Raw genomic sequence first — 122,975 nt, forward strand, 5'->3', positions numbered from 1 at the left:
ATATAATAAAAATGAACTTTAAACATAAAATAAAATAAAAATAAAGTCCAAAGGTGCTGTTGTGGTCCCTCCGCCCTACGCGTTTCGTCCGAATTTGGACTTCCTCAGGGGCAAAATAGAAGGTCTGCAAACAGAAAAGGTCTCCGTCCGTCTTTTAAATCCTGGATTCAAAAATCCCGCCATCTATACGGCCAATCCCATCGTGCCGTCATTTGCGTTCCATTCTCACCATTCAAGCCTCTCTTTCATGTCCGTATGAGATGTGTATACTTCCGGTATTGTGTGGAACGCAAATATGCGTTCCACACTCGTAAATTAAACAAATAATCCCAGAAAATAGAAAACGGGCATGAAAGGAAAGAGAAAAGTAACTATCAGATTCTTAGCCAAAAAATAAATAAATTATGACTGAAACAATTTAATATCATCAATTAAAATATGAAAATAAATATATAAAAAAATACTATAAAAAATACTTGATATCAGAGTCCACTTATAGTAATATACATAAATGATTATTATATAGCTATATAAGAATTAAAGGTGTAAATACTATGGTTTATATTTCAAAAAAGAGACGATTGGATGACATAAACATAATCACTAAAGGAATTTATATAAAAATTAATAGAAAAATGTATAAATAATATTTCAAATTTATAAAAAAGATTATAAAAAAAGATTATAAAAAACATACCATGTCAAAATCAACATTAAGTCCTGTTGGACTAAAAGTCTTCAAATTAAAAATCCAAAAACCTTCTCTTTGTCTTAATTTCCTAATTAGATCTCCTCCTCTGTCATCCAAGGTCACTTTTTCCAATCCCGTGCATAAAAAGGTTTCCAATTTAAAATCAGGACAGTTGTTACAGTGAACAGGTACCAAGTGAGTGGTTAATTTTTTCTTTATGTTATTACAGTGTTCCATAAACCTAACTTTCAAGGCCCTGCTAGTCCTCCCCACGTACTGAATGCCACATCCACAAGTTAAAAGATATACTACATTAGTGGTATTACAATCAATGTGACAATTTATCTTAAAAGTTTCTCCTGTTGACCGACTGTTAAAAAATTGTGTTTTTTTTGGTAAAAATTTGCACCCTTTACATCTCCCACATTTATAAAAACCTTTTAGTGTTGTTGATTCAATTTCTGTTTATTTCAATCTAAAGGTACTGGGAGCTAGAGTATTTTTAAGATTTTTACTTCTCTTGAAAATTATTTTTGGTGCAGATGGAATTTGTTTTTTCAAAAGGTCATCTTCCAAAAGGAGAGGCCAATGTCTTTGTAAAATCTTTTTAATTTTTAAAGCTTGGGCATTGTACTGGGTCACAAAAGACAAAGTAAAATCATTATTAGAATTACCATTTTTATTCTTAACTTTATTTATTAAAAGGTCACTTCTAGCGTTATTTTTGCACTTGTGTATTTCTTGGTCTAGGAATTTGGGACAATAGCCTTTTTCAATAAATTTATTTTTTAGAAGTTTTGATTGATCTAGGAAGCACTTTTCTTCTGTGCAGTTTCTTTTTACTCTGGTAAACTGGCTTCTTGGAACTCCTTTCAGCCAGTTGGGGTGATGTGCACTTTTAATATTTATAAAAGAATTAGAGTCCGTGGGTTTAAAAAATGTTTTTGTTTTAATGGTTACATTTTCTATGTATAGAGTAAGATCTAAAAAGTTAATAATACATGGATCTGTATGAGGAGTGAAAGTCAAAGATTGGTTATTTGTATTAATATATTTAAAAAATTCCTGAAATAAATTAAAAGAACCATCCCATATAATTAAAATATCATCAATATATCTCCACCATAGTACCAAATTCGCGCCAAAGGGATTATTATTCCAAATCTTGGAAGTTTCCCAATTGTCCATAAAGATATTAGCGTAACTTGGCGCGAATTTGGTACCCATGGCAGTGCCTTTCGTTTGTAAATAAAAATTCCCATTAAAACCAAAAAAGTTATGGGTTAAAATGAATTTAATACCATCTAAAAGGAAGCTTCTTAAAGGGGAGGATAAATCAGTGTCTGAGTCTAATACTCGTTTTACGGCCTCAAGTCCCATATTATGGTCAATAATGTTGATTTGTAGATTGTATTTTTTGCATATATATCAAGAAGAATAGAAGGTTCTTCTTACATTTCTAAATTTTGGTAATTTAATTTTATATTTTCTTACCACTGGGGAGCACGTGTGTTATATATATATATATATATATATATATATATATATATATATCCTTTTTTCTTTGTCATTATATATTGTTCCTTCATATATATAACACAGCTCCAAATATGACACAAAAAAAGAGGTATTTTATCTAACTTGCATCAAATGAGAGAAGCAAGATTTAACTCTCTATTTACCACCAATAGAGAATTAGAACCACAAGTAAATAATGATGAGATCTATTTCCAGAAATTAGAAAAACTGGCCATTAAAGAAACTAAAAAATGGTGGGAAATTTCTTTTCTTGAAACCTACATTAAAGAAAATTTAATTCCCAGAGGCTTACGCCTCAAAAAAATGCCAGCTAATGGTTTAGAACTCTCTAAATATGCTAATAAATGGTACATAGCATTAGAAAAATGTTCCACAATTCTAATGGAAATTATAATCGAATTTGAAAAAGATAATATAAAAGAATTGACCAATGAAATAGAACAATTAGACAATGATTTTTGTGTCGATAAAAATAGTGAAGAATTTAAAATTAAAGAAAATTTGGTCTTAGAGAGAGTAAACAAAATTGACGAAAGAATAGCTGGTACGAAAAATAAAAAATACCAAAGAGATAAAAAAAGATAGAGAAAATAATTTTCACTCTATCACTAAAGCTATAAATAAAACTTCATTCAGATCCATGAGAGGTTCCAATCCTGGTAACTTCAGAAGATTGTCTACTAATCTCTCACCTGTTAGAAAACCCACAAAGGGGGCTGTAACACAAAAAACTAAACAACCACCATTTAGGAATAGTAACCAAGGGAGACCTTCTAATTATTCTCAAGAGACCAGGAAAGAACCATACAGACCAAAAGACCAGGCTGTAAAATATAAGAACAATCAAAGTCAATCCCATGATTTTTTAGAACAGGGCCCAAATCACAGAAAAAAGAAAGAAATTACTCAGTTCTTCTCCCCCAAAATGCCGAAAATAGACCTCACCAATCGATTTGCCCCATTAGGGAATTGGAATATCCCGAGGAAGAGGAGGAGGCTAAGTGGAGAAGAAATAGAGGAGGATTAAAAGAATTTGCACTAAATAAGGGCATTTTTATTATAGGTGACATTAATATTAACCTTGAAGAAATTCAAATACTTGAAAAAGGACTCAAATTTGCCCCGAATATCCCAGCGAACCCTTTTAACCTCTTCATAGATGTAAATAAATTTATACGAAAACTTTCTTTAAAAAGATTCTTTGCCAAAAGAGCAAATGACAGACCACAATTAAATTCCATTTGTTCAGGATCTGAGCATGCCATTTTTAAACCTAAGTCCACTGTTTACCCTAATGACAAAGGAAGCCAAATAGAGGCCTTTTCTAAAATGGTGATAAAAGACATAGAGAGATTGAATCCAAAGATAAAGACTTTCAATTTGACCAAAAAAGAAAATGATATTTTAAAAAATCTTAAAAAAAGAGAAGACATAATAATCAAGAGTGCAGATAAAGGGGGAGGTACGGTGGTTATGTCCACCCAATATTATTTAACTGAATCTTATCGTCTACTGGGAGATAAAGAAACATATACTAAATTGAAAAACAATCCCAATAAAGACTTTAATCTAAAATTTAAAGAACTACTTTTAGATTATAAAACCCAAAATGTTATAGACGATAAATTATTCCTTTTTTTACATTTAGATTTTCCCAGAATTCCAACTTTTTATTTCCTCCCTAAAGTGCACAAGTCCACGACACATCCACCAGGCCGCCCCATTATTAGCGGCATCGATTCTCTGACATCCAGATTATCAGAGTATGTAGATTTCTCTCTCCAAAAATACGCCCAAGGTGCAAGATCATACTTGAAGGACACAAAAAACTTGATTCAGGTTTTAGAGTGTGTAGAATGGAGAGAGAACTACATGTGGGCCACTCTTGACGTCACTTCACTTTATACAATTATTGACCATAATATGGGACTTGAGGCCGTAAAACGAGTATTAGACTCAGACACTGATTTATCCTCCCCTTTAAGAAGCTTCCTTTTAGATGGTATTAAATTCATTTTAACCCATAACTTTTTTGGTTTTAATGGGAATTTTTATTTACAAACGAAAGGCACTGCCATGGGTACCAAATTCGCGCCAAGTTATGCTAATATCTTTATTGACAATTGGAAAACTTCCAAGATTTGGAATAATAATCCCTTTGGCGCGAATTTGGTACTATGGCGGAGATATATTGATGATATTTTAATTATATGGGATGGTTCTTTTAATTTATTTCAGGAATTTTTTAAATATATTAATACAAATAACCAATCTTTGACTTTCACTCCTCATACAGATCCATGTATTATTAACTTTTTAGATCTTACTCTATACATAGAAAATGTAACCATTAAAACAAAAACATTTTTTAAACCCACGGACTCTAATTCTTTTATAAATATTAAAAGTGCACATCACCCCAACTGGCTGAAAGGAGTTCCAAGAAGCCAGTTTACCAGAGTAAAAAGAAACTGCACAGAAGAAAAGTGCTTCCTAGATCAATCAAAACTTCTAAAAAATAAATTTATTGAAAAAGGCTATTGTCCCAAATTCCTAGACCAAGAAATACACAAGTGCAAAAATAACGCTAGAAGTGACCTTTTAATAAATAAAGTTAAGAATAAAAATGGTAATTCTAATAATGATTTTACTTTGTCTTTTGTCACCCAGTACAATGCCCAAGCTTTTAAAATTAAAAAGATTTTACAAAGACATTGGCCTCTCCTTTTGGAAGATGATCTTTTGAAAAAACAAATTCCATCTGCACCAAAAATAATTTTCAAGAGAAGTAAAAATCTTAAAAATACTCTAGCTCCCAGTACCTTTAGATTGAAATAAACAGAAATTGAATCAACAACACTAAAAGGTTTTTATAAATGTGGGAGATGTAAAGGGTGCAAATTTTTACCAAAAAAAACACAATTTTTTAACAGTCGGTCAACAGGAGAAACTTTTAAGATAAATTGTCACATTGATTGTAATACCACTAATGTAGTATATCTTTTAACTTGTGGATGTGGCATTCAGTACGTGGGGAGGACTAGCATGGCCTTGAAAGTTAGGTTTATGGAACACTGTAATAACATAAAGAAAAAATTAACCACTCACTCGGTACCTGTTCACTGTAACAACTGTCCTGATTTTAAATTGGAAACCTTTTTATGCACGGGATTGGAAAAAGTGACCTTGGATGACAGAGGAGGAGATCTAATTAGGAAATTAAGACAAAGAGAAGGTTTTTGGATTTTTAATTTGAAGACTTTTAGTCCAACAGGACTTAATGTTGATTTTGACATGGTATGTTTTTTATAATCTTTTTTATAAATTTTAAATATTATTTATAAATTTTTCTATTAATTTTTATATAAATTCCTTTAGTGATTATGTTTATGTCATCCAATCATCTCTTTTTTGAAATATAAACCATAGTATTTACACCTTTAATTCTTATATAGCTATATAATAATCCTTTATGTATATTACTATAAGTGGACTCTGATATCAAGTATTTTTTATATATTTATTTTCATATTTTAATTGATGATATTAAATTGTTTCAGTCATAATTTATTTATTTTTTGGCTAAGAATCTGATAGTTACTTTTCTCTTTCCTTTCATGCCCGTTTTCTATTTTCTGGGATTATTTGTTTAATTTACGAGTGTGGAACGCATATTTGCGTTCCACACAATACCGGAAGTATACACATCTCATACGGACATGAAAGAGAGGCTTGAATGGTGAGAATGGAACGCAAATGACGGCACGATGGGATTGGCCGTATAGATGGTGGGATTTTTGAATCCAGGATTTAAAAGACGGACGGAGACCTTTTCTGTTTGCAGACCTTCTTTTTTGCCCCTGAGGAAGTCCAAATTCGGACGAAACGCGTAGGGCGGAGGGACCACAACAGCACCTTTGGACTTTATTTTTATTTTATTTTATGTTTAAAGTTCATTTTTATTATATGTGTTCTAAATTCGGCGATTTTCTATAAGCTATGGGAGGAAGGATGTCGACACCATAATCCCTTTTAGTGATTGATACGCCGCATTACACCTGAACTTCTGTAAGTGCAACTTAATAAAACCATATTGTTATATATTATATCGGTGCACTATGGTTTGTGTGTCTCTCCTTTTCCAATAAGGTCTTAAAGAAGATTACAGAGACTCCGTCAAGTCCTCAAAAGATTGTTATACGCCTACACTGCGCTTTCATTCTGTGAGTGCAATCTAACTAGCGCATTATATGGTGTTTAAACAAACTACACTATATTCTTTTATGTTTATTTGTAGATTGTATTTTTTGCATATATATCAAGAAGAATAGAAGGTTCTTCTTACATTTCTACATTTTGGTAATTTAATTTTATATTTTCTTACCACTGGGGAGCATGTGTGTTATATATATATATATATATATATATATATATCCTTTTTTCTTTGTGCATGTAACTGTCTGCCTCTAACTGTGTGTGTGTGTGTGATTGACTGTAACTGTGTGCATGTGTGTGTGTGTGTGACTGACTGTCTGTAACTGTGTGTGTGACTATCTGCTGCTGTGTGTGATTGTCTGCCTGTGACTATGTATTTAACTGTCTGAGTGTAACTGCCTGACATTGTGTGTGTGTGTGTGTGTGTGTGTGTGACTGTGTGACGTCTGCCTGTAACTGTGTGTGTGACAGTCTGACTGTAACTGTGTGTGTGTTACTGTAACTATGTGTGTTACTGTAACCATGTACATATGACTGTAACTGTGTATGACTGTCTGTAACTGTGTGTGTGTGTGTGACTTTCTGACTGTGACAGTGTGTGTGACTGTGTATGTGACTGTCTGTCTGTAACTGTGTGTGTGTGAATGACTGCCTGTAAATGTGTATGTGTAGGTGACTGTAACCATGTGAGTGTGATTACCTGTAACTGTGTACATGTTACTGTCTGTAACTGTGTACATGTTACTGTCTGTAACTGTTTGTGTGTTACTTTAACCATGTGCATATGACTGTAACTGGTGTGTGTGACTGTCTGTAACTGTGTGTGTGTGACTGTGTGACTGTCTGCCTGTAACTGTGTGTGTGACTGTCTGTCTGTGACAGTGTGTGTGCCTTGTATGGGACTGTCACTGTGTGTGTGTGTGTGTGTGTGTGTGTGTGTGTGTGTGAATGACTGCCTGTAACTGTGTATGTGAATGTGACTATAACCGTGTGCGTGTGATTCTCTGTAACTGTGTACGTGTAAACATGTCTGTAACGGACCGTTTCACACACAAGAGGATAAAACCCAGTTTAGGCGATAATCCCCTTTCCAGATGCACAGGCAGCTACTGCAAACACCATTCTCCCGACTGGAACCACACGAACACTGGAACAGCTGAACAAGAAAAGCAGACATCGGCTTACACTCTTGGCAGTCAGCATACAATCCCATTCCCCCAAAGACCGAGACGACACATCGCTTTGAGGGTTAAGCAAGAACTGAGGACTGGGACACCCAGTCTGGCTTTTATTACAACCAAGTACATACAGGACACTCCCAGGGGGAGGATGAATTTAACCAATCACATGGATGTACCTCCCACACATTTCCTCCCCTTAGATTAGCACTTAACATAATTAACAGGGACACATTTTTACCCAAGTTTTGGATGTACCCTAAATACTTGGGGTACATCCACAGATCCAATATCTCCAGATAGCCCTAGTCTGGAGGGACAACATATGTTAAAATCAGCCCATTCGGATAAACGGTTCGGGAGTTATGGGACTTTAAAGTATTGACCGACCGCATGGGTAAAGTATCCGAAAACAGTTCCATGCATTTTGGCCCTGCGGTCGGTCACAAACAAGGGAACGCAAACAGACGAATTACTTGGGTTATAGAGACTAAGGGGGATTCGCATGAATCCCTTAGTTCGTATGTTTCTTTCTACCGAACGACGGGTCATTCGGTAGTTTCTATACGAAATCCTGGAAGTCTGGAGGTCTCAGCGGTGTTTGCCTAGTCGAGTGTCCGATTTCAGTTCCAGACACTCGATGGCAAAACACCGCTGTTCGGCAGTTAAAGATGGCCGCCGCCACGTGGTTGTTTCCCGAATGGCGGTCACCCAGAGGACACATAATACATTACATGAAAGTATTAAAGGCAGGATTACTGTACTACGCTCCACAGTCTTAAAGGTACAGTAGTCCCAAAAGTTCCAATATGTCCATCGCTGCTTTTAAAGGGCCAGCAGCAGCAATACAAATTGTTACATGCCCAAATATAGTCTCTAAAGTGCAGCATGTCCAGGGGCCATAGTCAGCGGGCAGGAGGCTAGCAACCAGGCCTCTCCAGTTCACAGTGGCGAAGCTGGTTTCGCCACATTTCTCCCCTTTGTCAATTAGACTAACAGGGTATCTGACTTTCTGCCGGTCAGTGCCCTGGTTAGTCCAGCAACCCACCCACGAAACAGAAATAACAGAGCAGCCCACCCCCACTAACCGGTTACTACATCTGGGTGAGGAAGAATTTTGTCCAAGTTCTGGTGTTTCACCACTGCTGGGTGGGAGACGGGTAGGCTGCCTTGGTGGGTTGCTGAGGGGGCAGAGACCAGCGGTACTCTGTCCTGTTGCCAGCACTACCATGGGAGTAGTCTGGTGGGCGCCTGGTTGCTGGAGACTGGCTGTCTCCCCTTTAGGTGCACAGCTCGACTGCCGGAGGGGGAGACTGACTGTCTCCCCTTTGGATCCATCACACTGAGGCTGGGGAACAGGACCGACCGTCTCTATCCCTTGTGCTGTAAGTGCAGAGACTACGGTCCCATCTGCACAGTTGGGGGGCTTAACATCTCCCCTTGGTGGGTTAGGTTGCCGTGGGAGAGAGGGTGTAACAAGCTCCTCTCTCTGGATGGCAAACTGCCGCTGGGGAGGAAGGACTGCACCTTCTGCTCCCTGAAACACACACTGCCGCTGGGGAGGGAGGACACTGCTCTCCTCTCCCTTTACTTCACACTGCCTTCCTGGCATATCACTTTGCTGCTGGGGGGCAGGAACAACAACCTCTGCCCCCTGTAACTCAGCCTGCCGCTGGGGAGGAAGGACGACACCTTCATCTCCCTGGGGTACACACTGCCGCTGGGGAGGGAGGACGCTGCTCTCCTCTCCCTTCACTTCACACTGCCTTCCTGGCACATCACTTTGCTGCTGGGGGGCAGGAACAACAACCTCTGCCCCCTGTAACTCAGCCTGCCGCTGGGGAGGAAGGACGACACCTTCATCTCCCTGGGATACACACTGCCGCTGGGGAGGAAGGACGACACCTTCTTCTCCCTGGGGTACACACTGCCGCTGGGGAGGGAGGACGCTGCTCTCCTCTCCCTTCACTTCACACTGCCTTCCTGGCACATCACTTTGCTGCTGAGGGGCAGGAACAACAACCTCTGCCCCCTGTAACTCAGCCTGCCGCTGGGGAGGAAGGACGACACCTTCATCTCCCTGGGATACACACTGCCGCTGGGGAGGAAGGACGACACCTTCATCTCCCTGGGGTACACACTGCCGCTGGGGTGGAAGGACGACACCTTCATCTCCCTGGGTTACCCACTGCCGCTGGGGAGGAAGGACGACACCTTCATCTCCCTGGGGTACACACTGCCGCTGGGGAGGAAGGACGGCACCTTCATCTCCCTGGGTTACCCACTGCCGCTGGGGAGGAAGGGCAACACCTTCATCTCCCTGGGGTTGCTCACAGGACCAGTCTAGGAGCTCTGCTACCTCGGGTACTGCTGGTTGCTGTTGGGCGGGAGGACCGGTTGTCTCTTCCCAGGCCGCATTGATGAGTCGCAGGTAATCCCCCTCCAGGTTCCATTCCTGGGTAACTAAATATCGTAGGTCTGCCTCGAGGTCAATAGCGCCAAAGAGACCCAGCATGTTCTCTCGGATGCCGTACAGGTCCCAAAAACGATAGTCGGTATCTTCCCCAAAGTCCTCGTCACCACTATTATCCCAAAATAGACCGGGGCCAGTGTAATCTCCGCCTTCTGGGAACTCATACTCTGCCATCCTGGGGACACACTGAGCCGCGTACCACTGTAGCGCCTGGTATGCGTCGTCGAGCACCAGTTCTGCGTATACTAGAATCTCGAGTCTAGTCACCCACTTTTCTGTGGTCTGTTTTCTCAGGAGGGGCATCCGCTCTGCCATTCTAGCCAGAATTCGCTGCCTTCTGCTGCGGCGCTGATCCCCTCGTGAATACTGTACTTCCTCTAGGGCTTCGTCCCACAATTCGGCTCTGACAGTCTCTCTGTACATCAACATGTTCTCCTCTGAGACTGCTCCAGACTCCAGGACGTAATCGTCCAATCTAACTTGAAACTTCTCCTCCATTTTCTGAGTTCCTTTGTAGATAGGGTCGCTGTACGGATACTAGCGTTGCCCTCAATTTGTAATCCAGAAATAGTGTTGTCTGTAGCTGTCCCTCTGGTTGTAGGAACGATCCCACCGCTGCCACCAATTGTAACGGACCGTTTCACACACAAGAGGATAAAACCCAGTTTAGGCGATAATCCCCTTTCCAGATGCACAGGCAGCTACTGCAAACACCATTCTCCCGACTGGAACCACACGAACACTGGAACAGCTGAACAAGAAAAGCAGACATCGGCTTACACTCTTGGCAGTCAGCATACAATCCCATTCCCCCAAAGACCGAGACGACACATCGCTTTGAGGGTTAAGCAAGAACTGAGGACTGGGACACCCAGTCTGGCTTTTATCACAACCAAGTACATACAGGACACTCCCAGGGGGAGGATGAATTTAACCAATCACATGGATGTACCTCCCACACATTTCCTCCCCTTAGATTAGCACTTAACATAATTAACAGGGACACATTTTTACCCAAGTTTTGGATGTACCCTAAATACTTGGGGTACATCCACAGATCCAATATCTCCAGATAGCCCTAGTCTGGAGGGACAACATATGTTAAAATCAGCCCATTCGGATAAACGGTTCGGGAGTTATGGGACTTTAAAGTATTGACCGACCGCATGGGTAAAGTATCCGAAAACAGTTCCATGCATTTTGGCCCTGCGGTCGGTCACAAACAAGGGAACGCAAACAGACGAATTACTTGGGTTATAGAGACTAAGGGGAATTCGCATGAATCCCCTAGTTCGTATGTTTCTTTCTACCGAACGACGGGTCATTCGGTAGTTTCTATACGAAATCCTGGAAGTCTGGAGGTCTCAGCGGTGTTTGCCTAGTCGAGTGTCCGATTTCAGTTCCAGACACTGAAAGTATTAAAGGCAGGATTACTGTACTACGCTCCACAGTCTTAAAGGTACAGTAGTCCCAAAAGTTCCAATATGTCCATCGCTGCTTTTAAAGGGCCAGCAGCAGCAATACAAATTGTTACATGCCCAAATATAGTCTCTAAAGTGCAGCATGTCCAGGGGCCATAGTCAGCGGGCAGGAGGCTAGCAACCAGGCCTCTCCAGTTCACAGTGGCGAAGCTGGTTTCGCCACAATGTCTATGCTGGTGCTCAGTCAGCTACGTCCCTGAATAGCCTATTTTAGTTCCCTTTTGGTTTGTTTGAATCACTGTTTTTAAATTGTTTGCATATTGAAATTTGTCGGGACTAAAACGCTCTATGAAGGATTTTGGAACAATCCAAAACAATTTTTTTTTGTATTTTATTTTTATTGTTGTTTTGAGAAGTCATTACTACAAAATCAGTGTTTCCATTGTCAAGTGAGGTCACACATAATTCCTCATTTCACATATAAATGTACATACATTGTTTAAGTATTGTACAACAAAGTATACATGTGTAATTGCCATCACAATAATGCAAGATAACATAACTGGAAAAAAAGGTAATAGAGAAACTGTCTGACATATGATTAAATTCCAATATATATATATATATATATATATATATATATATAATAGTTAATACATTGTAGGCATGTGCATGGGGAAAATATTTGTTTCAGTTCAGCATTCCGAAATTCGGGATTTCAACAATTCGGCAATTCGGCACTTCGACACTTCAAAACTTCAGCAACTTCGGAACTTCGGCACTTGAACACTTCGGCACTTCGGACCTTCGGAACTTCGGCACTTCGGATCTTAGACACTTCGGAACTTCGGCAACTTCGGTACTTCGGTACTTCGGAACTTCGGCAACTTCGGCACTTCGGTACTTCGGAACTTCGGCAACTTCGGAACTCCGGCATTTCGGGACTTTTGTTGTCAGCCGCTTGGTAGATAACTCCCTAATTCCCACGGTATTAGGGAGCTATCTACCAAAAGGCTGAAAGATCTAAATTGGTCTTTCAGCCAAATTTACTAATACTAAGTAAAGATTACTTAGTATTAGTAAATTATGCCCCTACTCGCTATACTGCGAATAGGGGCATGTCTAGTAAACAGTGAGCAGCCTATGGCCTATGGCCTAACAGTGAGCAGCCTATAAGTAACAGTGAATAGTATAGAAGTGGCGCTAAAGGGTCAAATCGGTGGATGGTGCAGCCAAAACCAAGTATATCACCACTAAATATACTTAAAGAAACATGTACAACCAAAAAAGTTTGAGCGCACACACACACCAAACAGGAGTGATTACCTGGGGTATAGCAAATAGGTATCTCCTCCTTAGTACACAATGATAGGGTTTGACAAATGGAAAATCCCTATATAAAAAATATAAATACAGAGAAGGACATAGTGCAACCTGTATAGTATATACACTTAAAAGTGAAAATTTGAGATGGAATCACTCACACTCTTTTGAGCCGTTTAGAAGTAGGCTCAGGACTTATACAGCTTTCATGTCACTTAAATGGGACATGCACATTTACTGGAATCCTCAGGCCAGTTCCCCTTAGGTCCCAATGATCATCAAGTTTGGAGTCAGGAGTCAGGAGCCAGGAGCCAGGAGCCAGGAGCCAGGAGTATCAGGATAGTAATGTATTTTAACAGATAGTTAAAAGATAAGTAATCAAAAGCAATATTGCACACACAACGCGTTTCAACCAACTAGATGTGGTCTTCCTCAGGTGCTCTTCTAAGTTACAATAGATATACCACAGTTTATATAGGAGAATCATTACCTGCTTAATTAAACAAATTCACAACATTTGTGTATGTAATTACCCTTATATGGTCCGGACCGGATGTGATCTGCCACCTCCAATATGGCTGCACATCCGGTTCGGAAGGGCATATAAACAGATTCAATATACCATATACAAAAAACAATCACTAGAGACAGTCAATACATCCTATCCCCATCCCAGTCAGCTACCATGATATGATAAAATCATGTGTGACTGTGAAAATAGGTATATCTAGGGTTCTTTCGATGTTCCGTTTCGTCACTTCCGGTGACGTATCCAAAAATGGAGTCCGCCCATCGCGTCACTTCCGGTGACGCATATATTAGCCGAGCCCATCAATCTTGCTTCTGGTATCATAATGGGAAGGCGGAAACACTCTCTTCGTTCTCCTGGGAGTATAGGATTGTCCATTTTTGCTTTGAAGATAAGGTGGCCATCTTAAGAGTGGGCAAACAGTCCCCTTATGAATAATTTCGCACGCAAGGCACATATTGCGTATAAATAAAAGAAAAACACAAAATATACATGTATTAATACCAACATCCACTATACACATATAAATGCAACCCATTTTATAACTCTTTAATGCAGATAATAAATGCACTGCATTATTTAGGGGTGCATCAATGTAACAATGTTAAATAAACCATATATAAAAGTTCCTGTACTAGGAAAACTAAAATATAAAAAATAGCTGTCTATTAATAACCTGATCTCAACCGACTAGACCAGAAATGATATAGAATAAAATAATTATAAATAATTAGATAAAACATCCTAAAAAGGACCATATTAAAAATAGAAAAAATATAAATGCTATAAAAATTATTCGTAAATGAGTTCTCAGATACCATCAATTATAGCAGCTTATTGATCTCAAAATCAATGTTGAGACCTTTTGGGGCCAGAGAGCGTAATTCGAAAATCCACTTGGATTCTTTTAAACTAAGGGCTTTCGATATATCTCCACCTCTCCAGTGTCCCACTACTTTTTCAATGGCAAAAAAGCTCAGAAACTTAGGGTCCGAGCCATGATGTTGTAAAAAGTGTCTCGATACACTATGGTTCGGAAACCCTTTTTGAATATTTCTTAGATGTTCACTAAGCCTAATTTTAAGTTGGCGGGACGTTTTCCCCACGTATTGGTATCCACAACTACATTGCAAAAGATAGATGACATAAGTAGAGTGACACGTAATTAAAGTTTTAATGTGATATTCTTTTTTAGTCACTGTGGAATGGAATTTCTCTACTTTCTTGTTATTCAGTCTTAGGTTGTTGCAGCAGGCTCTGCACGCCCCACAGTAGAAAAAACCTTTTTGTTCTTGTGTCCAGTCACTTAAAAAGTTTCTTGGTACTTCAGTTTTAATAAAGCTGGAAGTTACCATTTGTTTGAGGTTTCTTGCACCCCTGAATATAAATTTGGGCTTTATGCCTACAAATTGTTTAATGTCCTCCTCATGTTGTAAAATGTGCCAGTTTTTGTTAATAATTTTCTTAATGGCACCTATATTGCTAGAAAAATTAAAAATAAAGGGGATCTGTTTTTGTTCACTTAAATCCTTTTTATTTTTATATTGTAACAGGGGAGATCTGTCCATGTCCCCGACTTGATCTATTTTTTTCTGTAAGTCGTCACTCTCATACCCTTTTTGTATTAGTTGGTTTTTAAGGGACATAGCCTGACTAGTGTAGTCCTCTTTTTTGGTACAGTTCCTTCGTATCCGAAGGAACTGTCCTTTGGGTATGTTGTCTAGCCAAGGACGATGGTGGCAGCTATCCAATTCGATAAAACTGTTAACATCTACCTTTTTGAAAAAAGTTTTAGTCATTAAAACTTGGTCCTGGATAAAAACATTCAGATCCAAAAAATCAACATTGTTATTGCTCACATTTTGTGTGAGGGAGTTCCCCACTCGTTATCGTTGAGGTAAGTAAAAAATTCTAAAAGGGTCTTCTCCGGCCCCTTCCAAATGATAAAGATATCGTCAATATATCTTTTATAGAGGACCAAGTTTGCGCCAAAGCCATGTCCCCCAAAGACGAAAGTACGTTCCCAAAAGGACATGAATACATTCGCATAACTTGGCGCAAACTTGGTCCCCATAGCTGTCCCTTTGATTTGCATAAAGAACTCCTCCTCAAACCAAAAATAGTTGTTCTGAAGGATCATGCGAATTCCCTCCAAAATAAACGATTTTTGGGGGTCTCCATATGCCTCAGTAGCCTCGAGATAAAATTCGACGGCTTTACATCCTATATCATGTTGGATGATTGTATAGAGGCTAGATACATCGCACGTTGCAAGTAGATAGTCCTCTTGCCAACTAAAATTTTTTAGAATATTCAGCAGACTCATAGAGTCTTGTAGGAATGCTGGAGTCTTTTTAACCAAAGGTTGTAGGTGGTAATCAATATATTGGGATAATGCAGATAAAACCGAGTCTATTCCAGAGACGATGGGGCGTCCTGGGGGGTTTGTTACGTCCTTGTGCATTTTGGGCAATATATATATGACAGGAATTCTCGGATGTTCAGGGAGTAGGAAGGAGAATTCTTTCTTATCTAAAATATTGTCCTCCAAACCTTTTTCCAAGAATATTTTTAGATTATTTCTAATTCCTTCTAAGGGATTATTCTTAAGTTTTACATATGTAGTCGTGTCATTTAATTGTCTGTATATTTCCCGTATGTACCAACTTTTATCAAGGACGACTATTCCTCCCCCCTTGTCTGCTGGTTTAACAACTATAGATATATCCTTTTTAATTGAATCTATAGCTTTTCTCTCTTGAAAAGAGATATTTTGTTCAAACTTAGTAAGGGGCTTTATGTTATGTATGTCGGCCAAACAAGAATTTTCGAAAACCTTAATATTATCTGTTTTGAGAAAGGTGGGAAAAAAAATCTGACTTTTTCTTTAAATCAGTGTGGATAACTCCCAAATTCCCACTCACTGGAGCTGAATTAACCAATGAATCTGGTATGGTAGGATCTTGTTTATTAAAAAATTTCTTTAAACATAACTTCCTGGTATAGCGGTTGAGATCAAGAAAAACTTCAAATTTATTGGCTGGACAGCTAGGTACAAATTTAAAACTTTTCGATAGAATCCCCTCTTCTGTTTTAGAAAGGACTCTATTAGATAAATTAAAAATTCTTATCTCACTTCCCTCTGCCTCCTTTTTCCCGGCATAATCTCTCCCTCCTCTCCCTCCTCTCCCTCCTCTCTTTCCTCTTCTGATTTTCTGGTCCTTTTCCTTGGGGTTTCTTTTATCGGGGTTTTTCTCCCCATTCTGTTCCCTAAAAAATCGGTTTGAGGCTCTTAGAACTGAAACTAGGGAGGATGTTTTTTTAGGGAACAGAATGGGGAGAAAAACCCCGATAAAAGAAACCCCAAGGAAAAGGACCAGAAAATCAGAAGAGGAAAGAGAGGAGGGAGAGGAGGGAGAGATTATGCCGGGAAAAAGGAGGCAGAGGGAAGTGAGATAAGAATTTTTAATTTATCTAATAGAGTCCTTTCTAAAACAGAAGAGGGGATTCTATCGAAAAGTTTTAAATTTGTACCTAGCTGTCCAGCCAATAAATTTGAAGTTTTTCTTGATCTCAACCGCTATACCAGGAAGTTATGTTTAAAGAAATTTTTTAATAAACAAGATCCTACCATACCAGATTCATTGGTTAATTCAGCTCCAGTGAGTGGGAATTTGGGAGTTATCCACACTGATTTAAAGAAAAAGTCAGATTTTTTTCCCACCTTTCTCAAAACAGATAATATTAAGGTTTTCGAAAATTCTTGTTTGGCCGACATACATAACATAAAGCCCCTTACTAAGTTTGAACAAAATATCTCTTTTCAAGAGAGAAAAGCTATAGATTCAATTAAAAAGGATATATCTATAGTTGTTAAACCAGCAGACAAGGGGGGAGGAATAGTCGTCCTTGATAAAAGTTGGTACATACGGGACATATACAGACAATTAAATGACACGACTACATATGTAAAACTTAAGAATAATCCCTTAGAAGGAATTAGAAATAATCTAAAAATATTCTTGGAAAAAGGTTTGGAGGACAATATTTTAGATAAGAAAGAATTCTCCTTCCTACTCCCTGAACATCCGAGAATTCCTGTCATATATATATTGCCCAAAATGCACAAGGACGTAACAAACCCCCCAGGACGCCCCATCGTCTCTGGAATAGACTCGGTTTTATCTGCATTATCCCAATATATTGATTACCACCTACAACCTTTGGTTAAAAAGACTCCAGCATTCCTACAAGACTCTATGAGTCTGCTGAATATTCTAAAAATTTTTAGTTGGCAAGAGGACTATCTACTTGCAACGTGCGATGTATCTAGCCTCTATACAATCATCCAACATGATATAGGATGTAAAGCCGTCGAATTTTATCTCGAGGCTACTGAGGCATATGGAGACCCCCAAAAATCGTTTATTTTGGAGGGAATTCGCATGATCCTTCAGAACAACTATTTTTGGTTTGAGGAGGAGTTCTTTATGCAAATCAAAGGGACAGCTATGGGGACCAAGTTTGCGCCAAGTTATGCGAATTTATTCATGTCCTTTTGGGAACGTACTTTCGTCTTTGGGGGACATGGCTTTGGCGCAAACTTGGTCCTCTATAAAAGATATATTGACGATATCTTTATCATTTGGAAGGGGCCGGAGAAGACCCTTTTAGAATTTTTTACTTACCTCAACGATAACGAGTGGGGAATCTCCCTCACACAAAATGTGAGCAATAACAATGTTGATTTTTTGGATCTGAATGTTTTTATCCAGGACCAAGTTTTAATGACTAAAACTTTTTTCAAAAAGGTAGATGTTAACAGTTTTATCGAATTGGATAGCTGCCACCATCGTCCTTGGCTAGACAACATACCCAAAGGACAGTTCCTTCGGATACGAAGGAACTGTACCAAAAAAGAGGACTACACTAGTCAGGCTATGTCCCTTAAAAACCAACTAATACAAAAAGGGTATGAGAGTGACGACTTACAGAAAAAAATAGATCAAGTCGGGGACATGGACAGATCTCCCCTGTTACAATATAAAAATAAAAAGGATTTAAGTGAACAAAAACAGATCCCCTTTATTTTTAATTTTTCTAGCAATATAGGTGCCATTAAGAAAATTATTAACAAAAACTGGCACATTTTACAACATGAGGAGGACATTAAACAATTTGTAGGCATAAAGCCCAAATTTATATTCAGGGGTGCAAGAAACCTCAAACAAATGGTAACTTCCAGCTTTATTAAAACTGAAGTACCAAGAAACTTTTTAAGTGACTGGACACAAGAACAAAAAGGTTTTTTCTACTGTGGGGCGTGCAGAGCCTGCTGCAACACCCTAAGACTGAATAACAAGAAAGTAGAGAAATTCCATTCCACAGTGACTAAAAAAGAATATCACATTAAAACTTTAATTACGTGTCACTCTACTTATGTCATCTATCTTTTGCAATGTAGTTGTGGATACCAATACGTGGGGAAAACGTCCCGCCAACTTAAAATTAGGCTTAGTGAACATCTAAGAAATATTCAAAAAGGGTTTCCGAACCATAGTGTATCGAGACACTTTTTACAACATCATGGCTCGGACCCTAAGTTTCTGAGCTTTTTTGCCATTGAAAAAGTAGTGGGACACTGGAGAGGTGGAGATATATCGAAAGCCCTTAGTTTAAAAGAATCCAAGTGGATTTTCGAATTACGCTCTCTGGCCCCAAAAGGTCTCAACATTGATTTTGAGATCAATAAGCTGCTATAATTGATGGTATCTGAGAACTCATTTACGAATAATTTTTATAGCATTTATATTTTTTCTATTTTTAATATGGTCCTTTTTAGGATGTTTTATCTAATTATTTATAATTATTTTATTCTATATCATTTCTGGTCTAGTCGGTTGAGATCAGGTTATTAATAGACAGCTATTTTTTATATTTTAGTTTTCCTAGTACAGGAACTTTTATATATGGTTTATTTAACATTGTTACATTGATGCACCCCTAAATAATGCAGTGCATTTATTATCTGCATTAAAGAGTTATAAAATGGGTTGCATTTATATGTGTATAGTGGATGTTGGTATTAATACATGTATATTTTGTGTTTTTCTTTTATTTATACGCAATATGTGCCTTGCGTGCGAAATTATTCATAAGGGGACTGTTTGCCCACTCTTAAGATGGCCACCTTATCTTCAAAGCAAAAATGGACAATCCTATACTCCCAGGAGAACGAAGAGAGTGTTTCCGCCTTCCCATTATGATACCAGAAGCAAGATTGATGGGCTCGGCTAATATATGCGTAACCGGAAGTGACGCGACGGGCGGACTCCATTTTTGGATACGTCACCGGAAGTGACGAAACGGAACATCGAAAGAACCCTAGATATACCTATTTTCACAGTCACACATGATTTTATCATATCATGGTAGCTGACTGTGATGGGGATAGGATGTATTGACTGTCTCTAGTGATTGTTTTTTGTATATGGTATATTGAATCTGTTTATATGCCCTTCCGAACCGGATGTGCAGCCATATTGGAGGTGGCAGATCACATCCGGTCCGGACCATATAAGTGTAATTACATACACAAATGTTGTGAATTTGTTTAATTAAGCAGGTAATGATTCCCCTATATAAACTGTGGTATATCTATTGTAACTTAGAAGAGCACCTGAGGAAGACCACATCTAGTTGGTTGAAACGCGTTGTGTGTGCAATATTGCTTTTGATTACTTATCTTTTAACTATCTGTTAAAATAAATTACTATCCTGATACTCCTGGCTCCTGGCTCCTGGCTCCTGACTCCTGACTCCAAACTTGATGATCATTGGGACCTAAGGGGAACTGGCCTGAGGATTCCAGTAAATGTGCATGTCCCATTTAAGTGACATGAAAGCTGTATAAGTCCTGAGCCTACTTCTAAACGGCTCAAAAAAGTGTGAGTGATTCCATCTCAAATTTTCACTTTTAAGTGTATATACTATACAGGTTGCACTATGTCCTTCTCTGTATTTATATTTTTTATATAGGGATTTTCCATTTGTCAAACCCTATCATTGTGTACTAAGGAGGAGATACCTATTTGCTATACCCCAGGTAATCACTCCTGTTTGGTGTGTGTGTGCGCTCAAACTTTTTTGGTTGTAGTGAGCAGCCTATGGCTGCTCACTGTTAAAAAAAAATGGTCCCCCCCTCCCTGAGCGGCAGTGGGGGCCTTAAATAAAAATTGGGGGGACCTAATGTCCTCCCCCTGGCCCCCAACCCTGAGCGGTGGGTGGGGGCCCTTAACAAGAATAAAGGGGGACCTAATGTCCTCCCCCTAGCCCCAACCCCTGAGCGGCGGGTGGGGGCCCTAAATACAAATTGGGGCGGGACCTAATGTCCTCCCCCCTGGCCCCCACCCCTGAGCGGTGGGTGGGGGCCCTAAACAAGAATAAGAAGGGGGACCTATTGTCCTGCCCCCTGGCACCCACCCCTGAGCGACGGGTGGGGGCCCTAAGTACAAATGGGGAGGGACCTATTGTCCTACCCCCTGGCACCCACCCCTGAGCGGTGGGTGGGGGCCCTAAGTACAAATGGGGAGGAACCTAATGTCCTCTCCCCTGGCCCCCACCCCTGAGCGGCGGGTGGGGGCCCAAAATACAAATGGGGGGACCTATTGTCCTCCCCCCTGGCCCCCACCCCTGAGCAGTGGGTGGGGGCCCTAAACAAAAATAAGGGGGGGACCTAATGTCCTCCCCTCTGGCCCCCACCCCTGAGTGGTGGGTGGTGGCCCTAAATGAAAATGTAACCCCCCTTCCCCAGGTGACTAGGGTTCCCCAAACTCCAAGTCACTCCCTCTCCAAAAAAATAAACTCCTATCTACCCCCCTCACCCTAAAAAAAATGAGGGGGGACCATTTAACTAAGTACCTGTAAAAATAAACTTACCATTCGATGTTTTATTTCTTCTAAAATCTTATTTTTTCAGCCCCAAAAAAGGCCAAATAAAAGTCCATAATAACCGACGCAATTAAAAAAAAAGAAAACGAGCGCCCCCCAAAAAATCCATCTTCACCCGGCGAGGGCTCCGCGCAGACTGAGCTCTGCTGGGCGGGTGAAGGCTTAAAAAGCCTTGCCCCGCCTTGCAATTAGGCTCAGAGCACTCTGATTGGTGGGTTAAAGTCATCCAATCAGAGTGCTCTGACAGGTAAATGAAGAGACTGACAGGTAAGTCTCTACATTTACCTGTCACAGCACTCTGATTGTCACAGCACTCAGAGTGCTCTGTGTCATTTTACACAGTGTGGGAAAGTTCTTTGGAATTTTCCCACACTGTGTAATTTGACTCATAACTCTCTGATTGGTGGATTAAGTGAAGATAGATTATTATTTTTTTGCGCTCGTTTTTTTTTTTTTAATTGCGTCGGTTATTATGGATTTTTATTTGGCCTTTTTTGGGGCTGAAAAAAGAAGATTTTAGAAGAAAGAAAACATCGAATGGTAAGTTTATTTTTATTTTTACAGCTATTTAGTTAAAGGTCCACCCTCATTATTTTCAGGGTGAGGGGGTAGGTAGGAGTTTATTTTTTGGGGGAAGGGGGTGACTAGGGGTTTGGGGACCCCTAGTCACCTGCAGGGAGGGGGGTTAAATATGTATTTAGGGCCCCCACCCGCCGCTCAGGGGTGGGGGCCAGGGGGGAGGACATTAGGTCACCCCATTTGTATATAGGGCCACCACCCACTGCTCAGGGGTGGGGGTCAGGGGGGAGGACATTAGGTCTTCCCCCTTATTCTAGTTTAGGGCCCCCACCCACCGCTCAGGGGTGGGGGTCAGGGGGAGGGCATTAGGGTCCCCCCAATTTGTGTTTAGGGCCCCCACCCACTCCCTTATTATTGTTTAGGGCCCCCACCCACCTCTCAGGGGTGGGGGCCAGGGGGGAGGACTTTAGGTCCCCCCCCAATTTGTATTTAGGCACTTCGGGACTTCCACAATTCGGCACTTCGGCACTTCGGCAATTCAACTATTCGGACATTTGGAAGCACTCGAATGTCCGAATTACGCAAAATTCGGCCAAATTTTAATTCGGACCGAAACGAATTGCACATGTCTAATACATTGTTAAACACAAAGCTGCACAGACCAGTCAAGTCGTAAGGTGTGCTTTCCCACAGAAATCTCACTTTAGCAGTGTTCTCACTACTGCAAGGGATTCTGGGTGTGCACATGTTAATTAGCTCAACAAAGAACCACATTTTAGCCTCATAATTCCACTTTATACATGGATTCCTTGGAGTATGTGTCTGCTGTAAAAAAACAGCTTTGAAACAAAACTCCGGAAGAGATACAAAGCCAGTGAACCACTTATGGACAGCTGTTTCGTTGTTAATGCAGCTCATCAGTATGAGGTTGGTTAATCGCTTGATATGGAGGCTTGGCGTTACTTGTGAAGTACATACCAAGCAGGGCCGTATTTAGCGCGGGGCAAACGGGGCAGCTGCCCCGGGCCCAGTTGCTCCTGGGGGGCCCCAGAGCAGCTGCCCCGTGGGCCCCGCGATTTGAGCAGCCCCCATGTACCCCATGTGCAGCCGCACCAGACCGCCAACTAAGGAGGCCCCCCGGGTGGCCCATGCACTAAGGGCCACCCAGTAAGCATGTGTGAGCAGGGGCCCGGTCGGGTTCTGTGATGCTTAAACAGCGCGACTGGGCCCCTTCCTGTACCAGCTGGGAGGAAGTGCTGCGCGTCACTTCCTCCCACCGGAGATAATAGCCGTGAGGGAGGAGAAAGGCAGGAGGAGGGGAGTTCCAGAGGAGAACTCCCATCTGCCTCAGCCTGCCACTGGACCCCAGGGAAACCACCCTCCATAAAAAGGTAAGAACCTGAAGGGTGGCTAAATGTGTGTGTCAGTATGTCTATGTGTGTCAGTATGTTTGTGTGTGTGTATGTCAGCATGTCTGTCTGTATGTCAGTGTGTCTGTGTGTGTGTGTGTGTGTCAGTATGTTAGTGTGTGTATGTCAGTATGTCTGTGTGTGTCAGTATGTTTTTGTGTGTGTGTATGTCAGTATGTCTGTGGGTGTATGTCAGTATGTCTGTGTGTGTATGTCAGTGTCTGTGTCTGTGTGTGTGTCAGTATGTCTGTGTGTGTGTCAGTATGTCTGTGTATGTCAGTATGTCTGTGTGTGTGTCAGTGTGTTAGTGTGTGTATGTCAGTATGTCTGTGTGTGTATGTCAGTATGTCTGTGTTTGTATGTCAGTATGTCTGTGTGTGTATGTCAGTATGTCTGTGTGTATGTCATTATGCCTGTGTGTGTGTGTCAGTATGTTTGTGTGTGTTTATGTCAGTTTGTCTGTTTGTGTGTATGTCACTATGTCTGTGTGTGTGTATGTTTGTGTGTGTTTATGTCAGTTTGTCTGTTTGTGTTATGTCACTATGTCTGTGTGTGTGTATGTCAGTATGTCTGTGTGTATGTCAGTATGTCTGAGTGTATGTCAGTATGCCTGTCTGTGCGTATGTTAGCATGCCTGTGTGTGTCAGTATGTCTGTGTGTGTCAGTATGCCTGTGTGTGTCAGTATGCCTGTGTGTGTGTCAGCATGTCTGTGTGTGTGTCAATACATCTGTCAGTGTATGTGTCTGTGTGTGTTTCAGTATTTCTGTCAGTGCATGTGTCTGTGTGTGTGTATGTATGTATGTATGTGTGTGTCAGTATGCCTAATTGTGTGTCAATATGTCTGTGTCACGTTCACATAGAGTTTGATGGAGCTCAATTGCAGATTTCTGATTAATTAGATGTGAATGTGAGGAGTTGAGGAAATAAAGAGATGACAGTTCACCAGGGAGTTAACTGATACTGTGTCTTTAATATATTTGATTGAAGAAACATAGGTACTGTATCTTTAAATGGTTCAGGATTGTTGAGTGGATTCTTAGATTAACTTATACAATTGAATTGCAGTAATAAAATGAAGGAAGCAATGCAGATTAACTTGCAGAGATTCGATATAGCTTAATTGATAGAAAACATCTCATATGAAGGTAGAAAGGTAAATGATTAGGAATTACTCCTATAACGATAGGAGGATGTGTGAGCAGGCTGAGCTTGAGAGCTCAGTAGTCAGGGAAAGTTCGTATAATACAGCGAGGTAACTTAGCTTCCAGAGGAGTTGAAGTTGGTTCCAGAGTGCCTTCCGGAGAGGTTCCGTGGAGAGAGGTCGAGAGGAGTCAAGTGCTAGCCGTGGTCGAGGAAGGTGAAGGAGGTTAGTCGATTACAAATCCGGTTCGGTACACAGGTAAGTTTGTAGAGAAGAGTTGCAGCCGGTTTAATTCCGCGGTACGCTGTTCATTAATCCAGCGTCTGTTGCCTGGCGCGGTCGCATTATGTAGCGCAATGAGACCGCGTCAGAGAGGGGGTGTGGCTACAGTCCATCAACCCGGAAGAGACAGGCAGTACAGGTAACGGCCATGACAGTATCCCCCCTGTAACGAGCACCCACCGGGTGCTATCCACGTGGTTTGGATGGATAACGTTTGTGGAATGCTGTACGCAGCCTATCAGCATGAATCACAGAGGAATCTTCCCATGAATCTTCATCAACTCCATAACCCTTCCATCTAATGAGGTACTGTAGAGAGCCACGATGGATCCTTGAATCAAGAATTTTATGGACCTCGTATTCCTCAGTACCATGTACCAAAATAGGATCAGGAGAAGTGATACCATTCCTTTGAAAAGGATCAGGATGATAGGGCTTGAGCAAGGACACACGAAAGACGGGGTGAAGCTTAAAAGTAGGTGGAAGCTTCAATTTCACAACATTAGAGTTAATGATAGACATTATTTGAAAAGGGCCAAGAAACAGGGATCTCAACTTCTTCGATGGACGGTTGGTGGAGATGTTTTTTGAGGAGAGCCAGACAAAATCGCCAACTTTGTAAGTAGGGGAAGGTTGTCTCTTAGCATCAAAAAAACTTCTTCTGGTTAGAAGATGCCACTTCAAGATTTTCATGTAATTGTCGAAATAAGGAGGACATATGAGAGATTTGATCCGAGACAGTGGGGTTAGATGAAGGAATAATTTGAGAAGGAAATGAGGAGGGATGAAATCCATAATTGGAGAAGTAGGGAGTCATTTTGCTACTTGTATGAATTGAGTTGTTATAAGCAAATTCGGCCATAGGTAACCACGTCATCCAATCATCCTGTAGGTGGGAACAATAACAACGTAAATATTGTTCAAGGCATTGATTAACTCTTTCAGTTTGCCCGTTGGTTTGAGGATGATAAGCGGAAGATAGTTTACGTTGGATACGAAGGTGTTACATCACTGTTGTCCCCTGTTATGAAAGCCCTATTTTGTCGCATACTTTTGGTACTTTGGACACTGTTCTGACTGATTTACAGTCCTCGTATGGTCCAGCACGAACCCGCTATGTAAGCCTATAGGTGGCCGCCATTTCGGGACTTTGCACGTGTTCGCGGCCATCTTACCTACAATCAGCGGTGTTTGCCCATGGCCATCTGGAACTAAAAACGGAGACACACACAGGCGAACACCGCTGAGACCTCCAAGATCACATAACTTAGTGCTGGACGTACCGAACTATTCACCGTTCCGTAAGGCACTTGCCCTGCACATGGAGAATACAGCGACCCCAGGGATGACTACGGAAGGCAAAGGGTTGTGGAGTTTTACCGTCCGAACGAAGACCGACCGCAAGGCCTAAACGTATGGAACTATTTTCGGCTGGAAAGTCCGTGCGGTCGGTCCAAACTGTAGAAGCTCCTAAATCCCGAACCGCTCATCCGAACGGGCCAGTTTTTGGATATGTTGGCCTCCCGAACAAGATCTATCTAGCGATGCAGGATGTAGGGGTGTACCCCCTGGTTTTAGGGTACATCCAGAATATGGACAAAAGTATGTGTAACATAATTGTGTTACTTGGTTATCTGAGGGGAGGGGACATGTGGGTTGAACCCAATATGTGATTGGGTATTTTATGCCTCCCCTTGGAAGTGTCCCCTTTGTGTGTACTTACAATAAAAAGCAGGCTGGGCACCCCAGTCCTCAGTTCTTATTTTTGACCCTCAATTCGCAGCCTCGACTCGTTTTGTGTGGGGAAAGGGTATCCTAGCTGCACCATAGCTAGGGGGAGATTCTACACTTACAGGTCTCTACCGAGTATCGCTCCATTCGACTCTTCAAGCCCAGGAACCAGGACATCCAAGCGATCAAACCTCCTGCTAGCCTGGAGGCAATCGTAACAGAAGGGAAGTACATAATGCATTCCAGAATTTGGAGGTAAACTGGGTTCCGCGGTCCGATATGATTTCATCTGGGAGTCCATGAAGTTTTACAATGTTATCGAGAAATGTTTTTGAAAGTTCCGATGATGAAGGTAATTTCTTCAAAGGAATGAAATGGGACATCTTTGTGAATCGGTCTACTACTACTAAAATGGTAGAATGGTGTTGAGAAGGGGGAAGTTCCACCAGGAAGTCCATAGAGATGGATTGCCAAGGTCTCTCTGGAACTGGTAGGTTCATCAACTGACCAAAGGGTTGATGATGGTCAGATGTGGATCTTTGACAGGTTGAACAGAATTTTCACGTAGTATTCGATGGTGCTGTCCTGACGCGGCCACTAATATATATGTGTGTGTATATATTGGGGCTGATGTGTACTGTAGTCATTTGCAGCCGCCCAGTGATGGGAGTGAGCGCAGGACTTATCTTTCTGGAGAAGTATGTGTAGTCTCATTCCCTGAAGAATCATTTATTGATAAATTAAATTCCCCACCCACAACCACCGCTCCTTCTTGGAAACTTTCAAACTCCATTAGAATTTTGACTAATGTATTACACTATTTATGGTTTGGCAAATAAATGTTGACTATGTTGGTAAATCCTTGACCATCAGGAATCTACCTTCCAAAGTTGTTTTCTTATCTACTAGTTGAAAGGAAACCATCTTTGAGACGAAAAACGCAGTGACCCTAGTCTTAGCATGCAGGTTATTGCTATAAGCCTCTTGAGTATCAGGCACTGGTAATGATGGGACAGATGGTCCCCTGAAGTGTGTTTCTTTTGCGTTATGGAATACTCAAAGGGCCCAGGACCTCCTCTCAGGCTGGTTAAATAACCCTGGAATTTATAGAGAAGACAACCAAATTAGTCATTGCAATCTGCATAATCTTTGGCTAGTATATTGGTATCATAGCTCATATGTGCAATCAAGTGGTCACACTTAGTAACGTAAGACAAGATTTTTGTCTAAGAAATGTGGTATTAATAGCTGTATAATAGCTGTTTTCTTGGGTGTTGTAGTCATTTTCAAAAGGGGAGAACTGGCTGACAGTGCATTCTGGCTTCAGGTATGTCCCAAAGTTTTGGTGCTTAATTAGTAATTGTAATGCGGCAAGTTTCTACTCAATTAATTATACACACAGGTATGAGGTCTCAAATCCAGAGGCAGTGCATTACTTACTGTATATAGGATGAGTAAACATGAGTAAAGTATTCCTAACCTATAACCATTGTCTTCTCAAGTTGGTTGAATTCAGTTAACGAGCAAGATGGCTGCTGCTTCCTGATACTCCCAGCATGTACTGCAGCAAGAAAAAGGGGAGGGGCATAATGCCACTCCCAACCTGGAAAAACTCTGAGGCAGACAGTGAGTCTGTCTAACCATCACAGCTGCCTACATCTGGACTGTGTCAGACAACTGGATGGACAACTTGTAATATATCTATTATTATAGGTAAACTGGTGATGTATTGTTATTTGCCAAGTACTATGTATGCAACTTATATTTTCTATGAAATTACTTGGATGTCATCAACTACTCAACTTTCAAAAAAAGAAAAACATACAAGCATGACAGGCATATGCGCTGAAAACATAACAATGATAACACAGAAAAAAGATAAATTTTTATGTTACGATGTGCAGAGAGTCACCCAGGTTGAATGGCATGCCTACACCTTGGTATACCTGGCAATCTTGTCCTGGTAGAGCTGGTATTAATGCTGGGTTAGCTAGATTTCCATGCCAATGAGGAATGCCAGTAATCTGCAGGTCAATGACCTTGTCCACTTCTGAATGTCCTCTGTTGATGAATGGAAAGTAGTTGACCTTTGTGATGGATATTGAGGCTGAGGGGGTAGCCCTATTGGTATGTCAGGCCTTTGCTGTGTAAAACATCAGTGAGTGGTTTAAGGGTCTTGTGTGCTTATAAAGTGGACCACGAGAGGTCTTGAAAGATGGAAATGGTGGCATTGCCATGTTGTGTACCTGGCTTTACAAAGCAGTTCTTGTTTAAGTAGTATAAAATACATATAATGTCTCAGGGGAGGAGGTCATGGTGAACTTAGGTCTTAGTGCCCTGATATGTGTGCCGTAGTATCTTATTAAAGATAATGGTGAAAGTAGTATCTTATTAAAGATAATGGAGAGAGTGCCTATGATGTCTTTGGGACCCTCCTTGTCAGGATCCCCTCTGATGCAGCGACTTTCAACCCTGAAGGCAGCCTGTCACTTACCTCCGCTGTTATACTCTTCAGGACTGCTTGACAGCCCAGGCAGTCCTCCCCAGTGGCAAATCAGGCCCGCACAGGCCATGTGATTGCTCTGAATGCCGTACTAGTAGTCTCTCTCCCACAGTATGAGTTAAAAGATTCCCTGCCTCACGACAGATCAGAAATTAGATGACAGCCCACCCCACCCCTCACCATCCCAACCCAAGTTCATTATTTAATTTATAGACAGAATCCTACACACATTGTTCCATTTCCTCTATCTGATCACCATCTGCTGACTTTTGACATTGGTATACCCCATATCCAAATTACACCACCCTCAGCACATCAATCTCGCAGAAACTTCTACTGTCCGACCTACAGCAATTCTCCAACTTCCAAAGTCTCCTTTCACCTACAGCAATTCTCCAACTTCCAAAGTCTCCTTTCACCTACAGAAATTCTCCAACTTCAAAAGTCGCCTCTCACTCATTTCAAGCCTCAACTGCCCTAATGCTACAACCTCCCTCTACAACTCCACACTCTCCTCTCAAATGTTGTACTCAGGAGATTTCACTGAACACAAATATTAGTGCTTCAAAATAGTAAAACATATCACAGCAATGATATCATCAGTGAAAGAGCAGTTTTTGTATTTCAACTGCAAAAACTGCAAAAACAAATATGAACGCCTATTTTGGCCAGGGTTTGGGACTAAGTGGCTACTAAAAAATTGGACATACCCCATTTTCAATACCCTGGGTTGTCTATTTTTTCAAATGGTATGCCATGATGGGGGTAATTCTTATTCATGGGCTGCCATATGGACTCAAAGGTAAAATAACCAATCTGGCAAATTTCAATGTGCAAAAACAAAAATGAGCAAGTCTTATATTTGACCCCCTAATTTTCCAAAACTCCATGAGACCTGGACATGGGAGGGTACTGTTGTACTCATGGAACATTACTGAACACAAATATGTGTGTTTTAGAAACAGTAAAACATATAATGCTGATGATATCAACCGTGAGAGTGCCATTTATTTGTCAAATTAAAAAAAAATATATATGAATGCTAACTTTGGCCAGTATTTGTGACTAAGTGGCTAGTAAAAAACTGAAAATGGGGAAACACTATATTTGACCATTTAACTTTCCAAAACTTCATAAAACATGTACAATTGGAGTACTGTTGTACTGGTGAGATATCACTTAACACAAATATGTGTGTTTTATTGCAATAAAATCTAACTTTATTATGTCATTCACAGTTAAATTGTCACGCAGAACTTAAAAATAGCAACATTTCTAAATTTCACAATTTTGTTTTAAATTTTATTCGTATCAAATTATGTTTCATATGTAAATATTTGTTGTGAAATGAAAGCCCTGTTTCTCCTGAACAAAATTAAATCTAAAAAGTGTGGGTGGAGAAGTTATAACATTGGCTTTGTCCTTAAGGGGTTAACATATCCTCTCACCTTGCCTAAATCACCCAGAACAGAGGCCTCCACTTTCCCCAGCATTTTTTTGTTGGATATAGTTGAGATCGGCTAAGTCAGCTGTTTCCTTATGCTCTGCCAAACCAGTGGAAATGGAAGCTTCCAACTCCTCTCTGTCACGCTGGGCCATCATATTGAATTGCGTGTCGTGGGTCTGGGGTTCTTGCCAAAAGCATTTCATCATGCTTGAAGATGCTGTAATTGAGCACAAAGTTGCAGACTTAGTGACCCCTTGAATCACGTTCTTATTTATCTGCCTCATACCTGTGCATATGTAGCTTAAGTGTAGGCTGCATGGATGGGAGCTACTGCACCATGTGTCCTCACATCGTGGCAGGACATGCCCATACTACATTTAGTTTTTTTGTTTAGGACTAATCCATTTGACAGAACCAATATTTCTCATGTGCACAAATCTTAAGCAGCTGCCCTTCTTGACACATGAGAGAATTTGGTTGCAGACACCATTTTAGATATATTTTTTAGTTTAGGATTTTTAAGCTGAAACATTATGGAAAGCTACTCCACTAGTGTAAATTTTACCCCATATTTTGATTCATATCCAAATGGATCTTGAATCCTGGCTGGAGTCTTAAATAAACACGTTTACTCAACATCAAAGGTCAGGAAGAACATCACAAGCAAACAGTAAAACACCATTTATTTAGAATGGAGAAATACAAGTACAGTTTCCTAACCTAAACAAACAACAAAAAATCTATTGCTTTTAATACAAATTACTGCTGTTTGGAATCCCATATCTAATTTTGTAATATTAATGAATCATTTTGAAACTGTGATATAGGTATATATTTTATATATGTTTTAATTTCCTTGGATACTGGGATATCGAAAAAAAAAAAAATCATACCAGTATCATGCATCAGAAGTATATCTAATTTTTTTGCATTACAATTGCTTTTCATTTTTAAAATAATGACTAACTTAATGATCTATGATAACAAATGTAAATAAACAGATGAAATGTCAAATGGCATGAAATCCTATATTGTGTCTGCTACATAAATTATGGTACTATGGTACAATTTATTTCAAGCGACATAAGGACTAAAAAAGTGGTAATGCCATACTTCTGTGTTTTTTATGTTTTGATGTCAGTTCATAAGCAGTATATTTAAATTTGTCTATAGCAGCTGGTGAGATAGGTATGTGGATAGAGCTCTAGTTGGAATATTTCAGATTCAAAGATTTGATCATAGCAAGATTAACTTCATCCTTCTGACATGGTTAAATACCTACCATTAAATTAGATATCACACCATAAATAGGTTATGAAGAAAAAAATATAAAATAGGTTATGAAGAAAAAAGATAGTCCAGGCACTCAAGATGTGTAACAAGGCCTTTTTATTCAACCTATTTTGAAGTCTTTATAAGAAAACTTCTAGACACCGGGATATCACAGTCCATAAAAAAGTGCCTAGCAAAGTTCCAATAGACTTGTGCACAGGGAGAAAGGTTTGGCTCATTTTCCCCAAAATAAGAACAAAATTTGGGATGCCTAAATATCATCCGTATGTCAGTTCAGCTCGGCAGAATTTTGGTAATGAAAAGTTGATTTAGAAATATATATGTTAGTCTAATAAAAAAGGTATCATTGCATACTGCAAAAAAGAGGAGAGGGGTCCCAATGGTACAGTATGTATGTATCAAAATAAACCACAGTATGAATACTACTCACATTTACTAGAGCTTTAACTTCTCACATTTACCAGAGCTTGATTCACCCTGACTGCTTGTAATAACTTTTTAATTGGACTTACATCATTTTGGAAAAACAAGCTTTAGGGAGAACCTCCATTTCTCAAGTCTATATCTAAGTAAAAACAAGAAATAGAATTCATAGTTGAGTTATGATACCGGTTTTAAAGCTACATGAGTGTAGACAAGACACAGATATGATAGAAATTAGACACCATTCTGAGGTCCTCACTGGAGTTGATAAGCAGGATGCTAGGCGGTTAAAGAGGAAATAAAATTCTTAGAGAAAAATATGGAACAGATATAGTGTACAAATAGCCAATATTCCTTTATTAACAAAAATCAGATTAAAGTATTTAATATTGGTTATTTTAATTTTATCTTTAACTGCCTGGCATCCTGCTTATCAACTCCAGTGAGGACCTCACCAAAAAATCCAGTGTGGGGATCATACCACCTGCACCCTACTCAGTGAGCATAAAGTCTGCGTAAATAAATGTGAGTAAAACACATATATTTATCAGCACTCCTGGTTTTGCATATATGGAGAGCAATATTGTTTGTTCTATTTTTGTTCTATCTGCCACGGGTCTCTTGGACGATACACCGTTGGGAGACCTGAGAACTGCATTTACTTGTATATCCTAGAAGTTGTGATAATACCACTCTACACTGTCAAAACTAGAGCTAGTCATAGCTCTGGTAAATGTGAGTAGCATTCATACTGTGGTTTACTCAGCTAAATTGATACATACATACTGTACCATTGGGACCCCTCTCCTCTATTTTGTTCCCTTGTATGTACCTGACCCAATATTCCACCATAAGAAAACTACCTCTGTCAAGACCTGGCTGTTCGCTTGCAAGTGTTATTTTATCTTATTTATTTTTTTATCAGACTCTTTCTTTCTTTTATTGGACTTTTATGGACATTTTTATTCTATTTTATATTCTTAAAGTATGTTCTATACTCAATATATTCATATAACAATATACACTATATTATTAGTGCTACCTTCCTTCTCTATCCCTTTAAAGCTTTATTGTGCTAATGCAAAATTACATCCGTGTTTACGTGTATCAATAATCAAAAAAATCGACCTTTCGACCCATTTTATATATATATATATATATATATAAAATACAGAATCCAGCGCACTCGCTTATTAACTAAACAGTGATTTCCAATCTTAGAGATTGTAATAGTTTTATTTAAAAACACCTCACCTAGGCAAAAAATGATGGGGGTTTAGTTACATTATATGATCATACATTGCATAAGCCTGCCAACTGCATCAAAGGACCCTATATTCGGCAGGTCCTATCCTAATAGCAGCCTAATGTTTGCTCTTATGAGATTAATCCACTTACTTGGGAAATACTTCCTTACTGGGACTCTCTGCAAGTCAAGGCTAAATAGGGTCCTGGAATAAGGCACCTGTGACAGGGAAAATGATTGACACTTTCCTATTATCATTATGAATTATTCAGCAAATCACATAATTAGTTTAAGAAAAATAACAAAAAAGAAATGGAGGTATGAGGATTAATTGCTGTCCACCCATTCATTCACTAGCCCTTGCACTTCTATGGTAGTAGGGATTAGATGTGGCCATATTTGTATTTAGATGAAGCTGAAGATATTAATTTGTATTACTTTATTAATCTATTGTTTAACTATTTGCTCTCTGGCTTCTATCACTGCCAGTGAGTAAATAGTGTAGATTTCTGAATACAAAAAGCATTTGAATTGATATTGGGAACGTGCCTTCTGCCAGAATGGATTGAATTGAATCACACTGGGTTTTTACTTAAGTCAGTACTGTTGAGAGTTCAAAGTGAAATTTAAATGTAACATCGAAACATCTGAACTGGAAGCATTGATGACTTGAAGAATTCTGCTATTTAGCTATATTGGACTGGAATTTGAAATTCACTTTGCATTTATTTACAAACAGTTCTGAATTTAGTCAATAACCCTGGATGGAAATGATTGTACTGAATTGACTGCTGACCAGTCCCCACCCTCCATTGCCCTCAACAAAAACACATGAGACCAGAATTATGGGTAACGGCAATGGCCATAGCTTTATTAATATTACAACTTTTTAATGGACCAGCATTCCATCCAACTGTCAGCTGTTGGGTAACTTCCCCCAAACAGACAGATCCCACTTTCTTGTCCAGACTTTGCATCAGCCTGCCTACCACCATCAGCCTTCGGCAGACTGCGAATCCCCAAGCCGACTCATCATTTCACTTCACTTTCCATTTCGCTGGCCAGGAGCACTGCCGGAGCTGTGACAACGAGAAAACAAAACCAGAACCACGAACAGACACCAGAAAAAAACAACAACTATTTATCAAGAAACACAGGGAGGGTGGGCAGAAAAGAGTCTGGGTCCTCTACACTCCTTTTGGACGACTGGTGAGTCCCCTCCCCTGTTCCTCCTTTTAATTCCCCTCCAACTTGTTACAATGTTAAGACTTTGTGCCAACCCACTTGTAATCATGTCTGCCCTTCCTTTCAGTCTAGGGCTGTACTTTATACCAGACAATTTATTGTTCCACTTGATAAGTACATTTGGTGGTAATCTCTGGGTTTACTCCTGGTTTGCCTTTAGAAACAATCTGAATTACATATCCTAGAAAAATCAAGAATAAATGATCCCCATTGCGTGTAAACTTTCAATGTGTTCATAATTTTATTTGTGGTTTTTTTTTCATATCCTTTAACATATTCAACATGTTTTTCCCAGATTTATTTTAATACTTAAGGCCCCATATTTTCCGTGATTCAGCGTTATGTATTAACCAACGGATTGAGCAATAGGTGAATGTACGTGGGTGTTTACTTAGATTACTTAACATAGAGTGCAATAACCTACAATTTATGTCCAAATAAAACATAAGGCTGTTTATGCCTTGTTTCTGAATTAGACCTTTCCTTGTTACTTCATTCTAAACTTGAACAGTGATACCGTTTATTTACTAAGCAGAGATTTGCAAAGAATTTACAAAGGGTTGGTTAATTTTGAGTAAAGTAGCTGAGCTGAGTTAAAGTTTTTTTGTGTTTTTTTTTCTTTTTCATTTCAAGTAGTTTTTTTAATCAAGAAATTATATCAAGAAACCAAGAAAAGTCAGGGACACCAGAATTCAGGATTGTCAAAAACAAGCAAAGTCAAAACCAGAACCAAACAGAACAAACATGAACGCACTGTTGGGATCATTAGCAACCCACAACAGGGTGATGTGCTCCAAGTTTAAACAGCAAAATGCATGTACCGGGTGTGCCCCCAATTCCCTTTTGTCTTTACCAGCTTTAAATGGCGACTGACACCAATAGATTACTCTGCGTCATTCCTGCTTTCCACATCATAAGTAATGTAGAGATGTATGCATATAAAGGATGCAGTATTACGGTTACGACTTTAAAAACCATGTCAGAATGACACATGCATGGAGATGTGGTGTGCGAGACCAAATGGATCCTTACACATGCTCTCATAGATTTTTGAACAATTTTCCACATACTGATCAATATTGTTCAGATAACTCATATCACGTTTTTGTTTTTGCTTTTAATTTGAATGTACAGTACGGGAAAAAAAGTATTTGATCCCCTGCTGATTTTGAACATTTGCCCTCCATGGCCTCTCTTCACCATGGTCAAGACCAAAGAGCTGTCCAAGTATGTCAGGGGCAATATTGTAGGCCTACACAAGGCTGGAATGGGCTACAAGATCAATGCCAAGCAGCTTGGTGAGAAGGTGACAACAGTTGGTGCGATTATTCGCAAATGGAAGAAATATAAAATAACTGTCTGTCTCCCTCGGTCTCGTGCTCCATGCAAGATCTCACCTCGTGAAGTTTCAATGATCATCAGAATGGTGAGGAACCAGCCCAGAACTATACGGGAGGATCTTGTTAATGATCTCAAGGCAGCTGGGACCATAGTCACCAAGAAAACAATTGGTAACACACTACGCTGTGAAGGACTGAAAGACTGCTAAGGAAAGCAAATGTACAGGCCCATCTGAAGTTTGCCAATGAACACCTGAATAATTCAGAGGATAACTGGGTGAACATATTGTGGTCAGATGAGACCAAAATCGAGCTCTTTGGCATTAACTCAACTCACCATGTTTGGAGGAGGAGGAATGTTGTCTATGACCCCAAGAACATCATCCCCACTGTCAAACATGGAGGTGGAAACAATAGCCCTTTCTGCATTTTTGGTGCTGTCACCCTCTTCGTGCCCTTATGATTCTTTGTCCATTTGGGGGTGTTTTTCTGCTAAGGGGACAGGACAACTGCACTGCATCAAAGGGACGTTGGACGGGGCCATGTACCGTCAAATCTTGGGTGAGAACTTCCTTTCCTCAGCCAGGGCATTGAAAATGGGTCTGGATGGGTATTCCAGCATAAGAATGACCCCAAACACACAGCCATGGCAACAAAGGAGTGGCTCAAGAAGAAGCACATTAAGGCCCTGGAGTGGCCCAGCCAGTCTCCAGACCTTAAATAAATTGTTAATTAACCATTTATTTGCTTACCTTGACCCAGTGCCTAGGTCCCCCGGCATTGGTGACCTCTGCTCCGTCATCAGAGTCAGCTCCCGAGTATACCCAAACAATGCGCATTCAAACCCACCCATAGGAAAGCATTACTCAATGCTTTCCTATGGGAGTAATTTTTGACGCTGGACACCGTGAGGATGTCCAGCGTCAAATAATGCAATTTTTTCATGTAAATTGCATAAGTGGCCTCTAGTGGCTGTCACGGAAACAGCCACTGGAGGCTGGATTAACCCTGTAGTGTAAACATAGCAGTTTCTCTGAAACTGCTATATTTTCAGCTGCAGGGTTAAAACTAGGGAGACCTGGCACCCAGACCACTTCATTGAGCTGAAGTAGTCTGGGTGTCTATACTGGTCCTTTAACCCCATAGAAAATATGTGGAGGGAGCTAAAGGTTTGAGTTGCCAAACGTCAGGCTCAAAACCTTAATGACTTGGAGAGGAGCTGCAAAGAGGAGTGGGACAAAATTCCTCCTGAGATGTGTGCACACCTGGTGGCCAACTACAAGAAACGTCTGACCTCTGTGATTTCCAACAAGGGTTTTGCCACCAAGTACTAAGTCGAAGGGGTCAAATACTTATTTCTCTCATTGACATGCAAATCAATTTATAACTTTTTTGATATGCATTTTTCTGGATTTTTTTTGTTTTGTTATTATGTCACTGTTAAAATACACCTACCATTAAAATTATAGACTGATCATTTATCTGTCAGTGGTTCTGAAGAAGATAGTATCCTTATCCGTTTGATGTTGCAGATTGCTGGTGCAGTGTGGTCAGCCTCATTTGTCTTGGCTCTGATGCTTCTGTTCGGGCCTGTGTGATGGCAGCTAACATTAATTAGCATGGCAAAGGGTGTGCTATGGGAGGACTCCCTGCTTTAGATGCTCTGTGATTTCTACAGAGCACATGGGGTTGGTTTGTTAGCTGAGAGATCCTAGCTAAGTGTGCCTCATTGTCAGTAGAAATCTAGTAGAGGGCTAGGGGATCCATTTTGGAACAGCCTCCTGCCAGCCAGCTTTATTATCAAAGCCTCTGCACTGCTACAGGTGCTAAAAGCAGACCCAGGTGTCATAGAGGTGGTCAGTCTTCACAGCAGGATAGCCAAGATAGTGCTGGAAGTGAGACAGAAACGTGTCTGGGGAAGGCTATCCAGAAAAAAGTCATCTGGCATCATTTATTTTCTTTTTACTTCCATTTGTTGTTTTTTTTGCATGAAAGATTCTTCTCTTTAGAGTGTCTTTTGTTTTGTACTTTTTTTGAAGCATTATTATTGGTGAGTGTGTTGCCCTTAGAGCTAGCTGGATTTCATCCCTTCAGCTTTAGGCTGTGTCCCTTGGTTCTCTTTTTGTGGACACCATAGTTCATTATTCAAAGGTGGACCAGCAGGGTAAAGGAATGGTTCTTCGGGTGTGAGCTGCCAGGAGTGAGTTTTGTCCAATTTGATTGATTAGGGCTTTTATGGAATGCAGACATTTAGTTTCCAGGAACTTTTCAGTGCATGAGAATTCTCTACCTCTAATTCTGACTCTTTAGAATTGTATTTATGTTGGTGTGTCGTCTAGGGGTTGATCCTTCCAAATATGACACTCATTCTTTTTAGATTAACGCTGTGAAGCACACTAGGCTTCCTGGAGGATATATTGCTTCCCTTGGGTCTCTGGAGCTCCTGTAGGTAATGCACTTATGCATACCTTCACTTTTTAGAATTTTTTTATTACAGGTTCAATTTTTTATTGAGTTTGGATTTTTTGGCATTCATACATCTATAAGACCGCAAGACAGGTATAGGTAATATCACATAGGTATAACCTCAGGTTTTTTCTGCAGTTGCTAGAGTACATTAGAGGGGCATCATAAGTATTACATTGGATAGGGTGAGCCTCCAATGTTTCACTCTTTGTCTTTTTGTTCCCAGTCCATTGGCTTTGTTAATTCATGCTGGGGGAATGACTTGGGGCATCACCACATGATTGATTTGATTCATGCAGTGAAACATGGTTTAGACAGATATTGTTTTCCACGTAAACTGAAAGGTGAATTTGATGCACAAAGACATGATTTATGAATCTCATTGACATATTTAATCTGGGCCTTCAGACATGCACTGATGAGTCTGTAGTTTTAAGGGAGAGCAGCCCTGGCCTAATCTAATCTGGTTGTTGGCTTGTGCCCTGTGAGTAAGATCTAGGGCAGGTTTAGGCAGCCTTTGGCACTCCAGATGTTGTGGACTACACCCCCCAAAATGCTCTTACACACATAATTCCGGCAAAACATCATGGGAGGTGTGGTCCAAAACATCTGCAGTGTCAAAGGTTGCCTATGCCTGATCTGGGGCATCCACAAAGCCATCTAAACATTAAGGTAAGAAAGCCAGGTCATGCATAATTCCAAATAGCTCTCCATTCTCCCTGTGCAGGGCACCACCAATTTGGCAAATATCCTCCACACAATCTTAGCAACACTGTATGAGGGTGCTTATGGTTGCATCCAAAGAGCAGGGTCAAGTTATCTAGCAATAATTAGTACATGCTTTGAGATTGATTTTCTAAAACTAGATATGAACAGCTGGGTTAGGTGAAGTTGTATATCTGCTGGTTGGAATCAAATGGAAATTTTGAATTGAACCAAAACATGTCCAGACAAAGTTTTCTAAAACAAAACAAAAGTTTGGAAAATCACAACTGTAAAATGTTTAAAGAATGGGAATTTTTTTGCTGTGCACAAATCTACAATATAGTCCATGTCTTTGCAACCCCTATATTGTACATTAAAGCATCTAATAGACCATCAGAAATACAATAAAGCTTGTAGTTCCTATTAGAAAAATTGAAAACATTTGACTGTATTTTTGTCATTTCACATGTTGCAGTCGGTAAATAATGCTGGTGAGTTTGTTAATAGTTTTTAGAACATGTGTCAAAGGTGAAATAATTGATAATAATATTAGGTTATTGGCATGAGGAGAAATATGCTGAAATACTACTCAGGTGCCAAATGAAACTCTACACTGTGCACGTATATGATGTCCTCAAGTGTCCTACAGTGGCAAGGTCATTATAAGGGGAGGTCCACATTTCATTTCTGTCCTGGATGTTATAAAAAGGAAGGCTATTTTGAGTTTGTGAGCACAGACAGTGTGGCTGTGTGACGCAAAATGCAGCTTCTTCTCCTGTGTGTTTCCCTGACCATCTTGTGCTCTGCAGCTGAGGAAAAATCTGAACCGTAAGCTGAGTTAAACTATGTATCTGTGTCATAATACAAAAGTATCAATCTAATGAGCATATTCACTACACAGAGATTTATATATCATTTGTAGAGAAATGGTCCAGGCACTCCGATGCTCTCAAGGCACTTTATTAGAACACTTTGATCACTTTGTTCTAATAAAGTGCCCTGAGAGCATTGGAGTGCCTAGACCATTTCTCTACAACTGGTATCTAGATGCTGGGCTGGTGCTGGGCCAGGGTCTGGTAAAGCACCAATTTAAGCTTATGTGATTTGAGTGCAGTTCCTTTTATTGTTTTTGTGTAAAGAGAGCATTATGGCAAAACGACAATTTGTGCAATGTAGTACTAATTTAAAAAACCTTCAGTTAAACTACATACGCAATGCAAATGTTGTGGTTGAATTTTTGCAAATTAGTTATAGATTTATTGCAAATCACTCTTCAGTAAGTAGACAGTTTATATAAGTTGTAGCACAGGACATACACATATCATATGACTTTAATTTTAAGATTTTTGAATATCTTTCAGCAGAACTAGTAATCATTCCATATCTGCAGATGATTCACAATTATCTTGAAGTTTAACATATATCACCATATAATTATCATACACAATTATGTAGAAATTGTGCTTTTCAGATGATAACAAAAATTTTCCATCTTTGTAACTATAAACCAAAGACACAAGCAAGCAAGATGTTTATGAACATACAGGATTATGACTACAAAGGTCGAAGATGCATATTGTCGCCCCTCCCCAACCAAAACAAAATGAATCTTCACTGGTGTGCCTCTTAACCTCCCTTCTGAATTACTTACTCCATTTTGTGTTTTTTTATGCCCTCTTTTAAATACTTTACCTTTTTGAGTGTACCCCTTTGGTGTATCGTACCCCCCTTTTTCCCTTTGTGTTTCTAACCCCCCTTTGTGTGTCTCTTTACCTATAGACCCTTTATGTGTATCTTACTTCCCTCCAGCCCCTTTGTGTGTCTCTTTCTCCTCCCAAGCCCTTTGTGTTTCTTACGTATACCCCCCATCCCATTGAAAGTAATCAAACTATTTTAGAACTGTCTGACTTCTTCCCTTACGTCCATTGCATGCCACTTAAACACCTCTACTACAGCTCCATTAAACAATAAGCTCCCGTTTTGGAGTTTCTGCAGCTGATCACTCCCAGACAATGGTCAAAGTTCTGCACAATCAAAATTGCCCTGGCTCTGCTGTAGCTGTAGTGAAGGGAAGGAGCAGGGCTTGGTGGACCCCAGGTAAAAGGTCAAACTGTTCTAAAATGTGTTAACTACTTATGTGACAGTTCACTGCAGTGGTTATAGTGCTCGGAGTGTTCATATAAATAAACGGACAGAATGACAAACAGAAAATTTTAGACAAAATAATATTAAAACTGAATAAGAAATAAATATATAAATTTAGGATGGATGGAAACGTGGGCTCAATGTTTTTAGAAGACAAGAATAAAGTCTTAAATTGAAAGAGGTCATCGGCAGAGAATTCTGAACGTAATCATTTGATAAAATAAAACAGATTATTATCAAGAAAGCATATGGAAATATTAATATTTTTTTACAGTATGAAGCTTGGCTTCTGTGTGTGTATAGAAACAATTACTGTACATGCCAACTAGCAGTGCCTTCAGATCTAGATTGACATCTCAGGTGCCCATCCTGGAGCCTAAACTTGACACAAATGAAAAATATAATTGTTGTTCCCCCTTTGTTTGCTTGCAGTTACTATGTAGTAACAGTTCCAGGCCGGCTAACATATCCTTCCGAAGATAAAGCATGTGTGGTTTTTGAACATCTGACTGGGGCAGTAAACTTCAAACTGGAATTGCATGAAGTAGATACTGACCGGGTCGAACCGCTTGTGGATGAAAAAATAGAGGGCCACGATTTTTCCCAGTGTTACACCTTCCATGTGAGTACAGTGTCCAAAGATTGTAATGTCCCAGCAAAACTTAAAAAACAAAAATGATTATAATATATTAAAATAAAGCCCTAAATTGTATCTACCAAATTATATGACATATGATTCTGCTTTTATTTCCTCAAAAGCTAAATGTGTCTCTGAATCATTCTCTAATAACAAAACTGATGTAAATAAACTGGCATATAGCATCTGAGCAATGAAAAGAATAAAAAAAAAAGTCCTACTATCACTACTTTGCATGATGTAGTCTGATCAAATGAGATCATTAGACAGGTTTCTAATTAATGAATGCACAATGTAAAGGGCCACCCATACTATTATAACCTACCAACTTCATTTACATTGTAACTTATTAAAATAATGTACACTAATAGTAATGACTTATTTTATGGTCCTGTTAAATATTTTACCCTTTAGCATTTTCAAACATTTCTTTCTGTATCTGAATCTGTATCGTTCTTTTTCTGTAACATTTTGTAATAAATGTAATTGTGTAATGTTCATTTAAATTTTGGTGAGATTATATGTAATGATCTTTAAAACCTGTTAGATTCATGTATGTTGTGACACGAAGAATTTCAAATGGTCCACCATTTACCTGAATGGAGATTCCATCACACCCGAATGGCTAAAATATGATAAAAACAAAAGATCATGCTGTAACTTCACACTTGCCCAAAAAAGGAGAAAATGGTGAATGTATTTTCTGTGCTGGGACAGTATCTGAATGAGTTTGTGTGTCTCCATAGGTTCCTTCCGTATCAAACCATTATAATTCCTGGCATTTCCACATGTATGCAGAAGGGGAGAACCTCAAAGTCAATGACACCAAGCATGTGGCAATATTTAAATTGAGTGATACGAGCTTCATTCAGACAGATAAACCTATTTACAAACCAGGACAGACAGGTACGGCTCTCTTTTTAAGGATTTATTTATTATAATCCATGTACCAAAACACTGTCAGTAATATTTGCTAAAGTGAGAATTTAAAGAGGACTTCAAATTGAAGGCCAGAATAGTCAAGGTGAAGCATAGAGATTTTTTTTTCCAGTTGACTATTTTGATCTTACATTGTAAATATCAGTTGTTATAGTAAAAATGCTGGATATTGAGCTATTACTGGCACAGTCAGCATGTAAAACATAGTGACTATGCATTATATCAATGTACATTACAATATAGAGTGAAGAATATGAAACTGATGTGCGGTGTGGGAAAAGTGGTGCTACACCTAAAGTGGTTTTCAAAGTCACACAGGGCAGTGCTTTTCACATCCTGTAACAGCATAAATAACATCCAAAAAAACAATAATAAAATCTCTTTTGCTAACTGATGTGCAGGGTGTGAAAAGTGCTGCCACACCAATAGTGAACAGTACATTTAATATCTTGCACAATAAGATAAAAACCATTTTAAAAAAATAAAAAAAATCAGCTAAACCAGTAGATCTCAAAGCAGTCCTCAAGACACCCCTACCAGTCCAGGATGTAGGAATTACTCAGTTGTGCCTAAGGTGTTTTTAGAAGAAGAAAAAAACAGGACAGGTTTGGGAACCACTGAACTAAACAATGCCGTCATTTATTATCCTTAATTAGAGAATTCCAAATATGGGTACCTACTAGCTATCTACTAAATTGCACTCTATTGTGGTATCTTTAAATTGGCAATACCCCTTAAGGGTACCAAATTATGGCGTCATCTACTAAACAGTGCTGTAATTTAGTATTCTAAATTGGGAAATGCCACATCAAGTACTAAATTAGGGGAGTAATCCACAAATCAACACCCTTATTTTGTTTCCCAAGTAGGGGAACCTCACATCAGGGTACCACATTATGGGAGTCATTTACTAAATAGAGAGAAAAAACGGGTCGCAAGAGTATTCTGAGAACGGACAGCAGCTGAAATAGCCTGCCCTTCGGTGGGTCCCCGCTCAGAACTCAAGCTGGTTTTAGCTCATCTTGTGCCATTACAGAGAGAACATATCTGAAGCATATCAGACTGGTCCCACCCATACGGGCAGTCCAGATCCGAAATGCCAGCAAGTTCTCTCTGCACGAGAGATACAGCAACCCCAGACGATCGTTTCAGCCTTGTAAGGCATCATCAGTGAGGCATAGCTGATATCTCTCTAGGCACCGTGAGCGATATTAGCCTAGAGAGATATTAGCTATGCCTCACTGATGATGCCTAACAAGGCTGAAACGATCGTCTGGGGTTGCTGTATCTCTCGTGCAGAGAGAACTTGCTGGCATTTCGGATCTGGACTGCCCGTATGGGTGGGACCAGTCTGATATGCTTCAGATATGTTCTCTCTGTAATGGCACAAGATGAGCTAAAACCAGCTTGAGTTCTGAGCGGGGACCTACCGAAGGGCAGGCTATTTCAGTTGCTGTCCGTTCTCAGAATACTCTTGCGACCCGTTTTTTCTCTCATTTACTAAATAACTCCCTAATTTGATATTCTACATCAGGGTAATACATTAAGGGAACCATCTTCTAAAGAGTGCCCTAGATTGGTTACATAAGTATGGGAACTTCACATCATGTTACCAAATTAGGGGATCCATCTACTAAGCTGTCCCTTAATTTGGTACCCTGAGTAGGGAAATCCTACATCAGGGTTCCAATTTAGGGGAACCATCTACTAAACAGCTTCAAAATAAAAAAATAAGGAAGGTCCTCTTTAGTTAACTTACTTAAATGTGCTCTTTCAGTTGCTTAGTAGATAAGTCCCTACTTTGGTATGCTTAATTATGGCAATCTAATTAGGCTAATTAGGGAGCCATCTACTTAATAGCCGAAAGATCAAAATTAAGATTAAAAAACATTATTTTTTTTCAGTTGCTTAATATATTTCATTTACTTGCTATCCCCTGAAAACTAATGGTTCCGAAACTTTCCTGCTCAATTCATACACAAAACTTTTGTGATTGGAAATTTAGGATGCTGCTGCTTACGAATTCCAAAATTGGATTAGTACAACAACAAATACACATGTCTAGTTATACACAAGAAAAAGTAAAGGCAACCTAGACAAGTAATTAGTCAAACATGACCTTCTATATGGCTTTCAAATAAGTTATTAATAATAAAAAGGTGCCAATGTAAATAATACCCTAATTCAGAGTTTCCAAATCCAGTCCAGGATTTAGGGACTACCCCATACCAGTCCAGGATTTAGGGTTTACCCCCTACCAGTCCAGAATTAAGGGATTACCCTCTACCAGTACAAGATTTAGGGACTACCCTCTATCAGTCCAGGAATTAGGGATTGCCCACTACCAGTCAAGGATTTAGGGACTACCCTCTACCAGTCCAGGATTTAGGGATTACCCTCTACCAGTCCAGGATTTAGGGATTACCCTCTACCAGTCCAGGATTTAGGGATTACCCCCTACCAGTCCAGGATTTAGGGACTACCCTCGACCAGTCCAGGATTTAGGGATTACCCTCGACCAGTCCAGGATTTAGGGATTACCCACTACCAGTCCAGGATTTAGGGATTACCCACTATCAGTCCAGGATTTAGGGATTACCCTCGACCAGTCCAGGATTTAGGGATTACACTTGACCAGTCCAGGATTTATGAATTGCCCTAATGTGTCTAAAGTTTTTTTTTTCTTTTTCTAAAAACACCTTAAACACAACGGGGTAGTTCCTAAATCCTCGACTGTTAAGGGGTACTTGAGGACTGGGTTGGGAATCACTGCCCTAATTGAATGGGGTAAACCAATCCTGTCATAAATACTTTCTACTTGTAGGTCTGGTCCTGATATAAATCGATACAAACTTTACACTGTGTGTCCTTATTTAAATACTTACTATATTTTTATTATCAATACCTGATTTTTACATCATATAAATGGTTGTTTTAATAATTAAATAAAGACAAATAATATTTCCTGTTAGAGAAATATATATGGGTGGATTGGCGCTATTAGTAATAATATAAAAGGTAAACAGCAACTACCCCCAAGTGCAAAACAAATCACCCAAAGGCACTATACAAATGCAATAAGTGATAAAAGACAAAACAGGAGGGGGGTGCTATACATATAAGACCACAGTAATATACTTATATCTGTACATAGGTAATTCTGTCAATGATCTACAGGATCAATCTAGAAAGATAAACATAATGTACATAGCATAATACTGTTTGGCAAAATAGTAAATAGATATTGTCTGGTATTGGGTCACTCACGATCTCCAAAGCCTATTATAGCAGGCTTAGACTGTAACAGCTCCTCAAAAGTCTTGCAGACTATGTTGTCCAGCGGACTCAGCTTTTAGCCGTTTTTGGATATTTTCCCCGGTCACACCACAGCTCCAATAGCCAAGTGGATAAGAATAAAGGGATTTATAAAAAAAATACACTTAACAAAGTAGTATAAAAATACAGGGCACAACGCGTTTCGACTTCCGTCTTCTTCCAAGGTGCATACAGTACGGACGATTTCAGTCTCTTTAAATAAGTCCGGTGAGGCCGGCATTCCCGGGCAAATTTAAAATGTTCTTCCGTGTTGTGACGTCACTTCCGGGTTCCGTCGACGTGACTTGCGTCAGTGACGTCATTGCGGATCAGCTCGTGTTCTGATCTTTAACCCAGATACTGCTATATTCTGACGCCATCTTTAAAAGTGGCAGCTTATTTTAAAGAGTCCACTTGTTAATAGGAAAAAATAGATCAATTTAAAATTCATCAATCCACATCTCTTATGTACAAATGGAAGCAAGTCCAATTTACAATAAAGAAATTATTTGTACATCTAATTCAAACAAATTATGTCAATACATTCCACAACATAAGTGGAGAACACATATGGGAAAAACTGACTTTTATCCAAAGAATCCTAAAAAATAAATAACAAATGTTTTCCAAAATTCCAATGGGAAAATATATTAAAATACAATATGTAATAATAAAATATAATATATTAATATAAGGGGAAAAATAAAAGTTTTAAACTTCAAAAAGTGGCTGATCTGCTAAATGAGGGCTGCCATCTCGAAGTCCACGTTGAGTCCACATGGAGTCAGTGTCTCCAAATCAAAGATCCATCTCATTTCACTGTGACTCAACGTGGACTCAATCTGGCCTCCCCTCCAATGGGGTTTAATAGTCTGAATCCCATAAAAATTAAGCCCTACAGGATTCCCGCCATGGGCATTAAAAAAATGTGAGGAAACACTGTGTTTTAAAAAACCTCTCCTTATGTTGTAGATGTGTTCACGTATCCTTGTTTTTAGATTTCTTGCTGTTTTCCCCACATATTGGAGTCCACAGGGACACGTGAGTAGATACACCACATTTTTCGTGTGACAAGTAATAAAAGAATTAATCTTAAAATTAACAGAGCCAATCCTAGATTTAATAACTTCTATTCTTTTTGGTTTCTTTTTAAAATTTCTACAGCCCATACATTCTCCACAGTAATGGAAACCTTTCTGCAGAGCTTTATTAGAGGTTAAAAAGTTCTCTTTGGGCTTTGGTAATTCTAAATAACTGGTGGTTAATTTCTGTTTTAGATTGCAAGCTCCTCTAAAAATTAGCCTGAGACTATCATTGAGGTAAGGTAGAATTTCTTCATCCTGTTGCAGGATGTGCCAGTGTTTGTTAAGAATTCTTTTTAGTTTCCCATGATCTTGATTATAATTACATATGATAGGTATTTTGTCATCTTTCTTCTCTAATGGGGTTTTGGGTTTATATTTTAAAAGGGTATCTCTTTCCATATCCCTAACTTGCTTTATCTCCTGGTCTAAAAAATTGTCACAATATCCCCTATTTATAAATAGTTTTTTCAACAGTTGAGTTTGAGAGTCGAAGTCTTCTATTCCTGTACAATTTCGTCTCATGCGTAGAAACTGGCCTTTTGGTATATTGTCTAGCCAAGGGCGAAAATGACAGCTCTCTTTGTGGATATATCCATTAACATCTACTGGTTTTAAGAATGTGCAGGTTTCTATGGTGTTATTTTTAACAAAAATTTCCAAATCCAAAAAATGAATTTTTTGTTGACTATATTCTTGGGTCAGCTTTACATTCCACTCATTAGAGTTTAGAAAATTAAAAAATTCCAAAAAGGTGGAGTGACCTCCCCTCCAAATAATAAAAATATTATCTTTGTACCGTCTATATAGGACCAGATTCGCACTCCAGTTATGCTGGGAATAAACAAAAGATTTTTCCCAATGGGCCATAAATAAATTCGCATAACTGGGTGCGAATCTGGTCCCCATAGTGGTCCCCCGGCGTTGCAAATAATAATCCCCTTCGAACCAGAAAAAAATGTTCCGAAGAATTAAGGAGATTCCCTCCATAACAAAATCTATTTGTTCCTTAGGGTACAAACCAGATATTTCTAAAAATGAGTAGTTGGCCTTGCATCCAATATCGTGGTCAATACAGGTGTATAAGCTAGTGACATCACAGGTAATGAATGCAAAGTCACTCTCCCATCTAAAATCTTTCAGTATTTGTAACAGGCTCATAGAATCCTTTAGATACAAGGGGTTTTCTTTTACTAGGGGTTGAAGAAGGGTATCTATGTATTTAGATAAATTGGAGAGAAGTGAACCCACTCCGGAGACTATAGGTCTCCCCGGGGGATTCCTAGCGTCTTTATGAAGTTTCGGTAGTACATAGACCACTGGAATTTTAGGAGACCTAATATTCAAATAGTCATACTCTTTTTTGTTAAGGATTCCCTTTAAAAGGCCTTGGTCTAAGTAATTTACAAAGATTTTTTGAATGTCTTGTTGGGGATTCTTATTTAGTTTGACATAAGTATCTTTATCGTCGAGTTGTCGATTAATTTCCGCCACATATTTATCCCTATCCATCACCACTACCCCACCCCCCTTATCCGCGGGTTTAATCACTATTTCTGGGTCTTTTCTTAAATTCTGTATTGCCAATAGTTCCAATTTGGTGAGATTGTTCTTTTTATTTGCCTTTATCTTTTTTATGTCTTTAATGCATGCTTTTTCAAAGACTTTCATCGAGTTAGATTTTAGATGGATAGGATAAAAAGTAGAAGGGGCTTTTAATTCTGTATGTACAATTTCCCTGATTTCTGTAGTACTAGGGTTTCCTATATTTGTTTTTTTGTCAAAAAATTTTTATGCACAGCTTTCTCGTGAATCGATTGATATCTGTGTATGCGTCAAATTGGTCGACATTGCAACTCGGAAAAAATTTAAAACCTTTTCCCAAAATTTTTATTTGATCATTATTTAAAACTTTTTTGGAAAGGTTAAAATTTTTTATCTCCTCATTATTTTCCCTCTTGGGTCTCTCCAATCTTTTTCCTCCCCTATTTCCCCTTCTTCTACCTCTCTGTATCTCCTTTTTGTAGGGACCGGAGTTTTCTCTAGGGATTCGTCCCAACGTTCCTCTAAAAAAGGTTCACTCCTCTTTTTTTCTATCTGGTTCAGGGGTTCAAAACGGTTGGATATAGGGATATCTCTCCTCTCTCTGATTGAGAATCTCTGATTGAAATCAGAGTTTTTATTCTTGTGGTTGTATGGGTTTCTTTTTTTATAATCATGATTTTGAGGGACTGTTTGAGTATTAAAACTCTGAGGATCACCATACCGGTAAATTCCTTCCCTTAGTTTTTGTCTTTTAACTTCTGTCCATTCTGGTGTAGGGTTATATGTCTTTGATGGTCTATTTAATATTTGATTAGGGACATCAGTATTTGTGTAGTATTTCCTTTCCTTTTGCTGATTGTTTTCTTTTAATCTAAAATTCCCTTGGTTAAAATTGTCTCTTGGTTTTTTTCTAACATTATTGGTGGCGTAATCATTAATGTCTCGTTGGTATTTTTTCTTTTTATTGATGATAATGATCGACTCCAACTTATCTAATTTCCCAATAATTGGATCGGAAATTAATTCAAAATCCCTGGTTCCAATATAGGGTTCCAATTTTACACGAATTTCTTTAATAATTTTATCCAAAACTTCTAAGTTTCTTTTCCTTTGTTCAACTATAATCTGCATCATGGTTATCGAGAAGGACTCCAAAGCCTTTTCCCATATATTCATTTTTTATCATCCCGATCGAACGTGGGATATTTGGTAAAGCGGAGACCCCTAGGGGTTATTTGGTCACTTAAGTATTTTTCCATCGTGAATACTTCCCACTTAATTTTTAATTCTTTAGTTAACAGTTTTTCCAATAATATACTAATTTCTTTCAAATTATCAGTAATTTTATATTTTTCTTGGGCTTCAACCTCTATTTCTTGGAAAATTTCATCTGTCCATCTTTGCATCTTTGCTCTTTTTTCAAAGATGTCCATAATGATCTAGCTGCCCTCACCCTGGTGATTTGAATAATAGCAAAAGACAAATAATATTTCCTGTTAGAGAAATATATATGGGTGGATTGGCGCTATTAGTAATAATATAAAAGGTAAACAGCAACTACCCCCAAGTGCCAAACAAATCACCCAAAGGCACTGTACAAATGCAATAAGTGATAAAAGACAAAACAGGGGGGGGGGTGCTATACATATAAGACCACAGTAATATACTTATATCTGTACATAGGTAATTCTGTCAATGATCTACCGGATCAATCTAGAAAGATAAACATAATGTACATAGCATAATACTGTTTGGCAAAATAGTAAATAGATATTGACTTCGACTCTCAAACTCAACTGTTGAAAAAACAATTTATAAATAGGGGATATTGTGACAATTTTTTAGACCAGGAGATAAAGCAAGTTAGGGATATGGAAAGAGATACCCTTTTAAAATATAAACCCAAAACCCCATTAGAGAAGAAAGATGACAAAATACCTATCATATGTAATTATAATCAAGATCATGGGAAACTAAAAAGAATTCTTAACAAACACTGGCACATCCTGCAACAGGATGAAGAAATTCTACCTTACCTCAATGATAGTCTCAGGCTAATTTTTAGAGGAGCTTGCAATCTAAAACAGAAATTAACCACCAGTTATTTAGAATTACCAAAGCCCGAAGAGAACTTTCTAACCTCTAATAAAGCTCTGCAGAAAGGTTTCCATTACTGTGGGGAATGTATGGGCTGTAGCAATTTTAAAAAGAAACCAAAAAGAATAGAAGTTTTTAAATCTAGGATTGGCTCTGTTAATTTTAAGATTAATTCTTTTATTACTTGTCACACGAAAAATGTGGTGTATCTACTCACGTGTCCCCGTGGACTCCAATATGTGGGGAAAACAGCAAGAAATCTAAAAACAAGGATACGTGAACACATCTACAACATAAGGAGAGGTTTTTTAAAACACAGTGTTTCCTCACATTTTTTTAATGCCCATGGCGGGAATCCTGCAGGGCTTAATTTTTATGGGATTCAGACTATTAAACCCCATTGGAGGGGAGGCCAGATTGAGTCCACGTTGAGTCGCAGTGAAATGAGATGGATCTTTGATTTGGAGACACTGACTCCATGTGGACTCAACGTGGACTTCGAGATGGCAGCCCTCATTTAGCAGATCAGCCACTTTTTGAAGTTTAAAACTTTTATTTTTCCCCTTATATTAATATATTATATTTTATTATTACATATTGTATTTTAATATATTTTCCCATTGGAATTTTGGAAAACATTTGTTATTTATTTTTTAGGATTCTTTGGATAAAAGTCAGTTTTTCCCATATGTGTTCTCCACTTATGTTGTGGAATGTATTGACATAATTTGTTTGAATTAGATGTACAAATAATTTCTTTATTGTAAATTGGACTTGCTTCCATTTGTACATAAGAGATGTGGATTGATGAATTTTAAATTGATCTATTTTTTCCTATTAACAAGTGGACTCTTTAAAATAAGCTGCCACTTTTAAAGATGGCGTCAGAATATAGCAGTATCTGGGTTAAAGATCAGAACACGAGCTGATCCGCAATGACGTCACTGACGCAAGTCACGTCGACGGAACCCGGAAGTGACGTCACAACACGGAAGAACATTTTAAATTTGCCCGGGAATGCCGGCCTCACCGGACTTATTTAAAGAGACTGAAATCGTCCGTACTGTATGCACCTTGGAAGAAGATGGAAGTCGAAACGCGTTGTGCCCTGTATTTTTATACTACTTTGTTAAGTGTATTTTTTTAATAAATCCCTTTATTCTTATCCACTTGGCTATTGGAGCTGTGGTGTGACCGGGGAAAATATCCGAAAAACGGCTAAAAGCTGAGTCCGCTGGACAACATAGTCTGCAAGACTTTTGAGGAGCTGTTACAGTCTAAGCCTGCTATAATAGGCTTTAGAGATCGTGAGTGACCCAATACCAGACAATATCTATTTACTATTTTGCCAAACAGTATTATGCTATGTACATTATGTTTATCTTTCTAGATTGATCCGGTAGATCATTGGCAGAATTACCTATGTACAGATATAAGTATATTACTGTGGTCCTATATGTATAGCACCCCCCTCCTGTTTTGTCTTTTATCACTTAATAATTAAATGTTTAGATTTTCTTTGCTTATATATTTCTATATGTCATTCCTTTCTATCAAGCTAACAGTTTATTATTTACATGTTCAGTTATATCAGTTCTAAAGCCTGCTTCTATTTTTGTGGTTTCTTTAGTGCAATTCCGTGTGGTAACTCTTAATGAGAACTTCCAAATATTGAAGGAAAAGGTAAGACTAATAGTTAGTGATAGGTCAATAGGTGAATATATGATTGACAGCTGTTCTCATTTGAATTCACTTCCAATAGCACAGATCTCTGTGCCCTGGCTGAAAGGCTATAGCAGCCACTCCATTGTTATAGCAGTCACTTAGAGCAAATGTGACCATAATAGGGCACGGATCTAAAGCATGGAATGTAGAGCTGCTACATCACTTCGCTGGCAAATGCATCACTTGTGATCCTTATTCTGACACCACTCAGTGCTAGGGTACAAAATATGACCTGCATCAGTTTATCTCAGAGATGCCGAATGTCTGTTGGATACTGTTTCCTTGTAGTATGTAAATGTGTTAACATGTTAAGATAATGAAAGATGATGCAAGAGTAATGGTTATTATCAGCTCACAACAGGTATTGCCTCTCAGGATAATTACCCAATTCTTTGTATCTTAATTATACCATAACCAATCTTGTTTATTTAAATAGCACTCTATCACTTTGAGATCTGTGACTTGTTTGCTACAAGAAACATCATTTTTGTTGCAGTTATGGTTTAATCCTAAATATTTTGTCACTATTGAGGACAAATTGTATATTTCAGTGATTTATCATTAAATACAAATACACCACATAGAATATCTATGTATGCCCTAATGTTACTTTTGCATATATTTCCTGTTAACTGGTATTATTATTGTTATTTATATAGTGCCAACAAATTTTGCAGTGCTGAACAATTGGTGGAATAACAGACATGTAGTCGAGTAGACAAGTTGGACAGACAGAGGGAGTGGGGTGTAGTGACACAGTAACAGAGGGATTGGGGGCCCTGCTCAGTGAGTTTACATGTTAGAGGGATTGAGGGCCCTGCTCAGTGAGTTTACATATTAGAGGGAGTGGGGTATAGTGACACAGTAACAGAGGGATTGAGGGCCTGCTCAGCGAGTTTACATGTTAGAGGGATTGAGGGCCCTGCTCAGTGAGTTTACATGTTAGAGGGAGTGGGGTATAGTGACACAGTAACAGAGGGATTGAGGGCCCGGCTCAGTGAGTTTACATGTTAGAGGGAGTGGGGTATAGTAACACAGTAACAGAGGGATTGAGGGCCCTGCTCAGTGAGTTTACATGTTAGAGGGAGTGGGGTATAGTGACACAGTAACAGAGGGATTGAGGGCCCTGCTCAGTGAGTTTACATGTTAGAGGGAGTGGGGCATAGTGGCACAGTAACAGAGGGATTGAGGGCCCTGCTCAGTGAGTTTATATGTTAGAGGGAGAGGGGGAAAGTGACACAGTAACAGAGGGATTGAGGCCCTGCTCAGTGAGTTTCCATGTTAGAGGGAGTGGGGTATAGTGACACAGTAACAGAGGGATTGAGGGCTCTGCTCAGTGAACTTACATGCTAGAGGGAGTGAGGTAAAGTGACACAAAAGGTAAGGGTAGGGCAGAAAAGTTGGTTGCTAGAATAAGAGCTTACTGGGGTTTTATTTTTTCACATGACAGTTGCAGGAGAGGTATCAGGGTGCAGGGACGGAAGTTGTTGACAGTTTAATTGATAAGCTTTTATGAATAAGTGAGTTTTCAATGATTTTTCTTGAGAACTGGAGACTGGCTTAAAGTCTAACAGAGATGGGAAGGGAGTTCAAAAGGAATGGTGCAGCCTGAGAGAAGTCTTGAAGGCGAGCATCAGAGTCGGGAGTATGAGCAGAGGATAAACGTAGGTCTTCGGCAGAGCGTAGGGGCCTCGACGGTACAAACTGTTAAGAAGTATAAGCTTATTATGATATTAGATACTGTCAAGGTTATAAACTATAGTAAAAAGTCAAATGAAATTCAAAAGTAATTTCAAATTCAAGACCAGAGTAGCTGAACTGAAAGCACAGCTGACTTAGGAAACGTTTTCTGTTCGTCTTTCTTGACCCTAAATGTAACATTTGCTTTGAATTCACTTTGAATTCTCACTTTTCGGAATAACCTCGTGTTTCTCGAGTTTCATTGATCTTCATCCATAACTTGTTGTTTTACTTTTCTTCTAGTTGCCGCTGGTGACAATCACGGTAAGAAGAATAAAAAGAATATATAGTAAAGTAAAATAAGAAACAATATAAAACTATAATAAAAACTCTTAATCTTCATCTATATCATATTTTTTGTACAAATTAACAAAACACCTGTCCTTCAACTATAATTCTCTATCTTTCCGACATCATTCCAACCCTTATTACTCTTATTTTTATGTTCTTTAAGATCACAACACAGTTATTGTATCTTACAATTTGCACCACACAAACAGGGTCTGATCTATATACTCAGTATTGTGAAACACAATATAAATATATACATTATAAATGATAAATTTGGTATACAATATACACATTTATTTTCCCACCCCTTTTTCCGGGTTGTGTATGTATATATATTTCTGCTGCTTTGTATTCCTCTTTTAGATATTTAGCTATTTTTTTCTGATGATTTTACCATACAAAATAAAACAAATTAGCACTATTACTAGGGAAAGGAAGATGCATGTACAATGTGCAAGATTTCTTAAGGAAAAATAAACATTTAGTTCAGAAAATCCACAACTCTGCCTATGGCGGAAAATGATGTCGGAAAAAGAGGCATACAGTTGCACTTTTATTTTATACCTAAAGTGCCATTATTTAAAATGACAAAGATGCACCTAATAAAATTGTTTGGAAGGGAGGAGCAGACAGCTAAAATGTGGTACAAACAAAATAATATATTGACATAACAGAAAACAATTGGCTGTAAAATAAAAGATTAAAAACAAGCAGGCTGTGAGGGTTGGCATTGTGAGAAAGTAGTTGGGATAAATATCAAAGCTTCTTCTAAACGATACCTAGTTTGCCAGATGGGAATTCTATAAACGGCCCAATACCAACTGCAATGACTCACATATTACTTCATGGTTTATTCACTTCACCTTGTCGTAAACATGTATCTCCCTCTACATCTACAGAATCCAAGTAAGAGCATTATTGCACAGTGGCTAGATGTCTCACCTGTTCAAGGAATTGCTGACTTCTCCTTCCATTTGGCTGATGAGCTTGCACTCGGAGAGTATAGAATTAACATACCTCGTCAGGCCCACAAAACATTTTCTGTGTCAGAATATGGTGAGTAATAAAACAGATAATCATATATTGATCACTGAGTACTGCAGTATCAGTAGTTAAGTGCAATTACTTTTTTTTTTTTTTTTTAAATCACTGATGTCTCCAAATATTTAAGAGGAAAAGACTTGTAAGATGTGTCAAGGTCTTTTTACTTTGTATAATATCCTTGCATTATCTAGCTAGCATGTAAAAAATGACACAAGGACCCAAACCACTGAGGCCTTGGAGGCAGGAGATACGTAGTGATTGACCACAGATCGTGGTGCATTTGAAAGGGAAGAAATCAGATGTCAGAAAATGTATGGCTTGTGATTGTGTGTTGGTAATTCTTACTTGTAAACCATCCTCAAAACTCATGTATTTTCAGAGTTGAAGAAGTTTGAACTTGATTTTCATATTCCCAATACTGTATCTCGAAAAGCTGATGAATTTACCTTAGATGTTTGTGGAAGGTAAGGCACAGCACAGAAAACATATTTTTATATAATTTTAAATAAATAAAAAGTCTGTTAAAATCAACTGGTGTAAGTGTACCGGTTTAGTTTCAATGTAACCAAAAAAAGCATGCTTAACCTGATGGAAAATGTCTAAAAAAGGATAAAAAACAAATATAGTGCAGACTACCTGAATTGGTGTAAAAAGCACAATAGGGGGTATAGGAGAGAACTCACATGTACCAGAGCCCTATCACTCCGTGCTCTGGGTTTGAAATGCTCCATTTGAGAGGGAAGTATCCCACACTGTAATATTCTATCTGCTTGTGTATAATTTATGTGACACTATGGTAAAGTGCAGCTAGACTGAGTGTTACCTTACCATCTCTATAGCGCTTACACACTTTTTTAGTTTCAATGTACCTTATTGTGGGATTGTTCTCTCTAAAAAAAAAACAACTTTATAAATAATTTAATTACAAAAATACAAATAAGCGAACATTGGATAGGTCACTCTTACAGGATTATTTACCAAAATGAATTCACACAGAATTTAAAATTTAAGGCCATAGTAGCCAAACTGAGAGCGTAGCTGACACAATTTTTTTTCCAGTTTAGCCATTTTCACCTAAAATGTGAAATTACTGTAACTTTGCATTATTTCATTACTAAATAACCTTGTAAACATTTGGTCATTATCACACTGTTTACCAAATGCTTGTGACACTGATACATGGTGGGAAACCTATAATGACTGGTCATTAGCAGTTTGCAATTCTTTTGACACCTAGAATATAACAGAATGCTTATGAAATCATGCCCCAAGAACCCCCCCTAGTGGCTATATGAAGCAAAACATCAATAAATAAATAAAACATTATACCTATGTCCCCTGCATTTAGTGTAAAATTGGGTTTCATAAACTAAGAAACTAAGAAAATTAGCAATGTTGTTTTCCCAGCCAAGTCAAACAATGTACAAAAATAAGCTCTGTGCTGAAACTCCCACTACTCCTGTGCAGCAGCAATGACCCTAGTACACATCAGCCTCAAATCAGCCTCAATACATACAATAACAACCAAAGAAAAAGTTACCTGCACACTATCCAAATCTCTGCACATTTAAATAACTGGGGGGGTTTAATGTCACTCCACCTGCCAGCAATGTAAATGAAAGCATGTAATATATAGCAATCATGTAATATAACCATCATGTAATATAACCATCATGTAATATAGCAATCATGTAATATAGCAATCATGTTATATAGCAATCATGTTATATAGCAATCATGTTATATAACCATCATGTAATATAGCAATCATGTTATATAGCAAACATGTAATATATCAAGCAAGTGATGTAGCCAGCATGTGATATAGCCAGCATGGAATATAGACATTATGTAATATAGCAGCATATAATATACATTCACCAATAATAGCCTTGGTGCAGTACTGACTCTGAAGATTCCTTCTTTCTGTTGTGGCACGTCTCACTATCTCAGAGTTCGAATGAAGAATGTCGCTTCCATACATCCCAAATATAGTCCTGCTAGCATCCCCTGTACAGCTCCCCAGTGCACGCTGAATTACCAGTGCATTCCTTATATATAAATTAATTTCCCCTACCATTATCCAAAATAATTTCTTCAATTTATTTTCACCAGTTTATCTCTCAACTTTCCCTTCCTAACTTCTATCCCAGCCTCAGTTGTCTCCTAATTCAATTCACTATCATTAACCCCCTTAATAAGAGCAGTACACCAGTGTTATGCAATTTGATTAATCCATTGTCCACAAATCTGTGTGTCTGCCATTTGTGGGCAATAGTGACAATGACAGTTAATATGTTCCAATTATATGTAATTTTGAGCGGCAATATATTGATGTATTTTGTTTTTATTTTTAGAGTATAGAAACAGCCCATAAAACACATTTATGGGAGTACTATTGTACCTATTTTATTGTTACCTACCTATGCCACATTATCTTTACCACTCACCCAATACACCTTTCCCCCCATATCTCTCCCCATTCCCCTCACTCTTGGGTTTCTCCCATGCCATCTATTCTTTGTGTTTCCTTCTATGTCCCAGGACACATGACATATCGTATAAAATGACTTCCTCCTTATTCTTGTACCTCTATTACTTTCTAGCTTGTTAACAGTTTTTTAAATGTCTATACTATCCTCTTCAGATACACCTTTGGGAAGCCAGTTAAGGGCTCTGTAGAAATCTATGTCTGTAAGAACTATGTCATCCCATTCGATGATGATGAAATTGATGATGAAGAACGTAATGATTGCCATCATATAAGTGATGCAAAGGTAAGAATTGTATGCAACTGTATTATTGTTTCCATTACTATTGGGGATGTACTTTGATATAGAAGTTTCAGTCAAAATAAAAAATACCTCAATGCTTGGAGTTTGACAAGGTCCAGTGCAAGTATGTACACAGTCAGAACACAGCTCTCGCTGACTTGTACAGAATGAGCAGGCATTATGTACTCACATTGTACAAGTACTCAGAAGGCTGAATGGGGAAAAATATATTTAATGTGGGAAGGAAATGGAGTCTGCCGGGTATGGGAGATTTCTTACCAAATAAGAAAAGCATTTAAACAGTTGTAGCTTCACAGCAGTATACACTCCACAATAAACTGAAGTAGGTATGGCTCCTGGAGTATTCCATTAAGTTAAGGAAATAATTCTCCAACCTTAACTCCTCTCTCTCTCTCAACCATACTTGGTCTATGCTTTTCACACCTTCAGGCCTTCTCCACTGCTACTGAGCAGGAGATGGCTGCACTTCTACTTTATTCTTGCCCCAACACTTCTCCTCTTGATCCCATTCTATCTCTCTACCCTTGTCTTGTATTATCCTTAACATATATCTTCAACTACTCTCTTTTTTCTGGTGTTATCCTTGCTACCCTTAAACATGCTACTGTCATACACATCCTAAAAAAATACATTAATCTGAGGAAGCATAGTGTCGCGGTTATATGACCCAACATACAGAATATAAATCCACCAAACTGGGACAGAGAAAGTACCTTTAACAGTCCTTAGAGTGGTCGGTCCGAAATAAAATATAAATAGGAACGTCAAAGCTAGCAAAGGTCAAGGAGAGCCAGAAATCACAATAACAAAAGCCAAAACTGGGTCAAGGAAGCAAGAAATACAGAATAGCTGGGTTAAATATAAAACAAGACAATAGACAGAAATATAAAGACACTCATGGGACCTTCATCCTTCTGAGGTCGATAAAATGAGTACCATCAATTGGGTAATAATAACATCTGTTACTATTCAGCTGTTGATTTGGTTAATACCGAGAATATGTGCTGAAAAGTGCTTTGAGTCCCACTGGGAGAAAGGTGCAATATAAATATTATTATAACAGGACTCTGTGATTTGGGCTAACTAATCTTTTATAGGTTTGGGTGTGTTACTGGAGTGAGATGGAATCTCAACATCTTTAAAATACTGCACATTTTGAAAAACAAATACAACTTTGATTATGTGTCGGACAGCTATAAAAATCCACTTCAGACTGAGGAAGAAAGTTATATGGTTTGTACTAGGTCAGGTTTAGGCAACCTTCGGCAGTCCAGATGTTGTAGACTACATCTACCATAATGTTCTTACAAACATAATGCTGGCAAAGTAACATGGAGGATGTAGTCCACAGCAACTGTAATGTCAATAATTGCCACCCTTATACTAGATTGTATGTAATGATAAAACACGTACGCTAAAGACACTCTATGAAGCTTGACGGGTTATATCCTAACTAATGTAGTGATTGGCATTTAACTGGTCCCCTTGAATATAGACAAAGGACATTAAAGTACTAATGGGATATTTTATTAGTGCAGTGGCCAACGCTTTATTAATATACTCTTATAGAACATTATGTTATTTATCAAAACATTTTCAACTTTTTTAGACTTGATGGAAAAAAAAGGTTTAATATCCATAAAATGAATTATTAGCACAACAATCTCCTTTACAAAATATATATTTTTTGCATTTGCAAATGTCATTGCTGTAGTTGTATTTGCAGAATTCAATAATCATTTCATATTACATTGTATCATGCATCATTTCATATTACATTGTATCATACATCTTGATCTGGAAAGAAATCATACAGTTGTAATCAAAAGTATTCAACTCCCATTGAAGAATCAGGTTTATTGTGAAAATGTGCAGACTTTCAGCTGTTTGCAATGAACAAATCAAACAAACACAATCGGAAAAGCACAACATAACAAATGCAAATTTCCCCAAATTCAACTGGAAATGCAACTTCAAATGACTTGCCCAGTCTCAAAATTATTCAACACTCCGAATAGAATCCCTCACAACAGCACAAATATGCAAAACAGGTGTTGTCTCAAGCACACCTGATGCAACTAATCAAGGGCTTCATTAGTTGCACCAGGTATGCTTGAGCTGGAACACTTGAAATACCTAAACTAGCTAGGGATTTGTTGAGTCTCATGTTTGACTGCATATTGGAAATATGGCTAAGTCAAAAAAATGGTCCACAAAGTTAAGAGAAGAGCTCATCACCATTTACAAACAAGGAACAGGTTACTATGAGATAGCAAAGTAACTAAATGTTCCTAGAGACACAGTTTCAAGCATAGTTTGTAAGTTCAAAGTTGAAGGAACAGTGGTACACTGCCTGGACAGGTCAGAAAAAACAAAGCTACCAATGGTTGCAACCATATTTCTGTGAAGGCAGATTGGGAGAAACCCTTGAGTGACTGCAAAAGATCTGCAGCAAGACATAATGGCAACAGGCACTGAGGTTTCAGTTAGCACCCTAAGGTGCATACTAAATGCAGAAGGTTTCTATACCAGAAGTCCTAGACATACACCACTACTGACCCAAAAGCACAAGAATAGTCGGCTCCAATATGCTCAAACTCATATAAGTAAGCTACAGATATTTGGGGATTCTGTTCGGTGGAGCAATGAAGCAAAACTGGAACGTTTTCAGCCCAATGGATCAACTTTATGTCTGGAGGAAGAAGAATGAAGCATATGCTGAAAAGTACATTCTGCCTACAGTTAAGCATAGTGGTGACTCGGTGATGCTCTGGGGCTGCATTGCATCCTATGGTACTGTAAATTTGCAGCATGTAGAAGGCAAGATAGATTCATTGAAGTATCAGGAAATTCTAGGAGAAAATGTTATGCCATCTGTGAGGAAGCTGAAGCTAGAGCGTCATTGGACCTTCCTACATAACAATGATCTTGAGCATGCCCTAAATTCCAACATGGCTTGGTTGCAGAAGAATTCCTGGAGAATTCTACATTGGTCATCACAGTCACCTGACTTGAACCACATAGAAAATCTCTGCTGGGATTTGAAGAAGGTGGTTGCAGCATGCAAGCCCAAGCATATTACTGAACTGGAGGCCATTGCTCATGAGCAACGGGCTAAGATTCTTCATTGCAAACAGCTGCAAGTCTGTAGATTTTTAAAATAAACCTGATTTGCCATGGGGAATAAATTATTTTGATTACAACTGTATATAAAGGGAATGTACACACATATTTTTCAGGTATTATAAAATGCAATCGAGCAATAAGATGCTTTGCCATTGTATAGATGCCATGAGCACATCATATCACCAGGATCGGTGCAAGGATTTTGGACTGGACAGGCAAAGATGCCTGTATAAGGTTGTGTGTCTATTAACTCCTGTTTTGCCTCATTTACCCACCCTTTTGGTAATATTTTGTTTAGTTTACTCCTTTTTATGTCTCCTTTCCCATATTTGCATATTGTAAAATATTAATTATCTTGATTCATATTCACGTTTGTGTCTCTTACCACCTCATTTAACAGTTGCTTACTCCTCCCTGTGTCTGTTACATACCCTCCTAACCCTTTTGTCTCCTAGCCCCATGAGTCTATTACACACCCTTTTCCCTAACCCCTTGAGTCATTCCCCCTTGTGCCTCTTTCCATCTTGAGTCTTTAACCCCTCTCTGTGTCTCTTACTCTTACCTTTCATTGTGTATCTCGCGCTGTCTGTCGTATGTCCTCACAGTTTACAAAACAGAATCTTCTTTATTTGCTACCTGTCCTGAAAATAAACTGCTTGATGCTCATTTCCCTGACCCCTCCAGTCACAGTGAGCAGTTCCTTGTCAGACAGGGCAGAAAATGAACGCATGTTATGAAAAGGCTGCGTCATCTGGAAATTGTGCCACACGAGCTGGGACTTGATTGAAGTGGTTACATTACTTGGAGTAACCTTTTAAATTAGTAAAGCATTGCCAATATACATTTTCATTGAAATGTCAAATTCCATTGTATAAACTACATAGAGCAAACCTGATATTCACTCATATGTGAGTGCAGGTTCTCTTTAATATTTAATTAATACTTTCTTATTCAGTTTTTTGCTTGACTCAAAGTGTCCCACATTTCTTATTTATTTACAGACTGATGAAAAAGGCTGTGTCACCAAAAAGATTAATCTTGACTCTTTCAACTTAACAGAATACACGTATGTTTCACGTTTAACCGTTTCAGCTGCATTTAAAGAACATCACACAGGTAATTATTCTGACTATTCAGGTGATTCAATAGATACTTATTTTGAAAAGTAAAAATTTGCACCATATGTGGTTTTTCAAATCTTTCAATTGTCAAACTATTTACTATTTTGAAAAAGAAACTAAAATAAACATAATAATAATAATAATAATAATAATAATAATAATAATAATAATAACACGTTTAGGTCTCTCAAAGTCAAACAGGGAGTTTGGAAGGAACTTACCTAATTTAGGAAATATTTTTCCCAGTATGATTGCAAGTCAGTTACAAACTCCTTTACAATAATCACTTCAGTAAGTGGTGATGGTGCAATGACTATATCCCTGCAGCCTTACATTTGACACATTTGTCTGGCAGAGAACAGTGTATTAAAGTGGAGCTCAGAGTTACATATTAAAGCCCTGTCATTCAATGAGCTGAGATTTACCCGTCATGTCTCAAATTATGCATAGCAGGGAATTGTACTTGTTGCTCCCAGGGAGCGAACTCTTGTAAGTATAATGCCTGTTCCTGTCAGACTGTCCTGTTTGATGAGCAGTGTTGTCCGTGCATGGTCACTCCCAGAACCAATCACCATAAAGTCAGGGGAAGTCTTTTGACTTGCATCTCAGGGTTCAGCACCAGCATGTCCCTCCATATCGGTGCTGACACCATTGGTATGATTTGGTATGTGAAATGGGAAATGTAATTCACAGGACTTGTAATCAGAGCTATGAATTGCACTTTAAAAACATATTTTTTATCACTTTTGCATATTTGTCAAATGCAAGGAAGCAGAAACTGTACTTTGGCACCATAACCCCTTTAATAAGTGGTTATATTGCATACAATGTTCATTTAAAATATTGAAATGGTGAATGTAAGCACTAAATGAATTCAGTTTCAGCTAAAATTTTGGTCATTACTAGATGGTGTTTTAGTGTGGAGTGTGTGTGTGTTGGGGATATATTTTAACGGTATTTGTTTGAATGTTAAAGTGTGTATGTACACATATATAAATATATATTGATTTTTTTTAACCACCGTATAGTGTTTTGTATCTCATTGTTAGTGAAAGGTTTGTTTAGAAACTCTAGTTTAATTAGATGAATTTTTTGGAGATTGCATTTTCTGAGATTTTTCTTTTTTAATATGTTTCTGTTTATTATTAATGATTACAAAAAAGAATAAGAGTTGAAACAGAAAAGATATATTTTGCTCTCACTTACACAAGATTACAAAAGACTAAACATAATACATACCGCCTGTGAGGTACTTTGGGGGAGAATAACCAGCCATGATATAAAATCCCTATGCAGATCTTCATCTAAGAATATATACCACAAGATCTGATTGAACAAAATTCAGTTACTTTTTCAATCCAAAGTTCACACTCCTGTTGTTTATTAGGGTCTAGTCCTTGTGACTTGAACAGTATAATTATACAGTAATGCTTCCATGTTTAGCTGGTTCAACACCTGTGACTGTGAGTTAAACTTAGCTATTGTAAAGATATTTGAAGATTTCCAATTACGGGCAATGAGGGTTTTAACTGCAATCATAAAACAAATATATATAAATACATCTTTTCTCTGTAGTTGATTAATATTCAGGTGAAGAATGGGATTCTCTGGGGCTTTAGGAATAGATTTATTTAATAAAAATTCTAGCTCCACAAAAACCTCCTTCCACTTATTTTGAATTATATCATATTCCCACCAGATATGAGTAAAATAACCAAGTTGTCTATTGCATCTCCAACATAGTGGCGAAGTAGATTTATACATCTTAGCCAGTCTGGACGGGACCAAATACCATCTGTTCAATACTGTGAATAGAATTTCCATTAGATTCAGACAGTGGAAAAAATGACAGGTTTTCAAAAGAACTGAGCACCATTCCTCTTTGTTAATTTTTATCTTTAAGTCCTTTTCCCACTTTTTACAAGCTATGGTGGTTTTGGGAGCCTCTAGTTTTAACATAGCCCTCTTAGCTTTTGAAACCGCCTGATCTACTAGTATAGCATTTAGACAAATATAGTTATATATACAGTATAGAGAGTTATCCCAGGCTTGTTACTCCCATACCATAAAAGGGCTCCCAAATCTATCATTCCGCAGGCCTCACTCTCCAAATAATGTCATCCTGTATCTTTAACAGTATCCAGTTGGGATCTATGTAGGTGGTATAATAGGTTGGCTAAGAGTGTCCTGTCACTGATAGGGAAGCTTTGTCCTCCAGCTCTAACCTTCTGCGCTAACTGTTTTTATTGATCCTTGGTCTTTTCCTTTTCCAAAGAAAATTTGTGAACGAGCTTTGGATCATATCTATTTGGATCATATCTAACCATGGTTTAGGCAGGTTTAGCGGAAGGGAAGGTGGAATGGTACATGCATTAATAAGATTCCTTCTACCCCACCAAGTAACGTCCACTTGTTTCCATTTTTTTTATATGTTCATTGTTTTAAGATAATTTAAAAAAAATATTAAACTGCATAGTATCCAATACATTTCGTGTAAGATCTATACACAAATGTGGAAGTGAATCCTTTGCCCATGCAAACTTATATTGATTTTTAATCAGATCCCTTTTTCTTTTACCTTGATTAATATTCATCAAAATTGATTTATTTATATTTATTTTATAGTTAGAAATATCGCTGTAAGGCCTGATCTCCTTCATTAAATTGTCCAGAGAGTTGACAGGGTCAGTTAGGGTCACCAGCAGGCATCGACATACAAATGTAATTTTGGATCTCTATGCTTTGTCGGAAAGCCTTTCAGAGCATCATTGTGTCTTATTTTTATGGCTAAAACTTCCATTGAGATAATATATAGAATTAGAGACAGTGGGCAACCCTGTCTGGTCCTATTATGTAGATTGAACCAATCTGAACAAATATTGGGTCCAATCGTTCTTGCAGAAGGGCAAGAATAAAGAGACATAATTGCCGATGCATCAAACCCTGAATTCTGAATTTTAGTCGAACCTTACTCAGAAACTCCCAACTGACTCTATCAAAGGCCTTCTCAGTGTCAACAGCCAACAACAATAAGGGGTTTTTCTTTCTATTCGCACAATCCAGAATGTCTAATATTTGTCTAGAATTATCTGTAGCAGTGTGACCCGGCACAAATTCGATGTGGTCTTGATTAATAATAGTATTAAGAATTTTCTTCAGCTTATTAGATAAAATAGCTTAAAATATTTTGACATTCCTATTAATTAATGATATAGGTCTGTAACTTTCTACTTTAGTCGAACCTTTCCTGGTTTCAAAATGGGCAAAACATTCGCTATAAGCAGTTATAGCCAACCTCTTATCCAGTTGGACACCAGGTACACAATTAAAATCCCATTTAAGGATCAATGTTCCCTATAATATTTGATCTATTCTATTTATTAACTTTTGGAGAAATGTAATCGGGGATTGATTAGGGCTGTAAATATTTACTAGTGTGTAGACCACATAATTTATTTTATATATCAAGATAATATATCTGCTGCTGTCGTCCACTTCCTCGAAGATTGGTTTAAGATTGGAAACTATTATTGCTCCATGTGGAAAGCAAGAAAATGTTGTTGAATTTTTAGCATAATTAATGCAATGTTTTTTTTTTGACACATAGTATGAAACTGATGTCCTCTTTTTTCAAACCCTGAGCATTTATTCAAATACATTTGAGAGTCATCTACATTCAATCCTCCTGTTCTTCTGCTTCCACCTATCACCTTCACCATCATTAAATTTAAAAAAACATACAAATAGTGTCTAAAACCATCGTTCCACATTCAAACCTCAAGGAAAAACCTTGTAAGATTAGAAATAACATTTCCAATCTGGCCGTCTTAGGTCACATTCAAGGTGTACACGATCAAATGCTGTATCGTTATATCATGAATCTAAAGCTTCACTAATATTGCTTCCATTATTAATGTTTCTCTCTTCTCTTCTTCCCTCCCAACATCTCTCCCCCTGCTGTAATTCCTATTTAACCTCTACTCTATGTTTGTTGGTTCCCTCTTTTCAATTTTGAGTATACTATGAAAAAAAGAAAAATAATGTAATAAATAAATGTTCTCTACTCTCCCTCTATCCCTTCTAATCTCCTTCTCCCTTCTCTTTCTCTTTCTCATCCACACCCATGATTCTTCTATTTTCTCAATAATAGCTAGGGTCCTACCTCTAATTCCAACTTCGATATTCAACCCATTCAATCAGAGTTTACTATCAATAGTTAGTCGTTAATTTTAATGTTGCAACTTATAGCTAACTAGTTCAGAAAAAGTGCAAAAATAACAGATTGTTTGTTAATTATGCCTTTCTCAGTGATCTACACATATTCTCATTTGTAGATAACAAAGATAAAATTTAATGAGCAATCTTTATGTTAATTTCCTCAAAGGCCTGTGGAGAATGTAAAAAAAAAAACTTAGTTCTTTCAGTTATCCTATCTAAATCTCTTTAAGTCTCAGATTGTAATTGCTATAAAATGTATCAATTCATTTTAGATTATGCATCCAAAGCTTTATAATCAAATGTGACAAATAGTCTTAATAATTGGTAAAGGGGTCTAATGTCCAAATCTTCACCTGGGATACTAAACTACCGTATAATCGATCTTTCCAACATCTTGTCTAACTTTCATACTCACATTTGGATACTTAGCCTCTTTAAGTTAAAGATAACCAGTACTTTCAATAATAGATGAATAAGTCATCATACCAGATCTGCGCTTAGGATGATATATCGATATTCAATTATCATATAGGCAGTTTTTCAAACAAACTATTTATCTTAACACTAATTATTTTAGCTAAAGAAAGTGAAAATTTTAAATAACCCAAACGCGCTTCACAATATGCCCTGTCTATTTCTTCTAGTAGTGATGCCTTTAAATATTCCTAACTAATATTTAATCCTATCAAATCTTTCAGTGTTCACAACAGTACATTAGTACTTAAACTCAGAGAGAGAGAGATTCATTTTACTTATTAGAGATCGATTTACTAATTAGTCTCATTATAAACTTAGATCTATATACAAAGTCATTGAATTATAATCCAAATTTTAATCATGTCTGGTGCTTATACAGTGTTACCTTTAATAGTTTCTTATTTAAACTTTAAATTATTTGTCTGTCCTTATTATTGTTAATATTCATACCAGCAGTGCTTAATAAATTCATACAGATTGTTTCTCCGTTTATCAAATATATCTTTCTATTTCAAAAGTGTGAACAAAATATATATCTTTCCTTTTTATCTCCTTTCCATCTCCCTTCGAACCTCTCCTCCTCTCCTCCCTCCCCTATGTATTCCTACCCTCTTTTACCTGTGTGTAATTAAGTAGTGTCATAAATTCAAATATAACTCTATTCTGTATATCTATCATATAATATGGCGTATTAACTTATTAATATAGCTTATTATCAATAATTCAATAGTCTGCCCAGAATTTTACGGATGATCCCATTGATGGGAAAGGGTAATGTAAAACCATGTATGTTTTAATCACATTGTACAAACTCAACAGAAGCAAATATGTGCATCCAAAACAGGGGTGCGCAGGATGGGTATAGTTGTTGATAGTTGTGCCACCAACTAAAACCATGATTGGTGCTCTCAGCAGGAGACAAGAGTAATGGAAATAAATTACTAAAAAATAGCTTTTAATAGTATTAAGGCAAGAAACACTAAATTGTATAGTCAAGCCAGATGGTTAGAAAATTGCAAACTTATATCTGTCATGGCAAGTTCACTTTAAAATCTGGTAAAATAACTTTATCAAAGAAACTTTATTTTTGTGATGCAGAAGCTCAGTAATACAAGCATAACCAAATGACCAACTCTAGCTTAACGACTGATTGTATGCCTGTTGTTTGCCAATAAATACAGCCAACTAAGGCATCAATCTAATATTGTTGGATAAGCTTTATAAATGATTTTGAAGACATTTTTAATATTATCTTTTCAAAATATTAAAACATAAAAAATGTGTCATACTTGTATCTGTACAGTATATACAGTAGTGTGTATATATGTACCTATATATCAATTAACAAATAATTGATTGTATGGATGTATTGGAAAATTGGAAAAAAATATGTATCAATAAATGAACAAATATCAAATATTACAATATTACAATAAACTTCAAAATGTAAAGCATTTTAAAAGGGTTTGCAAAAAAATTAAATTGAGGCCTTAATGCCAGAGATATTAAGTATGACTGAAAGTATTCCGAACTTCTAATTCAGTTTAGACATCTACTAAATATTCACTAGGTAGTCACAACCTGGACACCTAGCACTGTCCTGATCCATTGAGTGCGGAAGTACTGAAATTAAACAGAAAGAATACTGTTATTAATTAACAGTGGGTACTATAGTGGATTTATTAAATGTGTTACAAAAAAAAAATAATGTAACTGTAAATGTATTTATAGCGAGTTGGTACTAAATATACCTTAATGTGTTTTCCCCCAGGGCACGTGGAGAGAGGATTTAAGTCACTCCAAATTGGAAGCCCTGACCTCATAAAATTTACAGGCTTTGATTTTTTTTATCATAAGGGAATTCCCTACACTGGCACGGTGAGCATGGATTGAGTACAGGACATGTACAATAATAATATAACAGAGTCACAAAGATAAGGCACCAAAAGAGATACACGTGGGCAGAAAAGATAAAGGAGAAAGACAGAAGAGTTACATGTAAATGGAAGTAATGGAAAAAAAAACATAGATATTTTTATAATTTATTTATAAGCGAAAGTACAAAAGACAAATGCTTTTGACTGGGGCAACTAAGCATGGGGCCTTAGATGCGAAGAAAAGGTTTGTGGATGAATGAAGCATATAGAGGTGATGGGGTAGAGAAAATGTCTAGACTTGAGAGGGTCATATAGAAACAGTCAAGAAAGGATTCAGGAGTTATACTCTTGGGGTAATTCATAAAAGAGTAGTTGAAGCCAGCAGAGTTTTTACAACAAAGAGTGGCAGATAGATTAACAAGAGACAGATAAAGGGATGGAATAGGTCACGCATACGTTTCTGTGATATCTGACATGGGAGATGGACATTGGAGAAGAGATATTTGAGACACAGAAAAGGAATGATGATAGATAGAAAAAGATTGCTGTCACAGAGGATGGAGTGTTTGTAACCCAGAATTGATATAGGAATGACATTAGATATGGATGCAACTACATAGAAGAGGAACAGTGAGATAGTAGACATATGGTGTTAACAGAGAGCAGTAAATAACTAGATGGTCCAACACTCCATCTAATGTTCCTTTATTAATGATCAAAAACAGGTAACAATTTGGTCTCCTCCAAAGACCTTTATCAAAACTATGCATCCTATATGAAGTTTCATCAATGACAGAGGATTTGTATAGCAATGATCATGGATATATAGATGGCCTTGACAGAGAAGGAGGACAAAAGTGATGAAAAAATTCAGATGACTATGACAGAGAAGAGGAATATTTATAAAAGCAGGTGGTAGATGACTGATGCAAAGCCAAGAAGCAGAGGTCATTGTAGAGCTAGAATGGCCATTACTCAAGGAAGTTAAAGAGATGATTTAATGAGAAGGATTCCATGACTCAATAAAGGGACCACAGTGATATCTGAAAGTTGAAATTCTAGGGAGACCTTTCAAGAAAAAAGGGCGTAGGAGACATAGGAGTGTCATGGCAGACAGCATTGATTCCACATAAAGACATCACTGATACCACATAAACAGGTAGCAGGCAAATAACGTAAATATAGCTGTGGCACTACATAGAGGCAGCAATGATGTTGCACAGAGACAGAAATTATACCACCGAGAGACAGCAGTGTTACCACATACAAATTATATAAAATGAAGAAAGTGATAGCTCTAAAAAGTAACACAGATACATGCTGCTGTAATATAATAAACAACATATGTTGGGACAAGATATTGATATGGGCTTTCTTTGCAGCTGACTGTTGTGAATGTGGATAAGCAACCAAAAGCAAATGAAAATGTATTCATAATTGTGAACAACGGTGATGAGAGGACCAACATATCTCTGGTGACTGATGACAAGGGATTAGCTCATTTTTCCCTTGATACATCTGAATGGAAGGAGACTGTCATGATACATGTGAGTCACTTTTGTTTTCTAAAACTGAGGGGAATAATAGATGACCAGTAAATGCTATGAATTATCTGTACGTCAATCGGTCTAAAGGACAAAACCTAAGTTTTCATCCCTCCTCCCTGTGATATTTCCCAGTTTTTCTCACACTTAGAGGAACATGCCCCCTCACCAGATCTAACATGCCTAATGACACTTTCCACATTCCCGATAACCACCTATTCATCCTGATTTATCATAATAAAAGTTTCTTCCCAACATCCTTTAATCCTCTCTTCATGGATTGTAAAGTTACATAATTAAATACTAATCTTTGTTGTAAAATTATACAAGTTCATCAACTGTTTTTTTTCCTGATCGAAATAAGAAATAAAATTACATTTGAAGTGATTTTCTGTTGTGCTACAAAAAGTGAAAACTATTTCTCCTTTTGTAAAAAGCTTTTACTATGCTTATTATGATTCACATGCTTGATTATTATATTTTCCCAATTCAGGAAATCCAGGCAGGTGAGGGTAATCAGATAACTTCAGACAGGATCTGCCTCTGTAGTCTAGGGAGACAACAAAACAATTGAGCACAGAACCTAAGGGGTTCTGTGCCTAAATAGGGGAGAGGTAATAGGAGCCCTCCCACAAGGAGGGGTCTCAGGACCTATATAATTGGAAGGCTCCTCTGGGTAAGTAGGTGTCCACACCTCCCTATGTGGGTGGGATGCAATGTCTGTTTGTTCATTTAACTTACAAACCTCCATACTTACTAAGCTGGATACCACAGAGCTTTGTCAGCCTAAGGGTATCCTGGAGCAGCATGGGGAATACACAATACATATCACCTAACATGCCCACAGGAGGACAGGTAGGCATAATGGCAGACAGGACGTGCCTGCCTTCCACTGCATGTCGCAACCAACATGGAGTGGCTGCAAGGGCCGGCGGGCGAAGAGACTGCGGTGCGCCTTGCACTCATGGCACGTTGCTAAAATTCTGAGTGGCAGGTCTCCCACTCCCAGGGCGCTGAAATCCATGTGGCATCTGGTGAGTGAGCGTAGCACACCAGCCTCTCACGGTGTGCCATGATAGGGATTTGGATAGATTGGGGGACTGGACACTCAAATGGTAGATTAAATTTTATGTAGAAAAATGCAAAGTACTATCTTGCTCACATTGTATTTCTTAACAGAGTTTTGTGTGATCTATAAAAACTGAAACATGCCTATTTTAAGATCATCTATATATGTTAAATAGACGTGTTCCCAGAAGAGAACCCTTACCACTTACCACTTTTGTCCAGTTTAAAATATCCCATTAATGACAACTCTCTGTACTCTATCAGTTAGCTACCCAGTCATGTGTCTCATTCCACCATGTTTATGTTATGCCTATTATGTCATATTGCTTAGTGTACGGTATTGCCGCTAGTTCCTCTATTTTGTTATTTAGGTTTTTTGCATTAGAAAGCATACATTTAATATTTATTATCATGAGTCACTTGTACTTTATGTGAGTTTTTATTACTATTACTTACATCCTCTGTTCTGAGATTGCTCCTCCCCTCGTCTCCACACCCTTTTACTGAGCTAAACCCCTTTCTGTCCTATCTCCATTTTGTAGATTTCTGTGTGCCTCCCTCCCCCCACACTAGTTTAAAATCTACTCCAACCTTCTAGTCATCCTGTCCCCCAGAACAGCAGTCTTTCTTCTGTCTAGGTGCAATGCATCCAGGGCTCGACTCGGCTTTTTCCACAGCAGGAACGCTGTTCCCGTTAGTAGTTCTGCAGGACAGAGGCAGCTCTCTAATTAGGTGATTTAGGTGGCCACCTAAAGGCCTCGCGCTGATTGGGGCCTTGTGGCTGCCTAAATCGCCTTAGGGCAGTGTGACATGTCGGTTCCTCAGTCAGAGACCGAGGGCCCGACTGTCAGGGTACCTGAAGTCTCTACCTCGGAGGAGGTTAGACTTCCCAGCGGCCGTCCTCTCAGGGGGGCTGATTCACCCAATCCTCACAGCTCTCATAGCCGTTCACACGCTGGCCGCGATAGCCCCGCTTCCTTTTATGACGCGGCGCTCAGGAGCCAACGTCATGACGGCAATCACATCCCGACCTGTCAATCTAGTTCTGAACAACGAATCAGGGCTCGGCAAGGGCGGAGTCATCAATTAAAGAACCAAGGTATAAAAGAGGGATGTGTGTAATGGTTCATTGCCCTGTCGTGGTTCTAGCTTGTCTGGTCCCTCAGTGCTCTTATTACTATTGTCTATTTGGTTTTGACTCGGCTTGTACTTTCGTTCCAGTTTATCTCTCGTGTCCTTTGACCTCGGCTCGTCTCTCGCTTACCTGTTCTCTCGTTCCCTCGACCTCGGCTTGTCTCTGACCATTCTTTGCTTTCTCCTTACGTTAGTCCGGCCATTCTAAGGTCCGGTATACGTACCTATCTCCTGTTTGTATTCTGCGTGTTGGATCCCTGTCCCGATCCTGACATTACGACAGGGCCATGGATCCTGCAGGTACAAACGCTCAGATTGGTTTTCCTGACTCGAGGTTTGAAGCCATGGACCATAGAATGGACCAAATGGCTCTAGCGCTGCAAGCATTGCTATCCCATCCGAATAATCAAGCAGAGGAGATGCGTACACCACCCATCTCTCTTGCTAACACAGGCCTAGAGGTAGCCACAATGGGAGCCTCTTCCCGTATTACTTCCCCTTTACGGTATGGCGGTTCTCCGGATACCTGTCGAGGTTTCCTAAACCAGATAGGGATTCATTTTGAATTACAACCCCGCGCCTACCCTACAGACAGGGCGAAGGTTGGATTCATAATCTCGCTGCTCATTGACAAAGCTCTTAGATGGGCTAACCCTCTGTGGGAGAATGATAATCCAGTAGTCTATAATTATAATGCATTTGTTACTACTTTTAGGAGGACTTTTGATCCTCCAGGAAGAAAGGCCAGTGCAGCTAGATTACTATTACGTCTTAGACAGCATAGTCTAACCCTTGTGGATTATGCGTTAGAGTTCAGATCCTTGGCAGCAGAGGTCAAGTGGAATGAACAAGCCTATATGGACGTATTTCTGAACGGATTATCAGATGTGATCTTAGACGAGGTTGCCACAAGAGATCTTCCTGAAAATTTGGAAGAATTAATTTCATTTATCTCTCGAATAGATGAACGCATGAGACAGAGGCAGAACACTCGTGATAGAAGTTATAGACCTTCCTTAAGACTAGCTCCCGCATTTCAGAATTCTGAATCTACTACTCTAGCTCTCCCAGAACCTATGCAGATTGGTAACACTCGTCTCTCAGAAAATGAAAGACAATATAGGAGAAGGGAGGGTCTGTGTATGTATTGTGGAATAGGAGGTCACCTACGCCTAAATTGCCCTAACCGTCCGGGAAACGCTCGCACCTAAGTTCCTCAAGAGGACAGGCCTTGGGTGTTTCTATTTTGTCCTCTACATATGATTACAAGGAGCATAGGCTACTGTTACCTGTTTCTTTAACTTGGGAAAAGGGAGTACTTAATGCTATGGCATTAATAGATTCCGGAGCAGCTGAAAGCTTTATTGACCAAGCCTTTGTCAAGAACCACTCTATCCCATCTCAGCTAAGGGAGACACCCTTGGCCGTTGAGGCCATAGATGGTAGACCATTATCAGATCCTGTTATTTCTCGTGAGACTATACCAGTTAAGTTGACTATTGGTATTTTACACGAGGAGGATATTTCTCTCATGCTTATCTCATCTCCTTCAGTTCCTATAGTCTTGGGGTACCCCTGGCTTAAAAAGCATAACCCTATTATTGATTGGGAACAAGGTGAGATAGTCTCCTGGGGTCAGGGTTGCCAGAAGGGTTGTGTACAGAAAATCTCACCGGTTTGCGTAGTGGACACACCTAGTAACTCTAACCAGCCCACAGATTTACGGATACCATCTCAGTACCTGGATCTAAAGGCAGTCTTTGATAAAAGGAGGGCTGATACTTTACCCCCACACAGGTCCTTTGACTGTAAGATTAGACTCCTACCTGGTACTATGCCTCTGAGGGGTAATGTATATCCTCTATCCACTAAGGAGAACTTAGTCTTAGAGGAATACATACAGGAGAATCTAGACAAAGGATTTATTAGGAGATCCTCTTCTCCAGCCGGGCCGGTTTCTTTTTTGTAGATAAGAAAGACGGCACACTACGGCCTTGCATTGATTATCGGGGCTTGAATAAGATAACGATCAGAAATGCTTATCCTATTCCCCTGATTACTGAGCTATTTGATCGCCTGAAAGGCTCCAAGATTTTTACCAAGTTAGATCTGAGGGGAGCTTATAACTTGGTGAGAATTCAGCAGGGTGATGAATGGAAAACGGCTTTCAATACCCGGTATGGCCACTATGAGTATACGGTAATGCCCTTCGGACTTTGCAATGCTCCCGCTGTATTCCAGGACTTAATTAATGAGGTTCTTAGGGAATTTCAACATGAATGTGTTATAGTTTATTTGGATGATATACTAATACACTCTAGAGAGCCTGAGATTCACCACAAACAAGTCAGAAGGGTATTGCATAAGCTTCTACAACATGGTTTGTACTGCAAATTGGAGAAGTGTAGCTTTGACCAATCTCAGATAAATTTTCTTGGTTACGTTATTTCTGGAGAGGGGTTTAAGATGGACCCGGTTAAACTCCAATCAATCTTAGATTGGCCATTGCCCAAGGGACTCAAGGCCATTCAGAGGTTTATCGGATTCTCAAATTACTATAGGCGCTTCATTAAGGGGTACTCGTCTATTATTGCTCCTATCACCAACATGACTAGACAGGGTGCTGATACTAAGACCTGGTCTCCGGAGGCGCTTGTTGCTTTCAGTACTCTCAAGGAACAGTTTGCCTCAGCACCAATATTAGTTCATCCTGACACATATTTGCCGTTTTTACTCGAGGTAGACGCCTCAGAGACAGGTGTAGGCACTATCCTGTCCCAAAGGCTAGGTTTGAATAAACCGCTGCACCCATGTGGTTTCTTTTCCAAGAAATTGTCTGGGCCTGAGAGCAGATATGATATTGGTGACAGGGAACTATTAGCGGTCATTATGGCTTTAAAGGAGTGGAGACATTTGTTGGAAGGGACTTTACACCCGGTTACTATTTTGACGGATCACAAGAATTTGTCATATATAGGGGAAGCCAAACGCTTATCCGCCAGGCAGGCTCGTTGGTCTTTGTTCCTTACTCATTTCAACTACGTGCTCACTTATAGACCTGGTTCTAAGAACTCTAAGGCCGATGCATTGTCCCGCCAACATGAACCTTCTACCATGTCTGATATGGTTTTTTCTTCTATAGTTCCCAAGTGTAATATTATTGCCAGCACTAGCATCAAGATTCACTCTCCATTGCTGGCTGAGATCAAGAAGTTACAGCATCTGGCACCCGGACTTATTCCTGGGGATCGGTACTTCGTTCCTCCTAAACTCCAACTGGAACTAATGCAGTGTTTTCATAACAGTAAATTTGCCGGACACCCTGGCATACGCAAGTCATGTTCTCTGATTTCTAAAGATTTCTGGTGGCCTTCGTTACATAAGGATGTAAAGGACTTCGTCGGGGCATGTGATGTCTGTATGAGGACTAAACAACCTCATACGCTTCCATGTGGGCTTTTGCACCCCCTAGAAATTCCCGAGAAGCCATGGTCTTGTTTGGCTATGGACTTCATTGTTGATTTGCCTATTTCTAAGAAACATACTGTTATCCTCACAGTAATTGACAGGTTTACTAAAATGGCTCATTTTGTACCTCTGCCTAAATTGCCCTCTTCTCCCGAATTGGCTGAGATTTTCGCGAGGGAGATTTTTCGTTTACATGGTATTCCTTCTGAAATTGTTTCTGATAGAGTGTCCCAATTTGTTTCCCGGTTTTGGAGGTCCTTCTGTTCTCAACTTGGCATCAAATTAAATTTTTCCTCTGCCTATCATCCTCAGTCCAACGGAGCTGCCGAACGCACCAACCAAAAGGTTGAACAGTTTTTGCGTTGTTTTGTTTCTGAACACCAGGACGATTGGGTCGGTCTGATTCCTTGGGCGGAGTTTGCACACAACAACCTTGTTTGCGATTCTACTCGTTCTAGCCCCTTTTTCATGAATTATGGCTTCCATCCTTACATTCTTCCGTCGGTCTCCCCCTCCCAAGGGATACCGTCGGTTGATGTTTATGTTGCCAATCTGAGAAAGTTGTGGGATCAGACTCGACGAATTCTTCTTCATAATTCCACGGTGTCCAAACGGCACGCTGACAAACGCAGACGGGTGGCTCCAGTGTTCTCCCCGGGTGATAGGGTATGGTTGAGTACCAGAAACATCCGCTTGAAGGTTCCTTCCATGAAATTTGCTCCTCGTTACATAGGCCCTTACAGGGTTCTGTCTCGTATAAACCCGGTTGCGTATCGTCTGGCTCTTCCGCCTGCCCTGCGCATCCCGAACTCCTTTCATGTTTCCTTATTGAAACCTTTGGTGTGTAACAGATTTTCCTCCGCTGTGTCCTCCCCTCGTTCTGTCCAGGTTGAGGGTCAGGAGGAGTATGAGATCAAGTCCATTCTCGATTCTCGAATTTCTCGGGGGAGGGTGCAATATCTTGTTGACTGGAAAGGTTATGGTCCTGAGGAAAGGTCTTGGGTGGTCCAGGAAGATGTGCATGCTCCTCGCCTCCTCAGGGCTTTTCCGTCTCGCCCCAGTTCCTTCCGCCCGGTGGGCATTTCTGAGAGGGGGGTACTGTCAGGGTACCTGAAGTCTCTACCTCGGAGGAGGTTAGACTTCCCAGCGGCCGTCCTCTCAGGGGGGCTGATTCACCCAATCCTCACAGCTCTCATAGCCGTTCACACGCCGGCCGCGATAGCCCTGCTTCCTTTTATGACGCGGCGCTCAGGAGCCGACGTCATGACGGCAATCACATCCCGACCTGTCAATCTAGTTCTGAACAACGAATCAGGGCTCGGCAAGGGCGGAGTCATCAATTAAAGAACCAAGGTATAAAAGAGGGATGTGTGTAATGGTTCATTGCCCTGTCGTGGTTCTAGCTTGTCTGGTCCCTCAGTGCTCTTATTACTATTGTCTATTTGGTTTTGACTCGGCTTGTACTTTCGTTCCAGTTTATCTCTCGTGTCCTTTGACCTCGGCTCGTCTCTCGCTTACCTGTTCTCTCGTTCCCTCGACCTCGGCTTGTCTCTGACCATTCTTTGCTTTCTCCTTACGTTAGTCCGGCCATTCTAAGGTCCGGTATACGTACCTATCTCCTGTTTGTATTCTGCGTGTTGGATCCCTGTCCCGATCCTGACACCGACACAGGAGGGGGACTTCATGCCGCCGGGTGCAAGGCCCCTCCACACCACCTGCCCTGGGGGAGAGACAGCCTCCTGTCTGCATCTCCCCCGAGTGCAGAGCTGCAGACTGAGGTGTCTCGCGATCTCCAGCCAATAAGAGCCTTGCCGCGGGTTACCACAGCAGAGATCGCGGCAACGCTCTTATTGGCTGGAGATCGCGAGACACCTCAGTCAGCAGAGATCGCGAGACTTACCACGTGGTCTGCAGCTCTGCATCCAGCACAGCTGCAGACCGAAGAACCAGCCCACCGGATGACCAAGGAAAGCTGCCCACCGGAGCACCAGGAAATAATTACAGAAATCTAAAAAGGTATTTACCTGTTCACAGCCCCTTTATCCACCTTACAGCCCCCCTACCCACCATACAGCCCTCCCACCCACTTATAGACCATCTACCCACCTTACAACCACAGCCCCCTACCCACCTTACAGCCCCCTACCTACATTACAGCCCCCCCGAACCCATGTTACAGCCACCCTACCCACCATACAGCCCACCTACCCACCATAAATTCCCCTACCCACCTTACAGCCCCCTTACCCACCTCTCGCCCCCCATACCCACCTCACAGCACCCTGTACCCTCTCAGTCTCATACCTCTCACAGTCCCCCTACCCTCTCACAGCCCCTACCTTTTCACAGTTTCCTACCCACACCTTGCCACAGCCACCCCCACCCTGTCTCCCCACACACTGTCACAGCCACTACCACACACTCTGCCACAGCCCCCCCAACAAACCCTGTCACAACCCCCTCACACACCCTGTCACTCCCCCCCATACATGAACCCTGTTACCTACCCACACACCTGGTCACCCTCTTACACACACACATTGTCACCGCCACACACACTCTATCATCCTCATACACTAAAAACCTCTCCATACAATATCACCATCCCCAATCACTTACAGCCCCCACACACTGTCACCCCTTCACCCAATATATATATATGCATACGAGCATATAATTTTTTTGGGTGGAGGGAGGTGGATCTTGGGTGAGTTTCCACACTTTTTTCCCCAGGACTTGACCCCTGAATACATCATAGGATTAAAGATTGTACCCAAGCGAAAATGTAGCCCGAGTGTGCTAAAATGCCAAAATCCTCCTTCTTATACCATGGCTTTAGCCATGCATTAACCTCTCTAATCTCCCACTGCCTTTCTACTGTACCGTGCGGCACAGGTAATATCCCTGAAAATACTACCTTGGTGGTTATTGTCTTCAGTTTACTTCCTAATTATCTGAACTCACTCTTTCGGACCTTCCATTTTCCCCTGACTTTGCACACACACACACCATCCCTACACACATTACATTCCAGACTCACACACTAGATCTCATATACAACTCTCGATCCACTACGCACACACACTTAATCTTCTATACACACTCTGAGTCCTCCACACACACTAGATCCCTACACACACAATAGATCCCCAATAGGCACACATTGACATAAACACTCTGGATCCCCTATGCACACTCTAGATCCCCTGTAAGCAAACATACAATATATCCGTAAACACATACACACTTTACAACCCCTACACGCACTACATAATCTAAACACACATACAATACAGCCCCTAGCCACACATTAGACCACAAACACAAGCTCTATGCATGGGCAGCCCTGGAAGAGCGTTGAACCAATAAGCTCAGTTTGAGCTTGTCATTGGTGATAACAACCCTCTTCTCTGGATCTACCCTCTTCTCAGTGGGCCGTTGTGATTAAAAAATTGTCCGGGAATTTTTTTTTCCCTGTCCAGCCCTGACTGTCACCCAGCTATGTGTCTGTTCCCCAACTATCTTATCTCCTCCCACTCTACTATCTGCCTCCACTAAACTCTGCTCAGCAGATCTCTATCAAGATTGTCAATCTTTCTCAGTGTCACAATTTGCTTCTCCAGATATTCAATCTGAGCTTCCAGTGAAGCCACTCACACACACCTGTCATAGAGGTATGGACCCTGGATGAGTACATCCAGGCATGCATACATGTTACAAAATGTGCACTGAGTCAGACAAACAATCTTGCTAACACTCATTTCCCTAGTTAGCAAAAAACAAGTAAGCAGGACAGTAAACAATATTTACCTTGTTAGTTTAAACTTCTGTTGTTTTAACTCCTACTTAAACAAGACTTCTTTAAGTGAACAAGCTCAGTGAGTCAGCTGTGGGTTTATATAGGTTATAGAAACCCCACACAGGTGGAAATTGAGGGACAGTCCCCCTAATTGACTCAGCAGCAGCACACATGGAATAAAAAAACACTGCTTCTTAACTTACAAGTTAAGTAGATCCACTGATTACAAGCAGGTGGAGCTGGAGAAGTTTGGAACCATGTAAGAGGCTGCAGGCCAGCACATGAGGAACACACAGTGTTCTGCAGTTAATTTTACTATTCTGGGTGTCAAGTCCAAATCAGCAACCAAAATCTGAATCCTTACAACACGTCTGAGTTCAAGGGGAATAGAAAGCAGTGAAGTAGGTGATCAGGCAGAGGTCATGCAACAAGTAGAGAGTAACAGCAACAAGTGTAATAGCTTGTGACAGCTTGGCAACAAAATTAATCGAGTGTCAAGTTCAATAAACTTCCTTTAGTTTTTAAACGCTGTGGGAAAGCAGTCCCCAGGGTAATACATGAGTGTAGGGATCATGGAAACTTAAAGGATAGGTTTGTATATGTTTTAAAGGATAGGTTTGTATATGTTTTTAAAGGATAGGTTTGTATATGTTTTTATAGGATAGGTTTGTATATGTTTTAAAGCCAACAGCTTCGTAATAGCCACATGCTTTTAATATGAAAACAATTCCTTGAATAATATTGCTCCAAACCCCATTTGAATCAATGTAACATGATATTCATTTCCCCCATAATAGCACTGATCAGCTCATGAGTTGTTCAGATACTGATTCCTGAATAGTTCCCAAACAATGTAATCATTCTTGCTATTGGGTGTTGGTTGTACAAACAAAGACCTCAAATAACCAAGGATAAAAACAAACGTTATTACTCATTGCTTTCAGATTGCATATTTTGTCCTTCTGGATTTGTTTAATCCTGATTGTTTCATGTTTCCCCCCTCATGCCTAATCCAGGGAGCCTTTCATTTGGAAGATGACGAGGAAAATGATCATTATACAATGGCTGGCAGAATGCTTTTTCCTTTCTACACCGCAAGCAACAGTTTTTTTAAAGTAGAGAACATTGCAAACAAGTTGACTTGTAATGTTAAGCAGCCAGTAAAAGTTGAATACTCGATTGATAAGAATGACTTGAATCCTAACTCCAATGAACTTACTATATTCTACTTGGTGAGTATTGTGTCTATATTCTACTGGGTCATGTATGTCAGGAGTCGAGCAGTGCTGAATTATGGACTTTGTAGACCTGCTCCTGAAAATTACTGCTGGTCAAATTATGAAGTCTGATTTCGTATCTCTAGTAAATGTAGAAAATAATCCAGGCACTCCAACAGGTTCCAAAATCAAGACAATTTATTTGAACCAGGAACTACACAGCAACGTTTCAGCCCCTTAGGGCTTTTATCAAAATCAAGCTTGATAAAAGCCCTAAGGGGCTGAAACGTTGCTGTGTAGTTCTTGGTTCAAATAAATTGCCTTGATTTTGGAACCTGTGCCTGGATTATTTTCTACATTTACTAAACTTAATTTTGGTCCATTTGGGTACTGGGACTTTCCATGGAGCACCCTGGATTCCATAACGAAGGGTTGAGTGCACTTCCATTTCCATTTATGTCTATCTGAATTCGTATCTCTGGCAGCTTGTACTTAGATCACACACCTGCCTCCAATCTGTAATTAGAATTTGTAGTAAAGTATAAAACTTCCAAATTCTGTGCATATAAAACCAGTCTTCACAAGCAGGCTGAGACACAGAGACATTTGTCGGGAGAGCCATGTCTACAATAAATCAGTGCCTATGGGTGATGCGGCACAAAGAGTCTACCCTTCTGGTGATTTTACACAAAGCAACTGTGTGCAATCGCATGGAGCACAGCAAGGAGCAGAAACACTTATTTGTATAAACGGTGCCAAAGCTACCTATGGCACCTTATATGTTATGGATAGTGTTTTTCATGTAGCTTGACCAGGCCAGGGAGAATATGTGTATCTGCACACCGTATATATAACACTGAACACGTTGGGACACAATAAATAGATATAAAGAATAGTCAATCAACTTGGATGCTATTGTAATACATGGAGCTTCGGCTCCAATAGTTAATTTTTTACCTGGACCTGAAGACATGACTTATTTTCAACAAATTAAAATTTCAGAATGAATTACATTGGGCTAAAGAAAGGCTTGCTGTACTTTGTGGGAGAAGGAAGGAGAAAGGGGGTCCCAGAATAAATTCTAGCAAAGAAATGTGTTTCTTTGCAGGGTAGCAAAACAGAACTTGATCTATAATAAGAATAATATTTTTACATACCTTTCCAATACAAATTCGATTAACACATATACATTGCTGACGTTGTCTGTTAATTATTATTTTTACATGGGTATGTATTTACCTCAAGGGATAAAGTATGGCATTTTCTATTTCATATTAGAAGTAAATAAACACATTTATCTGATATTTAATAAAAAATAAAAAATACTAGTGGACTGAGTTAATTTCATTTTCTGTTACTGCAGATTTCAAGCAAAGGAAGAATCGTGACAGGTGGAGAACACAACCTGGATGTTAAAGGAGAGTCAAGTGATTCTAGTGAGTGCGCTTATTGCAGTGTCAAATGGTAGTGGCTTATTCACTTGTGCAGTTTTTCCAACTCTTGTATTCTTAAATACACCCAAATTATGGATTTTTTCAGGAATTGCTGCTTTTTTAACAGCCAACTGCTACCTGCTAAAATGCCTGACAGGACTTTAAGCAGCTTACTGCACACCACATTTCACAAGGGACAGGGAGAAACCAGTTTGCTTTACTGAAAACCTGTCGCTAAGTAGTGGCCAACAGCTCCCGTTATGCCCTCTAGGAGCCATTAACCTCCAATTAGCAACTGGTTTATTACTGGTTTCCAACCATAAACAGTAGTGAGACTTGGAGAGTGAAGTAAAATGCTAAATTTTATTCCGACATATGAGCCCACCCCAACATCTGTTTTGCAGCTAGTCCTAAAAATGATGCACCAAAAGATATATTTGTAAACAGCGGATGTGTTTCTATATGTTTACTGTCAGATGCTGATATCTCTTGAGTCTGCCTTGGCGCATTCATTTTTCTTATAGGATGCCTCCTCTGATCTTAGCTTGAGAGGTTAAACCGTTCAAAAACGGTTTAACCCCAAAGAGTGCATTCCAAATCCATACCTGGATGTTCCCAATGACACTGGTTATCTTGAATTTGGTTAGAGGAAGCAGGGACTACTGCCTGGGATAATTCATTGTAATCCCTGTCACTGTCTCCTGCTAAGGCCAATCACAGTGAAGCATGCAGGCACATGGTGAGACTTTATGGTAACCGCGTGCATACTAAGTGTTTCTGTGCTTTAACAGCAAGTTCTAATCTGAAGTGGGATCTTTACAAGAGAATGTTTTTCTCCCAGTTTGTAAAAAGAAATTACGAGTTGAGGAATAGCAGCAGCTTCTAAATAGTTGATGTTGCCAATAGCAGTGGCTTGATAGGATTGCAACAGACTCGTATATTGAACCTCATCATATTTATCAAATTATTTTTCATAAAATAAGAGTAACTCAAAGTTTGAAATACAATTACATATCAACATCTTAGATTAGAATAGTTAAAGGCATCTGCGCTCTGTGGTTTTATTATTTACTAGATTTTAGAAATTATTAGGGATGTGAGATGTGCTTCCACTGTAGCAAACACCCCGGCCCCTTGGGAGATATGTGTACCTATTGCTGAGTGAATGATGGCAGACTGCAAAGGCAGGGAGCTGGATGTGGGTAGATTCCACTTCTCTTATTGCACCTTCTATAACCACCATCAGCTGTGAGGGCCAAGGACAGGCAAACACATCACTGGAACATATCTGTCTAAAATCATGGCACAAAAACTCTATGAGTGAAAGATCAGAAGCCAGTAAAAGTTACTTGTTTCTATCCTATGCTTAAGATAACCTTGCTAGTATATCTTTTTTTTTATAACATGTAACCAGCACTTTATTTAGTCTACCTCAATACAAAAAGAAAGCGACCCGATCCTCCTTTTCCTACAGAGCTCCACAATTATGGAACAACCTCCCGCACACTTTTAAATCTTACCCAGGCCTAAAATCCTTTAAGAGATCCCTCTCTACATACCTCAAAACAGAATGCACCTGTCATGGTTGATTATATATTTCATACCTGTTCTATGTTAAATTTTGTATTAATATTGTTTTTGTATTTTATTGTACCCTATTGTATCAATGCAATGTTTTGTGGACCGAGGACATACTTGAAAATGAGACAAATCTCAATGTATCTTTCCTGGTAAAATATTTAATAAATTAATAAATACATCTCTCACTCCTCTGCTACATATTGTTTGTATTCATATAGAGTAAAGGCTACTCATAAAATACCTACAGACTGTTCGTTTATTTCACAATCTGCATGTTATTTTAATTTTTTTATTTATATTATGTTTGTGCACTGCTTTACCCTAGATTTGCACGGTTTCTTCTCTCTGAATATTGAACCGACCATCAGTTTTTTTCCTGAAGTCCAGCTGTTAGTTTTTACGATATTAAAGAATGGGGCTATCACTGCTGACAAATCAACCTACCGAGTATCAGCTTCTTACAAAAACAAGGTGAGTGAATATTAAAAAATATCACTATCCACGAGACAACAAAAGGTAAAGTGTAGGAAATAAAAACAACACTGCAAGGAATTATAAAACATAAATAAACAAATAATAGTGCCTCCAAACTGTATTAAACCTCTGTTCTCTTGGCTAATCTGAATATTTGTTCCAACAAATGTTGTACTTTTTTTTGCTTTTTACGTTTTTCACGCCAGTGAATCTCTCCATACAATTTAAATTTGTAAAAATAAAAATCTGTATTTTCATAAATAAAGAAAATTCAGTGTACTAATAAAAAATGTTATGTTTGATGTAATTTGCTGAATGCAACAATATTATATTAATATAATAAATTTAATACATTGTTAATATTTTATTGATAAAAAGCCATACCTAATATAGCTAATGCATACACCCTCCATAACAAGGTTTCTCCTCAGTATTGCATTGACTTTCTACTCACTTCTCAACTTCTCTGTTCTGATCTCTGCCCCCTGATAGCATTAGTTTATACCCCTCATTGTCTTTGTCATTTTCTCTATATTCTGTTCTATCCCTTGCCCCGGCAGCTGCGTCATTAAATATTCTTTAGGCATCTTTGTTTCAGTACCATATTAATTGTATTCCTTGTGCTTTGAATCCGAATCCTTAAAAATAGGTGAAACTTCAGTTTTCTGAAAAAGAGGTTAATCCAAGAGGAAAGGTGAATTTGGATATCACTGCAGAATCCGGGTCCATGTGCTCTGTACGTTCAGTAGATAAAGGACTGTTACTTCACCAGTCTCATGAAAGTCTCCTTCCTGACATAGAGGCGGTAAGTTAGTGATTCACATTGTGGTTTAAATCTCCAAAAGTCATACATATATTGTACCCTCAAAGGGATGTGCATCATGTGACAATGTGTGTTAAGCCAGCAAGCACTTATGCAAATACACACATTCAAATAAAGCAAGGGAAGTGTGAAAAGTTTGCAACAAATCTTTATAAAATGACTATAAACTTTGTCAGCCTCCCAAACTTGTGCCACTTACCTGCCTCTTACCCACCCACTCTCTACCCATCTAAGTTTCACCTGTACCAGCACGAGCCAATGTATAAGAAAGTATATGCACGTTCATGAGATTTGAGAAAAAGAGCACACAATGCTGAGGGGCAGGACAATGACAAACAGATTATCTGTATACTGAAATAGAGCAAGTTCAATTGAGTGTGTGTCTATACACACACACACACACAATGTCTCTCTCTCTCAATTGAACTTGCTCTTTTTCAGTATGAAGATAATGCATATATTATAATTTATTTTGGGTTGTAAGCTACATATTTAATAACTATAAACTGGCAATGCCATGCATTCATTATACCTTAAACAATACATCCCTTTGATACACGTGAGGTATGAACCTTATCCACCACAGTTCTAAACATTAAGCACAATTAAATAAGTTAGTGAGGTGAATCTGAGGCCCCATTGCCACCAGTGGCACTACAAGCTCTCTGACGAGGCTGTCTTGCTTCCTAGGATGTATCTAGTTATTGAGTAAAAGTTAAAGCTTTGGCCATTTGATCAGTCATAACAGCATAATCAGGCAACCTGGTGAGTGTCAGCATTCACCAAGTGGTAAAGGAGATGTTTATTGGTGTGTGGACTGGAGAGTATGGCAGGGGCAGCCAACACAGACCGTGGAAGAACACAAGTTGATTCAGAAACATGGCTTGAGGATGAACTTTAATATGAATAGCATCGAAGGAATTAATATGGAGACAAACAATGAGATAGAAAGGGAATAAAAATGGAAATTGTATGGGCCATAGAAAATATGGTGATATGGAGGGTGGGAGAGGTAGAATGATATAGAGGGGTAAAGAGGGTATATTTAGATAGAGTGAGTGGTAAATGTGGAGGGTTAAATATGGGGATGGCCTAAAGATGAAGAATTTACATGAACAGGAAATAATTGTGGTGTAAAAGGACAGGAACAGATATTAGGAAGCTGTTAAAAGGACTGATATATATATATCCGCTGGGTAGGAAGCAGGTAATTAAGATGGAAACTGGACGGGAAATTAGGAAAGTTTCAAATTAGTGATATGACGTGAACTCATACAGAATGCATTATCTGACACAGAGAGGGTGAGGTTTTCTGGTATGACTGCTGGGTGGCTGGTGGCTCACTCATTGTTTAGACGAAGTGCCAGCCATGAATGCATGTAATGTGCATTAAGTGACTAGTGCAAGTCCTGTGATCTCGCAACATCATTGATACCCCCTCTAAGGTAAGCATGGAAAGCACAAGCAAAAAGAAACTGGTAAATAATATAATTATAAAGCTATTTTCAAAATGATGCAAGTCCCTTCATAGAAACATAGAAACACAGAACGTGACGGCAGATAAGAACCATTCGGCCCATCTAGCCTGCCCAATTTTCTAAATACTTTCATTAATCTCTGGCCTTATCTTATAGTTAGGATAGCCTTATGCCTATCCCACGCATGCTTAAACTCCTTTACTGTGTTAACCTCTACCACTTCAGCTGGAAGGCTATTCCATGCATCCACTACCCTCTCAGTAAAGTAATACTTCCTTCAACTTTCCTAAAATCCTACGGTCATTTGCTAAGCTGTGAGTGGTTGTTTACAAATGTTAAATTTTATTTGGTTTAATTAAAGAAACCTCAGCGGCAACATTTTACAAATTATTTACTCAGTTTACGATCCTCCAAATGTGTGAATCCTGGTAAATTGGGCATCTTATATCCTGGAAGATTCCCACATATTTGTTTAACCCCTTAAGACCGCAGGACGTACTATGACGTCCTTATTTTGGTGGCTCTAAAAGCCGCAGGACGTCATAGTACGTCCTGCGATCTTATGTACTTACCCGGTCGCCGGCGATCCCACGCCGGCGATCGCGGTATGGGGGACTTACCTGGGAGCCCAGGGAGTCCCCCTGCGTCCTCTTCAGCCGCCCAGGGCCATGTGATCGCGAGGTCCTTGCGAGGACCCCGCGATCACATGGACGGCATAGCCGTCCAAGGCATTGCCAGCAGGGGGAGTGCCTGTAATGACAGGTACTCCCCCTGCTGTCTGAAAAAAAAATTAAAAATGTTAAAACAGTGTAAAAATAAATTATATATACTTAGATCATATATATATTTATTATATATATGATCTAACTATATATATACACACATATACACACATACACATAAATATGCATACACTGTCTACGTGTATTTTAATATTAATATATACATAATTATATATATATTAATATCAAAATACACGTACAATGATATTGATTAAATATATATATAATTTTCATTATATATATATTTATATATAATAAAAAATAAATAAATATATAAATACGTTAAAAAAATAAATACAAAAATAATAAAAAAAAAATAGATAAAAAATATATAAACATGCGTAATTTCGTTCTAACTGTATTTTAAAATTAATATATATATATTGATATCAAAATACATGTAGAACGAAATAATATATATATCTATATACATAAGTATAGACGTATATATCACTATGTATATACCTATATATAAATAAAAATAATTTAAAAAAATTATATACATATATATACACATATATATATATACACACATATATATATAATAATTCTACGCATATATTTATGTAATAATTTTACATAATTAGGTCATTTTATTAATTACAATTTGCAGGACCTGCCTGCCAACCCAGGCCAAAAGTTCAGGGAATTACATTGTCTAGCACTATATTTAACTCTGTAACTTTCCAAGACACCATGAAACCTGTACATGGGGGGTACTGTTTTACTCGGAAGACTTCGCTGAACACAAATATTAGTGTTTCAAAACAGTAAAATATATTACAACGACGATATCGTCAGTGACAGTGACATTTTTTGCATTTTTCACACACAAATGGCACTTACACTGACGATATAATTGTTGTGATACGTTTTACTGTTTTGAAACACTAATATTTGTGTTCAGCGAAGTCTCCTGAGTATAACAGTACCCCTCATGTACAGGTTTTATGGTGTTTTCAAAAGTTACAGAGTCAAATATAAGGTTTGCGTTTCAGTTTTTTCACATTAAAATTCGCCAGGTTGCCTTTGAGACCGTATGGTAGCCCAGGAATGAAAATTATCCCCATGATGGCATACCATTTGCAATAGTAGACAACCCAGGGTATTGCAAATAGGGTATGTTCAGTTTTTTTAGTAGCCACTTAGTCACAAACACTGGCCAAAATTTGCGTTCAAATTAGTTTTTTGCATTTTCAAATATTAACACTAACTTTGGCCAGTGTTTGTGACCAAGTGGCTACTAAAAAAGACTGGACATACTCAATTTGCAATACCTTAGGTTGTCTACTTTTGCAAATGGTATGCCATCATTAGGGTAATTCTTATTTCTGGGCTACCATATGGTCTCAAAGGCAACGTAACCAATCTGGCGAATTTCAATGTAAAAAAACTGAAATATGTAACACGCTATATTTGACCCTGTAACTTCCCAAAACACCATAAAACCTGAACATAGGGGGTACTGTTTTACACGCGAGACATCGCTGAATACAAATGTGTGTATTGTATTGCAGTAAAAGCAAACAGTATTATGACATTCACAGTTAGAATGTCACGTAGAACTAAAAAAATTAAAAAAATTATTATTTTCTCCCATTTTTAAATATTTTTTTCATATTAAATTATGTTCCATACCTAAATATTTGATGTTAAACGAAAGCCCCGTTTCCCCTGAATAAAATGATATATAATAATGGGGGGTGCATTTAATATGAAAGAGGTGAATTATGGTTGGACAGACATATAGCGCAAATGCCAGGTTTTGTTTACGTTTTTTTGGATCACAACTTGTACATTTGGCTGCGGTCTTAAGGGGTTAATCAGTTTATTTATTCAAAATCTGTACATTAACTTGGCTCAATTTGGTTTATGTTAAAATCTGATCAATTCGGGATCTTTCTGATAATAGTGACATAAAGTCACAGGTTAATTCCAGACAGAAAGAGAGTATTTTGGTTTCTGTACCGCTCCCAATAGCAACAAAATTAAAATCAACCAAACTAGAACCAAAATTTCCATACTTTAAATGCAAAGTAACATTAACCAATCGTATTCAATCAGTCTATATAAGGTGTTCGCTTTTCCTTCGAATCCTCTTCTTTGAATGCGACTGCGCTCCAAAACCAAATACAAGTCTTAAAATGCATACCAATAACTTTAGATCAAATCAGAAAAGTGTTGAATTCCATAGGTAACTATCCCATCTTCATAATAGCAAAGGAACTTGAAGACACATCTTCAATACACAGGAACTGTGCATTAACACAATAAAATAAATGTGAAGGGCAAAGAAAGGGTGGGAAAATACTCAACTCTTGTCTTTAATTAAGTTGTGATTTTACATCACTATACTATATTCCTGAATTTTATTCCAGACAGGAGGCTCATATTATGCATGTTTAAAGCTTAACAAAATAAAATTAGATAACTGTTTTGGAGATCTATTTACTGGGCTTCAAATAAAATGATTTAAAGAGTTATTCAGATGACCAATCCACAGTTTTGATTATATCACTTAAACTGCCTCCTGTTCGAAAAACTTTTGTAGTCATGGCTGCCCTAGACAAAAACACTCCAACGTTAGAAACATCTCAACCAGCTTCGAAAGCAAGCCGCCACCCATCCCTCCCCGTGTTATAATATATATTTTTTTTTTCCTGGGTTCAGGGCAGGATTACACTTTAGTTCAAAAAGTTTATTTTTTATTTTTGAGGTTTCAATAAAATTATACTTAATGTCTACAGTTAAGTTTGGTCAACAAGTACAGAAACATGTTAGTACACTGTGTTACATTACGACATCAAATTAAACAAGGCTCGTAAAAATTTTGCTCTAAATATGCATTTGTATAACTTGTTTTGAGAGCAGTGATAATTTCAACTGTACCGGTGTAGGAGTAAGGATTTGTGTTGGCCTGCAGTTTGATCTTATTGAATGTTTGCCCACAAATAGTAGTTCTATGATACTGTTCTAGTAGTACAAATAGTAGTTCTATGATAACATTTACTGATACTTATTTGAATCTAGGCCAGTTTTGATTAACCTTGGGGCTGATGGAGTTCAGTTTCCTGCTCTTAATAGCTCAGTGAGAAAATAGGTTTGTATGGTTTTGGCCTCAAATGTGGTCATATTGTGCAGTCTGCAATACCCTTAGAAAAAACTTATTCACAAGGATTTAGCATACAAGGGCACATATGGTGATGAAATTGCATTGTTTTTGTCTTGTTTTTTCAGACTCTGCAAGCTTAAATGTACCTCTGTATCTATGTATAAAATACATGATTTGTGATATTGTAATAATTTAAGCATCAGCTTTTGTGTAATCCTGTACAACTGCTCAATATTATTGAATCTCCTTGAGTTGATAAACAGACATACAGTATATATTAATTTATTTTTATTTATTCTCTGTTGAAAGTTTGAGCATGAAGGAGGCATGTTTTACTGGCAGTGGGCATATGGGCGAACCTATGAACAAAGAGATGCCTGCCAACAAAATACTACTACACATGATCGATATTATTCCCCTCATGAAGCCTTTGAAGTAGATGTGGAGAGCTTGTTTCAGGTAAGAAATAAAAAACATATTTAAGAATAAAGGCTTTTTGTAACATAAATTTAATTTATTTGTTAATTTCTTACATTTATTATTTGTTCCGCAACTCTTTGTCATTTAGGGTAATAGCCTGTTATGGCCTTGATAAATGTGTACCATTTTATATCTGTTTTTGTGTTCCTACTACCAAAACACACACACTTAGTTATATTAAATAAATCCAAAAAAATGCAGATTTCACTACAATAAGCATTCAACAGGTTCTCAAAGTCTAAGTAACGGGGGGAAAACCCAGTATTTACCAGTTCCTCCAAGGCCATAAGCATAAGGGGCTGGGAAAGACGATGGCTATGGGAGGAAATTAAAGCACAAAATACAAAGCTAGAGAGAGCTCAATGTAATAATTCAAGAGTTCATTGAAGGATTGCATTCATTGACCTGGAGAAGCTATGTGACCATCAGAATAGCCAGCCAGGGCACAAATCAAACCAAACTTCCATGTGGTGTTTAGGCCATAAAATTTCCTGCAGTAACATCAAGCCCTACCTACCCAAAGGTGCAAATGTCAGCTGAAAGCCCCTCTTCATGCATCAAGGTTTACTCATCATCACTGTAGGATAGCCTGGATTAGATAGGTATAAAAACCGTATGAATTTTATGTTTTTATACTTATTAGCTTTAAATCTCACTCGGTTAAACCCCTTAAGGACCAAACTTCTGGAATAAAAGGGAATCATGACATGTCACACATGTCATGTGTCCTTAACGGGTTAAACCCCTGCAAGTCTGCTTGTTTAGCATAGCACATCTAGTATCATTGTATTGGTTTGTCTATGTGTTTAGCTGGAATATCTATTTATTGCAACTTGTTATACTTAATATTTTTTATGAAACATTATTATCTTTGCTAATTTCCGAGTGATTGTAAGAATTGAGGGTTAACTGCTATGATATATCTATGCCAAAATACATGATGTAGCTAATAATATAAATTATACCTGTACAAAGTTACAGGGTTGGCTTTTGGGGTGCTTGCAAGTGTATGTTGGCTTCCAGTAACTCTTCTGTTGTCTATTGTTAGTGTAATTGGGCTGTGTATATACTTCCCCAAACACATGTTCACTGACACCATGTTGGCACTTTAATTTCACATGGCTTGATGCCATTTTGGGACTCCCAAACACACGGCCTGATGTCATCTTGGAATTACCAATCCACATGGGCTGATGCCATCTTGGAACTCCAAAAACACATTAAAATTTAACACAGCAATTATTGTGAAATCCTGGTTCCAAAACCATGAACCACAACAAATCTCCTGGACTCCAAATCCATATGGATGTATAAAGAAAGAAGCATCACAGCAATGGACGTACAGTTTCATGATTAGGAGTTACATTGCTGATGTAAAAAAAAGTAACACAATGGAGAAGAAGCTGATTAAAACAATAAAACAGACTGGTACATGAAAGAGGCCCAAGCACACCCATTATTTTTTTCAAACAGGCGGTCCTCATTTAGGAGCAGTGAATATAAGCATTTTGTCCCTCAATCTTCAATCAAACCTCTGTCAAGCCTGACAAATGCTTGTTTGAGGGCTGAAATGTTGTTGTACGCTATTCCTAAATAAGGACTGCCTGCTTGTGCCTGGGCTGCTTTGATATACCAGTGTGACTTTGGGGTTTGCCCTCCCTTCCTAGAGCACCCTTATGGGAATACTCCATCACCCAATCATGCCCGATACACTAACTCAATGCACAGTAAAGCAAGGCATGATGCGTGTGTAAATATGAACTTTGGTTACATACAGGACTATTTACTAACGTGAACTGTCAGCAATTAAAAATAAATTTTAAGTGAATTGTAAATATTAGGCCAATATATTGTTTTCAACTATTTTGTTCTAAGGTTTGAATTTTTCACTTGAATTTTTGACAATTTTACACCTAATCTAAATAACATTGTCTGCAAGTTTGTTTGCAAAACGTAATAATGTGCTCAGCAGCTGCTCAATGGGAGGAAAATAATTGTTTCAGTAAATAAACTTATTCAAGTATTGTATATGATTACTAGAGGGTAATCAATGCTCATAAACTAAACCTTCCAGGAAATATAGAAAATGACTAATTATTCAATATTTCATGTTCATAATTCACAGACAAGCTTTTTAAGTATTTTCACCAACACAAAGATCCACAGACCGCAGATATGCTCAGACTTGGACTTCAATCCTCGAGGGTCTGAAGGAAGAGCAGGACTTGCAAGGACTTGTAAGTGAATCATAATCATTTTTACTACATACCTGGCAGGGATATGTCCCACAATGTGTTTCTTTCTATGTACATTGTCCCTCTCTTACCTTTCGTTGGTCAATCACTGTACTCTCTTTCCTCTATTCCCTTTACTCTAATACAAGGGAGTAAGGAGTTGTCTGGAAAGGGGGTATTTGCTCCCTGTGAGCCAATAGTATAAAGACGTATGTGGGTTGCACTAATTCTATTAATTATCATCTTATTATTATGATAGCATATTTATTGCAGTATGAGTGTAATTCATTTAAAACCAAATTAAGAAACAAAGTGGAGTGTGGTGAGACAATGTACTGCGTTGGCTTCAAGTTGGGCTACTTGTTTGTAATTGCCCTCCAGGCGAAATGCAGCAAGCCATGTGCTACAGTTAATCACCATCTGTCATTCCATTTATTTTTTCCGTTAGCAGCCAGTTACCATCCATTGTCTCTTTATTATTTATGTATTTTTTTTTTATTTGGTTTGTTAACAGGCAATCACTACTGATACTCTCTATATTTCATTTGCCAGCATCAAATGACCAGCCATCTCCTTTCTCCTCTGATGATCTTCAAGTCAATAACCACAGCCCCTCTTTTTCCTTTTATCATTTATCTCACATTCTCTTGTTTTTTTCTGACCCTTTGCTTGATCTTCCTACCATAGTTTTTTTTATATAATTTTTCTTATTATTATTTTTTACATACATACTTGTCTTTACTGTTATGCACTATCTCCATTCTTTTGTCTACGTACATGTAGTATTCAAACATTAAGTAATTTTATAACTTTCTCTATTTTCTATTGCCTTCCTTTTATGCACTTCTATACTTTTTATTACCAACTAAACAATCAAACAAACTAACTGTAGCAGCTACGATCTTGGAATATATTTGCCAGTTATTAGATGCATATCATGTGGATAAAATTTAACATACACATTGTTAGTGCTGGACTTAGTAAAACTCCAATAGAAAAACGTACTCCCAAATGATCCCTAATGTCAGCACACTCAGACCTTAGTAGTAAATTCCACTGAACACCAATCTTTTAACAAAAGGTAAATTTATTTGCAAAAAATATTACACATGGAAATACAAGCAAACAATTGCCTAGAACAGTCCTCATATGCGCCAGTCAATGCTATATAGTATGTGAAGGTTGATAACAACATGCTCGGTGATCCTTGCCTATCATAATATACAGTAAATCCCACTGGGGAAACCATATATTTCAAAGGTGTAACACAGAAAGAAATGATAAACGTACGGCACCTGTGAGAAGGGGGAAAAACCACATAGAAGTGACCCAAGTAAGGACCGAAAAGCCCCGAACGTATTTCACGCTTGGCACAGCGCTTTCTCAACATTTTGATTAAACTCTCTTCTTCTCTTTTGTAATATTATGCATATCAACTGCTGCATGATAATGAATACACAATGACTGTAATATCGAATTTGGTCAGCAATGCTGTAGTCAACAAAGAGAAAACAATTAATTCTTAAGTTAGCTGGAAAAATGGGGCCTGTTTAGAACAATCTTGGAAATCTGTCTTCCAATCTGTCAATTAGCTTAAGTTTAAAATTAACTGTCACCTCTTTATTGATTCTTTTTATATTTTTTTTTTTTTACTTCATGTCTTTATATATGTTTATCCCTAGTATGTTGTTTTTGTGCAATTTTCATTATCTTTCTCTATAGTATGATTTTACACCAGAAATGTCTGTCCCTTTCTCAGCTCCTCCTAGACCAAAGGAACCAAAGAAGACTATAGAACGCAAGGTCCTTCCCGAATCATGGATTTATGATCTTGTAGGTGTAGGGTGAGTGTCAACAATATAGTATTATAGCAATATCAAATAAATGGATAACTGATTGGGTTCTCTTCTCAAATGTAATTATCTATTTAATGACCTGTGCTTTCTGGAAATGATGTATGATTTAATACTTCTTACAGATTGTGCACAGCATTGTAGTTCTGATATTAATTTAATAAAGCAAATATATGATTAATCCCAACTTTACCAAATCAGCTGTGACTTGACCACAACACATCGAGTATTATTTCTTATGATAAGTATGTTATCTCAATATAATGCGTGCTCAGTAACAAAGGAGAGCTTTATACAATGTTTGTGGAAGTTAAATAAAATAATAATACACACATTGTTTGGATACAGCTAGCAGAGCATAGAACAAGAAGAGTTCATGCAATTATCTGTAATAAATTCGCACATATTCAATAAGATTAACTTTATTAAAACATATAAAATATCATCTTCAGAGTTTTCTTTATCTGCTGGAGTAAAGATATACATTTAAATGATAAGAGAATATAATAATTTAGCCTAAGATTAGGAGGCAGGCGCAACACTTGACTGCTTTTGAGTTAAATATAATAATAATAATAATAATAATAATAATAATAATAATAAAAAACAAATTCTATGTTTAGCCAAATGTAAAAGCTAGCTACAACCTAAGCATAGTTCCATTCATTATTGATCGATACGTTGTGCAGAAACTAAGTCGCCAATATAATGTTTATGAAGCATTAACACACATAGGCCTTAATTTAAAGAGTTTTCCTAAGCTTTTCAAATGTCAATCAGAATAAATTGCCGCTACTAGCATTGTTGAAAAATAAAAAGTGTACAATACAAATCAGTTTTATTTTTTTTTATTTTTGTGTTGTTGACTTTTTATTCTCGATTGGTACTAGCCCTGGCATTCTATTCAGATTGACTTTTTAACAGTTATCCAAAAAGTTTAATTAAGGCCAATGTGAATTGTAATTGTTCAGGTACTAAGATCATTCTATGCTGGCTGCTTTTTTTGTGTTTATATATGCTGGTATTCATTTTAAATAGGACCTTATTGCCTAAGCTGTTCTTTCAAAAGGTGCCAGAAGCTTTTCAAATTATATCATATTTTTCTAAATTATATTTAATAAAAAAACATATTATAAATATATGAATAGATCAAAACTTAAAAAACATGTTTTTTTCCAAATATTAAATCGCTTTAAAAGTATATCCAAAAATATTAAATAATTTCAAAACATATCCAAAATTATTAAATGAAGACCATGATGTTTTATTTGCTATATTTACATTGATATATAATTTGCTGAATCTTATATATTTTTATGTATTTCTTCCATTCTTCCTCTTCCTTTGCAGACCAGAGGGTCACACGCAGATTTCCCTGACCACCCCAGACTCTATCACTACATGGGAGACGGATGCATTCTGTCTGAGTCAGTCTGGCTATGGGGAGGCTGAGAAAGTTGAGCTTACCACAATCCAATCTTACTTTATTGACCTGACGTTTCCCCACTCTGTGGTGCAGGATGAGGTATTCCCACTCACTGCCCAGGTCTTCAACTATGAGAAGACGTGCTTGGTGGTAAGTACCACAAGGAAGATGAAGAGCCTGTTTATTTCAGAAAACTTACAGCATGGTAGTATTTGTTAAATTCACCTATAGGCATATTTGAAAGATGTCAGGAGACAAAAATGCCAAGAAAATTAACCAAATAGGTTCAGATTAAATATTGACATCAGGGTAACCTTTTAGGGACAAGTGTAAATTAACTGATACATATAGTATAGATGAGATCAGTAAATTAATATATATTTTATTAACATAATGTGGGATTTGCCATTGAAATGAAACAAAGCAACTCAGCAATTCTCCACCAACCTCCAAACTCTCATTTTACCCATCTCAAACACCACCTGCCCTAGCTCTGCAATCTCCTTCTAAAACTCCACCCTCTCCTCTCAACTACTGTAGATATCATGACACCTCCTATATTTAAATATTGCAAGTGACCCCAGCTACAACCCTAGCACACTAAGCTACCCCGTCACCTCCACAAATGCTCGAGAAATGCTGAACGCTGCTGGAGAAAGTTGCATTCTGTGTCTGACTTCCTCCACTATAAATTTATGCTAAGCTCCTACAGTCTTGTTCTTTCCTCTGCAAAAGAAAGCTACTTCAACACCATCATAACCACTTTCCCAAGAACCCAAATGCCTATTTCACACTGTTAACTCTCTTCCAATATAATTTCTATGTGGGTGACATGCAAACCTATCTGCCCTCTCCTGATTTCTCACCAACCCTCTTGACTCAGGTCTTTGACTGCTATTTCCAACAGGATGGCTGCTCATTTTGTTGAACTTAACCTGTCCAAAACAGAGCTTCTTGACTTTCCTCTTTCATATCCAATTAGACTGTTAATAGCTTTCCCTCTCCGCACCTTGGTAACCCACCCTGCTTCCTCTCCTGCAATTGTGTCTTCCAATAAACTAACCCTTCACTGTAAACTATTCTAGCAACCTTCTTTTTCCCATACATGAAATACATCCTGCCCTTGCCTCTTGTGCCACTTTAGCCCACTACCTCTAGAATGTAAGCTCGTTTGAGCAGGGCCCTCAATGCCCTCTGTTCCTGTGCATCCTGCTTGTCTTATTACAATTACATGTCTGTCAGTCCATCCATTGTACAGTGCTACAGAATTTGTTAGCATTTTATAAATAATAATAATAACTAACAGAAGCACCAACACTGTATTGGATCCTGTATTTCAGATATGCAAAATGTAATTGTACTAGATGAACAGTGAAATAGTAAGTTACTGGGTGAATGTCTCACATTAATTTTGTATGTGGCTTACAGCAAATATAAAAATGTAAATAACAAATGCGAATACACAATTTTTTTTAGAAATACGTTAGATGTTATATATTAATTGTTCTAGATAATAGTAACTAATAGACCCCTGCATTCCTTACTGGATGAATGTCAATTTTTATGGATATTGGAAGATCAGTTAATTCTTCTAAAAAACATATCAACTAATATAATCATGATGGAAAAAAAAAAATCTTTGATTTGAGGGAGCTTTGAGATTACTTTCTGTTAAAAAGAAACAGTAGACTGCAGCACTAGTTCCTCATGCTTTTTGACCCTAGTCCCCTGTGCTTTGGGACCCTGCACCAGGACCTCCTATATGAAATCATTACATACATACCAGAGCACTGTGGACTGGGGGCAATAAGAGGCAGTAAGCAGCCTGTCCACCGCATTTTGACTTTTAAAATGTAAATGTTCTATCCTAGCATACTTATTCTATTGTTTTGGGGACCTGCCCAAATATGCACCAGATTCCCTCATTTGAAATGATCACCACCAATCCCAAAGCACAGATGATTGGGGAAAAGAGCATCAGGCTGCAGCACTGCTGTTCATCACTACTTGGCACAGGAAGTTGAGGGGCATGGCTTTTATAATTTAAATGGCCCATCTCAGCATACCAAGGGGATGGGGCATGCCCCCATCACTTCTATTGATAAGGGGACAATTGGCCCTTCCCTTGCCTGTGATTTGGAATAGGAATATGAAATGGTAGAGAGCTGTGCTCCTTACCACTTCTATGTTTAACTCCTTATCTGTTGCATCAGGTCCCCCGTTAGAAATAATCAACCTAATCTCACAGTACAGAGGATTGGGGCAAAGAACATTAGGCCATATTTTGGCATAGCTAGGGAATGGGGCAGGAGTGAGAAGGCATGCTGCCAATTTTCACCTATTTTAGGGGGTGCACTAAACTAGGTTCCCCCATATATACTTCCATGCTAGGGCTGTGGGATGGGCTTGGAAATGTCAAAGAGCTGTGGCTCTTATTCAAAAATGATGCATATGATATCATAACCCCTAATCCCACAACACAGGAGATTGGGGGACAAAGAGCAGTGGGCAGTTATCTGCTACTCTTTAGCTTTTAAAATGTAAATACCTCAGACCAGCATAACTAGTGGATGGTGCAGGAGACTCTCACTCCTATTGTTTCAGAGTGGGATATTTTACCAGGTGACCCCCAAGCATATACTGCCATTCCTGGGTTGTATAATGGCAGTAGGAAGTTGCAGGGAGCAATGTTCCCTCATGCCTACATGTTTAACCCTTCACTTGTCATGAATGATGAAATTCAAATAAGCTGAATATATTTTTAGACCTTCACTCAATCAAAAAAATATATAATGAAATTAAGATGAACCAAATCAATTAAATATTGAAATTTGGTTTGTCCAGAGCAGTTGGATAATTTCAGACAAAGCGAACCTAAATATGTCCTCTGTGCCCAAGTCAAATAAAGAAAATTTAGGTTTTAAATCCATTTATCTTACCAGACATTATCATAAGATAAAATTATTTTTTGTGTGTATCACAAGATTATTCCCCCAAACTGGTCTGAGTTTGGTTTCAAAACCAGTTGTTACTGATATTTTTCCATCTTCTTTCAAGACCATTAGCTGTACCATGCATGATTTTAAGGATTGAATAATTCTTCAAAGTTTTATTTACTTACTTTAACGTGTGCTTTTGTCTATTTAAATAATTGATTGGCTTTGGTGAAGCTGTATAGCTTTGGATATATTTTTCTTTATACATAAGTGATGAACTGATGACATTATCCTTCTCTCATTTTTACAGGTGGGAGTGTGGTTGTCTGACTCTCCCGATTTCAAAGCTGTCAAGACATATAATGAGGACAACCATTGCATTTGTGCAGATCAATCTGAAATATATACTTGGAATGTCACTGCTAAAACAATAGGTACTGGACAAAAAATATATGGAGCTTCATATTGTGGTCAGGTGAATTCCCTTGATGGCCCAGCGGGCTTCCAGTGCAGCTGCAGGTCTGTGTTGCAGCAGCTCATATAAACTGCTGCTTACAGTCTGCCACTCTCTATGGAATTCAGAGTGCAGGGTGGGAATCCTGGTATCTGTGACCTCCTCACAGAGCGCCTGGAACCATTAAGGAATTGCAATTAATATGGTCGGCCACGGACCAGGGAATCGTGTTTTTTTTAATCTTGTTTATTTTGATATCCTTGTCAGTTCAAGGAGAGCCAACTCAGATCCTGAGCTCCTGGCTCAGACAGGGGCCCATACAGGCAGCCACCATGGTCAACTAATAAGTAATCCAGCTCTGAAACCAAACATACATAAACCATTAGCATCTCATTATACCCAAGATGCCTTCAGAGTCATAGAACATAGAGTTCTCGAAAATGAACTGATGATATAAAGATATAAAATCAGAAGATCAGAAATATATAAAATGAGAGGCTTATACAATGTCAGAAATATACAATGAGTTATAAATAATAATATTAAAATATTGTGCTAGAGTAAGTATCAAAACCATAATTCATTGGACAGAAAATCATCCTATGCACGTGGTATTTGATAAGTGACACATAATTCATTGTAAAATTAGCTCAGGGAACCATTTGCATGTACTGGTGCAACAGGATACCCAAGTACTTTCTTGGTCTCAGCACAGGTGGCATGAGTAACTGCTGAGTAGAGTAGGCAGGTAGTGCTGCACATGCATCATTCTAGAACTCTGAAAGTGTCAGTTTGTCAATGCATTTATGGGTAAACAAGCACACTGAGCACACTGACACATGGGATTGCAACATAATGTCATAGGAACAGAGAATCGGTGCTGTGTGTATTCAGTGTTTATCTCTGAGAACATGTGACATTTCCAGATGAAAAAGAAAGACCAGATGTTAAAATAGTAAATTGCAGTTCTCCAGTTGATGAATTTATAGCTTGAATATACAAGCTATAAGTTCATCAATGATAAGGCCATCTTCCTTGTCACACTTCGTAGGTAAAATCAAGCTGAAGGTCAGCAGTGGAGCACATAAACTGGAGGGAGCTTGCCCAAGTGATCATCTTGATTTGGGAGAAAAAGAAATAGAAGATTCCTTGGAAAAAACCATCATCGTAAAGGTGAGCATTAGAATAATACAAAGAGTTAAAAGCCCTTATAGAATTTTACATCTTTGCCTGTTACATGTACAGTGCAGTGCACACTATGTTAAATAGGAGTGTTTTATCTAATTTATGCTTTCCAAAAATGTACAGTTGTAACCACGTTAGATTGAAAGGGGGTGGGCGAATTTAACTTAAAGGAACACTAGAAACAAACAATGCCATAGTAAACCCCTGTCAATGGCTTTAGGTCCTCCGCACCCTCAAGCAAGAAAAGGGTTAAAACCATATTAACTCCTCCAACAACATCACACTAATGGAGGACCTAATGCACATGTGGCTGTATTACACCTTCCCCATAGGAAAGCATTGAATGAATGCTTCTCTATGGGGATTTTGAATCTGCTGGACAACCTCTTGAGGATGTCCAGTGTTGTTTCACAGAGTTAAACTCTGTTAGAAGCCAGGAAGTGACTCTACATGTGCTTAATGGCTACAGGTGCTTAATGGCTTCTAACAGAGTTTAACTCTGTGAAAAGATGTTGGACGATCTCATACTTTGCCTAATGGGCACCATTAAATCCTCTCCCAGTCTAAACTCCTTTAAGAGTTCTCTGTCACAATACCTCTATACAAAGCCTACAATGGATCAATACATATTACTGTTGGCATGCATTCTTTATATTATTTTTGTCTTGTTTTGCAGCCAAGTGGAGTAGAGGAGGACAAGACAGAAACATATCGACTCTGCCCAGAAGGTAAATTATTTATAATGTCTGCGTTTGACCAAAGCCTCATTTTTATTCATTTGAAGCTGCGTCAGAAATAATTCCAGTCTGTAAGAAAGGAAAAAAAAAAACTTTTAAAATGGTTTATCAATTAAAATTTCAATTTACTTTAATTGTGACTTATGTAGATAAACCAGTTAAAAAGTTTAGTTTTTTTTTTCCTCTAACGTACTGGAATCATATCTGATACTGATTCAAACTAATTAAATTGAGGGCCACATTTTTTCACACCTCACTCTAAAGAGCATCAAAAAATAAAAGTAAGGTTAACCAAGCTTAACGTTCAAAGCAAAATGATCTATTAAATAGTGGGTATACAGGAAATAAGGAGTGGCATTTACCATCTATCACATGACCATTAAGTTTAAGGTCATATGTCCGAACTGTCACATAACATTACATGTAATCACTTAAAATATAAAGTGTTATATTATTTTTGTATAATTGCTGATTTTGGTGGAAGTGAGGTCCTTGCACCCTACGGGGTAGGTGTGTTCCATTATTGCTCATTATTGGTATTCATTGTTGTTGTTATTTTGACATAAGCAACCAACAATTAAAGAGAGCACTCCTATAGCAAATAGCAGAATAATATACAGCCTGCCAGACTAAGGTGCTCAACCATAAAAGGCATTATTCTTTTTTAGAACCCAAATCATTTAATCTAGAGTACACATAGGAACACAACTCAACGTATAAAAATGAAGCTTTATAATATTATATTCAAATTATAAAAATATCCCACAAAAATTGCAAATAACAAAAAGATAATGAATACATAGCCCATAAATTGTCCATACATAGCATACAAAATGTTATATAATGAAGTGTAATTTTTATACAATAGGTAATTGATCCTATGAGTACTTTAAAAGAGTGTTCAGATCTCAGTGCGGCATGACATGTTTAACGTTGCAACAGGACATGAGTTTTACTGTGGGTCAGGAGACATGTTTTCTTGTGTGAAAGAAACATGTTTCAATTCCCTAATGATGTGTTTTATATTGTGATAGGGTATGGGTTTCAGAATGCAATGGAAACTTTATTTAATTGTGAAAAGTTGCTCATATGTGAATGAGTATGTTTAGCAATGTTTTTAATTTCCCTCTTCTCTTCCTTTAAGGCCTAAGTAAAAATAACAAGGTGCATAAAATAAACACCCTGTCTTGCTTTATTAAACCTCCAACCTAGTCTTATTGGCAGCAAACGAGAGGACATCAGCATGTGTAGCTTATGTGGGTAGTGGCGATCCCTAAGTCATTTGTGTTTTTAATTTACTCTTCTCAATGTGCACTATTTTAATAGTAGTTGCCATTAAAAAGTTTATGTAGAGCACTATATCAACTTATTCAACTTGTCAAGATATCTCCAATGCCACAATGACATCACATGGTCAAGGATAGGAACTTCATAATTAAAGACCTTGAGTAGTTCTAAAATCACTTAAACAATGCAATCACTTTTTGAAAATTACCACGTTATCATCTTACCTGTTCAAAATAGAGTATTTTCTATAATACACTATATCTAAATATATGATTTATTTACCACATATATTCTTCTAAACTATTAGAGCTGTATTACAATGCACATTTTTGTTACTAACAGGTGGAAGCGCAAGGCAAGAGATATCATTGAAGGTTCCTGATAACCGGGTCGCTGGATCTGAACACGCTTACATTTCTGTGTTTGGTAAGGAGTCAACTCATACAACTGAGTTTGAGATACAAATACATCTTTCTAAGTTCTCTCTCTAGTGAGCCCATACAATGACTATACATGAGTTCTTTCAGTGCCTAGTTATGCCAATGATTCCTGCTTTTATACATTTTTCTCTTCTAGACTATTTTCCCATTTCAGTTAAGTTTATGAATGAGTGCAATAAAAAAGCAGAATAAAATGTATCCAGTGAAGGACAGTTTATATTTCACAGGGCCGCTCTCTATTGTCCAGACATGGGAGGAAGACAAGTTTTGAATAATTCCATTAGAGGGAGTCTTTAAAGAGACACTGTAGTCACCAGAACAACGGCAGCTTAATGTTATGGTGTCTGAAGGCCTGTACCTGCTGGCTTTTTATTGTAAACACTGCATTTTCTGAGATTTCTAGGGACACATCTAGTGACGGCCAGTAGAGGTGCTTCCTGGGTCAGTTCTGCAGAGTGTGTAGCACTCTGACATAGAGATTTAATGCATCTCTATGAGAAGATGCTGATTGGCACAGTGTGGCATTTTGTCGCACATGCACAATAGCTACCCAATACTTTCATTTGATCTCAACCAAGGTGGTAGAGTGTGGGCAAAGCCAGTTGCAACTGACCCGTGCGGCGCTGGGAAACGTGCGTTAAATCACCTCTAGTGGGCTATTTTAGAACTATAGTCTAAGGAATATATGCTTTTATTCCTGACACTATAGAGTTCCTTTAAAACACACAAATGCACCCTGAAATGCCTTGCATAGTGCCTCTGCTTGATGTAAGTGTACTTACTTTTGAGCATTATGTTAATGAACAGACATTCTTTTTTACATCCCGAAGACATTTTGGGGAAGTTCAGTTCACAAAAATACCATCAGGTCACTTGCCAATACCCATGACCATGATTTTTGCAATTTTCATTTATCTAGTTAAGTAACCTATTGTTTGTGATAATACAATTCTTCTTTTATGCTAATATTACCAACCCTATTTAATTAACTGCTGGATAACTTTTGGTATCAGGGCATCATTTAACCTCAGAAACCTTTTAATGAAAAATGCAAAAAAATGAAATATACATAGGTTTTATTTTTAGATATCCTGAAGAGCAGTCTATGCATGAAATATATGTTCTTATGTGTTATCTGTAGCTACCGTGCATATATCTAAATGAAATAACTTTGTAGTGGAGATATTAAGGACTTTTACATCAATGTGTTATTTTTCTGCCATTTATAATTCCATAAGAATATTTGCATTCTTTATTTAAAAAATACAATTCGCACACTTTATACATTTTAATATACTATACATTTTTGTTTGTTGAACATTTCTGCTCTATTTGATGCTAAGATCCCATTGTTTTGATTACATAGCATATCACTACCACGTAAAATATATTGTTCCCCAATGAGAGGCCAACCGTTCTATAACTGGCAGGATGAAACACAATATCCAGTTATTCCTTAATAGCACACAGCTTTTCTGTCCTAGCAGTAGTTTAGTAATGTAGAGGATACGATCTCCATCTCACTGACATAGTTACATATATTATGATAGTAAAGTAGAAGGTTCACACTTCACCTTCATTCAGTGTAATGTGGGGTGCTGTCCATTGTTTTTCCATTTATATCATGTATTCTGCACAATACTATCCTTTAATATGAAACAGATTAAAGACAACACATTCCCTGTTTCTACTTCACATATTCTCCAGTCCATGGCAGCAATGACTATTTGGATGAGCTATACTATGTTTTTTGGTAATACCCCTTTTCTTTATCCAGTGCTAATAAAGAATGCTAGGAGACGTTAGTTGAACAGATAATTGTGTGAGGTTATAGCAGGTAGATATAGTGTATATAGATCGTTTTGTCTTATTTATGTGTGATGTCTTATAACCATGGATGTCTGGCAGGTGATATTCTCAATAATGCCGCTGAGAATTTTGAAAATATCTTTGGTCTTCCTACTGGATGCGGAGAGCAGAATATGGCAAAGTTTGCTGCAAGTCTTTATTTGTATCTATATCTAAACCATACCAAGCAACTGAAACCGGAAATGACAGATAAACTTTTGAAAGCGTTGGTAGTAGGTAAGTGAATATTTCTGTTTCACTTTTCATGTGTTTTCCGGTAATTCGTTGTAAACTAGAATACATCAGTGTCCCAGATTAAGATTCTAAAGGATTCAGGGAATACATTAAATTATCTGTAGTTTAAGCTTATGAGGAGAGCTAAGAGAGGATTTGAAATAGATTAATATCCCACAAAACAAAGATTAGGTTTGTACTGGCATGATGCTTTGGGTATCACAAGAACATTCTCATCTCTCCAGGGTACCAGAAACAGATGGAGTTCAAACATGAAGATGGCTCTTATATTGTATTTCCAGGAGATAAAGGAAATATTTGGTATGTATTAGAATGTATTATCTCGGAACCAATTAATCTTTGCATTATTTGTTTTATGTTTTTTTTTTGGCCTTCGATTTAATAAACTTTCCAAATGATTCAATACTGTTAGAAAAACTATTAAAATGATTTATCTACAAAAATTCCCAAAGACGTTAATTGTGACTTCTGTAGGTAAATAGTTTGGAACGTTTTTCTGATAGTATTGAATCATTTATAAATCTTATTAAATCGAGGCCACTGATTAACAACTATCACAACAGGTTTTATAATAAATCACACATTATGTTTTAATATTGTCAGACATAAAATATGGACATATTACTTTATATTTTAACATTCTTTCATTATCTTATCCATGATTTACTCATTCAAATACCCTCACAATTGTATTCTATTTTTCAATTCTATTTCATTTTGAGCATAGGCCACAATTTAATATTTTTTATAACCTTTTCAATTGATCAAAATCTGTCAAAGAATGTTTGCTTACTATGTTAAATACACCCAGGTAAGTTGGTGTCTCCCACCTCTTTCCCAACTCTTTTGTTGTCATTATCACAAAACGATGTGAGGATAATGTTTTGTGTTAATTACTATTTCTCGTTCACTGGAAATTCTCTCCCATTGCAGACTGATATAGACATCGATTTAATTAGTTTGAGTCACCATCAGAAATCATTCCAATCTGTTAGAAAAAAAAATAAACTTTTCAAATGATTTATCTTCAGAAGTCACAATTTAAAGCTTTTTCAAACAGATTGTGATAATTTGAAAAAATCCAAACCTTTTCAATGAAGGTCTCAGTTCCAGAGCAGATTTCTACCTATGATGTTGACTTAAAGGGACTCTCCAGGCAGCCCCTGTTTACTCACCTGGTTTCAGCGCCGGGAGCCTCGTGAAGCCGCGCCCCCTATTTCGTCAAAATAACGAAATAGGCGGGCGCGAGCAGGGAGCAATCAGACGCTTCCATTTGGAATCGTCATTGCTCCCTTGTGCGCATGCGCGGCTTCGCCACACATGCGCACAGACTTCAGAGGGCGGCATTAATGCCGCCCTCTGAAGTCCTCAACGCACTACCGCGCATGCGCGCGGTGTGAGCGGCCGCGAGCTGAGCTGACTGACAGCTCAGCTCGCGGTCTTTGCCCGCCCCCCTCCTCTGCTGACAGGCTGGAGAGAGAAGGCACGCACACAGTGCCTTCTCTCTCCTGCACACGTCAGACGTATTTTCAAACGTCTGACGTGTACAGGGCCTTTTTAGGGCCCTGCATGATAGGAAGTGCCTCTAGTGGCCGTCTGAGTGATGGCCACTGGAGGTATTCCTATCAATCAATGTAAACACTGTATTTTCTCTGAAAATACAGTGTTTACATTAGATTGCCTGCAGGGAGCTATAGTTCTCACCTGAACAAATACATTAAGCTGTAGTTGTTCAGGTGACTATAGTGTCCCTTTAATTCATTTGAATCAGCATCAGAAATTATTCCAATTTCTTGTAACAAAACTTTTCAAATGATTCATCTACAAAAATTCCCATAGACCTTAATGGTAACGTTAATGGTGACTCCGGTAGAAAAATTATTTAAAAGGTTTATTTTGTTCTAACAGATTGGAATGGTTTCTGTTGCCATATAAAACTAATTGAGACCTATGCCATTCTGCAATGGGAGAGACTTTCCAGTGGACATGAAATAGTAATGAGCACAAAACCTTATCTTCAGATAGTTTGTGATAATGACAACGCAAGAGGTGGGAGACACCAACTTACCTGGTTGTTTTTGACATATTAAGCAAAAGTTCTTTGGCATGGGGTCTAAACTCAGTTCTGCTCTCATTTTATTGCAGGCTCACAGCCTCTGTGGTGAGATATTTCAGTGAGGCTCAAAAAATTATACACACAGAAGACAAGAACATCGAAGACTCTGTAAAGTACCTAAAAAGCGTACAACTGCCCAGTGGCTGCTTCCAACAGGACATTCCTTATTTTAACGTCTTTTTAGAGGTAATGAAAATTTTCACATACAGTATTGGAGCTGGTTTTTTATTCTGATGACAAAAAAAATAGTTTAATTTAAATATATAACAACCCCCAAGCAAAAAAAAAAATTATAATTGTAACGTCAGCTGAAGAGAGCAACTTGCATTTACTATAACGGTCTCTTAAAATGTTGTACTTGAGAAGAACATTTCCATCATTTATGTAAAATAAGTCTACATTCCATAATGATATGGAAGGAGAAAATGCTCTTTGAAAAATGTATCATCAAGAACTGTCTCTGGCAAAAAAATATGTAGATGGCATTCTGTTAGAGAATATCTGTCAGCATAGTAGTTTAACAACATATTGCAATGAAAAGAAGCAAACATCAAATATTATACAAGTCAAAATTAAGACTAAATATTGGTAGGGGTTTATATAGATCACCAGCAAAACATAAAGACTCTGCATATGCTTACTAAGACAATGAACTCTAGTAGAAAATAAGAAAGCGAAATTCAAAGAAGAATTACAGTTTAAAAAAAATAACCTGCTGTGTATATAGTTATCAGTATTTAAGATAATGTTATAGTTTGGTACAATCGCACATATTCATTAATACTTTAAAATATTTCATACATTAATATTTTCTCTTGCTTTTCCCTGATTCATTATAGGATGATGAAGAACACAAAGACGAAGATGAAGATATTCAACTTACAGCCTATGTCGTAATTTCTCTGAAAGAATCTGGGCGGACATTTGAAGTGAGTTAGCTGGCACAGTGACCAAAATAAACATATTTCACTAAGGAATAAAATGAAAAAGAAAAATAATGTTGGTAAAATACGTGGCTGCTGCCACCACTTATGGCAACTGTAAAAGCATAATGATAAGAGAAAATCTACTAGACAACTGTTTATTTCCAGATAAAGCCATCTACCTGTTTCAAAATAACATATTTATGTCAATATTGTAGTGTTATTTAGAATATCTTCATGCACACCTGTTTCTCCTCCTTCAAAGTATTGTGTGCCCTGGCTGTGCCAGAATTGAACTGGATTGTGGTGTTAAAGTGTCTCTGTCACTATATAGAGCTGAGGGATCTCTTATTTAAGCCACCAAGAATCATCTCCTCCTCAGCTTCTTCTGGACCCAGCATTAGTTCAACATACCATTGTCAAAGTTGTTCTGGTCCTGCCAGGTCTTCTTTCTTGGTGTCACCATCTTGGTCCATCCAGAGTGTGCAGAGATGCAGACTATGTGGAAGAGCACTGTCAAGCTCATCCAATCAGAGCATTGCCATGACAACACTCCAGCACTTCAAGTGCCAGAGCTCGCGAGACCTCTTCCACATGGTCTGCAGCTCTGCACCCAGTGGATCTGCAGACCAGGTATCAAGGCCTCTCAAACACACACTGTCAACCCCCACACACTATCACTCCATCACACACACTGTCACCCCTACATATGCTGTCATTCAGCAAAACACACTGTCAACCTGCCCTTCACTCAGCCACACTTACATTAACCCCTCCTATTCCTGTCACTCTCACCCACTCCAATTATACCACACTCACCCCGTCCCTGTCACACTCATCCTTCATCATGCTGTCACACTCACCCCTTCATCCTGCCAAACTCACCCTATCACATTAACTTACCTAATCCTGTCACATTCACCTCCCCTTGCCCTGTCACAAACACCCTCCTCCAACTGTGCTACACTCACCTCCAACCCTGCTACACCCACCCTGTCATATTAACACATCTAATCCTGTCACATTCTGCCATATTCACCCTGACAAAATTAACTTAATCCTGTCATACTCACCTCCCCTTGCCAGTTACACTCCCCATGCCACAGTCACCCCAAACATGTAATACTCACTCCCTGTCACATTAACCCCCATGTCCCATTAACCCCCTTATCTCATCTTGTTACACTTCCTCCTCCAACAATGTCACACTCACCACTCAACCCTGTCACACTCACCCTGCCTCATTCTGTCACTATAACCCCCTAATTTTGTCTCATTCACCCCCTTGCCCTGTCACACTCACCCTGCCACAGTTACCCCTTTACTCACCATGTCACAGTCACCCTCTGAAAACATTCATCATGCACCCACATAGTCATGAAACATAGCCTCACCATAAACACATTGCATAAAGACCAGAGGCAGACCCCCATACACACAACACTCTGCAAGCAGCTACCCCACACACATATGGTCTCAGACAGAAACATACACATGCTCACAGAGACATACATTCACACACAAAGATATTCTTTGCCAGATACACTCTCTCTGACACATACACAGTTAGACAATGCCAGATACACTCAGAAATACACACAGACAGAAACACTTTGTGACTGTATGTCTGTATTTGTCAATGTATGTATCTTTGTGCATCAGTGTTTTTGTGTGTGTATGTATGTGCATGTATTAGAATGTGTATTTGTGTTTGTGTACGTGGAACACTGTGTATATGTGTGCATGTATTAGTGTATGTCTATGCCTGCAATCTGAGGGTGGTATGGCATGGGCAATGCAAAGGTAAAGTGGAAACAAGTATAATAGGTATAGTATACATTACATACACAATACATGGGGAAACATGTAAAAAGAACATACAGGTTAATATAGGTATATGCAATAGGATAATAGAATGTGTGGGGAAAATATCTGTGACACAGTTTTCTTGTAACTTTATTATTTAGGAAATTATTTTGTCAATTTTTTTTTCCCCAACTTAAATTTCCATTTTTGTTTCTCATAACCTCTTCACACTTATATATACATGGCTGCTAGGATATGCAACAACACCTTACAATCATGTATAAACAGTTAGGATAATTGCTAATTACATTTGTTTTACATTTGTTTTGCAAATTAATTGAGTTTGCAAGTTATGCCATAACTCACAATGCAGTGTCACAGGGAGCCTCTACACTGTGAGCCTCTGAATGATGAATACAAAGACCAGTTATCTGTAGCTAGTGCTGCAAGCCTGCCATTCAATACAGCTATAGCTCCTTAAACACACACAAGACAACCCCTATTTTTTTCACTATGGGTGCTGTTTTTTTTTGCCTCAGGCCTCACGAAATCTAGAGCCGCCACTGCTTCACTTTATTCAGTTGTAGTCATTGATAATCTGCTCATGGGCTGCTCTCTACTTGTTAAAAGGGAACTGATATGTCTCTGCAATTTACACTACTGAAAAAAACACCTTTATCTTGTGTAAACTATTTTGTCATGAGGTGCTCCATTTTCCATAAATTCATATTAAAGGGACACTATAGTCACCTAAATTACTTTAGCTAAATAAAGCAGTTTTAGTGTATAGATCATTCCCCTGCAATTCCACTGCTCAATTCACTGTCATTTAGGAGATAAAAATCACTTTGTTTCAGTTTATGCAGCCTTAGCCACACCTCCCCGGCTATGATTGACAGAGCCTGCATGAAAAAAAAAACTGGTTTCACTTTCAAACAGATGTAATTTACCTTAAATAATTGTATCTCAATCTCTAAATTGAACTTTAATCACATACAGGAGGCACTTGCAGGGTATAGCAAGCTATTAACATAGCAGGGGAATAAGAAAATCTTAATCAAACAGAACTTGCAATAAAGAATAACCCTAGTCACAGGGAGGTGTGACTAGGGTTCATAAACAAAGGGATTTAACTCCTAAATGGCAGAGGATTGAGCAGTGAGGCTGCAGGGGCACCTTCTATACACCAAAACTGCTTCATTAAGCTAAAGTTGTTCATGTGACTATAGTGTCCCTTTAAAGATTTAGCAAATTACATCACAATCTAGTCCATGCACAGCAAGGGTAAACATTACAAATGAAGAGGAGACATAGAAAGATTGTTTAATTTCTCCTCTTCACTGATGTTTTCTCCTTCCCGACTGCCTGGTGCAAAAGACAGAGTTTATAACAATTGCTGACAGAGACCTGAGATGAAGACATTCAGTTGCAGGATAAAGAGCTGTAGACCTCTACATTTAATTTTATTTTTCACATCTCAAGTACATATTTGTTAAATAAGTAAAAAAATAATATAAAACATCCTGGGAAGTGAGAGTTCACATTTAGGCTACAAACAGGAGTCTGAGGGTATAGGTCCATTAAGTTATGCAATTCTTTATTTCTGGCTGGATATTAAATGTTATCTCTTTGTGAAGTTTGGCATTATTTACATGTTGCTTTTTCAAGGACGGCCTTGTGGACAATGCTTTGAGCTGTTTGAAGAAAAAAGCCCACAACGTGACTAATACTTTTACGGAATCCCTTCTGGCCTATGTGTTTACTCTATCTAAAGACGAAGACCTAAGGCAAGATTTACTGGAAGACCTGGAGAAGAAAGCCATAAAAACCGGTAAAGTAACTGCATAACAATATGAATATATTCTCTTATTTTATGTGTAACAGTGTTCACATGGAAGTACAGTATCTCCATTATGACAAAAAAAAACTAAATATTGGTGCGCAACAAAAATAAATATAAACATGATACTTGGAATGCAGTATTCCACAGACCAATTTAGAATGTAGTGAAATAATTTACTTAGACCATCTGGATACCAGAACCGGAGGTCTATAGTAAGTACTGGAGTAGGAAAAATGGGATTACCAAATCAATTAATGATAGGACCCTAAAGAGTCTTTAGCAAAAATAACAAAATAGGTGGTCAGATACCCGAATTGGGTAAAAAAATCTCGCCACAATGGCTCACCTCAAAGTATCTTGGTCAATGGAGTACTTTATAGATTTGTCTTCAGATAGCTACAGATATTAGACTTTAATCATGGAAGGTCAATTCTGATAGCTACAGACAGCAGTTAAGCTTAGCTCCAAGTTGCTTAGTATAGTATTGACTAGAAACACTGGTCTTAAGGCTGGGAGCAGACTTAGTTGCAAAGCTCTAAAGGCCACAGCTAGCGTCTGTGGAATTATCTAAATAGAGCCAACAGGATTAAAAAGTAGTCTTGCAAACAATCAACAGTTCAAAACTGCAAACATACCCACACATATAAGGGCTAGATAACTGTAATGAGACCTACTTGTAATGTCTAAGGCTCTCAGTATATCTCACCCATATTATATGAAAAGAACAAGGGGGGGAAGGGGGGGAGGGGGAGGGGGGGAGGGGAAATTGAAACAGCTTGCAGGACTGTAGTACTAAGTCTAAGAGAATATAGTTAACTGCTCCCAGGCAACATGTCCAGTGTGATGAGGTGAAAAATAAGGAAAGTGAAAATTAGAGTGATCTAATGTGTAGAACCATACTTAGATTGTTGGTTACCTACACATAGTGACAGTGCCCTAGTGAGAAAAAAAAAGTGAAAGGAAAGAGAAACCCGACGCGCGTTTCGGTGCTTTCAGTAATGCACCTTTGTCAGGTGCACGAAGGTGCATTACTGAAACTTCTGAATGGAAAAAATATTTTACAAGTTCATAAGGGAACTACTAGCAATAAGTACACAGGATTTAGTTACAAGTTAATAACATGATGGTACCTTACTCCCCACAGGCTTCATTCCATGATTGAAGGTGTGGACCCATATAGTGGTACCTTGATCCACATCTGGTGGAACTGTCCACTCATTCAACCATATTGAGATGAACATTTTTGCTACAAAAAATATACAATAATGTTGACAATAATTATGCATTATATTACCATTTGGCTTTGGAACTCCATGATCTGTGAAATATGTGAAGCCTACATTATGCATGTGACTGTGAAAAAAAAAAAAAATAGTAAAAACCCAAGTCAAATTAAATGAGAATTTTAACACATTACAACTTCATGTTTAATGTTATAATTCAGTTTAACTGGCAATGTTTTCCTGCTATTAGATATTTTTATTACATACTTTTTACCATTAAACACTGCACTTGATGAAAATAACACAAACAAAACTTCAATATAAAATGTACAGTTTCTATTACTAAAATAAGTTTAGAGGTGATACAAAGATGTGTTGTTTTTCATTTTAGTAATAACTCTGTTTGTCCATGGTATATTGCATGCTGGATAATTTCTGCTGGTTTATCCAATGTAGAGATATCCCTGCACTGGAAAATTGAAAACAGTTACAGTGGAAATGTTGAGATATCTTCCTATGTAGCCCTGGCTTACATCGAACATCATGCAACCTCTAAGGATACAGCAAAGGATAACGAAAAAGCTACACAAATCATTAACTGGATGATAAACGAACAAAGTTCATATGGAGGCTACTATTCAACTCGGGTAAAAACTTCCACCTCAACTCCTTTTTAGAGTTATTACTTTTTAGAGTTACAGGATATATTAACTGACAATTACAGACTGTAGAACATCTGCTAACTAAATTGGCACAATATATATTTTTTTTCAAAATATTTTTTTCCTTGATATTAGTGTTCTAAGAAAACCATTTTGTCTCTCACATGGGAACTAACACAATGTGGTTCATACATTGCATGTATTTGCAATTACAAAAACCCCACCGATAACATAGTATTTTTATTATCAATTTAGTTATTTTAGGTTAGGTATGGTAATCCCAAAAGTGATAGACACCCAAACAGCATGCAAGCAAACCTCTTAACAGTCTAACAAATAGCTGCAACCATTGGCCTTTGTTGGAATGAATGATTTTGCCAGTTCTCCCACTGAAACACATCAGCAGATGGCAACAATGACAGGGAAAGCATACTCACAAACAATAAAAATGCATGCGTGCATACAAAATAATAAAACAATAAAGAACAGTTAAACAATAATGAAAAACATTCCCTTACAAAAAAAAAGAAAGACTGGTAGCAAAATAATGTGGAAAAAACCTATAATAATACATGTTATTCACAAGTAGTTATATTGTTTGCATAATTACATACAAGAAACTCATAAATATATATTTAAAAAGGATAGTATATGGTGTATATAAAATAATAACATAAGAGGAATCATACAACCTTACATCATCACATCTTTCAGCACACACGTTTTAGTCAATGCTTGCTAAGGTTTAATATGATCGATTCCACCACATAATATGAAGACAGAAGACTTTACATAAAACTGAAATTCACAGATCACAAACCTTCCTTCTCTCTCTTTAATTTCTGTTTTAACTGTTATCCCATTCACAGGACACGGTTACTGCTCTTCATGCGATATCTGATTATGCGGCGCACACAGTCATTGGGACGGGAGATGTGTCAGTGACCGTTCGCTCACCCTCAGGTTTTATGAAACAATTTACTGTGGACCAAGCTCACAATCAGCTCCTGCAGAAAGCATCCCTGCCAGACATCCCTGGAGAGTATACAGTGACGGCCACAGGTGGTTCCTGTGTTTATGTGCAGGTTGGTGAAGGAACTAGGAATTAGTTTATATAGTCATCAATATAAAGTATTCTACAAACCAGTGCCAATGTTCTCTGTCTCTGCAGGCACATCTGGAATATCATGTTCCTGTTGTTAAGGAGGAAGACTATTTTGCCCTGACCGTAAGCACACAGCCCCCAGTCTGCTCTTATCAGGCATTAACAAACTTTGAGATTGTTATAGAAGCCAGGTAAGGACAGAAATTATTGGATTACATTTGTGTTTTAGAGTTTAAACACTATACATGTGTAAATTCTCATAGAGTCAAATAGCTTCTTAGCTTATTCTTGTGCAGTGAGTAATCAGGTGCCAGTTTCTAGTTTCTCATTAGGGCCTAGATCAAGGTTAGGCAACCTTCAGCAATATAGATATTGTGGACTACATCTCCCATAATTCTTTTATAGCCATAATGCTGGCAAAGCATCAAGAGAGATGTAGTCCAGAACATCTGGAGTGCCAAAGGTTACTTACCCCTGGCCTAGACAAGATATGTTTTGTTATATATCAAAACTGCCTTAATGAGTACGTTCATTCTTCTTCCAAGGTAAGAGTATAAACTAAATTTTCTCATATTTGTATTTTAATTGTTAAATTAATTAAATTGAGAAACTAATATTGAAAACAAATATTGAAAAAAAACTTTTTTATTGCTTGATGAAGATTTAATTAAAATGTTAAATGTAAAAGTGTCCTTCTGAAATGAGGAGAGCTGTATAAAAGAGCTAATAGTGCAATGTCTTAAAACATTTGGTCGCAAATAGAAATCATGGAGACATTTATTATCCAAAACCGATATTAAAAGTAGAATGGTTTCCATGTATTCCATTGGAATAGCCAGTCTACTTTACACCACTCCTAGATACTTGTCTGAGGAGGTCTAAGGGAAGGGTCTGATTAGACCAATCTACCGTTCTTTCTGCTTTGCAGATTTACCTACTAGTGAATGAAGATGCTGGATACGGTTTCACATATGATGCCTGCATTGTGACTACTGAATAGAAAAAGTTATAGGAGTAAAGTTTTATAGTAAAACCAAACTACCCCACCATGAAGAGGGAAGACACAAACACCTAACTCCTAGGACTCCAGATATATTATCAGTATTACCACATGAACCTCTAGCACTCCTACATATAAAATGGATCATTCCCCTTACAGAATGTGACGACTTTTACATTGTTTCTTGAGCTTTCGCAGACCATGTGTATGCACGGTAACCTGTATTTTTCCTGTACTGCATTTCTGTCATATAGCTACACCGGTAAACGACCATCCAGCAACATGGCAATTATTGAGGTTGAGCTTCTCTCAGGATTCGTTCCTGATAAGAAGAGCGTTAATAAGGTGAGAACTGAACGTGTGAAAATGATGTTAACAAAAAAATAAATTCAAAATAACCATGAAAGTTAAAAAAACATAGAACACAGATAAACATTTTTTCTAAGTTATTATTCCTGTCTTACCACACAGTCAACCTGCTTGACATCCCCTTTTCCACTTACATATTTTAGGATCTTAACATGCTTGCCAAATGATTTATTTTTGCTGTTTATTTTGTATCCTTGTGTATTTCTGTCTTATTGAAATAGTGCAGTTTATTTACACGTGTGTGTCTGACCTCTGTTGCTCTTGGCTTTTTCAGTTATTAAATAGTCCACATGTGAAAAGAACAGAAATCAGTGAGGACAAGGTGACAATATACTTGAATGGGGTAAGAACACTTTGATGATTCTTTTGTAATAAGGATTTTTTGTAATAGGTTTTTTGTCTTTGCATATCAGTCATCAATTTAATTCAAAACAAATTTGGACTTGAGATCTGCCAACATTTCCTTTATGTGTGAATCTGTACAACCTATGTTTTTCCTATATCATCATTCCCCCTTTAATCATTCAGCATTAAGGCAATCCTTTCTTACCTTACTTTCATTTTACTTAACATTTTTAGAAACAACTTAGAAAAGATTAAATCAACAAGGGCAGATATTTACAACATATACAATATATATTTGATCTCCATAATAATTGAGTAGATGATACAGTTGGGTAGAATCTCCTTTGTAGGAGTTATAATGGGATAAAAAATATTACAAATAATATTTTATAAAAATTATCAAAATGTTTTAATTGTATTAATATAAAAAATGTACATTATGGCACTGTAACAGCAGAGAACTAGTATTAATCTAAGAAAGAATTGCCTACTACTTTCAATTCTGTTAGATCGTTTAATTTGTTTATTAAAGTACATTTTTATAATTCACACAATTATGTATCACAACCAGGTTCTAAACATATTAATGTATTGTGAAATAAAATAATACAAATGTATGATAACATAAAAGTGAATAATGAGGTAGATATTTGGCGATGCAATGATAATTACAATTATCAAACAATCAATAAGAAATGTCTAAATGATCAAGAAAATCTGGATAATGAGTATTGTAGTCAATCAAAATTATAACAATCACCAGCAGGGGTCGCATATACAATTTAAATAATATGCAGGCACAGCTAAACCTGGCAGTTTTCTTTTAGAACATCACTTTAGCCATCTTAATGCTGGCTACTTACAACCATAATTTATTTAACTGTTTCAATAATGTTCTAAATGCAAATTAACAATTCCCACCATCCAGAACACAAATATAACAGTCTGAAAATTAAACTGATTACACTACAAATGAAATTACTTTTGGTGACCAACAATTACAAACTACCTCGATCTAGCTATGCAACAATTTATATTAACCAAAATCAACAAATTAGCATCACTATTTCAATTAGTCTTAATTAATTGAATTTATTCCTTTCTGCTTTTAAGCTAAATTTACAGGTAAAGAGGCAATTCTGAAATATTTGAATTAACAAATTTGGAATATGCTAATAGTACAGGCAATTGTGTACTTTATGTGAATGTCAGTTTCAAATAAAGTAAACAGAAAATAATCTAAAATTAGGAATAAACTATTCAATTGTTTCCAAATATATTTTAGGTAAAATAGAAATAAAAAAACAAATATAGTTACCAGTTCCGGTTGTTAGGAAATCCTTATCCCTGGAAGATGGTTCAATCCAGCGAGGATAGTAAAAAGTATAAGAAAAGTTCAATATGAGAGTTTGGAAGAAAGTCTTGGATTTTTTCTAACTGTAAGTGTTACAGTAAGAAAGTGTCTTAGGTAAAGACATGGCAGTGTCTCTCGGAGACAGAAGGTCTCAGAGTTGTGTCTTTTCAGAGAGTGTTAGTGTTCTTCCTCCAGATGGTTAAGCCTCTCTTTTATTAAGAATTTCTTATCTCATAATAACCACTCCTGTCTTTTTAAACTAGCCAGAGTAAAGGGTGTTTCCTACGATAATGATTTTGTGACATCAACTTACAAAAATATTGAAATAAACACAGTTGTCACTGTAAATCTGGCATGCATTTGATGGAGTATAAAGTGCTCCTGAAGGTGTTAGGTTGCTGAGTGCCTTCTATGGTCAGTTAGTGAACATTCATATAAATAGCTTGAAGATCTGGCGGTCTAGAAAAAATGGGGGCTGCTCCAGTGATACAGTAAAAGTTCAGGACAGCAGAAGAAAAAAAACAATGTCTGTTATCCAAGTGACTTCTTCTGGGCCATGAAAATGTTATTTTGACATGTGAGTTGGCTTTTTCTGTCTACATATAACTGATTTGGTTAGTTGATTGTGGAAAGGGGAGATGTGTTTTTGTGCAATTGTTTTGTGGAATGAGTTCAAGATTATTTGAACTTTTGGGTCATAATATAAACAGAAAGGTAGAGGACAACTACATAAGGATAGAAAGGCGATTTGCTGGTACTTAAGGGTCCAGGCTTAATTACATATCTAAAGAGGTAAATAAAAAGCATGTCTGTAAAAAAATAACAAGTCAGGGACAGGATTCCAAAAAAAACTAGGCATATTAACCTGGTCAAGGGCTATATATTGTTCATTTGATGGCAGTTGTCTGGTATGTATTATTTTATTTTTGCTTTTAACCCCTTAGGGACACATGACATGTGCTACATGTCCTGATTCCCTTTTATTACAGAAGTTTGGTCCCTAAGGGGTTAAACAATATATATATATATATATATATATATATATATATATATATATATATATATATATATATATATATATATATATATATATATATATATATATATATATATATATATACAGTGTGGTATGCCTGTGTCTGATGTCCGGGCCCATGCTTAATTATAACTTATGGAGGTTTTAATCTATTTTTTTTTTTTTTTTGTCAATCTGTATTTTTATTGAGGCATAATAGTTGGGATACAGAATAAAAAGAGGGAAATGTGCATTTAGCATACAGTACAGGGTTCGATAACAATGGTAACTAACAATTCCATAGTATTCGTGCCTCTTTTTTTGTTTTTTATACATTATGGTTTAACGTCGACAAGTAAACTAATCTATTTTTAATTAAATTCTAAAGAATTATGAATGATACCAAGCATATAGAGTATTAATGAGACCTATGTATATTGCTTGGTATTATTTGTAAATTCATGGTTTTAAATCAAGAATGTACATTTTTGAACTGGTAATATGTTGTGTAATTTTAAATATATAAACTCTGTGGTCTGTTGCTCATCTCCCTGTTTTGACTATACTTTCAATTCAACATTGATGATGTCTTTGTTCTCTGTTTCTGCAGATAACACATGAGAAACAAACATTATCATTTATCACCAAACAAGAAACACATGTGGATAATCTGCATCCTGCTACCGTGTTGGTTTATGATTATTATGAGCCAGGTATGACACATTATCAACAACACCAAACAGCAATTTTCTTCCAAATATGGTTAAACAAAGACATGTCCGTATAGCCACAGAGATGTAAGCAAAGAAAATGAGAGCAAACATATGATATGAAAACATACACAACTGATGACACACAATAAAAAGTGAAAATTCTTTCATTTTTCTCACGTTATACAAACCATCTGTTATTACATCTGTTATTTGATAAACATTTCCCAAGTTTTGTAAGTACCCTGTTATCATCAGATGTCTGTGTGTCTGTCTATAAATGTATGTGTTTATTGAGTAATATATGCATTTGGTCTGCTCTCAAATTATTCTCTGTTCTTATTTCAGAGCATCACGCAGTGGTGGAATTTAATTCTCCTTGTCATAAAGGTAATAATTAATGTTCATAAGAATAGTTCATTGTACTTTTATATTTGTAGAAAATGTTTTTGTGGTTCCCATCCAAAGGGACTATGTGTGTTTTTTTTCTATAATTCATGTTCATAACAAGGAAACAAATATCTATTGTAAAATCTACTGATTGTTGGTTCTTTGTGGTTTCCAACCAACTATCCTCTTTTTATTTTGTAGCCTACGGTCATTGTCCATCAGATGTCTCTCACAGGAAGAACTGTGGGCATCCAACGATTAATAGTGAAGAATGCCTCCAGAGACATTGCTGTTATGATACAAGTGTCCCTCAAGTACCATGGTGTTTCTTCCGTGAATTTTAGACAGGTCAGTTATTTCTTAAAGTAAATTTAAATATGAATGAACAAATCTATGCATTGTGCTAACAGAAATTCTCACATCTATAAAGTAAAAAAAATCCCTTTTATGATGTTGGGATAAATAGTGAATAGAGTATTCCTAACAGATATGCTAACACATTAAATGCATGTTAGCAGGAGAACCCACTTCTGAAAGCTTCCATGCTTGCCTTTAGTGTGAAAATACTACCTGTGGGAAGGAATGATGTACTTCAGACAAACTCTCTAGGAGAGCAGCTGTTACAGAGAAAGAATAATAGAAACATTCATTTTAATAGTTCACTCTGAACCAGATATAACAGATTAATTAGATTTACGACATGCTGGAAGAAGTTTCAACAGTTATAGAGAGCAAATTTAACAACACACTGGAAAAAAGATGGATACTCTCAACAGGCTACAAGGGTTATGTTAGTGAGTCAATATGTACATAGTTAAAGGGACACTATAGTCACCTAAATTACTTTAGCTAAATAAAGCAGTTTTAGTGTATAGATCATTCCCCTGCAATTTCACTGCTCAATTCACTGCCATTTAGGAGTTAAATCACTTTGTTTCTGTTTATGCAGCCCTAGCCACACCTCCCCTGGCTATGATTGACAGAGCCTGCATAAAAATAAAAACTGGTTTCACTTTCAAACAGTTATAATTTACCTTAAATAATTGTATCTCAATCTCTAAATTGAACTTTAATCACATACAGGAGGCTCTTGCAGGGTCTAGCAAGCTATTGACATAGCAGGGGTTAAGAAAATCTTAATTAAACAGAACTTGCAATAAAGAAAGCCTAAATAGGGCTCTCTTTACAGGAAGTGTTTATGGAAGGCTGTGCAAGTCACATGCAGGGAGGTGTGACTAGGGTTCGTAAACAAAGGGATTTAACTCCTAAATGGCAGAGGATAGAGCAGTGAGGCTGCAGGGGCATGTTCTATACACCAAAACTGCTTCATTAAGCTAAAGTTGGTCAGGTGACTATAGTGTCCCTTTAATTGTGTAAACTAAACTGAGCCAGATAGAAAACTGTAAATGACATCGAGCCTGGCAGTTTTATTGTAAAGTGTCATGTTTTGTATTTCTGTGCTATTGTTGTTACAGTTTATATAAAACATTACAATATATTTCAGTCCTGTTTCTCTTCCTTTCTTTATGCTCTGCAGACTGACTGAGATCTGGAAAGGGCAAAGCTTAAAACATTGATTAACAGGGAGAAAAAAAAGTAAAAAAAAAAAGTAGAAAAATTAGAAAAACTGTATAAAATGTGGGTTCTGTTTCCTACATTTAAATAAGAGTATAAAACCTGTCATTCTTCAATCTTAACTATCCTTATATTATGCTTATTTATTTTAATACGTACTGAAATCCAATTAGTGTTGCAACTCTGAGTTCTAGTTTTTCTAAGAGATATTCTTTTTTTGTCTTTCAGAATAAAGATGAAACGTTGG

At 38.0% G+C, this 122,975-nt stretch overlaps 1 protein-coding gene across 1 annotated transcript; it reads left to right on the forward strand.

The window, feature by feature from the left end:
- Positions 1-39,787: 39,787 nt before the first annotated feature.
- On the forward strand, positions 39,788-121,500 carry LOC134575459 (alpha-2-macroglobulin-like protein 1). The gene is made up of 36 exons (XM_063434753.1): positions 39,788-39,898; positions 41,648-41,837; positions 42,599-42,758; positions 52,461-52,513; positions 54,539-54,559; positions 55,486-55,642; positions 56,010-56,094; positions 58,278-58,407; positions 62,553-62,667; positions 69,139-69,245; positions 70,627-70,791; positions 81,274-81,489; positions 82,838-82,910; positions 84,814-84,959; positions 85,612-85,767; positions 91,467-91,616; positions 93,763-93,874; positions 95,631-95,715; positions 97,075-97,300; positions 100,397-100,520; positions 101,592-101,713; positions 102,402-102,453; positions 104,092-104,175; positions 106,098-106,274; positions 106,517-106,592; positions 108,438-108,594; positions 109,248-109,337; positions 112,806-112,968; positions 114,660-114,850; positions 115,735-115,950; positions 116,037-116,161; positions 117,225-117,315; positions 117,614-117,682; positions 120,664-120,766; positions 121,112-121,153; positions 121,355-121,500. Exons 1-36 carry the CDS (start codon positions 39,831-39,833, stop codon positions 121,495-121,497), a joined length of 4,440 nt encoding a protein of 1,479 aa, XP_063290823.1. The 5' UTR covers positions 39,788-39,830; the 3' UTR covers positions 121,498-121,500.
- Positions 121,501-122,975: the final 1,475 nt, after the last annotated feature.

The sequence above is a fragment of the Pelobates fuscus genome, chromosome 10, assembly GCF_036172605.1.
Source record: "Pelobates fuscus isolate aPelFus1 chromosome 10, aPelFus1.pri, whole genome shotgun sequence".
Taxonomy (NCBI): domain Eukaryota; kingdom Metazoa; phylum Chordata; class Amphibia; order Anura; family Pelobatidae; genus Pelobates; species Pelobates fuscus.

Coding starts and splice junctions, on each gene's coding strand:
- LOC134575459 (XM_063434753.1), top strand. CDS start 39,831: ATGCAGCTTCTTCTCCTGTGTGTTTCCCTGACCATCTTGTGCTCTGCA. Junction 62,668..69,138: donor ATTTAAAGAACATCACACAG/GTAATTATTCTG, acceptor GTTTTCCCCCAG/GGCACGTGGAGAGAGGATTT. Junction 104,176..106,097: donor CGCTTACATTTCTGTGTTTG/GTAAGGAGTCAA, acceptor GATGTCTGGCAG/GTGATATTCTCAATAATGCC.